Source organism: Cibotium barometz, chromosome 65 (genome assembly GCF_041138505.1).
Source record: "Cibotium barometz isolate CiBa-2024 chromosome 65, ASM4113850v1, whole genome shotgun sequence".
NCBI lineage: Eukaryota > Viridiplantae > Streptophyta > Polypodiopsida > Cyatheales > Cibotiaceae > Cibotium > Cibotium barometz.
This window is the reverse complement of record NC_141110.1, coordinates 20,321,819-20,465,997: the sequence shown is the minus strand read 5'-3', so window position 1 is coordinate 20,465,997 and position 144,179 is coordinate 20,321,819.

Below are 144,179 nucleotides of genomic sequence, written 5' to 3'. Positions count from 1 at the left end.
TGACCTGGTGGTCTTCAACGGAGAGTCCAGATTATCGATATATTTTGTAATACAATGGACTCAATATTTTGGAGGATTATGATCAGTAATACTATGATTTTCATTGAAAGATTGTTTTAAAGACAGCCGAATCTGTTATAATGGCAATTTCATATTAGGTGTGTACGTGGTATGCCTACCTTAAATTTTGCTTGAAACGTCGGCTAGGGGGCCTGGGAACTCTTTTCCTTGGTACCCGGGCAAAACATAACCAAATTTTTATAAAGGAATCCCACCAATATAGTGGTTAGGCGGTTGGCTAACCCATGGGTTGGTTGGGGTTAGGCTAGAGGTGAACAGGGACCCAAAACAATCATGATTAGTGTCAAACTGAATAAGGAATTCAGAGGGAGGCTCCTAGAATTGCTAATGTGAAAGAAGATGCAACCCTAATGAGGCACAACAAATATAGGATGAACCCAAACTATGTCAAATAGGTGAAGGAAGAGTGACAAATTATTGAAGGTAGGGTTCATCTACCTGTGGATCGGGTAGAATGGCTGTCACCGACAGTCATTGTTCCAAAAAATAATGGGAAGTTTAGGGTGTGTATCGACTACCACAAGCTGAATGCTTCCACTATATCCGACCCGTTCCCATTGCCTTTCATTGATTCCTTGCTGGATGCAGTAGCGGGGCATGAAACATATTCTTTTCTGGATGGATTTAGTGGGTACAATCCGGTGTGAATGGCCCAGGAAGATAAGGAAAAGACTACTTTTGTGACATAATGGGGGCATTTGTCTCCAATGTGATGCCATTCGGGCTGAAAAATGCTCCTGATACATTCCAAAGGATGGTTCATGAAATATTCTATGAATATCTAACCACCTTCATGGGGGTGTTTGTGGATGACTTTAGCGTGTTTCGGAAAAAAAGAACACATTACACACCTCACAGTGAGCCTGGAAAAGTGCAGGATGACCAGACTCCAGCCAAGTGTGCCTTTGGGACATATAATGTCTACAGTAGGGCTTGCAGTGGATCTGAACAAGGTCGCAGTCATTGTGAAGCTGCAGCCCCCCCCCCAAGAATGCCAAAGAGCTTGCAAGATTTATGGGGCTAATTAAGTGACACTGTAGATTCATAAGGTTCCTAGCTAATGTGGTAGTGCCCTTGTACAACCTGACGATGAAGGATGCATAATGTCTGGTTTGGATCCTTTCAAGAGGCATTCTAGAATCTCAAGAAGATAATGTCAGGAAGCTCCCATCCTCTAGCAGCCCAACCAACTATGACATGGTGTTCCATGTGTTTCTCGACGTCTCTGATGTAGCCATTGACTATTCTCTCTGATGCGAAGCACAGGAGGGTGGGTATAAACCAATGTACTATGCAAGCAGGAGGCTGTCCAAATCGAAAAAGAACTACTCCACCATATAAAAGGAGTCACTAGGAATGATCTACTCCATCAAGAAGTTTAGGCACTACTTGCTGGGTGAGATGTTTGAGTTTCATGTAGATCACAAAGCTCTTCTATACTTAATAAACAAACCAAACTTAGCAGGGAAGTTGGCTAGATGGACGCTCTTGTTGTTGCAAGAATTTGAGTTCAACATAAGGCACACCCCCGAGAACAAGCATGCAGTGGCAAACTTCTTGTCACTCAAGGCTAGAAATAGGAGAAGAACTAGAAGGAGTAGAAGACAATTTCCCAGATGCGTAACTTTTCCTCATAGAAGAAGAAAGACCAAGCTGGTACGATGAAATGTTGCAATTCTTGTGTGACTTGTCCTTTCCAGATTATATATTTAAAGATCAGAGAAAGAAGCTGACTCTCTGGAGCAAGCCATTCATGATAGTGGCTGGGTAGCTCTACAAGATGCACATCGACCAAATTCTCAAATGTGTCCCCGAGCACGAGCAACATATTGTGTTAGCAGAAGCACATCAAGGTATAAGCGGTGGGAATTTTTCTGGAGAAGTCACCAGTAGGAAAGTGTTCTAGGTAGGACTATGGTGGCCAACTATATTAAAAGATGCACACAAGTTCGCAAGGGAGTGCTGGGGCAACCGAATGATGCAGAAAGGATGCCTTATAATCTAGTCCTGCCACTCGAGCCATTCCAAAAGTGGGGTTTGGACTTCATCAGCCCATTCAAACTAGCTGCTTAAAGGACACGAAACAAATACATCTTGGTGGCCACTGATTATTACACAAAATGGGTAGAGGCCAAGGCCCTTAGAGACTACAAGGTGTCATCCATAGCAAAGTTTCTCTATGAAACCATAATGACAAGATTCGGAGCCCTATAGAGATAGTCATCAGTCAAGGGACTCACTTCATCAATGAAGTGATAAGGAAACTGACAAAGCAGCACATGATAATACACAAGAAGTTGACAATTTACTACCCACAAGCCAATGGGCAAGCAGTAGAGTCCACCAATAAGATCCTCAAAGGAATCCTAATCAAGATAATAAATGAGAATAGGAACAATTGGGACACAAAGCTGCACTCGGCATTATGGGCATCCCGGAGAGCTTAGAAGAATGAAACATGACTTACACCCTTCAGTATGGTGTATTAGGACACAAAGCTGCACTTGGCATTATGGGCATCCCGGACAGCTTAGAAGAATGCAACATGACTTACACCCTTCAGTATGGTGTATGGAGTGAAAGCAGTAGTGCCCATGGAGTTCTTGACATAGAGTCTCAAGATAGCAGTCTCTCAGAGGTGCAAAAGATCAAACATCTCCTTAAGCTTGATGAAAGGAGAGTGCACAGCACCTGGACGATAGAAATTGTGCAAAAGAGAAGAAAGCTGCAAACGGACAAAAACACATGGTTCAAGATCTTTGAGGAAGGAGATGATGCCCTACTGTTCACATCAAGAATGGGACTCCACATGGGAAAATTGAAAATGAGATGGACGGACCCAAACAGGATTGTCAGAAAGCTAGGGACATGAACTTTTAAGCTAGCAAGTTTGGATGGTGTAAAACTCAGGAAGTTGGTAAATGGATACAAGCTGAAGCCCTATTATGGAAAGATGTCAGATGAAGGGAGAAGACATCCAGAAGAGAATCAGATTCTTGGTCCAGAGATGTTCTAAGAACCAGAATCCAAGTCTAGCCCAGGAAGATGGAGAAGGATAGGATTCCGGAGTAAGTAAAAATGGTAAAGAAAATAGCCTAAAATTAGACTCCCCATGTGTAAATATGATAATGGTATGTACAGATATCGAGAACCAAGTGGCAGTAGCATGGCGCAGGTGGGAAAGTTGAGGTTGTTGCCACAAAAAGGGGTGCATGGTAGTGAAAAGGAACTGGCCGCGTCACCAACACCTAATCTTGGCATGGCCATTAATAACCTTGTGAATAGTGCGCATAGCATTGATGATTGGGTAGCGAGGAGGATCTGGGGAAATCATGAGAATATGAAGCAATTATGGTCACCCTCGGGGAAGGTGAAGACAACGGCCGAGTGCTTCTCCATTGAAAGCCTAGTTCCCAAATCACATTTCAAAAATTCTCTATGCATGCTAGATTCCCTCTTTGCTAAACTCTATTTTCCTCACCTGCTCACGCTTAGCCCCTGCATTCCTGAAGCAAGAACCATGGTGCTTAAGTTCGAGCCCCTATCCTCCACTGTATACAAGGAGGTGGACAGACATGTAAAATGGCTGGGGGGAATGGGGCTAAAGGAGATGGGGCTAAAGGAGTTTGCTGAGCTGCCCTAGGAAGAGCTACATCAAAATTACAAGGTCACGGAACAAATGGAGCAGCTGCAGAAGACTGACACCATCACGCTTCCATCAAGGGAGAAAAAGGTGTTCAATGCCCTATATGTTGCAGAGGTCTTCAAACTACCGGGCTGAAAGAGAAGGAGAGATTAAGCCAGTAGACGAAGAAGACCTAATTAAGGAGTTCGGCCCGTTGGAAGGTAAGGCCAAAGAGTTCAAAATCACAGGAACTCCAGACAAGGATAGGCAGAAGGGTATGCACTTTGTGGTGGAGATGATTAACCTCCTTTCCTTTCCCTCAGGCTGCTCCTGCGTCTTCTTCCCATCCCCTTTTAGCTGGGTGAACTTCTTCTTCCATGTCTCTACTTCCTGCCTAAGCTGCTCATTTTGAGCTTGCAGCTTCTTTTCCTGGTGTCTGCTCCACTCGATCATGCCTCCTTGTCTCCTTGGCTTTGGGTAGCAGTCTCCAAGGCTCTTGTGGGAAAATCTCTAGTCAGCTTTCTTGCATCTGGATTTCCGGAACCTCCCTCTGGATTTTTGTCTTCTCTCTAGAAGGGGACTATTTGCCTGCAGGTAGGTGTGGGGGGGCTGCATTGTCTTGTTAATTTTTTTAGATATCCACCCCACACCTCGTTTAGGTACTCCATGGCATGGCCTTCCCATTGTTCCATTTTTTGTGCATCTAGTTCATACACTTCTGGTTCTTCCTCGACGTCCAGGACTGCAAGTCGGGGCTTCTGCCGCCTTGACTAGTTCCACTTTGTCTCTATTTGCCCTAGCCTACACCTCTCTTATGATTTTGATGTGTTCTTCTTTGATCAAGAGTATTCGGCCCTCCACCCTAGCCTGGATTTGCCCTGTCCATTTCCTCCTTTAGCTACCTATTGGCCTCCTCGTTCTTGGCCCGCGCTCCTTTTTGTTAAATTTGCAGCAATGTGATGAGCTATGGTGGATCAAATGCTAGAATCAACATCATTAACAAAGAGATTAGACGATAATTAAGATGAGATTAGTGAGCAATTAACTGATAGCTTAATGTAGGCATGGATAATAAAAAACCAGCAAATTCTCATTAGGCCAATGCCTCAATTTATAGAGTTTACATCCAAGCATCTAATCCCACTAATCTCTCCTTGATTCACTCCACCTCTTTTGCTTGATTCTCTCCACTATCCTAAATCTTCTCATACTACCCTTTATTCTCTCCCAGTAGATACCTCTCACCTTTTCACAGCTTCTCTCTCATTTACAAATTCTCTTTTACAGCCTCTTGCTAAGGGCTTGTTCCCGCACACACCCTATTCACTTGTATATTTCAACACTTTTATTATTGCCATTTTCTTTATTTGTTTCTTCTTCCTCTTTCTGGAGTTTCAATAGCTGATTCTACATTTTTTCCACCTTGCTTACCTCTCTCCTGCTGTTGAAGAGGCTTCTGCTAGCTCCTCATGGCTTGGATGATTCTGTCCTATTCCATGACCACAACCTGCAGCTTGGTGATCTTCTTAAGTCCATCTGCCATGCACTTCTACAAGTAATTGAGGCATCCCTTCTGTTGAAGAGGCTTCTGCTAGCTCCTCATGGCTTGGATGATTCTGTCCTATTCCCTGACCACAGCCTGCAGCTTGGTGATCTCCTTAAGTCCATCTACCATGCACTTCTACAAGTAATTGAGGTATCCCTGCACCCAGTCTATGTCCAAGGGCTCTGGAAATTGTGCAAGATGGGGTGCAAGGAGCTCAGCTTATGCTTCCACTTGCAGGGATCATGCCTACCCCAGTTGTAGTCATTCTGTGTCTATAGCCACCTGCTATGCATGTTAAGGATGAGGGCATTCCGCAGGTGCTGTTTCCGGCTGCTCTTCCAACCTCTGTGTAAGTATTGACTTGTCGATATCGGCGAAGTCCTCCTTTATCTTCTTGCTGCTTTTCTCCTCCACCGTCTTCCCCTTCTTGCCCTTCTTCTTTTCCCCGAACTCAAAGGTTCTCTTCTTTCCGGATATTGCCTATAGAGAGCTCCCCTCTTGCTGGCCCCTTGCAAGAAGGAGCTCAGCTTATGCTTCCACTTGCAGGGATTATGCCTACCCCAGTTGTAGTCATTCTGTGTCTGTAGCCTCCTGCTATGCATGTTAAGGATGAGGGCGTTCTGCAGGTGCTGTTTTCGATTGCTCTTCCAGCCTCTGTGTAAGTATTGACTTGTCGATATCATGAAGTCCTTCTTTATCTTCTTTCTGCTTTTCTCCTCCACCGTCTTCCCCTTCTTGTCCTTCTTCTTTTCCCCGAACTCAAAGGTTCTCTTCTTTCTGGATATTGCCTATACAGAGCTCCCCTCTTGCTGAGCCCTTGCCTCTATCTCCTCCCTTCGTCCTATGTCTTTCTTGATACTTGTTTCCTCCTTCTGGCTCTCCTCCTCCTTCGCCACCACCACTATTGGTTGTGCTTTAAAGAGAGCTGTTAAGTAGGGGCCGATCTTTGTCTTGGTGTTTGGGTGGGCAATCTTCCCGTCTAGTCTTTCAGGTTATTATATAGCACCTGCACCCAAGCCACCTTTGCCCTTGCCCTTGCCTCTGCTGCCTTCACCAAACCAAAGGCCTTTCTGGACATGTAGTATGGCTTGTGTAGTACTATACAAGGGATCGTCTATGGACATAATCACCGATGATGAGTTGCGAGAGCATGCCTGGGCAGCTACAAAAAGGTTGGAAGAAAGAGTCGGAGATGAGGCTGCCCTCAGAGCATAGATTAAAGAGCTCGAAGGGCTGGTGGCAAAGTACAAAGAACAACAAAGGCAATACAGGTTGACTATAAAAGCCCTCAAGAAGGAGATTGAGTCCATAACCCCTGCCAAGAACACAAGAGGAAAAGGAGGAAAAATGGTCAAAGAGCTGAACGCCCATGCCAATCTAAAGAGAAGATAGGATTAGCTGGATGCTATAAGGAGAACACACATAGAAGAGCTAAAAGCATCCCAAGTCTGAACTCAGGAAAAGGCAAGAGCAGGTGGAGACCATAAGGAAGACCCACACTGCCAAGGTATAGAACAAATTAAATGATTGAAGAATTCCAAAAGTGGGCAAAAAGGGAGAAAAAGGAAAAAGAAGAACTGCAACATAGATTCCAGGAAGAAAGAACACAAAAGAATATAACTAACTGGAGGGAAACGGCCCTCGCACATATGAAGAGTCTGATTCAGGTTGCCAAGTAGGCAGGAGTGATACAACCATCTAACTGGAAGGAGATTGCCAAATTCATGACCCAATTAGACTTGTCTCAGATAGAAAAACAAGGGCAAAGTAGCTCCCAGGTAGCAGAATTAGTGCTAGGAAAAATCCCTTCATCCAGATCCCGAGCAGTGCGAAGAATCAGAGAAATCTTATGATGCAAGGATCCAGATGAGGAGGCAACAAGCATTGTTCCAGCTATGTCATGCATTAAATGTAATTTAATAACAATTACAAATTACTCATATTGACATAAAATTTAACAATAATAATTTACACTTAGGTACTTTGAAAGATGCAAGCTTGTGTGCATCTCCTGAAATCATAGCACTTAACACATTTGTCTTCTTGGAAGGTGGCAAGGCCGAAGAAGCTAAGCTATACAACCTCTCCTTGTCTCAGCAAGTGGGCTTCTCCTCCTAGTTTACTTGAGATAGTAATATTCAAAATAGAGAAAGAAAATAAAATTCATGGTATATTTATGGAACTAAACGGTACAAAGGTTTATAGTACAATATACTTGAAGAAATCTTCTCCTTATTTAAGATTAGTGATCACCGCATATCTCTGGGTAGTTTTTCTTAGCTTTAGATTAGGCTTGTGGTATGTAGCCCTCCATCGCTCCTCGAATTCCTTTCAAGTGAGCTAATCTTTAGATATCTCAATTTCTCTTATTGTACCAAATACTCATCTTGGAACATGAGATGATATATGCATGCATGAGTTTATATATGAATCAAACCGTTGAAAATGTGGTGGAGTTTTACGATTAAATTATGGTTACCTGGAATACTATTTGTGAGAATACACCAAGCGGATAATTATACTAGGATGGTCGACCAGCTCTTCTTTGGGTCTTGAAGTACTTCTCATTCTACTTCTTATTCAAATCTGAAGCTTGTTGAAGTATTGTGTCCTTGTTGGATTGTCCCAATGCTCTTATCACAGCACAATCTTGTTAATGGGAGAGGAAGGAACATATCCAACCTCATTCATCCTAAAACATCAAATTTTTAAACATTGGATCACTAGAAATGTGGATACATAGGGAGGGATACATGGCATGCTTAAAACATGCATACCTGTTCAATCTAGCAATAAGAGAGAGCACCTCCCCCTGTGCCTCCTCCTGGAACTCCAAGAGAACCATGTCCATAGCTGGGTGGTAGTCCTCTCTATGTTTGAATGTTGTGTTTTAAACTTCAAAACCTCAGGACATTCATTGCTTTTAAATTTCAAGAACATTAAAATAATTGATTGACATACCTCTGTTTATCTCCTCCATCCATGCAACCAACCGATGGTTTCCATCGCAAACGTATAACATCTTTTTTGAGAGGAATGATTACTTTGTATCTTTAATCAAGTTCTTAAAGTCCTTGTTTTTCTTGTGCCATATGCCATCCCAAGATGCTTGCCAACTTCCATTATGTCTCTCTTAGGCAACTTCGATGACTTCAATGAGCATATAAAATTCGCCTTGTCCCTCACATATCCATAATTAAAAAACTCATAATTGAGTTTTTGATATCTAGAAAGCACCCTTCTTATGCAAGGGTTGCTCACTAAATGACAAAGAGGGATAAGAGGCAAGGGAGTGGAAATTGTAAGCTATATGAGGATAATAAGTGTGCAATTGCTATTACATTGCATTTCATAAACAAAGCACAATCCCAAAAATGAATGAGGAAAAAGGCTTACCATAAGTCTCTCTATTGTGTTCTGTAATACATTCAAACGAAGCCTAGTAGAATATGTTACTTTGAACATATCTTCTCTTATTCCTTCATTTGCCTCTGTCTCATCCTCCTCTTCACTTTCTACAATCACCTCCACTTCATCCTCTTCCTCTTGCTCCAATGTGTTTTGGGTGGTCTCCTCAGTCCTTTTTTGTCCTCTGGCTAGGTGTAGATTTTCCATGCTCTTTTCCCCTTTGCCTCTTTGACTTCTTTTTTTGTTATCCAGTACTTGATGGGATCCAATCTTCCTCATCATTAGGCACCACACTTTTGAAATTTGTGAGAAGCAGTACTTCTCGAAGAAACTTACTTCCATTTGGAATCCCTTATGGCTTTCTCAACGGTTAAGTCTTTTCCCTAATCTTGGACCTCTTTTGGAGTGTTCACTTTCTCCATTTGTACCTATATAACAATGTACCATAGAATGTTACTACAGACTGACAAAGCAAGAAAGACAAAAAAAAATCATAAGAAGAAAATACTTCTCTTACCAAATGTTTTGTAGGCCAAATTATGATGGATTTGATTGCCTCATGAAGATATGCAATTTCACCATTCTCTATTGGGAATGGTAGAGGTACGCTTTTCTCTTCACAAGCATTGATAGAAATGCCTACATGATTTTTAGGCAAAAGAACACCATGAACTCTATGTCGTCCTGCTTCTGTTTGCAATACAATATCGGGACCAACATGTACTTTGTTATGGACAAGATTCACGGGATCTCCTCTTGAAAAAGTCATACTGTTTGCTAAATATAAAAAAACGAACCAAAAATTGAAAATTGATTTTTTCATCATTAATGAAATCTATGAAAAATTAATGACTTTTTTAAATTTAGGCTACACACACATCCTTAAACCAGTTGGACAAGCATAACATTATGTGAACGTACTCAACAGATCAAGGCAAGCAAGCATGCAATAGAATACATATACCAATCCAACAAGCAAGCAATACACATGTAAAAGCATGCACACAAACAAAGAAGCAAGTACACACACAAGAAGCAAACACATACTATGTGAAAGAGAAGATGTAGCAAAAGAGCATGAGAAACCATCAAAGCATCAAACCTTCTTCTTCTTCTTTATCGGTACTATTGGTTGTTAGACCAACACAGGCTCAACTCACAAAACCTGATAATGTCATTTGTGATAATGCTAGAAATCAACTTTTGGTGTCTTTTTTTCACGGCCAAGATTGATTTATGATACTGCTAGGAATAAATAATCATTTAGTATATTTTTCACAACAAAATATGGGCTAGAATCATCATTTTCTTTGAGGTTTCTATTTAATATTCTATGATTTTGAGTTTAAAAGAGTGGCCAAAATCTTGACTGGTTTGGAATTTTTTTTTTCTAAACACCGATAAATTCTAAACTATCTTGTGATCAATTTTTTAAATAAAATTTTTGAGATTTGACATATGTGATACATCCATATTGTCTCCAACCTGACCCGCTCTGATACTAATTATTAGAATTGGTGAGCTTAATTAACACATAAATTAAACTAAGGAGGATTGAAATACACACTAACCTTCATAATTAGAGTCAGTAATCTAGAGAGAGATTAGAGAGATAATAAGACAAGGATTACACAAATTAGAGTAGCATTATATTAGTGCTCTAACAAAGGAGCAAATTACCATACATATTTATATGCACTAGTGTGCATGAGCATAAAGCATAATAACCTGCCACACTAGCTAGTGGCATAGAGTTTATTAGGCTTGCCACACTACATGGTATGTGGCATAATCCTCCCCAAAGTTGACTTTACCTTTCCACATCACCTAGTACACATGACTACATTGCTTTTCACCTTACAAGGATATTACAAGAGGTTTTGACTACCTTACTGCCAAGCATATGTTCCCACATAATTGGAGGCATATATTTTAACATCTATTGCACTCTAGTATAGCCTCCAACATAGAGATCTTATGACATTCATCATCACTATTAAGAGGGACAAACACAAAACAAGCACCGGTAGCGTGCCATTAAAACCACTTGCCAAGTAAAATGCAAATATTACACAAAAAACTCGGCAAAAGGAGAAAGTTTCAGCCAAGAACAACATTATTATTAAACATTATATGAAATACAAGTGTTTGTACCACCTTAATGCCGCACTGGGTGGAGGGTGTTTATTCAACGTGATGGAGCGATGGAGTGACGGCTAGGGTGCTTATTCAACGTGGCCGACGATAGCGATGGTTCAGAAGGCTGGTAATAGTGTTTTGAGAGAACCCTTAAATAGAAGGGAGGGAGTTTTTGCCAAAAATAATGGAGGGAGGATATGGCCAAACCCCACCCTCGAAGGAGCCTTTTTGCTAAAATTAAAGGAAGGGGGGCACAAAGGGCGCCGATGCCAAAACCATCCACCTCATGCTCTTCAACCTTGCCATGGCAAACTGAACAAACCTCATTCGTTGCTTCAAACCTTCAATTCCTTTCATGGTGTTCATAGCCTTGTTGATGTGGGTGGAGGATTTGAACCATTTACGAAGGTGGGGGGTTTTGACTCTCTCTCTCTCTCTCTCTCTCCCCCTCCCTCCCTCTATCCTCACCTTACTTCTTCCTTCCTTCCCCCCCCCTCTCTCTCTCTCTCTCTCTCTCTCTCTCTCGCTCCCCCTCCTTCTCTCTCTCTCTCTCTCTCTCCCTCCCTCCTTCTCTCTCCCCCCCTCCCTCCCTCTATCCTCACCTTAATCCTTCCCTCCCTCCCTCCCTCTCCCTCCCTCCCTCTCTCCCTCCCTCTCTCCCTCCTTCTATCCTCACCTTCCTCCTTCCCCTCTCTCTCTCTCTCTCTCTCTCTCTCTCTCTCTCTCTCATATAAGCTTATTCATGATGTTTTAAAATTCATCTATACGTAACAAACTCTCCCAAAAAAAGTATATATTATCAATTTGTAAATTGTGATACTTAAGAGCTTCAAAATGGATTTTAATACAAAATGGGATTTTATATGTATCAAGATAACACTTTTGTAATATATTCATATAAATTTATAGTTTTTTATAGTTGCACTCTGTAGCACATCCTCAATCGTGCCAGTTGACATGGTAGCAAACCCAAGGAGTCTAAGCTTCACTTGTGTACACATAGAAGAAAAAAATGTATTTATGGATAGTGAAGAAGAGGATGCCTCATCTACCTTCTCAAGGGAAGACACATAAACTAGTGATGGTGATGGTATAGATAGCAATGATCATGAGGAACCATAACTATGCCATGAGCTATATATCTAGAAAATAGATCCTTTTTATAGTTGTATCAAAATTTTTGAAGATGGCAATGATAAACAGTCTCTATTTTGGTGCATGTTTTTGAAAACTTATTGTTAGGTTTTCAATTATAATCTCAAAAAGTAAGCAAAATCAAGTCTTTTTTTTCATGTCAATTTTTGTAAGAAACATCCAAAGTGTCCAAAACATTATCATGTTTTGGCGATGTTATACGTGCATGTGTAGACCACTTTTCAAAAAGAGGTTTAAAAAAATGAACCTTTTTTATAGAATTTTTAAAAGATGTCAAATGTTTCTCATTTTCAAAAAATATTACCTATTTTGTGCACGCGTAATACTGTTAATAGTCCATATAAAGGTTTTAATTGAAATTATGAATGTTATTATACTCTAAGGTTTTTTAATTTTCTTTCAATCATAAGAATTCTCACATGCTTTTTTTCCCCTTAAATCCAAGGTTTTTTCATTTTCTTTCAATCATAAGAATTCTCTCAATGTAACCTCACAACTGGTGGTGGCAGTAAGAGTCAAAAATCAACACGGGGGTCACTTTTTCGCTTTCAAATGAGTGGCTCGACAAGGTATTGCTGCTGCCTGATGGGCAGTGGGGTAACGTCTTCCTCCACCTCCGCCCGCCAGATATTTGCGCTGGCTATGGTGTCCCTTGCATGTGTTATATGTATATATATATATATATATATTTTATAGAAATGCAAAGTTTGTGTAATAATAAACTTTTAAAAAATTGCTAGAGCTTCAATTCAGTTACCAACAACCCCTAGGGGGGCGGTCGGTGGGGTTTGAACCCAATTTATTTGTACCTACCCATTATGGTGTGAGGGGGTGGTGTGTGGTGGGTGGGGTTTGAACCCAATTTATTTACCTACCCCTTATGGTGTGAGGGGGTGGCGAGACGGGTGCATGACCTGAGTGGCTAGGGTAAGAGCCTTGACCAGCGAAACATCTCCCCCAACTTATGCATAAGCTCACTAAGCTTATGCATAAGAGTCAACTAGGAAGCTCACTAAGCTTATGCATAAGCTTCAATTGAGCTTGCACGAGATTGCTCTTTGATTCTAAAAATGCCCTAGTCAACTAGGCTTACATACTGATTGCTTTAAAAATGCATCTTGACTTGGTGAGCATGAATCATGAGGTTGCTTCATGTTTGAGGATTGCTAACCAAATGCTGGAATGCAACATGTGCGGTTAACAAGCTAGCATAAACCATCCTAATCTCTTTTCATGAACCAAGTCCTTATTTAACATGGCTAGTAACTCTTAGCAAAAACCAATTCTTGAGAGTCTAAGTGATTAACCAAGTCCTTATTTAACATGGTTAGTAAGTCTTAGCAAAAACCAATTCTTGAGTCTAATTGATTAGCAAATTCCATGTGAATACACATGCGATTAGTAAAGTCATCATCATGAGCCAACTAATTCTAATGTGCCTAGTGGATACATGTGTGATTCGTCTATCCAACTTAAGTCATCTTCTTCTAGTGTGATACATATGACTAATGAATCCAACTTTTTCTAATGTGATTAGTAGATCTAACATAAACCAACTTCTTCTTCTTAAGTGATAAGTATTCGAATACACATACTTAAACTCAAGTGAGAGATGTTCTCTTACTATTCAAGAGAATTAGTTAAACTGAAATATTCAACCAAGGTTTGTGAGTATGGTTGATAACTAATCTAGAAGATTAGATAAATCAAAACACATTTATAAAGACCCAAATGTATGAGTTAACATGATCAGATATTCTTGATTAAATTCTATCCCTTACTTGACATTAATAAACACATTTACAAAGACCTAAGTGTAAGACTTAACAAGATCAGATTCCATCCTTTAATTGATATTAATAAATAGAGTTAAAGAGTTTTAAGACTTTAAATCTTACTTAATCATCATCATTAACTAACATGGTTAGAGAACTTAAGTCTGTAAAGAGTTTTAAGACTTTAAATCTTAAAACTCTATTTATTAATTGATATTAATAAATAGAGTTAAAGAGTTTTAAGACTTTAGGATCCATTTGCTGAAATGTCCCATACCATTTGGGATGATTTGTGCTCCTTAAATCCCAAAGTTATCTACACAATTTTGAGGATGGCTTGAAAACATCTTTAAGGTCACCTACCCATTGAGTGAATGTCATGCTGTGTTTCATAGACCCAAAGTAGCCGCTTACCTCTATAGGGGTTTTTGCCTCACTGCCTTCTAAAACCAACCACCATGGAGCCCGTATCTCCCTCTCACCCTACACACTACATTGAGTCCTACCATAATACAGAAAATATTTAAGCTACATTTTTTCCATATGCTCACAAATATCCTTTGTCATGCCATTTACATAGAGCTTCCACCAGTGTGCCTCACAGAGCACATTCATGGCTTATGGCACAATATCTCATTGACACCCCCAAGCCCAACCTCTTTCAAAGAAACATGAATGGGAGATATCATGCAACCCATCCATTTCTTCCACAAGACTACCATGGAGGATCCTTCAACCATCCACATGCCGTCGGCTCCAACCCAACCTCAACCTCCTATTACCACCATCCCCATTCCCCAGTCCATAGAAGAAGAAGTCCCTCTTGGCATCACAAGTGATATGTTTAAGTGTCAACTTCTTTGCACTTACGAGGGAGAAGCGCATGGAGCCCAAGCTAAAGATGCCCATCAAGAGAGTCACCATGAGACATCACCATAAGCCGGGTCTCCCACCACCCTCACCACTTCATCCCAATCTCTACCACATTCGCTTTAGGCAACCTTATGCCCTTGGGATCATCCCATCCCCACCTCTGATACACTCAAGGATGCCATAGATTGGTCTTACACAGATCATCTTATTCCACTAAAATCGATCCATGATTTTGGAGCTCCCCCTAGTACTTCCAGAGATTGACAGTTTCACTAGTGTGTTAGTTGATCGGCCATGTTCCCACCAAAACTTCCAAACACCATATCCTTTGGTAGGAGTAAGAGCCAAGATGTATATGATTCAATATATTTTTATTGGACCCCATTTTAACCCCCACCTCCTAGACCATCTTAGCCTGCATCAACAGCGTGTGCAGAAACCCATCCTTTTCTTCTTTGACCAAGCCATCTCATTTTTGGGGACATTAGGGAAAATTGGGGCTCCAAATGGGCCCTTTAAGAGCCCATTAAAAAAATAATATAAGGCCAGCCAATGAGAGTGCTTAGATTCTAGATCCATGTAACATGGATCTTTTTTGTCAGAGTGGTCCCCAGAATTTCGAGCTAAAAAAAGAGGAATAAAATATATTAGCATAAAACTCAAAAATAGAAGAATGTCAGGCCTGAATACCACCTACCAAAATGTATGTCAGAAGGAATATTAGGAAAAGATGCCAGAATGATTGAAAGCTAGTTTGATTGAAGTCTTTCTCCATAATTTAAACTTAGTTCTCTTCGTTTAAACTTAGTTTGATTGAAGTCTTTCTCCATAATTTAAACATAGTTCTCTTCGTTTCCCACCTCTCTTACAGCGTCACTTATTTTCTGCATATCTGCTTCATCTTTTCTTCTTCTTCTCTCTCAACCTCTTTTTTATTCCATCTTAATAGTTTGGTAAACTTCATTAAGCTATTTTTGCTAATCATGATTTCTATTTTGTTTGTTATGTTCGTTAATCTTCATGACCATGATGTCATTTGTGAAAACTTACAGGGTTATTTTTTGTCAGCTCGACTACAAAGGAAAACAGAGTGCAAGGTTCACAACATTTCTTTAAAGTTTTATTTTTTGTTATTTAGATTGTTGAGCTCAACAAAATGGTAATAATGTTGTCTTTTCCCTTTGTAGATGAGCTTTAAGAGAAAACACATCTGCGACATTGAAAATGTGGAGCTTTTTAACAGGAAGGATGCTGATGGTGGAAGCTTTTTAACAGGAAGGATGCTGATGGTGGAAGCTAGATCCCTCAGTGGTTTAGGAAGTTAGACTGGATCACGATGAGACACAGCACTCGAGGAGAATTCAAGGTAAAATGAAAAGACATTGGTGATCTTAGCAAGCATTGGAAGGGTAGGATTGTGGAGTTCTGAGGAGGTGGCCAAATGGTGCAATCGAGGTCCTTATGCAGCATGTTTATATACACACGAACATAATGTTCATCACCATGATGAAAGTATAAGACTAAGACAAATAGTAAGATTCAATAAGTAGTCTTTGTTTTCTGTGTTCAATAACTAATTGTTTTGTGCTTTATAGCTAAGCATTAAATTTTCTTTGCAGCTTTATATCCATCGAATGTGGAGGAGTGGCAAAATGTAGGGTGCATCATCAGTGGAAGAATTAATGTCTTCCATACAGAGATAGGCACATTGCTATATGATAACCCACCCAGCCATTTAGTAGCACATCGAATTTTCTTTTATAATTCCATGTATGTTTTGGCTAATGCAAATGATAATGTTGGTAGACTAGAGTCTATCCTACTACCACCATTTTCTAGCCCAAGAATGGGTTTATTTTTGACAGACATCATTGCAGCATACAAGAATAATATAAGAACAAATATGCATGTGCAATAATGAAACCATCAAAACAGGTTCTAAGGATGTCCATTTGAGTTGGTTTATACCATTTAGTGCCTTTGCACAGATGTTTGCATCATGTGAGGGTGTCAAGAAAACAAAGTCAACATATCAAGTGAGGTCCCCTAATAATGATTGGATGAACCAATTTTTGGGGGATGGATGGGATGTAAAGAGGACCTCTGTAGAAGATGCCATTGAATGTAAAGTAACAATACCAGATGTTATATTCAGGTGAAATCAAAACATAAAGTTTGTTCGTGTTTGTAGCAAATTCTGTTAGAGTGACATCCATTACTTTTAAGCAATTACTTTTAAGCAGTGATTGTTTTTATGACTAGATATTTCATTAGGAGGCAAACGTTATGCATATAATTTCGTTACAGAAAGATGGCAACTATGGAGAGGCATCTGGAAAAGCTTGGATCAAGACATACGTGATGGGACTCACTCTTCCATCATCATCGATGTTGTAATCCACTTACAAGGTCGAGACCTGTTATAGTGGTCAATCTAGAAAGCCATTGGCCATTGGCATTTCTTAGATAAGAGATCCAATTGATGTGTAGTGATGCACCAAGGGATTTCTATTTTAAGTAAGATGGTAGGAAAAGTGAAAGCAGAAGTGAAGCTTCCAAAACCTGCTCTGTTTGTATCGAACCACATATCCTAGAGGTTGTGGAAACCTTAAGATTGTAACCTTTCCATCAATAATAGAATTTCAAAAGTTATCTTTGGTCTATATATTGTTGTATAAATGTTACTTCTTTCTTCTTTTTGCAGCTATTATTTACATACATTACTTTGAATTCTACATATAAGCCCGTTTTTGTTGCATATTAGTGTAATATAGACCTTGTATAGTGCAAATCAGTACAACGCGATAAAAGGCTTTCCCTTGCCAACGTCCAACGTAAATCACGTTGTATTGACATGCAATATAGAAGTTCTTTTTGGCTCAAATATGGAACCCTATTCCATATCTCTGTCTCATAGTTGTGTTTGCTGAAATTTTAAAAACGCAAACTTAGTATAGCTTGAATTCGGAACCGTGGAGAATGAAAGGAACATTTAATGTGAAGAAATTATTGTAAAGCAAGTTCTCTTAGAGATCATCATTGCAACATGGAGATACAAAAATGCCTTGTTAAAATTCAACATGAAAAAATTTTGTACATGTTGAGAGCAGTTAATACAAAGAATTTACACATTGTCAATATAAATTTACATAATGCATCAAAGGTGAATGGGCTGACGCAGAATATTATTGTTGGGTAGGGGAAGCTTGCTCTTGTTGTGGGGGGGAGTGCTCTTATTTTTGGGGAGAGTCAATATCTTGCTCTGGTCAAGGGATGGTGAATCTCCAAGGTGGATCCACTCCCTATCGGTTTGCATAAATTGTGGATACTGGGGGGGCGACGGCGCATTGGTCTTGGCCATTGTGGAGGAGGCACAAATGCATATGGCACATTAGGCTCTCGTTGCCTAATATTGTTAATTAGAGTCTCAATTGTTATGGCCCTATATAGTCGTACATCCAAATCTGTATAATCCGCTAGTCGTAGATTCTACACATATAAAAGATTACATATGTGCTATCAGTGAATGAATGTACAAAGAAACTGAGGTATCATTAGAAGAAGAAGTGCATGCTTACATTTTCTAGGGGCAGTGCCAACATTGCGTGTAGTAGTACCATGGCGTTGTAGAGAGCAAACTCTCCAACCACAACTAAAGCCATCATGTTGCTATGGGACTCTGCATCTAGTGATCTCCATTGAATCAAAAATCTCCTCCTTGGTAAGGGCCTCAATACTAGCTAGATTTGCACAACATTTTTCAATTGTCAATAATCTCTCTCTCTCTCTCTCTCTCTCTCATAGTAATGTAAAAAATGATCACATGGACTTACTGCCTCACGTTGCCATGAAATCCTATAGTTGAATTGAAAGGATAGCATCGCTTCGCCTCAATATCTATAATAAACTCCAATCTCCACTACAAAAGTTAATAAATAGTATAAGATGGCAAATCTAGTATCTCTGTCAAAATACCAAAAGTACAATTTAGGTCACATGACACTTACGCTTCATGATAGGCCATTACAAAGATATGGGCATGGTCCAAATCTACGTGTCTAAACCATGGACATATATCCACATAGGAAACATCCCCTGAAAACAGAAGCGAGGATATAAGAGAATCCAAAATATATACCCTGCGTTGATAAAACCAGACTGGATAGATAATTAACATCGTATTACTTCGAGAAAGAATGACACTTTAAATTAAAGTTTAGGGCATGGAACATAAAAAACCTTAAAAAAGCCTACATAACTCCGTCATTTACCTCCTTGTGCATTCTGCATAACCCATCAATCTCCTCCACCTTGAAAGGGAAGTATTGAGGAGTGTCTCGCACTGGCAACCTCACAAATGGAGGTGGCGAAATAAGCCTAGACATTAGAACCATGAAATTCTTGAAATTCAGCTTCTCTCCTTGCTCTTTTAATTCTCTCCGTATCAGCCTCCCTATTTCTAGCCTCATTGTTGGCCTTTTGTACGTTGTGTCGTGTGTCACACGAATGATTGCCCATTAGGAGAAAAGGGAACTCATTTTGGGGCCATGTAAGAAATTCACAATTTCTTCTTTTTCTCTTTTCCACAAAATACGCAAAAATAATAAAATTTGTACACCAACTATTGAAATGTCAGTTTAGAGAGGAATACAGATATTCTTTCACGTTTAAATTATCCTCGTAAACGAGATCTTGCATTAAATGTTCATATAGGATCTTCTTTTCACTCTAGATTTCACAATCTTCTTGATGCTACCTTTAGCTCCTTTGTCAAAAGTCCATAACTAATCTCAACAAATCCTTATTTTTTTGAATTTTCAAATGCTTACCGCCATCCTCAACACTGTTTTATAAAAGAGTGATGAGAGTGAGAAGCAATCTTACAACATTGCTAAAAAAAATCGTAGATTTTGATCATCCCGCCATATATCGAAGAACAATCTAGCAAGAAGCGAGTCTACCATCTGCATATTGATTTGGAACAACAATATGCGCCTATGCAAAAATGACGAAAGGGTCCGCATGTAGGTGCCATGATGAGAGAGAACATGAGAAAGAAAGGATTGCAGCATATTGATTTGTGGTGCAATGGAGGCATTTATCCGAAATGTCCTATTCTACTCCACCATTCACTAATCCAACAACGCTACTAAAGTTTGTGGGTGATGGAAATAATGGTTTGCATGGATACATCATGGCTCAATCTGCTATTGCAGATATGCACAAGTATTTGTACATACAAGAGATAGAGATCAAAATTCATCAGGTAGCAGAGATCTCTAGATTGAAAGAGCAATTAGAGAAAAAATTGAGGAACATGCTCAAGAACACGCAACAATGAAGGAGAAGCTACGAAGAGCTAGAACAAAAGCCACTCCATTAGGTGATAGACTTAGAAACAAAAAATTTCACAACTGTGGAGAATTTAAGGGAGGAAGTGGAGGGTGCAAGTGAAGAGTTCAAAAGGCGAGGTTTGTTCTCATATGCTTTTACTATTTATAATGTTATTTACTATAGTGATTCCATGCATTAGATGATAATAGCAATTGAGCATAGAAATGATCTTATGATTGTGCTTATTGTAGGAAAATTTTAGAGCCTCGAAAGGAAAACATTGATCCTAATGCCCTTCCAACAAAACAAATGAAGGGATTACTATCAAGAACAATTGCTAAAAGTATGCTAGAAGAGAATAAATTTAAAACTATCAAATGTAATGTTGTTCAATAGTTTATGGACAATGATAAAGTGGATGTGAATGTAATTCAAGGAACACTTGATGATAGTGGAGTGAGCAGAAAAGGTTACAGTTCTATTTTTAAAGGTGTATCATCAACTTTCTTTGAAAGACTAGAGGATAAAACATGTGCTCTTACTAAATCATGTAGAAGTGTGGAAATTAAGAGGACTTCTCAATCAGCAAACAAGTAGATGATTATATTAGAGAGCAAAGGTGATTTCCAAGTGGAATGGCATATGGCAGGTGACCTTAAGACCCTCTAGTGTATGTATAACATGAGCAAAGGAGGGAATTTAAAGTCTCCATGCCTTTATTGCAAAGAGCTTGCTAATGTCATGGATCCTAAATGGTGGAAGAGAGCACCTAACAGAGATCAAGGTGATCCAAATTTCAAACCTGTTCTTGAAATCCCCTTGTGCAATATTCATATTTACACATTGCATGCTTTGTGTTGTTGAATCATTAAAAAGCTGGTTTTTTTACATATTGGATTTGCTTGGAAGCTTTGACCTGAAGAACATAGGAAGGAATCTCTTAAAGCATTGGAAAAGGTCTTGTCCAACATTGGTTATCCATGGAGGTGATGTTCATATTACAAAAGACCTTAAGAAATCCACAAATGGAAAGGAAGTCCCAATGAAGCCATTGACTGGTGGAGTTAAAGCTAGGAGATTCTTATCACACAGCCAGAGAGTAAAAGAAAACTAGGTAGGTAATCAAATTATGTATCGAGAGAGTGACGTATGGTCTCTGGAAGCATGTGCACAATGCAGTGAAAGATCATGAGACAGACATGATTACAAGAATGTTAAAGCAGATGTATGGTGGAAATCATTACACAAGCTATTCATTTTTTGTGACAAACAAACTTGGAATAAGAAAGATCACCATGCATTTGAAGAAGAACTCAAGACTTTTGGAAAATCCATGAAAGAAGCTTGGACATCTTGTAACATTACACACTACATGGTAAGAAAAAATCTTTCCTTCCTTACATGCATCTCTTAATGTCATTGTTCCTACCAAAGAAATTCACTTTCTGTTTTTTGTGAATGCAGCACATTATCTATAATCATCTACCCTATTTTGTCAAAAAATATGGATGCCCTGCAATTTGGTCCACCTAGGGAATGGAGAAGTCTCATTACACTGCAAGAAATACATTTTTTCGACACACACAACATTTTGGAGGAGCCTAGAAGGCAAATAGTCTCAAAGAAGTTTTTCAGTGGTTCTATCAAGGTATACTACAATGACTGCAAACAAAGAAAAAAGTGGCAACATCACAAGTTAAACTGGCATTCAACATGGCCTAAAGACAAAGAAGAACGCAAATCCTAGACAACTCAACAGCTGCATAGAAACACGTAGAATGGAGGCATTCAAAGATTTTTGTGAACCACGAGTGGACAGATAGAGTTTAGAAATTTTGTAACATTACAATGTACAAGTTAATAGAGTAAAAACATTGACAACATGGTGTAAGTTTTGCATAAACAGTACAAGTACTTGAGAACTACTTGAAAACTTAACAATACAATGTACAAGTCACTATAGTGAAAACAGTGACTATGTTGAAAGTTTTGCAAAAGTAATACGAGTGTACTTAACAACTACATTTTCTTCTTCTATTGAGACTGCTTTCTTCTTCTGCCTTTTTGTTTTTAGTCTCTTTTGTCTCTTGCTGGTGAACTGATTTATCTTCTTCAATCTGAGTGGCTTGATGTGCTAAAAGAGGCTCTCTAAACCTGAGAAGGTGATGTTTTCCATGAACTTCCAAGTCCATAGGTCTTGTTAGGCCATTTGCAAGGGCATAGGCAATGTATGTAAGATAATATGCTGCCCTCAACAAGAATGATCTTGTCCTTCTGTTGGTTGATTTGGTGCCCTCCCAAGAACTGTGTGACAAAGCTTTCAAAAACCAAACAAGTGTCTCTCCATCATTGCTTGAATGCCGGTGATAAATTAAAATTTTTGCAGAGGAGAGCCTCTTGATATAGTGAGAAAGGCTGGCAAGCTAGCCAAGATCTCTCCTTTTTCTCCCACTAGACCTCAAAAGAAAGGAATCACCTTCAACATACAACTGCACAAAGCAAGCAAAAATGAGCTTTCCACTAAAGGAAACATGAGAACAGACATACCAAATGAAAAAATGAACTATCCACTCAAGGTAACATGAGAACAGTGATCACTCACCTTCATATTCTCATCTGCTTCCAAATCCTTATCATTCCAAAGGAAGACGCTTCTCTCTAAGGGTTCTTCCCCTATTCTTTTATGCTCCTCCTTTTTTCCCAGCAAATCAAAATTGAGGTCTCTTTGGATCTTTAGGAAGGTCTCATCATCCAACTCATTCTTCTCCTTACATTTCAAAGCCTCTTCAAAGAATAAGGATAGAACTTCTTGTGAGTTGAACTTGTCTTCTAAGCACATGAAAGGGTCATCCTCCACAAGAAGCTTAGAATCCAATTTGTAGGCTTGGGCAATCAGTGCCAGTGCATTATCCTCCCTCAAGTCAAATACTGCTTGAATATCATGAAGAAGAACATACTCCATGTCATCAATTTTGAAAGTGGGTAGCAAAGGCACATCATGGATGTAACTATAAATTTCAAGGCCTTCAATATTTACTGGCCCCTTAAGTGTCCCTGACCTTAGTGCTGCAAGGTCTAGTGCAACAGCTTCATCCCTCTCCTTTTCTATGTTGATGTCCTCCTCTTCATCCTCCCCTTAGGCCTTGTGATCAAGACTTTTCTCTGCTACTTCCTCCTCCTCTTGCATCTCCTCTTTTTCTTTCTCTAGGCTTTCATCAATGTCAATATGGTGAAAGTTAAGGTACAGTGCAAATGACAAACTATCCTCAAGAAGTCTACACTTTCTATTGTGTCTGTTGCACTTTGCCTTAACATGATCTGGAAAGAGGTCATATCTTTTATTTATGTAATTCCTAAACTTCTCATATGTCACTACATCCTTGATATGAATGAAAGACTTGTTAGCAATCCAGACCTTGCCCTCCCCTGTGAGCTTGTGAAACACATTAAGTTCATCAGCCAGAATTTTACCTATGTTGATCCACCAAAGCTAAATAATTCAGCTCTTTGTTGAACATGTCATAAAAGATGTGGAAATCTTGTTGGGCATTACACTTATGGAGGAAGTCAAACAGCATTTCATCACATGATTTGATTCCTCCTCCTACATTAGAGCCCTGAAGGATAATTAATTCTGTAGTCTTTTTCTTTTTCTCTATATCATTAAAAACTATTCATCAATATTTGATTATAGACATTAGCACAAGAAAACTAGGACACATAGAATGATGATGCTACCTGGTTTAGGATGCTTGGTGTGTTAAGACAAATTGTGCTTAAGAAAGTGATTTGCCTTGTTGGATCATCTCCCAAACCCCAAAATCACTTTCTTGAGCACTTTTCTGCCTCTTGTAATTTTTCTTCTGTTTGATTGCTCTTCTTCATATCCAAAAGTCTTGGAATCTCCTAGAATGTTGTATTATGATGCTTTTGGTTGTGATAAAACCACTTTCTTAAGCACTATTTTAATTCATGTCTTGATTTCATTGTGTTCACGCTAGGTGACACCCAGATATTATGGCAAGGACAAAGCAAACATTTAGGAAGAAAGGTGAAGGACCTCCCATTGCACAGAGGCTACCAAAATAAAGACTTCTAGCTCTAGAGGTTCACATAGAAGAAAGGTGAAGGACCTCCCATTGCACAGAGGCTACCAAAATAAAGACTTCTAGCTCTAGAGGTTCACATAGAAGAAAAGGGAAGTCTATGCATATTCTCCAGAGTGCCAAGGTCAGGAGGTTTTCTCAAAGGGTGACAGTGCTAAGAGCGATCAGGAAGGTACAAAAGGCAATGGGGTTTGCCATCCCAAAGGCTCCCTTCCAAAGGGTTGTGAAGGATATTGTTAACAATTGGCAACTAAGATATAGATGGGCAAGGATTGCATTATTGACCCTTTCAAGAGGTAGCTGAGGACTTTATGATAGAGTTCTTTCAATATTGCATGCTTATTGTTACTCATTCCCATAGAATCAAATTAATGGTAAAGGATTTTGAGACACTTAAGAGAATTCAATACATAAATACGACAAACTTCTTCATCTTGCTGATTGGGTTGACCTGAAGATGAGAGATATTTTGTTGGTGCCACCAGCAAGGAAGCCAAAGGATGAAGGAATAAAAATACATGAGGTAACACACAATAGGGATACAAGGGGGAAGGTTGCTTATAAAGAGTCCATGAGAATCGAGAGGGAGGAATCCAACAAAGAGTTTATCCAAGAGACTGCCATAAGGGGTATTCAGAATTTGAAAAGGTTGAATGAATTGGGGCAAAAATTGTCATCAACTTGGAAGATATCAATTCTGTAAGAGAGATGACTTTGACCAAAGAGTGTTTGCTAGCCATGAAGTCATGTACTGAATGGGTGACAGATACACTTATTTTTTCTATTCTCAGGTAAATGTCTTCTTGTCTAGGTGATGATATGGAGTGGCTGTCTTATACAATGCACTAACAATAGTATTTTTTTCCAGCATGTACAAAGCAATGTTGAAAGTGGACTTTCAGATTGAAGTTCATGTGCTTGATCTCCCTGCTTCTCTGCCTCATTAAGAAATCCAAGGTCTTCTATTAAGAGTCTAAACAAGTGGTTCACACACTGCAACTTCAACTTGATCATTGTCATCGTCTTCCCTTACCACTCAGATTAAGTGAACAAGGCATGGTACTTCAAAGCTTTTATCATTTGTTCTTTTAATGTTAATTGATGTTTGAGTCTTCTTTTGCAGCAGCAACCATTGGAGCCTAGTTATTGTGGACCTTCAGCAGAAACAATGTTTTTGTATCAACTCCCTTTATGGAACCCACAAGGAGATGGATCTGTAGGTGTTCTTTACTATAGCCCTGTTGAACTCTTGAATGATTGCTTAAGCATAACTAACAATTAGGATTGTTTTCTGTTGCAGATGCTTGAAAAGATTGTTTAATATCTTGGATCATTGTCCTCCACATACAAATCTACTAGCTTCAGTTGAAATCTTTGACTTGAAACTAAGAACTTTTCTACCTGTTCAACATTGTTTGTTCAATCATGCATAAACACCATATCTTAATTTTGTAATGTTTGTATAGGCACTGCAATAGACAGATCCTTATTCATGTGGGTGGAGGACACTGATCCATGCCAAATATATGTTAGATACATACTTTCTAGAAGAAGCACCAGAGAATGTAAAAATTTAAATCTTTATATTCACAATGACTCTTATACACATGCCAGTAGGAGACAAAATAAAATTGAATCTTTGTTTCTCTTGTTCTTGTTTACAGATTTCAGACGATAGTTACACATCAGTATATGTTGATGGATATAGATCTCGTGCCATACAAAAGCTACTTGAGTATGCTCATAGAGCACCCAAAGAGAGATCCGTACCCAATACTTCATCAGCCAATACTTTTGCAGAGAACTAGCCCATCGATGAGGAGCCTCCTGTCATAGTTGGGGGGGCCAAAGATGGTGTTGAGGAGAAAAAGGATGAGGGCTTCATACAAGTTGAGGAGATGCTCAATGCGTTGGAGGAGCATGTAGATGATCAGCTTCCACCAGGTGATCAGCCAGTGTCTGAGAAGCAGCCACTAGCTGAGAAGCTTCCACCAGGTGATCAGCCAATGTCTGAGAAGCAGCCACCAGCACAGGAGGATAAATTGCTTGGAGAGAAGCCCACGGTGCCCGATTGTCACACTGTATTGGAGGAGTTGCAGCCTCTACCTGATGAGGACCCATCACATCAGTAGCATCAACTTTTCGGCTAAGAGTTGATATTTTACATCAAGTTGATGGCAAAATATCAACTTTTATGCAAAACATCAACTTTTTCACAAAACTTGATGTTTTGCATTAACTTTATACAAAACATCAACTTTTCCACAAAAGATGATGTTTTGCATCGTTTGATGCAAAACATCAAGTTTTGTTGAAAAGTTGATATTTTGCATCAGCTCAAGTTTTGTGGAAAAGTTGATGTTTTGCATCAGCTCAAGTTTTGTGGAAAAGTTGATGTTTTGCATCAACTTGATGCAAAACATCAACTTTTAGGTTAAAAGTTGATAAAATTTTTTTGTATCAAGTTAATGCAAAATATCAACTTTTCTACAAAACTTGATACAAAAGATCCATCATTTTGCATTGTGTCCACACCATCGCTACTTGCTTGAGCTCCCGCTTCCAATCATCATGCATCGTCTTCCTCGGCATTTTCATTAACATAATTCATTAAATTAGCAACATTTTGTTTTTGAATGCAAGCCCTTGTCCTTGAACGGCACTTGATATTTTCTATTAACTTTATGCAAAACATCAACTTTTCCACAAAACTCGATGTTTTACATCAAAGTTGATATAAAACATCAACTTTTCCACAAAACTTGATATTTCGCATCAAGTTTAGGATACTTCGAAGAAGAAAGTTGGAGGATTGGAGGTTGATTTTCACAAACGGCCTGGTTTTGCGATTCCGTCTCTATAACAACATGCTCAGATGACATGTTCCACAAATTTCGAGTATCAACATGACCATGTTTTGGTGCGATTTATAGACGTCATAGAGTGATTTACACAACGAGCGATTTGTAAATGATGCAAATCGCTTTGTGACGTCAACAAATCGCACCAAAACATGGTCATGTTGGTACACAAAATTTATGGAACAGGTTGTCTGAGCATGCTACCATGGACGAAATTACAAAATCACATCGTTTATGAAAATTGATTTTCGATTCTCGAACTTTCTTCTCTAGAGCATCTGAAACTTAATGCAAAATACCAAGTTTTGTGGTAAAGTTGATGTTTTGCATCAACTTTGATGTAAAACATTAACTCTTAGCCTAAAAGTTGATGTTTTACATGAACTTTGATATAAAACATCAATTTTTAGAAAAAAAGACAATCATTATGGGGCTTTTTTTTCTTAACTGTAAAATATTTTTTGATTTTTGATGAGGATTTTTTTTATTTTTATCACTAAAAAACCTGTAAAAAATCATTCTAAATAGTAGATGATAGCCAATAAAATCTCAAAATTAGAAAAAATCTTATAAATCATAGATAATTAAAGAAAAAATATGCCTTGGATCAGGTGATATAGGTATGATATAGGTTTAGGGCTAAGGACCTAAAAAAGACACATGGTTGTAACCTTTGAATACAAATTTGGGAGGAGGTCGTTAAAAAAAAAAACACTTGTCCATGTATCCATGCAACCTTCATATCGTTAATAATATCGTTGTATAGTAGATGTCAAAACTTCATGATAGTAGAAGAGCTAGATGAGTTAATCCATGATGACTCGTAATCCATTGGTTTTGATCCAAACGTACAAGACTCCACTGATTTGGAAGAACATAAGTCGATTGATTCGCCAGCTCTAAATTTTGTTCTACAATTCAATTTTAAAGCTGAAGAACTACAAGCAAATGCACATGGTGGGACCATCTATGTTGGGGAGGGGGATGCGTGTGAGCCTGGACTCTACCATGCCTATGTGTAGTAGTATGCTCTCCAACATAGGAGACCTTGAAGCTACCATCATCATCCTAAAAGCTTCAAGCTTCTACCAATCAGATTCTCCTCTCTACCAACATTCAAGAGGCCCCAAGCTCCTTTCTTTTCTCTCTGCATACAAAGACAATGTTGTTGTGCGAAGATTGCATCTCTCGCATGTCCTCCAAATATAATATTTTTTGAGTGCTTGTTAAATAATGTGCATATTTATGCATAGTGGAATTACAAAAAATTGAGTGTAGAAGACACTCTCACTCTTCCAAAAATCCTCTTTAAGGTAGATTAAAAAGATTAAACATCATAGATCTTTTGATCTTTTTCATCTTTCCAAATTTCAAAAATCCGATTCAAAAATTTCAATTTAAGTTTGCTATGTAGTCTACCTTGGCGGATGCATTATTATTAAAAGACATGTGATCAAGAGGCATTTTGGCATAAAATAGGGCCCGAAGCATTCTCGAGCTCGATTTTTCAAAACAAAAGCCTCCTTATAGGTCTCACATAGTTCCTCTTTGAAATGATATCATATTATTACTATTTAAGATTGTGACATATATTAACCGATGCATTGCCAATAAAATCTTTTCTTTGGAAATATGTATTAGATTTGTTATGAGCATCTTCTTTAATATTGTGACATATATTAGTCATCAACACTTCTTATGCTTGCATTGAACTAACATTCTAATTCATTGTTTTGCAAGTAGGGTGCAACAACTTAGTCTCTTTTTCAACATTTTATGGTATTTATATTCGTATAAATAATATTTATTCACACTTAACAAGCAAAATATAAGTTAAAATAGGTTTACTAAAACTGTTTCTTTGTATGTTTATTATAAGGTAACATCTAATGGATATGAGAGATAAGAGGACTTTTTGTGTTTATGTGCACATGTGCATACACACGCATGTGTGTGTGTGTGTGTGCGCGTTTTCCATTACTAGAGGCCTTTGCTAGTCCACTAAGCACATGTGATTGTTGCTCTATATTCATTGATATAACCACATTGTTATTTGCATGGAATGGGTAACTAACCCAAGTTAGGGTTATCTCAAAACCAATGAGATGTATGGCATACTAGAGGGAGGAAGGTTGGCTGCTCCTACTATGGTTGTGCAAGGGTAATTCGAACATTGCTAAGCTTAGGAGATCTCATTATGTAATATATAGGGAGCACTAATGGAGTTGACATACATGAATGTGTAGCCTAGATCCGGTGGGATCTTGAGATAGGTCACCACTATGATTGGAGACATAGGTAGGGATTGCAAGACCTACTAAACCTTGTGAGTACTTGGGAGGTTATGAGCTCTTGCATGAAATTTTCCCCCAATAATGTATGGATTTAATAATGATTATATCTTTGGGAGTACTTATCTTATACTTATATAAAGTCTTGTGGTATTTTGAATTTATGAAGAAAAGTATTTTGTGCATTATTGAAGAAATATTCCTAAGAATGTATAAATTCAACAATGATTATATCTTTGTGAGTACTTATGTAAATTCTTATGGCATTTTCGATGTACATTCTTAAGTTTTTAAGTTGTGGATATAGCATGTGTGAATGTAAATGGAACCAAGGCTCCAAGTGTATTGAAAGATCTTTTAATTGTTATTTCTTATTTTCTAGTTCGTTCCACTGTGACTTCTTTGGTGCAATATCATTAATAAAGTGAAATGGAACCTCACAAAACAACTTATCCAGGTTGAGCGAATACTTGTGAGGTACTTGTAGCCTCTACTCTTAGATTCCTTTGGGCATAATCAAGATTTGGCCTCTCAAGCATGGAATATTCATTATGATCTATAGAAATTCACATTGAGTACATATTTATGCTATAGTGCAATATTTCTAATTTTCTCAAAGTTAAGCGAAAACTTGTTGCGAGATTTTGGCCTCTCAAGCATGGAATTTATTCATTATGATCTACAGAAATTCGCATTGAGCATATATTTATGCTATAATGCAATATTTCTAATTGTCATTCTATGTATGAACTTCATATTCAATAAAATATTTCTATTTTTTTGTAGTTTGAGTGTTTGATGTTATTGTAACATGAAGCATCCTCATGTTTCATGTTGACCAAGTGAGTCAATAGGCATTTTTAAAGCAATCAGCATGTTATCGTAACATGAAGAAATCTCATGTTTTGTGTTAACCAAGTCAATAGGCATTTGCAACCTAGTTGACTTGGGCATTTTTAGAATCAAAGCGATCTCATGCAAGCTAAGTTGACCCTTATGCATAAGCTTAGTGAGCTTTGGCCTTAGCCTTCTAGTTCCATCTAATTGTGAGAGAGATTGCTAGAAACCCTTTTGGTTCCATCAGCCTATCAAAGCAATTGCTAGAAACCTATTATGATATGTTTATTACACAATCTTGCAGTGTGAGAAATGAATACACAAACTATGCATTTCTATAAAATTTTTTAACATATAGCAAGTGCAAGGTGATACACATGCAAAGACTGTAGTGTGAGAGAGAGGTATTAACGTCGGTAGAATGCAACACGAGGGCATATAAGACCAAAGGTGTGAGAAATGAATACACAAACTATGCATTTCTATAATATATATATATATATATATATATATATATATATATATATATATAACACGTGCAAGGTGATACACATGCAAGATGATACATATAACACGTGCAAGATGATACACGTGTACTAGTAAGGATCCGAGAGTGAGGAATCGATGGAGGCGGACAGGGTGTTTGATGATACAAGAGCGCTCGTCTCTTATAATTAGTGAGAGGGCAGGGAGATCAGGAGGGGATCATTGAAAAACTCAGGGTCGTCCATGAAGTGGCGTGGGGGGTAGTCTTCATCTTCTGCACTATCACCATCTGCGCCGTTGCAGTTGCCATCGTAGGTCTCCTCGTCGTTGAAGAACTCCGGGTCTGCAGAAAAGGAAACAAGCTGATCTGTTGTTTTCTCCCACAGGCTAGTGTACTGGCCAGTTCGATCTCCTGCAAGGGGGCGAGCCATGGAAGAAGAAACAAAGAGCTGCAGCAAGATGATGATGAAGAAGAAGAAGAAGAAGAAGAAGAAGAAGCACAAGGCTAGAGATCTGTAAGAAACCCGGGGCACCATAGCCAGAAAGGCAGCGGCTGTGGAATTAGCGCGCACAAATTACAAATGGAGGGAGGCTTGGAGTTGGTGGGATTAGCGGACAAGCAAATATCTTGGGGTGGGGGCGGAGGCGGAGGCGGAGGCGGGGGACGAGGCGAAGTGTTAGATGGCTTTATAGCTGGCCCAGCTTTCGCAGTTCGCACAGCACGACCTTGTCAAAGCCTCTTCATGAAGTTGAAAAAGTGGCCATTTCTTGGACCACACGATTTTGAGTGGCAAACTAACAAAGCAGGTTAGGTGTGTAGGTACATGTAGTAGCTTTGTCCCACCACCTAGTCCTCCTCTTTTGGCCTTAAAAAGAATGGCATTCCAATTTTTAACTTCTGTTCTACTTTTTTTGGTCCTGTTGCCTAATAGCCAGACTTGTTTCGTGGGGTGGACAATCATAGCAGCTTCTTTGTCACCATCAATGATCAAGCTATCTAGCGGTGTAGGAGTTCATATTTATTTAGAGATATTTCGTATTCTACAATTTTGGTTTTGATGGTGTGTAAGTGACTTATGGGTTTTTGAAACTTCTTGTCTTACCTATTAGTGGCCATTATTAAGATGTGTAAGTAATTATTTAATTGGGAGGAAGTACGAATATGTTGTGCACACTCGAGTAGCCCAACTAACATTACAACTTGGGTGGAGTTTAAACTAACGTGTGTTGACACTTGTGGGACACTTATGGAGGATGACCTCAACTCTTGAGAAGAGAACCCAAGCTTTGGTCCAACACAAAGAGAAAAAGAAACGATAAGAAAGGATGGCAAAATGAGCATGGCCAATCACCTACACAGTTAACCAAAAATCTCTACAATGTGCCCTCTTCTACAAAGAGAAAGTGGACACTGTCAAAAGTCTCGCAACCTTTAGACTATAGTAGGATTAATCCACCATTGATCGATACATACTTTTTGTGCCCTCCACTCTACATGCCTTTGTGCTACATTTGATTTCTTATATGCATCTCTTCTTTTTTCCTTTTATGCTAGTCAAAATGCTATCATGGGTTTTATCTTTTGTACTTGGTGTTTAATCCTTAATCGCTCTAGACTTCTTCGGTAGAACCATTGAAACAATTCTTTCAAATTGTTTTCTCTAACTTTGCCTCCACCATGTTGTGTATGCCGAAAATATGCACTCCTAGCGTGGTAATGGGACTCCTCCATTCCTTAAGTTGACTAGATTATTAGACTTCCATACTCCTTAATAAACCAAGGGAGGTGATTGTAAATAATTTGCTAAAGAAAAACAATAATGCATGTTAACGATTACAAATGTTGTTTTTTAGTTTGTTATATTTAAAAGTTTGAATTGTATACATACCATATAATGTGTGATATTAAAATTTATCCATGCATCCTTCATAGACTTGTGAAACACCACTTGTAGTGTAGCCATAAATTATTTCAAGTCATTGGACTTCCAATCTTTCTTTTCACAAAAATGAAACATCTTGTCACAATTAGCTTCCACACATCTTGTCACAAATTAGCTTCCACACATCTTGTCACAATTAGCTTCCACACGTCTACTTTTTTTGAACTTGCATTACCACTAGAAGCATAGTCTTTCACAACATTATGTAAGGCCTTCAACTTCTTAAAACAAATAGTAGTTGGCCCCCTCTTTCTCGGTTTAATGTCCTGATTTGAGAGAAATCGTCATACTTTTACACCATTAATGGATGGCTTTGTAGGGACTTCAACACTATTTTTGGACTTCTTTGCATCTACTTCAATGTTTACCTTTCCTTGGTGTAGGCCAATTTCTGATAGAACTTCTTCCAGTGCTTTAATTGTTTTTTTCCTCTTGCATATAGGCATGAGCTTCCATGCAAATCCAATACAAGATTATAATTTTTTCACATTCTACATAGCACATGTAGTATGCATATATGTACCCTTTCCAATGGTATGTTTGAAACGTTGGTAAAAAATTAGGGTCTTTTTCATGATTGTTTGGTGCTATTGCTCAATTTTTTGAATCCATTGTTTTTGCAAATTGCATATAATAAAGACACGAACATTTGGAATTACCTCCTTTTGATATAATTATACATGCATTTCAATGTTTTGAGATCACCTAAAACCAAGAAAAAGTTGGTATTAATTACAATATGACTCATTTTATAGACAGTGGCTCGTTAATCGGCCATGTGCCATTCAACTGAGAAAATTCTAATATCTTCCACAAAGAGCGCTTGTCCTTGATTTTTCCGATCAATGATATTTGGAATATTGGTTTGGTGGAAAACCCAATCAAGTGCATCATGAACTTCTACATTTACCTATGATTAATGCACTTTAATTATTACATGAGTGATGAACAGGGTAAAAAATAAGATGCCTCCATGAATATATAAGTGTAGGTGGGTTGGAGATTATTCCTCCTATATAAATCTAAAATTATAAAAAATGGGGCGAATGTTTTTAAAAAATGCCCTAGAATGTTCGAAATTGAGTGATTATTTTCTAAAACCCTTCAAAACGGCTAAAATTTGGGCGAATGTTTTAAGATACCGGGCGAATGCTTTTTTTGGGAAAAACCCAAAAATAGCTAATTGGTGAAGATTAGCCCCTAATTTTTTCCTTGGTGATGAATAAGTCAAAATAGATAACAAAAATAATATGAGAAAAGCAACATACCTCAAATGAGCCAAGCCACCAAATATCATTTTTCGATTGCACATTGCACACTAAAGTATCTAATATCATCTTTACCAATTTTGAATCAAGAGCTCTATTTATCAATGTAATTGTTACTCTTTTAGCCTTTTTCTATTTGATCACTTTGCATTCATCAAGATTTATCATAAATTTGAGTACTCCTCTTGTCTCCTCGAGTGTTATAAAAAAATATTGCACCATTGCTTTTTGTATTGATCAAAGGTCAGAGTTCATATATTATTGGATTGATCATACTTCAGTTCATCTAATTTTGATGTGTAAATAACCTCAATGTGGAATGTATGACCAATGAATCTAGTAACTATTTCATTTAATGCAACACGTTCTTTTGCAATGCCATAAGGTTTTGGCAAGATCGTTGGCTTTAATAGTGTTTCCTCCAAGCTTTGCATGTAGAAGTTTAAAAATTTATGAGTATCCTTTTCTACAAATACCAACATCATTTAAACATTTTTGTATGTCAAGAGTAGAGACCTGATTCTGAGTTATAAGTCTTTTACAATTTGCCTCCTTACCATCTTATACTTTTTTGCCAAAATTATTCCTTTTGGCCATGGTAGAAGATAAAAGCATTGAATATTGTTTGGTAGCTCCTACTGGTTGCTTGTTTTCTTTTCAGGATGCAAGAATGACCTAAATAAAACACATTTTGATATTTCTTTAATACCAATATAATGTTTCAAAAAGATGAATAGTTTATAAATAGAGAACTCACTTACCTTGCGGCTTAGATCATTTTTAAAATCCCTCCACTATTTGGATTAAGGTTTTCAATATTCTTTAACTTTCTCAATCTTGTTCTTTTGCCAATGCTCGTTTGCTTATTTCGGGCTAGCCTTGCTCCAACTTTGTTTCAAGTTCCTTGCTGGTATCATCTTGAGATTTGATCCTTTATATATATCAACTTCTCCTGGCTTCGATTCAATGTGTTATAGTATTGATGAAAAACTATGTTATATGATTGACATCCATCATTATAAACTTGTGCTATGATGAACTGAGAGCATTACAATACCCAAGAAAGCCTTGGCGGCCATTTCCTATGTATCCTATAAATGAAGTACGATTTTTGAATGGAGGTGACCTTAAAGTAAGAGGCTGCTTCTTTGAATATAGTTGTCCATCACACCATAAATCAATATTCTTTGATCCTATATGTAGTCTCATATTATCCGTCTTTGCTACTTATTTGAATAGGCTTGTTATTCTTTTGCAATGGCTCATACTCACTCTTGAGCTCAACATGAAAATGATGGAGTTTTCTTTTGAGTGACATGCTTGCGTCAAAACTCCCACCCTAGTTTCCTTCAAAGAATTCATTAAGGTCATCCTCATTGTTAGGCTTATGGATTTGAAAAAAGGCAAAGGCCTATTGTGTCTCGTCTATGGAGATGTTTTGTGGGTAATCCACATGGATGGTATGAATGGTAGCTTCACTGTCGATGGTGAGGGATTGTTTGGTGGTAAGTTTAGACTATGTGATATAGCCAAAGGATGATAAAGGCTGATAGACAAAGGATGCCCAGAGAGTTGTACTAGTTGTTGGGCATGTTACAAAGCTGATAGAAAGTAGAATTTATTGCTTGTCAAGGGTCTTCATGGATATCATGGCTGAGTGAAGTGAGTTTGCATGGATGGGGAAGCTGAGGCTAGGTGGTGCTGTGAGGCTGAGGAAATTATCTTTCTCAGTAAATAAAGAGTGTAGAACTTATAAACAATGACACTAGCAAGTGGCCAAGTTAGACATTAGTGGATGGAATTCAATGGAGTATAAGAGTGTGGTGTCCAAGAATGAGATGGCTTACTCAAAGAAGAATAAGATGGTGCAAAAGGTCGAGGTAAAATGGGGTCCGATAAAAGGATATTGAATTTGATGAAGAAATTAAAGGGCCACAATATCCACAAGAGATTGGCTTATGGTTGGCAAGGTGTCATCTGCACCGGATTTGGCATGTTTAGGCAGGTCCCCACTCTATCTCAGTATTCCACAAAAGATAAGCTTGGGGATATGAAGATAGGAGGGGTCCCTTTGCACTTATATACCCTTTCATCTTCCACACTGCCCTTTGTATGTGGGATTACTTGGCCTCCCTTTTCCCATCTTACAATCCCCATTACCCATGTGACATTTTCACCTCCAACATGATATCCGTTGCATGCACTCCTCATATACATGTTTGATAGGGGCCTCAAGCTTTGGCAATTTTGACACCATCTCTTGCCTTTTAAGATGCAACAAGTTGCCAATTTAAGTGGCCAAAGCGGGTATGCCATAACTTTGTGTCACTCATAGCATGTGTGGCAATAACTGAATAAGCATTATGTGCTAATCTCTCATATATGTCTAACTTGTAGAGCCCATGTATTAGAGTACTAGATACCATAGTGATGTCTACATCACTCTGGTAATACACTATACAACTATCATTGACAAATCTGACCACTAGGCTTGTGCTAGCAATGATAGAGATTGACAGTAGGCAAGTTCTTTTTTAATGATAGAGACTGATAACAGGCAAGTTCTTTTTTAATACCTGGCACAAAAAAGACTTTTGAGACAGTGATTATCCCACTATTTTCAGCCATGAGAACAACCTTCCCAACTCCTTTCACTAGATATGAGGAGTTATTTACACACATAATTGTGCCTCCTTAAGGTGCAGTCTCAAGGAAGGAAAACAAATCACGATGAGAAGTAATATATTTGCGCGCACACACACATGCAGAGAGAGAGAGAGAGAGAGAGAGAGAGAGAGAGAGAGAGAGAGAGAGAGAGAGAGAGAGAGATTAACGTTTGCAAAAGACTGCAAAATACCAAACATTTTGATCTATCACACTTATGAGCATACATCATGGACATAAGGATCATAAATGTAGTGCATAATGAATCCCAAATCATCCTGGGCATAGTTCGCTAACTCCTCCTTTTCATCACTTGGTGATGCATCAGCCCACCACAACCATGCCTCACACTTTCTTCTTCTTCTTCTCTAGCCTTTTTATGTATTCATTGATATAATGGCATGGCTTTTGATAGTAGTCACATTTTCCTTTCTTCTTAGGCTTATCACCCCCCTTCTCGGCACCTTTACTAGAAGGTTGGGCTGATTCTACCTTTGGTTTATAGCCACCTTGACAAAAGGCTTTGTCTTTAACTTTTTATTTGACAACAAATGCATGATCTCACATGCATACTACTTTGTTTTTACCATATTGCTCTTCTTGTAAGAGATCTGTAGCCAACTCATTAAACACAAGGAAATTAGGTTACCCTTCATCATCATGAGCCAAAATGTGGACATAAAACCCTGGTGTATATTAGACACTAATAAATTATTCAGATAAGCATCATTAATACATGCAAGAATACATGCAAGCTACTCTTTGAGATCTTTGATCCTTGTTGTGAGGAGCTCACAAGGATCAAAGAGCAACCCAAGCATGTTTGGCAGTTTTACATGAGTGAATATGAGGAGTAATTCTTCTTTTCAAGGAAAGTGTCATCAATGCATATGTTTGGGATTCTTGCCATCCCACCTAGCTTGTTTTGCTTGTTGTGGGAGGTAGATACCACCATAGTTACATTTGAATTTGAACTAGTGTAACCATCCAAAGTCCTTATACTAACCTTTGATGGTAACACAAGGTGTGCCTTAATGCCAATAACATTCTAAAGCCCTTTGGCAAAACCAATACATGATGCATCATATAGGACCACAACGGGTAGTTGGTGCCATCATGAAGTTGTTCCCTAAGATCTTTGATCCTTGTGAGGAACTCATCCATTAAATCTCCCTCGTTCATAAGCTCAGACTCTAGATGCTTGCACAAGTAGGCCACTTGTGCCTCATTACATGCACCTGGTAAGTGCCACCAATGCATCCTTGCCATCCCACCTAGCTTGTTTTTCTTATTATAGGAGGTGCGAAGACAGATGCCACAGTTACATCTGAACTAGTGTCACCATCCAATGTGCATGTACTAACCTGTGTGATGGTAATAGAGGGCGTGCATCAATGCCAATAAAAACATTTCAAAGCCCTTTGGTAACCAATAGAATGTGCATGATTTAACTTGTCATGACAACATAAAGCATGCGTCAATTCCAATAACAACTTTCCAAATCCCTTTGGTAACCAATACATGATGCATCATATAAAAAGAATGTGGGGGAGAGGGAGAGCTTGAGTTCCTTGTAAGCAAAACACACACACACACACACACACACACACACACACACACACACACCACAAGAGAGTGCAAGACACAAGAGAGTGATGGATGGCTGAATTTTCTTCTATCTTCTTCTCTTCTCTAAAACCATATAACTAAAAGATAAGAGTACATACATAAAGGGAAAGTACTATCCTACAATAACATACAAATGGTTGGTTCATAGTGTGAATCCAACTATATGATATGGCGCTATAACTATGCCATAACTCTAGTACTCCAAAGTGACTGTCATACAGTGCCCCTCGAGTTCAAATCCACACATTGTACTCCAAGTAAGCTCCTAAACTTGTGTGGAGCTACTCTCTACTCAATGCCTTCATGAAGATGTTAGGTGATGATATATACTAGATTTACATCACGTGCTAGAACCTTCTCCACACAAAGTGATAATTCACCTCAATGTGCTTCATTATAGCATGATATATTGGGTTACTGGCCAATTGTATGCTACTCATATTGTCACAATAAATGATAAGTGCCCTATCCACAAGCGCACCCATATCACCAAGTAGCTTCTAAAACCAAGCTACCTCACAAGAAGCTGCTATAGCAGCACCCCTGTACTCTGCCTCTGTACTTGACAAGGAAACTGTTGGCTGCTTCTTACTGCTCCAATTCATAGCAACACTCCCAAATGAAAACATAAAACCACTGGTAGATCTCTTGTCTGTAACACTACCAACCCAATCAACATATGTGTACCCATATAGATGTATCTCTGTGTACTAGCCTCGTAGAAAAGTCCATAGTCAATTGTGGACTTTATGTACCTGAGAATTTGTCTAGCTACATTTAAGTGTGGCTTCCTAGGGGCCTGCATAAACTGACTCACAAGTTCAACAACATAGCTCAAGTCTAGCCTAGTGATGGTCATGTAGATCAAGCTACCCACTATGCGCTTGTACGTAGTGGGCTCCTCCAAAAGCTTACCTATATCTGTGGAAAGCTTTGTGTTGACTCCAATGGCACTAGAATAGGCTTACAGCCTGTTATACCATACTTAGATAACATGTCCAAGCCATACCACCTTCGATCACAAAATGCTATGAGGTGATCTCACCACCTCTATGCCCAAGAATTAGGTAGCTCACCCAAATTCTTCATCTCAAACTTTTGCTTCAAAAGTCACTTGACATCATGTATGTCAGAATCACTATCACCAGTGATAATCAAGTCATCGACATAGATGACTAATAGAATGATCCCTCTATCTGTCTTTTTCACATAAAGTGAAAAATCTGCATTGGATATCTGAAATCCAATGGTAACAAGACACTCCCTAATCTTATTTGACTATGCTTTGGGTGCTTGCTTTAAGCCATACAAGGCTTTGCATAACCTGCACACAAAATCTGGGTGTGCATCACTCTCATAACCTGGTGGATGCATCATGTATACTTCTTCTTTTGCAAATCACCATGCAAGAATTCATTCTTTACATCCATCTGATGTAAATACCAACCCTTTGTTGTAGCCATAGCAATGACATCTCTCATGGTTGCCATTCTTGTAACCGGGAGATGAATGTCTCCTCATAGTCAATGCCATAAGCCTGCGCATAGTCCTTGGCAACCAATCTTGCCTTATACCTACTCACTGAACCATCAGAGTTATGCTTGACCTTATACACCCACTTATATCCAATTGCCTTCTTTTCCTTAGGCAAAGGCACTCACTCCCATGTTACATTTGCATCCAATGCTTCCATCTCCTCATTCATGGCATCTTCCCATTTCTTATTTCCAAGTGCCTGCTCCAAAACAAGTGTGTAAGAAGGTAGACGAGGCATCCTCTTCTTCACTATACACAAATACATTTTTTTCTTCTATGCACGTATACTTGAAGCTTAGACTCCTTGGGTTATCTGCCATGTTAGCATGATTGAGGATATGCTATAGAGTGCAACTATAAAAAACTGTTTGTATGATTATATTACAAAAGCATTATCTTGATACAATTATTATCTTAATTATAAAACCCTATTTTGGCTCTTGATGAGAGTAGTATTAAAATCAATTTTGAAGCTATTGAGTTTATATATACTTTTTTAAAAAGAGTTTGTTACATGCAGATGAATTTTAAAATATCATAAATAAACTATTTAAAAGTTGTCTAATTTTGAAAAATAATCACTCATTTTTAAAGAAGATGTGTCCTTAATGTGATAAAAAGGGGTTAAAATGATAATTTTAATTATTAAATGAGTTTAGAAAGCATGAAAAAGCTCGCTTTAAGAAACAAAAGTTTATACTTTCCAAAATACTTTTTTGTAAAATATGCAGGGACTTGGGTACGAATCCTACTGGTTATTACACATGGTAAGGATGTTTTAGCCTACAACATTTGCACGGCCAACTTAATGCTGAGTAAGAACTTCTCAGCTAAGAGTTGATGTTTTTCATTAATTTGATACAAACCATCAACTTTTATGAAAATTTGATATTTTGCATCAAGTTGATGTAAAACATCAACTTTACGTGCAAAATATGAACTTTCTATGCAAAAGATCAATGTTTTTTTACAAAACTTGATGTTTTGCATCAACATTATGCAAAACATCAACTTTCCCACAAAACTTGATGTTTTGCATCAACTTTGATGCAAAACATCAAGTTTTGCGGAAATGTTGATGTTTTACATCAACTCGATGTAAAACATCAACTTTTTCCATTGATGCAAAACATCGACTTTTCCACACACTTGATGTTTTGCATCAAAGTTGATGCAAAACATCAAATCTACCACAAAATGTGATGTTTTGTATCAAGTTTCCAAGGCTCCAGAGAATAAAGTTAGGGGATCGGAGGTCGATTTTCACAAACGGCCTATTTTAGTGATTCTTTACGCACTGGCATGCTCAGATGACCTAATCCATAACTTTTGAGTACCAACACGACTATGTTTTGATGCGATATGCAGATGTCACAGAGTGATTTGCTACTTTGATGCCACATCCACTTCCACATCTCTTCCACTTTCATGCTGCATCACTTCCACACCAACACTTTCATGTTGTCATGTTACTTCCATGCTACATCTCACTTCCACATCACTTCCACAACCACACTTCATGTTACTTCCATGCTACACCCCACTTCCACACCATTTCTACACCCCATCCACCCCATTCACCACCATGTCCACACTACTTCTACACTCATTTCCACATCTTGATTGTTCACACGAGATTTAAGGCAAGGCTTGATTGTAGAGCTTAGATCCCACATTCAACCAAGGATAGTGAGCACGTGAGCTGAAAGACACCAAGTTTAAATGGATGAGCCATTAGTTAGAGTAGTTAGCGAGGAGAAGAGTAGACAAGAAAGATTAATATAAGCATCAGTGTAGTTAGAATTGTGATGTAGTCCACTTCGAGTGAGTCTTGTGCTAGCTCTTCTAGGTGATAGCTAGAAAAGGGAGGAATGAGTAGATCTAACTCATTGGACTTCTCCAACCCAGCACAACAATGAAGCCACCTATAAGGCTGTGGACTAAAAAGCTCGAGAAAGACATTTGTGTGCCCACTATGATAGTATTAATTTGGTGCTATTGTTGAAGGCTAAATGATATTATGCATGGAAAAAACTATTAGATTACTAGATTCACTCTACAAGGGATTTAATCTATTAAGAGGCATGCACATCATCCTTGGGCATACCCTAATGTCATTATGGGTGCTTAACATTACAAATACCCATTAAATGAAGCTCTAAGCTAAAATGACTTTCCATCATGCTATATTGGGCATTGGGAACCCCTCTTTGATTGATGTAGACATTTAATCCACCTCAAATAATCATATGTGACTTGTATTTATATCTTTTCATCATGTGGAACCATCCTAGGTGGCTCTTCATGAATTAGATGATGTCCCTACTCAGTCCTCTTGGCAAACCTTTAAATGTTACACACATCAACTTCTTAGTTGATCCTTTCATCCTTGGCACTTTTGTTAGTTATTCCTCCTTCCTAACTAACTTCCACTCCCTTGGATGTTCGGGTTGTGATTGTAATAATTCAAGTGTTGTGAGAGTGTTATTTCCCCTTCCTAACTAAATTCCACTCTCTTGTCACTTTTGTTAGTTGTTCCCCCTTCCTAACTAACTTCCACTCCCTTGGATGTTTAAGTTGTGATTGGAATGATTCAAGAATGTTGTAAATGATGAGGATCGATTGTGACTTTGTCCATGATATTGTGTGGCTTACTAATGAGTAGAACCCTTGATCATAAGGATAGGGTGATGATTTCTCCATTGATGTTCTCCATGTGAGCCAAAAGTAGTTGACATAAATGGAATCCTTTCCATGCATCAAGATCCATGACTTATGATAACTTTTTAAATTTTATACATCAGGATCCATGACTTATAATAACTTTTTAAATTTCAAACATCAAGATCCATGACTCATGATAACGTTTTAAATTTTATAACCCCTTTTCTTTTTGGAATGAGCTTTGTTTCTAGGCTTTGGTGTAATTAATGACACAAAGTAATTTTCCCCTTGTAGCTTTCCATCTTGCATATGTCCCTATTCTAGACTCGATTGGATTCAAGGAAAGCTTTGAGTTATACTTGGCCTAAATCATGTGATCAAGTTGGTACTCTTTCTTCTCTCTAAATTCTCTTATGGTCTCATTGTCAATTTATCAGCCTAGCAGAGGTGTCAGTGTTGCCTATCATTATCGTCATTCACACACATTAAACCCTGCTAACCTCCCAATCATTGTGTAGTAAATTTGACACTAATTGGGTTGTTATCATTGGCTAAAGTTGACAACATTGAATCCATTTTGAAGCTTTGTGCTAAGATTTTTATTTTTTTGATGCCCTATTAAACCTTTGGGGGGACAAGGAGCAAATCCACTGCAAGGTTGGGTGCAATGGTACCAAGGAAAGCTAAAGAAGGGCTCCATTGGCCCGTAAACTCTAATAAAGATCCTTATTAGCAACCCTAATGAATGCGCTAAAGAGGCTATCACACTTAGTGCATGTTCATTCTCTTAAGCAAGAGGATCACAAGGGGGATTGAAGGGTCTCAATAGATGCTAATAGAGTCTGCAAGAAGCTTTAAAGAGTACAAAATGAGGCTTAGGGAGATTAATGAACCCTTTAAGAAATGCAAGAGATTGGGAGTTCATTAGTGACCTCACCCAATCTTGAGGGATTCATAAGGAACACAAAACTAGCTTGAGGGGAATGATAGTGGGACTCAAGGGCTTTAGAAATTAGGGATGATAGTGGGACTCAAAGGAGTTTAGAGGAGCTTAAGGGAAATTTATAAAATCATTGTTATCTTAAGTAACCCTCCTCCCCATGTAGAAGGAAGTGACATGCAATTAAAGTTTGAGAGAAACAAACACCTTGTCTAGGTTGAGTGAATGCTTATAGCTCACATTACTCTTAGATTCCAATCAAGCCTTCACCTCCCTAACATGGAAAAAGATCATGATATTGAGAAATTCACATTGAACATACATTTATATTGCAATGAAATATTTCTAATATTGATGTATTTCATATTCAAAACAATATTTCTAATTTTTCCATTCTATTTTTGTTTTTCATATTCGATATAATATTTCTACACAGTTTATGTGTGTTTGATGTTATTGTAACATGAAGCAACCTCATATTTCGTGGTGACCAAGTCAAGAGGCATTTTTAGAATCAAAGCAATCTCATGCAAGCCTAGGTGACTCTTATGCATCAACTTAGCGAGCTTTGGCCTTGGCCTTCTAGTTCCATCCAATTATGAGATCGATTGCTAGAAGCCCTTGGGACTAGCCTTCAAGTTCCATTGAACTATTACAACAACAATTGATAGAACCCAAGCATGGTATGTTCTTGTAAGTTTATTACACAACCTCTAGTGAGAGAGGAACACACAATACACCAACTTTACATTTCTACAGAATTTACATATCACACGTGCAAAATGATATACACATGTACGAAGGATCCCAAAGAGAGAACGGACTAAGGATCCCAAACTGAGAATCGATGGAGGAGGTGTATGCAGGCGGACATGGAATTATGCAAGGAGGTCCTTGTAAAGGGTGTTTGATACATTGCGCGAGGAAGATCGGCCTCTTGAAATCACAGGGAGGTCAGGAGGGGATCATTGAAAAACTCAGGGTCGTCCATGAAACGGCGTGGGTAGTCCTCGTCTGCACTATCACCATCTGCGCCATTGTTGTCATCGTATGAGTCGTTGAAGAACTCCGGGTCTGCAGAAAAGGAAACAAGCTGATCTCTAGCTTTCTCCCACATGCTGTATTGGCCGTTTTGATCTACTGCAAGAGGGCGAGCCATGGACGAAGAGACACAGAGCAGCAAGACGATGACGAAGAAGCACAAGGCTCGAGATCTGTAAGAAACCATAGCCCACAAAGGCACCTGCTGTTGACAAGCAAATGAAGAGAGATTTGGAGTTGTGTTGAATTATCTTGGGAGGGGAAGAAGACTAGTCGCCTGTCGCAGTGGTAGACGGCTTTATTTCTAGCCCACTGCCAGCCTTGCGAAAGCTTCGCATGAACAGCCCCGGACCTTGTCAAAGCCTCTTATATTTGAAAGCGTGGAAGTTGAGAAAGGTGACCCTTTCTTGGACCACACGGTTTTGAAATAGGGTAGGTGTGTACCTCCTCACCGCTTCCTTCTCACCTTCATTTCTGTCAAGTTTTATATAAGTTTTTGATTCCAATCTTGAAGTTTGTCAATTTTTATATAAGTTTTGATTCCAATCTTAGACTTTGTGTTATTTTGGCTCAAAGTGACATATTCTATTAATAACGTGCACTTGGGTTTTGCACCTCAGGTTATTTCAATGACACACTTTAGGTGATTGATTTTCAAAAAGAGAAATTCGAAGAAAATTTCAAAAAGATGAAATTTTATAATATGGCACCAAAATTACAACAAATGGCTTGGTTTTGAACATATTTACAATAGAGCTAGCGGAGTTTTTACAAGTATATTTACAAAACTGCATCACAACTGAGATCTAGACGGGGTGCAACAGGAATGTATTCATGTTGTTCAGTTACATCACGAGGAAAGTCTTGAATCTTCTCTTCCTCATCTTCCATTTCGATTCCATCCATTTCTTCAACCTCCTCGTTGCTGGACTGTGATGCATGCAAAAAGTAACGTGCACGCTCTCCCTCAATATAGTTGTCATGGAAGAAAACCTTGTGGATGTCAGAAAGATTAGCACTTTGAGGATCTTTCATGCATTCCAGAGGGCCCTAGCCTTAGGTGAGCTCATCCCATTTCTTGTCCGAGGAACAACCCATGAGGCAGAGGGGAAGAACTTGCCCGTGCGTATCATCTTGAGAAGAGTTACTCCAAGGGTTGCTGACATTCGGTTTGGAAGGAAGTTCTCCATGGACACAAATGCCCTCTCAAAGATGTTTAGAGAAGTCAAGCAAACTCGATTCTTCAAATCGCCTTGACCATACTAACTGTGGAAACACAATTCTGCCTCGGTTTATTTCATCGGCAGAGACATTGTGGACAAAAACCCTAAAGTGCAGTTTGTGCATATCCTTCATGCAATAGCCCAACATGCCCTCGAAGGTATGCATCTTTACTTGATGAAGACCACGACACATGACAAGCCCACCATGGGGCTTGCATGTATCCCAATGCATGTAGGACTTTAGTGTGTTACGAGACGATGCTCTCATCTTCACCACCATTTGACAGTGGAGGTGGTTCATAGTGATTCCCTTCTCCAATGCAGCCAGGCTGTTTGTACATTCGTTCTTTATGAAATTACAAATGGGTGCCCAAAAGGAAAATTTGTCAAGATCATTGTTTCCCACACCGACACAGTAATAGACACCTTAAAATCCTTAACCTTCAGAGGTTTGGAAACTCTAGATATTTGTCTCCTCTCGGGAGGTGCATCCATATACTGGGATACACCTACAAAAAAGAATCCATAGACATCAAAAAAAAGAAATGCAAACAAGCATGCAAGATACATAAATATGGAAGTATGCAGGCAAACCTATATCGCTGGCTCTCCTTTTCAATGCCCTCAGAGAAGGAGCAGCGCTAGTTTCAGGAGCTATGTTCTCTTTGCCTACAGAGGATCCATTTTGAATAAGGAGGGCAACTGAGTCATTCACAGGTCGTAATGGAGGACGCAATAGAGGGACAGTAGTGGCAGTAGACGACGGGGGCCAGCCCGGGGTCTCCCTATGGAACTCCTATCAGACGGCTGTCTCCGGGGCGCTAAACACAAAACATGCAATATGTATATGAGCTGGACAACTACCTTTACTTGTTGTGCTGTCGAGATGCATGAAAGCAGCCAATGGAAAAAAAAACCGTCAGTAGAGTCAGAAAATTACTAGTTTCATAGCACCTTAGACTCATGATTAATTCCATCTAAACCTTAGCACCTTAATACCACTAAAGCTCTCATTAATTAATTAATAGCAAACCAAAATTTTGGTGCCATATTGCCTACAAGCTTTTTCTTTATACTTAAATCTAAATATAACTAAATCTTGAAATTTTTGAGTAGGTGTTTTTCCTTCTTCCCTCAATTGGAGAAGGTTTTTTTAGAAATCGAACAAGTTGTAGGTTAACCCAAACCTATCTTTTCCCGAACCCTGAAAAAATTCAAAGAAGAGGAAACCATAAATAAAACCATACATATTTTTTATTTGAGAAACATATTAAAAGTGTCATTTATTGTATTTTCATGTGATTATGATAGCACTACTTCTCTTCTTGCATGTATAGAAATATAGTGTAGCTTGTGGATGTTGACTTCATCTTCAGTCTCATCATCTTCACTTTTTACATTAATGTTTTTCTCATTTTCTTTCTCTTTCTCTTTTCGAGGTCTATGTGTTTGCTCTTGCTCTTTTATTTCAATTGTTTCTTTTGTAGTTTTGTTAACATTCTCTACTATTTTATTAAACTCATATGCATACCTTGGATCTTCAACTTTCTTTTTCACCTATTGATAAACAAACATGATCTTGGATGTGAAACATCAAAATTTTGATTATTAATAAAAATATAATAGATATCTTTTATTGTTGTTGTGGGTGGATATGCCATCAATTTTTCTTGGCTCCATTCCTCTACCTTGGTATGGTGTTATCCAATTAGGATTTTATGCCTTGATCGCTTTGTGAATTGTAGTATAAACAATATTACCTAAAAGATGCTTTACGTTGAACTCCCAAAACATCAGCCCTATCAAAAATATTTGTAGAAGTGAGACATACTTTGTACTTTAACTCATTTGCACCATATGGCATGTAAATTATTCCTAAAGCAATGTCTTCCGCACTAATATAATGTGAAAAAATCTTGTAATGAGGCTTATCTATATCTTTCATGCAATAACCAATCATCCCATGAAATGTGCATGTTCTTTTACTTTAAAGCTCTACACATTACGATTCCACCAACATGACAGTTCTTATCCCATTCAATATACCTTTTGATCACTTTATTAACTGTAATGGTGAACTTTGCATCAATTCTATTAACCATTTGGTAGTGTAGATAAAAAATTGTACTGTATCTTTCCAATGAGCAACAGCCAGCAAGGCATTCTCTTGTGAGAATTTCGTTGAGATTAATTATTAATGTTTCATCAATATCACTCCCACCCACTGACATTGTCACACTCAAATCAAGAACTTTGAAGTTGACATTTGATTGTTATGTAATATCCACAACATTAAATGATAACTTCTTAAGCCTACTTTGACTCTTCTTTGGTTCATTACTTTGAACATCAACATTAGGCTCTTTGGAATCATAAAATCTTCCTTTCTCCATTACTCTGTTACTCCTCTTTTTTTTTTTCGACACTGTCTGAAAATACGTAAGGTTGATGCTAAACATAGCATAATAATCTCAAGGAAAAAATAACTTAAGAATAATCATGCATAATGCTAAATAATTTTTTTGACACTGTCTGAAAATACGTAAGGTTGATGCTAAACATAGCATAATAATCTTAAGGAATAATCATGCATAATGCTAAATAATTTTTAAATACGCGCGAAATGATTTTCAAGGTTGGAGAGAGAGAGAGAGAGAGAGAGAGAGAGAGAGAGAGAGAGAGAGAGAGAGAGAGAGGGAGAGAGAGAGAGACCTAGAAATGCATGGCTTGCAAGCACTTGTCAAAAATTACCACAAATAAGGATGAATTCTTGCCATAAACAGATTCAACCGTTAACTTTACCACCATAAGGCATCAAAAGCTTGAATATTTTTCCTTAATTAATTACGTCTCATGAAAAAATGATTTTGGTGCGCTATTCACTACCTTTTGTTTGTGTATCCTGTTCACTTTTTGTTTGTGTATGAAATAATGTTTGTAGGACATTAACCCTTAAGCTATCCCCTTCCTTTGCCGCACAAGCCCCCTCACTTGCATTCTTTAAGGGTCAATGTCCGCATGACATTAACCCTTAAAGTTTTAAAGGTGTCCCCTTCCTTTGCCACACAAAACCCCCCACTAACCACCACTAGCATGCATCACACTCTCTTCCATGCTATTGAGTGTCTCGCCTTCCTTGCTCTTCTCCTTGACCACCAAGGAACCTATGCTCTTTTGCATTGTCTAACGTGTTTCAAAACCTTGTGGCTACACTCTTTTGCATTGCCCAATAGTACATGCCGCAAAACCCACCGGCTGTTGCCCTCATTAGTGCATCTAAAGGGAATAAAAATAGGACCTTGTGCCCCAACAAGTGCTCTAGCATGCCCTTTCACAATAGGTAACCTTGCATCGAGCATACCTAGAGGGAGAGAGGGAGATCGCAACATAGACAACCCTACATTGAGTATACTCAAAGAGAGAGAGGGAGATCACAACACTACATCGAGCATACTCTAAGTTGAAAGAGGGAGATCACAACAATGGATAGCTTGTAGCGATAATTTATGACCCCCTTTATGTGTGTGTGTGTATGTGCGTGTGCGCGTGTGTGCATGCGTGCGTGCATGTGTGTGTGTGTGTGTGTGTGTGTGTGTGTGTGAGAGAGAGAGAGAGAGAGAGAGAGAGAGAGAGAGAGAGAGAGAGAGAGAGAGAGAGAGAGAGAGAGCACCTTACTATGGACATGAGAGAGGGATAGGGAGGGGTTGATGCAGAGAGGGAGATGACCAAAGAACAACTATGCAAGCTCTTCTTTCTCTACATGCTCTCAAGGCATGTTATGTGGATAAATGTCCACAATACCAACAATAGTTGATACTATTGGGCGAAAGAGAGAGAGAGAGAGAGAGAGAGAGAGAGAGAGAGAGAGAGAGAGAGAGAGAGAGAGAGAGAGAGAGAGAGAGAGAGAGAGAGAGAGCACCTTACTATGGACACGGGAGAGGGAGAGAGAGGGGTTGATGTAGAGAGGGAGACGACCAAAGGGGGGAGAGAGAGCAAGTGTGCAAGCTCTTCTTTGTCTACATGCTCTCAAGGCATGTCATGTGGATAAATGTCCATAATACATACTATAGGATTTCATAATAAATCCGATTCATTATGGTTGCTTATTTTCACTTAGAAAAATAATTCCATATTATTTAATGAGCCTCTCAAAAACGTGCATATCGGCATTCCAAAATTTTGTGTTGTAATTTGAAAATTTAAAAAAAATTCTAAGAATATTTTTTTTTGGGTATGATTGTTAATTGATAGATTTTATGTTCATGTGACTTCATTCCTCTAGCTTTTTCTTTTTTCTAGGTACACTATAAATCCTCCCTTTTGAGTGGACCCTCCATCTTTTTAGGGTAACCAAGCTTTTGACATGGATGGACAAGCGATTTTTATCTTTGCTCATAGAGCTAACAAAGTAAGCCGAGAAGCCTAAGCCCCATTTGTGCAACATATCAAACCCTTGTCAACTATACACATACATATACTTGGGAATAATAGTAAAAAAAAAACACCACTCTATCTTCACACACACACACAAACAACCACTCAATGCCCAACACCCTCCACACACAAACAACCGCTCAATGCCCAACACCCTCCACACACACACACCCCCCCCGCCACCAGGTAACACAAAACATGCACACTCCCCTTCTCTCTGTGCACCACACACACATATGCACAAATCCCCCTCTCTTTGTGCACACACACACACACATGCACATGCGTGCTCATCTAATCCTCTATGTGCACACACAAACAAACAAACACATGTATACACAAACAGACTCTCTCTCTCTCACACACACACACACACACACACACACACACACACACACACACATGCACATGCGTGCTCATCTAATCCTCTATGTGCACACACAAACAAACAAACACATGTATACACAAACAGACTCTCTCTCTCTCTCTCTCTCTCTCACACACACACACACACACACACACACACACACTCTCTCTCTCTCTCTCTCTCTCTCTCTCTCACACACACACACACACACACAAAAACAGCACACGTGTGGTCATCAAATTCCCCGCCTTAAAAAAAGTCAATTCTTATGTTACTTCATTATTTGTTTTATCTTATTTTCATCAAAAGCAACAAAAAAAACAAAAGCAAAAACAAACAAAACAGCCCCCCCCAAAAAAAACCATCGTGCACTTGGAACTATGAACCCATTGAAACTACCCTATATCCCCCTCCTCATCCTTAATGCTTACCAACAACCGCCCTTTTTGTCACTTCAAAGTTAAACTCCCCTTCTTTAATTATTTAATTCTCCCTCTCATTTTAAAAATAAATAACAATAATAATAAAACTAACTTTTAAAAAATATTTTTATTTTGATTTATTTACTAATGAAAAAACTCTCCCCTTTTTCTTTCTCGCTTTTTATCTGTAATTTATCTTTTTTTTAATATTTTAAAATAAAAAATAAAAACAAAACACAGTAGCCTTGCTCATCCACGTAGGCCGCCCCCCTTGGTCGCTCTCGAACCCTATCTACACAGCAAATTGATGCTGTTGGCTGTGCATAAAAACCCAAAATCAAACTAAAGTAGTTCAAACTAACACTCCCTTGGGATGTCTACAGAAACCTTACAATAGCACGTTCCGGAAACTCTCTAAAATGTGCTCGAATCGCTCCAAAATGCACAAAAAACTATTAACGTAGTTAATAAGAGAACCTGCTATGATGATACCAATTGTTGGAGTGGAGATCAAAGTAGCAACATGCACATTGTTAATCCTTGCCAGAGACCTCTATGTCATCAATGCCGGACACCTTACCATCTTCAACAATTTTGACCAAAGTCACTGAAAATGTTGGATTACATTGTAATGTGCTTATAGTGTATTATTTTGCATGTGTGATCACCGCTTGCCTACCATTAAAGGCACACCACGGGGTCTTAGGTGGAGAGTACTATTTGTGGATTAGGTGTTTGTATAAGCGAGAGTGGTCGAATGAGCCCTAGGACCTAATTTTTAACTTTGGGCACCCAAGAGTGTAAAACCCAGAAGAAGCCACACATAAGAGGCAAAATGTAACTCTCACTACTTATTCTTTTATACATAATGATAGAGTGCTCTTCTTTTCTACTCTCCTATACTATTACTTACTTGCTTTCCTTTTTCTTGTTTGAGCTCTTATGTGTGCTTGCTTGTATATGTGTGAGAGAGAGTGAGTGTGTAAGATTTAGTGAGGAGGGTGGAGCTTCTATTGGAGTATGGCAACGACGATGGCTAGCGGAGTGGAGCTTTCGGTTGCACACGGCAACCGCACCCGATATTGCACACGGCAACATCGCTACCTCTAGGAGAATCCCGTGCAATCAGCTTTCATGAGGTGAGTGACATACCTCGATTGTGCATTTGTGTGCTAGGCCACGGTAAACTGGTTTCTCGGTTGAGCTGTTTGTGCTCCCGAGTGTGGTTGGGAAAAGCCCCATGACATTGGGTTGTTCCTTGCCTTCTTTCCATGGCGCCAGGACTTCTCATAAGTGGTGCTGCTGTCGGGGATGGTCCCACCTCATAGTCACAATGCTTTTTGAGAGCTTGTGAATGGTTAAATTGATCATATTTCTGGCTCTTATTACAAGAACGAAGTAGATAAGAAATCCCAAAATAACTTTGATTTTGCTGCTTATTCTTGTTTTTATTGCATTCTTTTGTTATCTTAGGAATTATGTGTTCAGTTTTCTTGTTGCCCTAAAACTGTGTGTCCTTTGATTTTTGTAATTCAAGTTTTTTTGGTCAATTTTTACATTTTCTATTTTTTGTTATTTTTTAATTTCACACATAAAAAAAGTAATTTGGGCTTTAAATTTAATGAATAATTTAGGTAAATTAGACCTTAATATTTGGTTTCGGACTCCTTACATGGAGAAATTGGGTTAAAAACAATGATTTGTGGTAAGATTTGCAAACTAGATTATTTTTTTACGTTTTGCAAGTTTTTTTTTTGCATTTTTTGCATTAGTGCTAATCACATAGATTAACTTAGCTTAATCCACCTATAATTTGGGCCACTAGTTTTGTAAGTCTTTTGGTTGGCCGCATTTAATGCATGCAGGTTTTAGGCCCCAAGTCAAAAAGGGAATCTTAGAAAAATCCAAAAACCATGACACCCCTTTTTCGGGTAGTTGTGGTGAAACTGAAAACCGTAAACCACAAACCGAGAACTATAAACCATAAGCCGAAAAATGTAAAGCGTAAAAGTAAAAAGCAAAAAGAAAAAAAGAAAAAGGAAAAAGGGGAAAGGGTAAAGTGAAAAGGAAGGCCAACAGGGGGAAATTGTTTTTTTTTTGAAAAGTGCACGCAAAAACTTGCCTATTAGAGGTTTTACGTTGTTGTTGTGTGGGCATTTTGGTGCACTTTATACAAGACCCCATAAATTTACAATTTCCCATAAGGGATTCACCTTAACTATAGGAAATCATCTCTAGTTGGCCCAAAAAAAGTGCACGCACTTCCCAAAGTGTTTAGAACTGCTTGAAGCCCATTTTGGACAAGTTTCTCTTAAAAAAACAACAACTGTGAAACATTCCCATGTCCCTAAAACAGCTTGCAATGATTTGGGTATGTTTTAGGAATGGATTTAGAGGAAACCATGTCGACCCCTTATTATCAACCCACCCTTGACGATTTGGGTGCATTCTAGAGACAGATTTAGGGGAAACCATGCCGACCCAATTAGGCTTTTATTATATCAACCCACCTTTGTCTCACGAGACCCTCTTCAGGAACAAGATTCAGTGTGGTACGGGGCCTGAGACTCTCAACAAGCAGCAATACTTCCTCTAGTCTGGAAATTGGTGGAAGGGATACCAGACCATGGGGGGAGAAAACCCCATGCAAACAATAAACGTTACACCTACCACTAGCTTAATAGACTACATGACTAATTACTTTAGGGATTCATCTTCGACTGCAACATTTGCACCTCACCAAGCGGCATATCAATTTGGGGATGAGAAAATTGAGGTTAGCTCGAAGGTCACACCTTTTGTCGCCTTACACACGAGCCCCATGCATGTGGAAATCCCTGTCTACATGGGACAAATCTAGATTGGCAACCCAATGTCTATAGACCAAAACCTCACCCAAACTTTACTACCAGATGGTAGGACGGAAGTGGAGGTGTAAGAAGTAGAAGCCCTAATCCAAGCTGCTAGGGCGAAAGAGGAATAGACCTTACATCGAGCCAAATAGAAATTAGTGGCCCAAACCACACCAATTGGGCAAGCCACGCAAGCTTTACTAATTGCCTAGGTGACTGACATCCTAGAGAGTGCTAGACCACATGAATTCATATCCAAGGTAGATCTAGGTATAAAGTTCTTAGACACATTACTATAAACCGAGAGCTCAAAATTCAATACAACCCAGGAAACCTTGACAGACTTGGCTACGGGCCTTATTTTTGCTAAGCAAGCTGTCTCTACTTCCATAGACAAGGAAGAACAACTTCGGGTTATAGAATGTATTTAGGCTATTGTACCACTACTTTCGACAACATCACTAGTCCTCCCAACTAATCCAGTAGCCTTTGCACAAGCATTGGGGCGGCTGAAAGTATAGGACCAGTCATGAGAGATAATAGACGGAATAGCTCTAGAAAGGCTGCACAAATTGTGAAGCTCACGCACTCGTTCAATGGAGAGGGCAATCCTAGAAGACATCTCAAGGTCTTTGATCAAGTTTGCTTAGGTGAGAGGAATGAGGTTGCAAAGACCAACACCTTTAGCCTTACACTAGATGGTAAGGTTAGAGATTGGTATCTGACCTTGAAAGTTGAAGAATGTCTAAACTTTACCGATCCTCGGGACGGTTATTCCTTAAGCAGTTTGTGCGTGAGGGAGCTTTGTGGGGATTCACAGTTACACACAAACTCAAGAGAGAAGAAGATGAGTCAGTGAGAGATTTCATTGGTCATCTCAAGCATTTGAACTCTCAAGCATTTGAACTCTCATTGTGCTCTCATTGTGCTCTACATGAGTGCTTGTCCAACAATCAACTACTTAATTGATTCATCCACGTGCTTAAACATGAAGATATCTATAATGGTTTGGTCATTAGAGGTATCACCACTTGGGAGGATATCACAACTAATGTCATCCAACTTGATGAAATCACAACTAATGTCATCCAACTTGATGAAAACCTGATGTGATAAGGGGATTCAAAGCTTTAGATTCTAAGTCTATTGTGCCAACCTAATGGTCATAGCACCGCCATTATGAAACCTGTAGCTAAAGGAAATACATTAATGGAAATGACTTGGACTAACTTCTTAAAATCTCTCCAAGAGGAAATGAAGACTAGAAACGCTCCACACAATGCACACATGTATCCAAGGAGAGAGATTCATTGGTGTTCCATTTGTCAACAAGGACATACCACCAGCAAATGTCCAATCTTGAGGGCTCCTTTACAAGGTAACTGCGGCTTTTATAGGTGCTATGGTCACAAAGATTGAGATTGCTGAACACACCTATAGGCTATTGCCAACATAACGAGACCATATTGCTAGCCTTGCTGGCACCACGACAAACACTAGCCCTAGGTCTTGTAACAAATCAAGAAATGGTTGAGTATCCCATGCAATAATTCCTATCAAAAGGCATGCACAATGCACCCAATGTGTCATTACCTCCACCAGTCTCTTAGGACCGTAACTACCTCCACCAAGGGTGACACCTCTTAATCAAGTAAATTTCAAGGAGTCTACTGATTACCAATAATATGAGGTGGATGTCAAACCCATTCCACACCGCTTTGAGGACCCCATGGAGCTTTATCCCGGCTCTTATGTAGTGGATGGGAGAGGGGGAGTCAAGCCAGTTTACCGCACAATGGGGAGGGGCCGGGACATTAATGCAATCATGCATTATAGGAATTTTGTATCTTAATTTTTGTATTAATTAAAAGATCAATTAATTATTAACTCTCTCTATTAACTCTATAAAGAATAATAGAGAAAGAGTTTTTAGATTAATTAATCTCTAATCTACTAACTAATTAGTGATTTACATTAAGCATTATACTTATATCCTGATAAGAATTGGTGTTAATCAAGTTAGCTTAGAAAATAATTATTAGTCGGTTAATTTTTTAATTGATTTTTTGTTAATCTTGTTTTGCTTATATCTTGAGTTCCTAGACTCAGATTTGAAATCAAGACCACTATGATAGAATCAAAGATAGAGCTTTATAAGCATTTCACTTTAATTGTACTTGATTTGTCCAATACAAAAGTTTCTATTTTTGGTTCACTAATGAAGATTAGTGAAGTTAGGCATTGTAACCTAGGTTGCATTTGCATATAATTCACATATTTAGCTTAGGATCAAGAAAAAACTAAGTCTTGTTAATTAGGTTAAGGATTTGGATTGCTTTGTTACACTGTAAAACAGGGTCATTGTAGAGAGTCTTAACTTTCTAGTTTTGGTGTTTTTTCATATTATATTTACTTGTGATAAGTTGGAAATTGCATCAATTGTCCATGGCAATGCTATAGTTTATTTTACACTACCTTGCACTATAAATTCTTATCTAAGTTTGCATAGATGGCTGGTCAGTCCTTTGCAAGGGATGCTAACATGTGATTGTAGGTGTGAAGCAAAGAAGGAACACCTGATTGGCTATAGTTTTGGTGGTGATCATCAAGTAAATGAAATAATATCTCTATACTACTCACCCTACATATTTTGATTAGTGTGGATTTATAAAACTACCCATTTTGCATATGCATCCACACGCACATGCATTGCATTTGTATAGTGAACATTAATAAAGATACACTCTTGATAAGCTACTAGGTACGCCAAATAAGCAAGGTATTATCTCACCCTACACATCGTTATTTCTATTGGATAAATACACACACACATACAAATGGCTAGAGAGCCTATGGGTGAGGAGTGTGTGAGAAGGGAAATGCTTGTTCACTAGAGCAAGAGCTCAAGGATACAAGAGTACAAATGAACAATAGCCATAAACTAAGGGTGAGGTTGCTTATATACTAGCTAACCCTAAGGTGTCTATTCACACACCTAGGTCCTAGATGTCTAATGAGGAGAAACCCAGTGGGACAAATGTGCCAATGGCATAAGTGCATGTCCTTATTGTAGTACTACTATAAATCTATCAAATCCCCTTGTAGTACAAATGTGAACTTTATAGAGATTGTAGATTATTCTCTGAAAGGGAAGAGGCCCAAAGGTTTGTAGATGGCCTCAAACTTTTCACATGATAATGATTTAGTGAAAAGGTCTACCACATTATCATGTGTACTATAATAGATCACATTGATCTCACCTATATGGAGTCTCTCTCTAACATAGTGATGGTGCAATTCAATATGCTTGGTCTTGGCATGGAAGATATTATTTGTGGGCTGCTATTATTGCACTCAGATGAGACACAAAGATCTGCCACATTATTATATGTACTATAATAGATCAGATTGATCTCCTATATGAAGTCTCTGTCCGTCTAACATAATGATAGTGCACTTCACAATGTGCTTGGCCGTGACATGGAAGACATGATTTGTGGCTACTGTTATTGCACTTTAACTGTTAGTGAGTATTGGAGTAGGGGTGTTTGATGAGACAAATATCCTCCATCAATCTTCTTAACCATACATATTTAATTATCATAGTAAATGCTACTATGTATATTCAGCTTTAGAGGACGAGGTTGCCATAGTTGGTTACTTCTTAATTAGCCAAGAGATACATGATTATCCAAGGAAGAAGTGATTTCTAAATGTGGACTATTGTGTATTATAGTCACCTACCCAATCACAATCATGAAAAGCTTATAGTTTTAAATCACCCCCCTTGACATAGAACTATCCGTCTTGACTACACTATAAGTATTTAAAGATACATTTAACTACCTACTAACACTTAGTGCCCGAGTAATGCATAAACTTGGAAAGTTGAGACACACTAAAATGAATGTATCACCATGAGTTACACAAATATATTAAGCATCCAATAGCTTTACCATAAGTGGTTATGCCGAATGGTTCACTGAGATCCTATAAACTAAGCTTTACACCAGGTTTCATTGGTGTAGATATTGTTTTATACCTTTCCATATTGAACCTCTTTAGTAGTTCCTTGATATACTTGGACTGCTAAATGATTATACCATCATCTTGCTGTATAAACTGTATACCCAAGTAGCAGTGCAAAAGACCAAGATCTGACATTTTAAAATTTTAGGCAAGGTCAACCTTAAAGGCTGTCATCAAATTCTCATTGGTACTTGTCACCATCATCTTGTGTTAACCCCATTTTGGGATTAACTTAGTATCTCTCTATTACATATGAGAGATAGCATAATAAGTATCATGAAATAGCACTCTAAATGTTCTAATTATGAGAATAGCTAGCTATGCCACAAAACTATATAATTTGTAAGCATTTAGTTCATCTTTCATTAAGTTTTGGGTGCCTAAGTGTGAATAAGGGCCAGTTGTATAAATAACATTATTATCATTATGCAAGGCATAATCCCCCTTTATGCCCAATTGAGTCTAGTCTTATATGCTTGCTCTCTTTCTTGTATATGGTGTGAGAGAGAGTTGAGAGGAGAGAGAGCTACATTCTTGGTGCATGTTCCTTTCATGCTTGTATTCTGGAGAGTGAGAGTTGAGAGGAGAGAGAGCTACATTCTTGGTGCATGTTCCTTTCATGCTTGTATTCTGGAGAGTGAGAGTAGAGAGGAGTGAATGTCCTTGTATGGAGAATGGCAAGCTCATGGTGGTGATAGCTTAAAGATGAGGCAAGAGAGTGGTGCTAGACCATCACCATGATTTTGCACAGAGGGTCATGGTCATGACTCTCAACCCGACAAAATTACATCATTTGATATCTTCAAAATTGATAGGAGAATTGTTCAAGAATGTTCCTAAAGGCTTTTTGAGAACATAGAAAGTTGTAAGCGGCTAAGAATATCTAGAAAAATTACCGTGATCTCTATCATGATCAGGCTCGTGATTTCTAATCAGCCAATTTTGTAGATGCATATCGTGATTCTGTAGAAACATTTCCCTATGTCAAGTGAGAACTAACTTCCCTATATATTACCTGTAAATATATAATTAGCTCTCAGAATTTTATTTTAGCCTTTCATTACAGAATATAACATTATGTGAATGGAAATCTTGTAGTTATTGATCATGACTTAGAGGATGATATTGGAAATCCATTGATTCTATTAGAGGTATTGTTTGGAGCACGACCTTCTGAGGAGGCAATACTTAATATAGGCCAAACATTTTCCTATGTCAAGTGAGAACTAACTTGGCAAATGAGGATGACCTACAAGTTCCTGATAATTATGTACTCAAGTGCAACGGCTGTAAGATATGTCAATCACACTAGCCATGCAAAAGTATTAACACATTATTAATACATGCAAAAGTATTTCATCACTATGCCCTAATCATTATTATTAACACATTACTATGATTTTTATAAACAGGTTCCAAGGAGAAGACCATTTCATGTAAAGACATCACCAACAAGCACGTTTTCTTGGCACAGCCGACGTTATGTAATAGGAAGCATGGAACACAGAGTAACCGACTATGTAATAGGAAGCATTGCAGCATAATGTACTAGCCATATTGAAGACATTGAGAAAAATCCTATCCAAATTTTTTTCATTATCCAAAGGTTCAAAATTTGTTATGACTGTTAGAGGCCCATTAAATCAATTGTAATTTAATTCTAGAAAATCAAGTATTGAATCTTTCAATCTAAAAACTCTAGGGATCAATAGACTTGTTTCCATGAATTTATGAAAAACAATTTGGCTTAATTTGAGTATGGGAAGGTCCATTTTCAATCCTCCCAAGTGAAAATTCCCATATTGTATCCACTCTCCCCTTTTCAAGTCTAAAACCAATCCTAGTTAGATTTCGAAATCTAGGCTTGGTAAACTTTAAAGCCTAGATATCATGCCATGTGTGAGGCTTGGGTAGGTACAAATCTTATATATACATGCCACTTTATGTCCACATCAGCTTCGAGAGGATCCACATAAGCACCTTGCCACCTCCACCGTCCATGTCAACATGGTCAACCTAGTTGACTCCCCAGCTCATCATCCCAGTTATCATTAATGCCACATCTTCTTTCCATATTTGCATGCCACCTTGCACTTGTTGACATGGCATGCCACATCATAGAATTGCTATATCAGCCATAATAATGTCACATGTCAAGAAAATGCCACGTGTCATGCATGCATGTGACACGTGGCACCTCCTTCTCACCTTCCCATTTTTTTCAAAAACATATTTTTGGAGAAGTTAATTTAGTATATTTTTAGTATTTTATAAAAAAAGAAAAATAAAATATAAAGTTTAAATAATAAAATATATATAACTTATTAATATAAAAGAATTTTAAATCACTAATTTTAAAGGATTATATTTTGGAATTAGATAAATAATATTATTTTTTAAGTTCATGTTATTAAATTTAAAAATAATAATTTTTAAATTTTATATTTCTTGAAAATATTTTATGTGTAGGATAAACCTTTGAATAAAATTTAAAAAAAATATATTATAAAATAAAATGTAGTTATATAATTATAAAACAAAAGATAAATTTAAAGATATGTTTATATATCTAGTAATGATAAATATTTAGACTTGTAAATATTTATTAATAATAATATCAATTTTTAAGTGGATAATAGTTTATCTTTAATTATTTTTATGTTTATCTTAATTATCCAATCAATCTTAGATTGGAAATCCAATGAGACTTGAAGTGGATAACCTATTTTTCAGAGAGGGTGTGTGTGTGTGTGTGTGTGTGTGAGAGAGAGAGAGAGAGAGAGAGAGAGAGAGAGAGAGAGGGGGGGGGTGAGGTATAATCACATATCTCTAGTACTATCCCACATGTATCTCTAGCACTATCCCATCATTGAACCTTCATAATTTTTTCTCTCTTAGCTTCCTTGAGAATGGGTTCTCAAAGTTGTAGGAGTCAGAAACGTGATAGGACTAGACTTTCCCTCATCCACCAAGTTTAAGAGGAGGAGAGGAAAAGGGTAGCTCGTGAGAGAAAGAGAGAGTGGAGAGCACGCCAAAACGAGCAACATCTTCCGTTGGTGCGATGATCCAAGCCTTGCTCCTCCTCTTCCACTTCCTCTCTCTCTGCCCTCTTCCCCCCACTACCCCTTAGTTTAGATAATCCACATGAACCTGCCCTTCCTGAGCCCCCTTCTCTTCCACAATAACCCACCCCCTCCTTTGGGCACCCATAGTGTGGATAGGAAAGAACTATCAAAGTCAGGGGCGCATCGTCGTGCCCATGCAATCTTCCAATCCTATTTCAAAGACCTCATGCCTTCATCACAGGCATGCGTGCTTGATGCTTTGATCGATCTGCCCAACATGGCCAACTACAAGGCGCTTTCTGACATTGGAGGTCGAAAGAGAGAGGAGAGCTAGCATGGCGGTGCTACAAAGTATTTGTCGTTCCTATATAGTTAACAAGAAGAGGAACTCCGCGGACGCTTTGACGGGCTATTGTGGCAGCCATAAGTAGCTCCCAAATGAAAGGTAAGGTGAGTGCCACATCTTGCATCCTTTCCATAGCACCACACGCACTTAGAGTTGGTTCTATTAGACGGCAAAGTTTAGATGCCAATGAGGTTGGTGCTTTGTGGGCGAGTAGTGGTTGTGTATCTAGGCATGATCGCCTACTAGATGAAACCACTAGAGCTTTGATAAAAAGTTTTTGGGAGAGGAAAATTATTGTGCCTCGCCAGTTTTCAAGAAAGCTTTGCATTAAAAGAGTGACAAGAGGAGTGTTCATTGAGCACGGTGCTTGCTTTCTTGAAATAACCCAAACAAAGTTGTATTCTCAGTTTGTGGCATCATATCCAGAGCTTAAAATTGGGCAAAGGTCATTTGAGGGGTGTAAGCCTTAGTTTGTGAGGTACTCACGACAGCGTGACACATGTTGTTGTCATCACTACCATGTTGAGTTCCAACTTTTTTATGATGTGTTCCGTTCTCTTAGTGGACATAGAGAGTTGACTCGTAGTCCTCGTCTCGTGATTTCATCCACTCTCTTTTGTGTGCACGCACGAAGGATGCCCAGTTCCATAGGATGCCTTGTGTGGAGAGAAATTGCACATCATGTGGTTCACTTGCACATCTACAGATGGTAGATCTTGATGCAAGTGACCAAGAGATAGTGCCATGGTGACATTATGAGTATGTGACACACCAGCTCTAGAGTGGTGGGCAGTCCAGGAAGTTGTAGCTCATGGACAAACATACACCACGTTGTCACTTCACAACCACATTCATGGAGCAGATCTACCCCTATATACGGCACAGTCATTGTGCCAAGTGGCGGGATTGTCAGTTCCGAGCATGCATGGCAGAGTTTCCTATTGGTGTGCTCCTCTTTGTGTTGATTTGGCAGAGAACTATACCCTCACACCTTTTCAAGAGATACAATCTGAGTATTACTTCTCGGAGCATGTAATGGTTATATTTCATAATATTTGTTTCATGTTAGGAAAATGAGATAAAGATGGAAGAGAAAGGGAGGAAGAGTTTAATTTGGACGTTCAAGAGGGAACGCGGACTTGAAAGTTTGAGCTATATTACTTATTTGATTTTTTGTGTCCTAATCGTCTCTCTTGCTTACCTCACCAGGTTGCTATTATGGTCCACATTAGCTATCGACATGCAAAGACCCATGTAGATGGGATAGCGAGTATCCCTAATGTCCGTGTGATTATTCGAGACTATCATTTCTATATTAGTGACAATCGTTCACATAATGCACGTTTTGTGCAACACTGTTTTCGTCTCCATGACGATTTTTTACGAGATTGTGGGATCACATGTGGCTAGCGATGGGTTTGGTCGGATCACTGTGGTGCACAGTTCAAGTCATCACGACAGTTCTATTGGATCTATAGGTAGTACTTATGGTTCTCTTATATTCACAAATTAAACTAAATTCACTAGAACATCTTAAAGAAAACAATAACTAAAACTTTGTTTTATGGGTTTATAGGTGGCATGTGCAGTCTAGTATCCCAGTGATTTGGTCATTCTTTGAGACTGGTCATGGGAAGGGAGAGCATGATGGTGTGGGTGCGTGTGTGAAACGTGCCCTGAGACGTCATCAACTGCGACAAGATGCTGAGCGGTTCAGAGATGCGGGCCACGTGGTCGAGTGGTGCTCCCAACATTTGTGTGGGAGTGCAGCATCATCGTATCCCAAACGTGATGCTCGGATTGTCAGGAGATTTTTTGGCATGTGGATGGTGAGATGATTGACCGTAGAGCCTCCCATGATTGTGACACAGTACCGGGCACCTCGGGGGCTTACATTCCATTAGGAGCACATGCATAGCGGCCCCCATGATTTACACACGATGGTTTGCATGCTTCTTTGGAGCATGCATGGATGGCAATTGGTCACATTGTGCCTCGAGAGAATGGGCAGATGCATGGATACAGACAGTCCTCTCCCCCAAGCATTCTTCACATCCAGTGTTGTCCGATGAGCACACAAGTCCTGTGTTCATGGCCAGCTGTGTGATGACCTAACAGATTTGCTACATGAGGGTGATGTATTTGCTGTTATTGTCGATGAGGGCAATAGCAAGGGAATAGACTACTATCTGATGAGTTGCACCAGGATACAATGGATGATCATGGGTTTTCTTTTAATGCCCATAGCATGTTTGTGGCAGGTTGGTTCTACCAACAGACTCAACTTCATCGGGGGAGTCTTGGGTTCCAACAGTGGAAGTGGGATTAGAGGCATTTCAGTTCTCTCATCTAGTGGTTGCTACCACGCTCACTCTTTGATTGAGTACAGACTCGAAAACAGAGTTCTCCTTGGCTTCGGTGGATGACCATGAGAGCATTCTAGAGCATTTGAGAGCTAGAGAGGGTGCTGCTGACTAGATCTTTATCTTAATAGTGACTAAACTCAGACTAGCTAGGTTAGCTCACTTACATAGATTTATTAGCAGTGACTAACCTCAGAATAGCTAGGGTAGATCATTTTCATTATGCCTTGATCTTTTGAGTTAGTGGCTAAACCCAGAGTGATTGCGTTAGCTCACATTTTGATGTACTTAGTTGATGTTTTTATCATTATGACTTTTTTCATTATTGAGGATCATTGCATTTTAGTTGATGTTCATAGTTTTTTTATTTTTTTTAACACTTTGGCTATCATATTGTTTGTTGAAAATCCCCATGCCATCATACCCAAACATGCTCCGATGGGGACCAAACTTTGCAAACATGTAGGGGAGACCCACTCCCACATGCTTGCAAAGTTTGGTCCCCATCGGAGCATGTTTGGGTATGATGGTATGGGGAAGAGAGCGGGATTTTCCGTGGCCTCTTAAGCACCAAGAGACTTAAAAAATCCACACTGGGCGCTAATTGCTAACCCAAACATGCTCCAATTGGGACCAAACTTTGCAAGCATGTGGGGGTGGGTCTCCCCCACATGCTTACAAAGTTTGGTCCCCATCGAAGCATGTTTGGGTATGATGGTATGGGGAAGAGCGGGATTTTCCATGGCCTCTTAAGCACCAAGAGACTTGAAAAATACGCACTGGGCGCTAATTACTAACCCAAACATGCTCTGATGGGGACTAAACTTTGCAAGCATGTGGGGGATACCCACCCCCACATACTCGCAAAGTTTTGTCCCCATTGGAGCATGTTTGGGTACGATGGTAAGGGGAAGAGCGGGGTTTTCCATGGCTTCTTAAGGGACTTGAAAAATCCGCACTGGGCAAAAAATTACTAACCCAAACATGCTCCGATGGTGACCAAACTTTGCAAGCATGTAGGGGTGGGTCCCCCCACATGCTTGCAAAGTTTTGTCCCCATCGGAGCATGTTTGAGTTCCAGTAGTGGAAGTGGGAGTTAGAGGCATTTCAGTTCTCTCATCTAGTGGTTGCTACCAAGCTCACTCTTGATCGAGTACAAAGCCGAAAACAGATTTCTCACCCTCGTTTTCCACTTTGAGTGGATGAACATGAGAGAATTCTAGAGCATTTGAGAGCTAGATAGGGTGCTACTGACTAGATCTCTATTTTTATAGTGACTAAACTCAAACTAGCTGGGTTAGCTCACTGACATTGTACTTAGATTTATTAGGAGTGACTAACCTCAGAATAGCTGGGGTAGCTCATTTTCGTTATGCCTTGATCTTTTTAGTTAGTGGCTAAACCCAGAGTTGTTGGATTAGCTCACATTCTGATGTACTTTAGTTGAAATTTTTATCATTATGAGTTTTTTCATTATTGAGAATCATTGCATTTTAGTTGATGTTCATGGTTTTTTTATTTTTTTAACACTTTGGCTTCTATCATATTGTTTGTTGAAAATCCCCATGCCATCATACCCAAACATGCTCCGATGGGGGGGACCAAAATTTTCAAACATGTGGGGGGGACCCACCCCCACATGCTTGCAAAGTTTGGTCCCCATCGGAGCATGTTTGGGTACGATCGTATGGGGAAGAGCGGGATTTTCCATGGCCTCTTAAGCACCAAGAGACTTGGAAAATCCACACTAGGTGCTAATTTCTAACCCAAACATGCTTCTATGGGGACCAAACTTTGCAAGCATGTGGGGGGACCCACTCCAACATGCTTGCAAAGTTTGGTCCCCATCGGACTATGTTTGGGTACGATGGTATGGGGAAGAGCGCGATTTTCCATGGCCTCTTAAGCACCAAGAGACTTGAAAAATCCACACTGGGCTCTAATTACTAACCCAAACATGCTCTAATGGGGACCAAACTTTGCAAGCATATGCGGGGACCACCCCGCATATGCTCGCAAAGTTTGGTCCCCATCAGAGCATGTTTGGGTACGATGGTATGGGGAAGAGTGGGATTTTCCATGGCCTCTTAAGCACCAAGAGAATTGAAAAATCCACACTGGGCGCTAATTACTAACCCAAACATGCTCCGATGGGGGACCAAACTTTGCAAGCATATGCGGGGACCCACCCCCACATGCTCGCAAAGGTTGGTCCCTATCGGAGCATGTTTGGGTACAATGGTATGGAGAAGAGCGGGATTTTCCATGGCCTCTTAAGCACCAAGAGACTTGAAAAATCCACACTGGGCGCTAATTACTAACCCAAACATGCTCTGATGGGTGACCAAACTTTGCAAGAATGTGGGGGAACCTACCCCCACATGCTTGCAAAGTTTGGTCCCCATCGGAGCATGTTTGGGTAGGATGGTATGGGAAAGAGCGGGATTTTCCATGGCCTCTTAAGCACCAAGAGACTTGAAAACTCTGCAATTGGCGCTAATTACTAACCCAAACATTCTCCGATGGTGACCAAACTTTGCAAGCATTTGGGGGTGACCCACCCCCACATGCTTGCAAAGTTTCATCCCCATCGGAGCATGTTTGGGTACGATGGTATGGGGAAGAGCAAGATTTTTCGTGTCCTCTCAAGCACCAAGACACTTGAAAAATCCACTCTGGGAGCTAATTGCTAACCCAAAATAGGTCCAATGGTGACCAAACTTTGCAAGCATGTCGGGGGACCCACCTCCACATGCTCGCAAAGTTTCATCCCCATCGGAGCATGTTTGGGTACGTAACATGGGGATTTTGCAACAAACAATATGATAGCCAAAGTGTTAAAATTTTTAAAAAAAACATGAACATCAACTAAAATGTAATTATCCTCAATCATGAAAAAACTCATAATGATATAAACATCAACTAAGTACATCAGAATGTGAGCTAACCCAGCTACTTTGGGTTCAGCCACAAACTCAAAAGATCAAGGCATAATGAAAATGAGCTATCCCAGCTAGTCTAAGGTTAGTCACTGCCAATAAATCTAAGTACAATGTAAGTGAGCTAACCCAGCTAGTCTGAGTTTAGTCACTATCAACAGAGCAGGAACCCAATCAATATCGTCATCTCTGACTGGTGGTCGACGTGCACGTCGAGGCTGCTGTGCACGTCAAGTCTCTACCGGCTGCAAGGGTCTGCTGCCTCAAAGGCAAGATCGTAAGCTGGTGCTGGTGTACTCAGGAGCTCACGAGTCCCATAAGTTTCTATAGCCCTCTCCCTCTCTCTACGTTGTGCTACTGCAAGACGTCTCTATCTGTAAACCCAAAATTTGTAATCAACAATGGTACGTGTCTGCCACTTTGCGCGTGTAAGCTCCTCTGCTGTAAGGACACGCTGCTCATGAGAAGCAGCACTACTGCGCCAGCACCATCACTTGAGGTGCCACTAGTACCCTCACCACCCACATGTTCGTGTGCTATGAGCTGGCTCTCATGAAGGACTCTCTAGTATGCATCAAACTCGTGTGCACTCCACTCAATCTTTGGAGGCACCTCAGGCTCCTGATCTCTATCATCGGCGACGTCGAGTCCCAAGTCAGTATAGCTGAGGTAAATATGATCTATAGCAGCTACATGAAGGGCTGGTGGAGGCCGCCTACCCTGGTCCTAGAGACGGCCTCGACCAGCACCACCACCGGGCCGATGGCTAGTGTAATGCACCTCCTCCCCTAAGACAAACTCCACATATAATTGCTTTGCAAAGTATATGGGAATTTGGCAGTTTTTCGGCATCCTCCCATATGCGGCAACATATCGACTATAGATATGTGTCGCCATATACGAGGATGCGAACACCACGAAATAGTAAAGGGCTTGCCCGTCGCCCCAGGCCTCATCCCATGGCTATCAAGGAAAAGATCTAAGTAGGCTCCATCCCTAATCGGACCAAGATCACAAACCTAAATGTACATCTGAGCGGGAATGTCCAGGGGGATCCACCATGGCATTGACGTGGATCTGAGTGGCATGCATATCTCAATCGAGATAATGTGGTGGCGGTGACATGGATGGTGACTTGAAACCCATGGCATTAGTTGGTATCTCGTTCGAGATATGGCGCTTTAGACTTGGAAGGTACGTGTCATGTTTTAATTGATGACGATATCACAATCGAGGTGCTCCGCTCGAGTTGCATCGATGTCCCAATTTTAGAGAGAGTGAACAAAAGTGAGTACTCTCATCTTGCAACCACCCACGTGATCTTTACAATTCTAGAACAAGAGAGACATAATTCACTTTTTATAATTTCTTTTATACCTTTCCTTAATTTGAGGATGATAAGGCCCTCTTGTGAGTCCATATTTTGCCTAATGCAAGTCATCATTTAGCCTTTTCTCTAGTGCCAAGTTCTAACATTCCTTCTTTTGCCATTATAATAGTACTACCATTTCAACAAAATAGTACTACCATTTCAACAAGAGGATACTCTGCAATGTACAAGGAAATGCTAGTAAATTGGTCACCATGCTCTAATCTAATGCAAAATACTAGCATGACATTGGTTTCTTATCCATTGGTTTGGCATGTAACTCTCAATTGATGCTACAAACTACCAACATGTCGATCACTTATTGGTTTGGCATGTAACCCTCACATAATGCAAAACCTATGGATAAAAAAACTTCAGTATATTTGGCATTTGATCAGGTTCTTGTTTTCACCTTGATTGATATTCTTGTTTTCATCTTGATTACTAATAAGTGCTTCCATAATAAAATATACAAGCTAATTATTTATCTTTTATATTATTCATTGCGGTCTAACTAAGCTAATTAAGTATATAGCTAGTTTGTGTCATTCACATTTTTGTAGTTGATTTCACTTTATTTGAGAAATTTGTATGGTTTTGTGGTTAACTCTAGTATATAATCTTTTATGTATTATTATTGACTCTAGAATATAATCTTTTATGTATTATTATACAAATATCATATATTTAAGATTGGCTTCAGTCATAAAGATTTATGTAGGGTGTACTACAACATAAAAGAATTTAGAAAATCCAGGTCAAGGAAGAGATTGAAGGATATTACAAAAGGAAACCCTTTTGATGTTAGCAAAAAAAAAAAAAGAGAGGCAATGTTGTCGGATATAAAGTTTGAAGTAGACGTTGACACAGTTGCACAAGTAAGAATTTAAGGAAAACCCTGCGACCCAACTACCAAAATAAATTTGGTTATGTCTACGAAAATGGTAGGAGAATTTTATGTACACCAATAAAGGACCACTCACAAAGTACAAGGCATATATTTTTGAACGTTCTTGTCCTCACACAAAATCAGTACACGTGAGGGATCTTGTAACGACTACCAGCTCAACCATGATGGCATATCATTATATCTTTGAGAACTTAAAAAATGTTGTACAAAGAGTGAAATTGCTACCTAGCTATTAATCTTTTTGTAGTGGTGCACATAAATGCTTTAAAAAACCATCCTCTTCCACATCTAATATTGAAAGAAAAATTGGTTGAAATATCTCTTTGCCTTGAAACCAAGGGTTAGGATTTTGAAAGGTGTAGTGTAAAAATGATTGTTGTATAGACTTGTGGAATTCTAATTGGGCAAGGACATGTTGGGAAATTTTTAAAAACCTAATCTTGCGAGTGTTCGAAAAAAACCCGAGTTTAGTGTAGTTTGCACTTGCATATTTTGAAAAATACCTTAAACAAAAACCTTCAAATTTCAAGATTTTTCTTTTATAAATGATTTCACAATTTTTACATGAAGGTTTTCTACTTTATGGGAAAATATTTTTTTTTAGAACACCGAATTATCTTGCCCATTTATTTTATTGAGTGTCTTGTGCTGCACGACCAGTCAAGGGCGCAGTCGGCAAGCAACCAATATCCGAAATTGAAGGCGATGATGAAGATCATGAAACATATGGTCCAAGAAAAAAGAAGAGGAGGAAGGTTCATACGATCATGGAGGATGGCATCCCCACGTTAGATCATGGGTGCTGCAAGCCGCATAGGGTATAAATGCGCGCGAAGCAGCCCAAATCACATCGCCCTCTTCTCTCATTCCAACTGCGACCTTCAGCCCTAATTACCGTTTCCGGCTATGCTGTCCACAGCCTCTCACAGCCGTGTCTTCTTCTTGCTCACCGTGTTTCTCATGCTTTCTTCTTCACGAGCTCGCCCTCTCGCAGGAATTCGCCATCGCCAGATTAATTACAGCCTGCGGGAGCAAACAACAGATCCGTTTGTCTCCTTTTTTGCAGACCCGGAGTTCTTCAATGACCTGTACGAGGCAGACGGTGATCATGATGATCAGAACGATGTCAACCATGCAGAGCGTGATGATCAGGACGATCTTCCACGCTTCATAGCCGATCCCGAGTTCTTCTAATTACCCCACCCACAACCACACAAGTCTGTTTAGATGCGATCACGCATAAGCAACAGGCCTTCTTTGGAAGACCCGCCTGTATTATACTGTTTTAATCAAAGTTTGGGCCTCCTAAAGCTGTGAGGTAGCTTCTTCTGACCCATTCCCGCGTGCATGTGTGTGTGCAGTGCGTGTGCCCATGTGTGACAGAGTGAGAGTTTTGTAAGAGATTGCATGAGATGAGCCTTTTAATACAATAGCCAAGGAGAGAGAGAGAGAGAGAGAGAGAGAGAGAGAGAGAGAGGGGTATTAGAATGCAACATGAGGGCATATACGACCGACGATGGGACTTGAACTTGGGTGGATCATGGTTCTATAAGAGAGAGAGAGAGAGAGAGAGAGAGAGAGAGAGAGAGGGGAGAAAGGAGCTTCTACATTAGGGTGAGGGGTAAGAGAGAGCCCGCCTTTGAGACTAGTGGTAGTGATCAGGCATGCTAAGTCTATTTATTAATATGCCTAATTAAGTTCAAGCATTGGCAACAACTAGAAAATAAGGATAGCATTAGCTCCTCTCTTACAAGGAAGCCATACAAAAGCGTAAGCTTCTTATGTTTAAACACACATAGCATAGTTGCAAATTGTTCAAGCACAAAGCAACAAATTTGCACCTTGTGTTTCAAATTCCAATGTCAAGTGGGCCAATTCTAAGATGTGTAGAATGAGAAAAAGCTCCAATATCAATTCTAAGATCTGGGGAGTGAGAAAATGTTCTTTAAAGAAAAGATATGTGAGGGAGACTACTAAAATTAAATGCCATCACTTTCCATGGGACTGGCTAGATTTTAACCCTGTGCCTTCCTTTCAGGAGGCAAGTGCTACCACTGGGATAAACCCCAAAGGCTCCCCAGAGGTGAGTGAGTGAAAGTTCATCTCATGGTTTAATGAAGAGCATCTATCCAACAAAAAGTGCTACAATTGGGAAAAATCCTAGGAGGCAAGTGAGCAAAAGTTCATCTCATTGTTAATGAAGAGCATCTATCCAACCAATAGGTTTTAGATTCTAAAATAATCTTCAACTTTGGACCTAGAGGCCTTTGAGAGATGGTTCATCTACACCCTTAATCAAGAGGAGGTCTATTGGCTCTCGTAGTAGCAAGTGCTTGTCTACCAGTATAGTAGGTATATACCCTAGTTTAATGTATGGCATGGGCAAAAGCCTATGCCATGAGATGCATAAGGAAGAAGCCTTTCTGATAGACCATGAGATAAGTTGGAAGCCAAAAATATGACCTATGGTGGATAGGCACATATGGCATGCCCAATCCAGGAGTGCTTACTAGAATAACTTGAAATAGTTCATTATTCATGTCCATATATGCATATAATAGCGAGAGACTTTGCACATGTCAAGTCGTTTGGTTTCCATACAACCATGCAAAGACTCTAGAGCGTGATTTTCTCGTCATAGCTGGATACATTACTCTACTCCAATGTGTTTATCATAAATGTTCATGTGAGCAATGTTGAGATCCAAGGAGGTCCCTATACCGCCTCGAAAAATGCGATCCAAAATCTAGATGTGAACTTTGTATCTCTATAACTTACGATTCTCCTAGGTAAGCCATGCAATCTAAAGGTTTCTTTCAAGAAGACCTTAGCAATATCCACTGCTACAGTGTAAGTCTTCTTTGTGGGGATCATATGGGAAACCTTGGGTAATTTGACCACTAATACAAAGATAGAAAATCAATGCAAAGCTTGAGTGTCTCGTCTCTCTTCCTCTGAAAGAGCACAGACATGCCCCAAGGGAATGTACACAAATGAATCCTTGTTCTGGAAGCTGTCTTACTTGCTCTTTGAGCTTAATGGCTTCTAGAATCACCATTTTATAGGCTCACTTGGTTGTGAGCTAGGCTCCAAGAATCTATAAGATCCCTCATGTCCATATAAAAAGAAATTATAAAATAAATGATTTTTGGCTTAAAAATGACAAAATTATATACTTTTAAAGTGAGATAAAATGTGAAATAAATTGAGTAGAGTGATTAGTCACATGGAAAATTTATCTAAGTTGAGTAAAAACCTTGGAAAAATTAGCAATTACATAGGAGCATTAATTTTGACCCTAAATGCTAAGGTTCACATTACCTGAGAAATTATAAATGGAATATGGGAGCACTTGTGCATATGGGAGCACTTGTGCATATGTGCACTTGTGCATATGTGCACAAGCGCATGTGTGCCCATGTGTGAAAACACACGGGCCCCAAGAGAATTTATAAAATCTGAGTCCAAATTTAAATTTAAAGTATGGGGTTCACCACTATAAGAGAACAGAACACATCATAAAAAAGTTGGAACTCAACATGGTAGTGACAACAACATGTGTCACGCTGTCGTGAGTACCTCACAAACCAAGGCTTACACCCCTCAAATGACCTTTGCCCAATTTTAAGCTCTGGATATGATGCCACAAATTGAAAATACAACTCTGTTTGGGTTATTTCAAGAAAACAAGCACCGTGCTCAATGAACACTCCTCTTGTCACTCTTTTAATGCAAAGCTTTCTTGAAAACTGGCGAGGTACAATAATTTTCCTCCCAAAAACTTTTTATCAAAGCTCTAGTGGTTTCATCTAGTAGGCGATAATGGTTTTCTTGAAAACTGGCGAGGCACAATAATTTTCCTCCCAAAAACTTTTTATCAAAGCTCTAGTGGTTTCATCTAGTAGGCGATAATGCCTAGATACACGACCACTACTCGCCCACAAAGCACCAACCTCATTGGCATCTAAACTTTGCCGTCTAATAGATCAAACTCTAAGTGCGTGTGGTGCTATGGAAAGGATGCAAGATGTGGCACTCACCTTACCTTTCATTTGGGAGCTACTTATGGCTGCCACAATAGCCCGCATAGTTCCTCTTCTTGTTAACTATATAGGAATGATGAATACTTTATAGCACCGCCATGCTAGCTCTCCTCTCTCTTTCGACCTCCAATGTCAGAAAGCGCCCTGCAGTTGGCCATGTTGGGCAGATCGATAAGAGCATCAAGCACGCATGCCTGTGAGATGAAGGCATGAGGTCTTTGAAATAGGATTGGAAGATTGCATGGGCACGACGATGCGCCCCTGACTTTGATAGTTCTTTCCTATCCACACTATGGGTGCCCAAAGGAGGGGGGTGGGTTATTGTGGAAGAGAAGGGGGCTCAAGAAGGGCGGGTTCATGTGGATTATCTAAACTAAGGGGTAGTGGGGGGGAAGAGGGTAGAGGGAGAGGAAGTGGAAGAGGAGGAGCAAGGCTTGGATCATCGCGCCAACGGAAGATGTTGCTCATTGGCATGCTCTCCACTCTCTCTTTCTCTCACGAGCTACCCTTTTCCTCTCCTCCTCTTAAACTTGGTGGATGAGGGGAAGTCTAGTCCTATCACGTTTCCGACTCCTACGACTTTGAGAACCCATTCTCAAGGAAGCTAAGAGAGAAAAATTTATGAAGGCTCAATGATGGGATAGTACTAGAGATACGTGTGGGATAGTACTAGAGATGTGTGATTATATAGGAGAAATAGGTTATCCACTTCAAGTCTCATTGGATTTCCTATCTAAGATTGATTGGATAATTAAGATAAACATAAAGATAATTAAAGATAAATTATTATCCACTAAAAAATTGATATTATTATTAATAAATATTTACAAGTCTAAATATTTATCATTACTAGATATATAAATATATCTTTAAATTTATCTTTTGTTTTATAATTATGTAACTACATTTTCTTTTAGAATGTATTTTTTTAAATTTTATTCAAAGGTTTATCCTACACATAAAATATTTTCAAGAAATATTAAATTTAAAAATTATTATTTTTAAATTAAATAACATGAACTTTAAAAATAATATTATTTATCTAATTCTAAAATATAATCATTTAAAATTAGTGATTTAAAATTCTTTTATATTAATAAGTTATATATATTTTATTTCACTTTTTTTAAAAAATACTAAAAATATACTAAATTAACTTCTCCAAAAATATGTTTTTGAAAAAAATGGAAAGGTGAGAAGGAGGTGACATGTGTCACATGCGTGCATGACACGTGGCATTTTCTTGACATGTGGCACTATTATGGTTGATATGGCAATTCTATGATGTGGCATGCCATGTCAGCAAGTGCAAGGTGGCATGCAAATGTGGAAAGAAGATGCGGCATTAATGATGACTGGGATGATGAGCTGGGGAGTCAACTAGGTTGACCATGTTGACATGGAGGGTGGAGGTGGCAAGGTGCTTATGTGGATCCTCTCGAAGCTGATGTGGACATAAAGTGGCATGTATATATAAGATTTGTACCTACCCAAGCCACACACATGGCATGATATCTAGGCTTTGAAGTTTACCAAGCCTAGATTTCGAAATCTAACTAGGATTGGTTTTAGACTTGAAAAGGAGAGAGTGGACACAATATGGGAATTTTCACTTGGGAGGATTGAAAATGGACCTTCCCATACTCAAATTAAGCCAAATTGTTTTTCATAATTTCATGGCAACAAGTATATTGATAACTAGAGTTTTTAGATTGAAAGATTCAATAGTTGATTTTCTAGAATTAAATTACAATTGATTTAATGGGCCTCTAGCAGTCATACCAAATTTTCCAAAGTAAATCTACGAAAATCCAACCGTTAGATTTGTAATTTTACCTTAGACCCACATTCTACTAATCTTCGTCAATCTAATCATCACTAGATCCATACAAATTGAGCATTTTAAATGGTAGATGTGGTGGGAGGACAAAATAGTATGTTTTTTAACAATTCTAATGCCTTTTAAATAATATAGAAAATAGTAGAACACATCAAAAATTACTCAATAAATCAAGTTAAGCTCTATTTAATTTAAATTTGTGATATGCAAAGTGAGAATATCATATGAGTAATAATGTAAAAGTTACAGGTAATTTACTCACATTCAGTGTACTTGTCCAAACCTTCGACAGGGCCTATATACAATTTTGGTTCCCAAAGAAAAGGTGGTTTGCAATTATTAGATATTTGATTAGATTATATTTTTAGGTGCCCAAACTTGTATATGATGTTTCATTAGAAGACCTTGAAGTGAAACTCCTTGGCTAACTAGGAGAGATTGGCTATTGTTCTTGAAGAAATGCATGTTTTCAGGCTAAACCCAAGGGCGCCCACTAAATGAAACTAGATAACCTCATCTTGCAACCACCCATGTTTGGACAATATTAACAAGATACAATCTTATCTTGTTTCTTTCCAAAATTGAAACCAATATCATCCAAATTTTAATGTTAAAAAATAAACTTCTATGTCAACCAACAAAATATATTTTACTTTAATTGACTCCCTATACCTACTTCTTGCCCTTTTTCTTTCCAATTTCATCATTTTGAGGTGAATTTTATGTTTTTTACAAGTAAGCTATTTGAAATTTTACAATCCAAAATTTGAATTTTTGAATTTTACTTTTACTAATGCATTTAGAGTCTTAGTATAAGTTTCCTAATTTCTTTTTGAGTACCTTCACCTAGTCCAAGACCAATTTCTTTTAGAGTCTTACTATAAGTTTGTATTTGAGTACATTTGCTTAACCGATTTTCTTCCTAAACAAGTTTCTTGTGTGTTGGGAGAATGTATAGGCTTAAAAAATAGGGATGATCCACTCCATGTTTGGTGATTATTCTCACTCTTACTCCCCACCTAGGATCGTTGTTGCGTGATATTCCTTATCTAATAAAAATATTTATATTTGTATGATTGTTTTTGTAATAGTGTCACAGGAGAATTTGAGAAAGTTTGAAACACTACCATCTTGAAAAGAAATGAAATAAGGAAGAACAAAATCATACTAAGCTCATATAGATTCTCTCAACACCTTTTTATTTGACACATATAGACTTATCTCACTCTGTTTGAGAAATTTATAGGATTTTAATGAATATTTGAGAAATCACAAAATAAATGAGAAAATACTCAATAATTTCACAAGGATTAAATAATTAAATAAACAAACACTAATCATCATGAAATAGAAGATGTAATCATCACATATGAGGGATTAGTGATTATAATTAACACAAAACCAAGATAATTTATGATAATTGGATATTCAACTATAGAAAGAGAAAATGCAATCTAGAGAGAGAGAGAGAGAAACAATAAATTAACACTCTCAGTATGCCCCAAATTAATCTTATTAATCATTAGTGGATTTTTACACTCTCTGTACATCAAAATGCTCATAATCACCCTCTAAAACTCAACTCTTGTAGCAAAATGCTTTTTCCTCTACTTTATTCTATTTTTGTCATCTTTACATGTCTAAACTTTGGCTAGACACTATGCATGACTTGTGAGCCTCCCAAATCTCCTCTTTTTACTCTGTAAAGCTATCTCTTAGGTTTACCAATAAGCTTTCTAACACTTATTTAATTATTTGATGACTCTAAGGTTGCCCGGGAACTTAAACTTTATTCTACATCCTCAACACTCCCATTAAGGTTTTAAGGGACCAATCAGATTCATCCAAATGTGTGGAGGAGATAAATGGACGAAATAAAGAAAATCCCCCCAAAAATAAGTAAATACTCACATAAGATGAAGAGTTGACTAAGGACAAGGATATTAGCTAAAAAAGAAGAGATATTTAGTGAAATAATTAATTTTTGACACCTCAAGATGGGGATTCCCCCTCATGAAGGAGGCGCCTACTTCACATGTGTGGTGGAGTTTAAAATTATTAAAAATTGAGATATTTCATCTCTCCTCTCTCCAAATTCAAGTCTAGTTCCAAAAAGTAAGCTAAACTGACCAAACTGATTTGAAAAATTCTAGAATCAATTTGCTTGGTTAGAGGCTCACTTTTTCCTATAAATAGAAGCCTCCCCCTTTGTTGAAGCTTAATAGTGTTTTTTGCACTGTTACCCTGCTTCTCCCAAGAGCCAAAAACTATGAATTTACTCATAATTCATTAGTTTTTGACCTTCCCTCTTCTAAAGATTGGTGGCCACTCTTGTTTCAAACAAGAGTAGATCCCTCAAACCATCAAGCCAAAGGAAAGCTCTCAAATTCCTTTGTAAGTTGGAAATTCTCTCTTTTTTCTGTTCATTTTATGGTTTTTATGATTTTTATCTTCTCTAAAATGAATATGATGTTATGCCTCATTGAAAAAAGGCATTCCCCTCTCTTCTTTAATAAATCCAACCATTATTTATCCTAGATGAATGATTAATGGATAAAATCAAGTTTTCATAATGTTTCTCTTAAATAAGTAGAAAATGTTTACGTTAGAATGATTTAAATTCTCTTGGTGAAATTCTAATTAATTTTAGAGAGTTAAAAATTAAAAAATGGTCAGCCATACAAAGGAGGTTATGGCAAAATTTTCTAAAATTGTGTAAAATAAGTTTTACTTTTTTATTCAAAAAGAGTAATTCCCATCGTATATGTATTCTTAAAGTGTTATCTTTCATCCTAGGTATAGAAAAATGCATACTAAAAATAATTTATTAAAAAAGTGTTACTTTCTTTAGCATTAAATTCTATGCATAGAAGGAAGCATATTCAAATTGTTATATTGATTATAAAAGTGTTATTTTCATCATAAATGATTTTTATGCATAAATGGATGCATAAAAGAAATTCTTTTATATTAAAGGAGTGATTTTCATTATAAATGATTTGTATGCATAAACATATGCATAAAAGAAATTTTATATATATTAAAAGTGTGATTTTCATCATAAATGGATTTTATGCATAAATTAGATGGATAAAAGAAATTATTTTATTATAAAAGTGTGACTTTCATCAGAATTGAATTTATGCATAAATAGATGCATAAAAGAAAGTCTTTATTTTAAAAGAGTTATTTTTCATTGGATTTAGTTTTTATGCATGGGAAGATGCATAAGAGAAATTCTTTTATTCTAAAAGTATAATTCCTACTAAATTGGATTTATGCATAAAAAGATGCATAAAGAATTTTATTTTTAATTCAAAACAGTTATTTTCATCAATTTTGATTTTATGCATAAATAGATGCATAAAGAATTTTATTTTTAATTCAAAAGAGTTATTTTCATCAATTTTGCATCTAATAGATGCATAAAGAATTTTATTTTTAATTCAAAAGAGTTATTTTCATCGATTTTGATTTTATGCATACAAAGATGCATAAAGAATTTTATTTTTAATTCAAAAGAGTTATTTTCATCGATTTTGATTTTATGCATAAAAAGACGCATAAAGAATTTTATTTTTAATTCAAAAGAGTTATTTTCATCGATTTTGATTTTCTGCATAAAAAGACGCATAAAGAATTTTATTTTTAATTCAAAAGAGTTATTTTCATCGATTTTGATTTTCTGCATAAAAAGACGCATAAAGAATTTTATTTTTAATTCAAAAGAGTTATTTTCATCGATTTTGATTTTCTGCATAAAAAGACGCATAAAGAATTTTATTTTTAATTCAAAAGAGTTATTTTCATCGATTTTGATTTTATGCATAAATAGATGCATAAAGAATTTTATTTTTAATTCAAAAGAGTTATTTTCATCAATTTTGATTTTATGCATAAATAGACGCATAAAGAATTTTATTTTTAATTCAAAAGAATTATTTTCATCAATTTTGATTTTATGCATAAATAGATGCATAAAGAATTTTATTTTTATTCCAAAAGAGTTATTCATATCAATTTTGATTTTATACATAGAAAGATGCATAAAAGATTTATTTTTATTTCGAAAGTATTATTTTCCTTAAAATTGAATTTATGCATAGATAGATGCATAAAAGGTTTATTTTTTATTCGAGAGTGTTATTTTCCTTAAAATTGAATTTATGCATAAAAGGATTTTTATAAAAGTGTTATTCCTACTAAAGTTGTCTTTATGCCTAATTAGATGCGTAAAGAATCTTTATATCAAAAAAATTAGAATTCTCTTACATTCTATAAAAAGATGTGATGAGATGTGATAGGAATCAGATAGATGTAAATGGATGGAAGGAAGTGATATGAATCAGATAAATGTAAACGGATGAATGGATGTTATGTCCTGTGAATTAGGATGTGAATGAATGGTATAGGATGTGAAGGAATGTGATGGCATGTGAATCATGATATGAATGAATGATAAGGGATGTGAATGAATGACGACATGTGGATCGGATGTGAATGGATGATGTGATTTGATGTGTGAATGATGTAGATTAATGTGGATGGATGTATGGATGTGGATGTGGATGTGGATATGGATGTATGAATGTGAATGTGGATGTGTGGATGTATGAATGTGAATGTGCAACCGGACCTTTAATTTTCTTGAAGAAAATAATCAAAAGACTCATAAATTAAATCAAATATCAAACAACTACTTGAATTAAATTAAAAATTAAAGCACAAAACAAAACATAAGATAAGAGAAAGAAATACATCACCATCAACACAAGGCAACACAAGACTGGGTGCAATCTTCCCCCCCCAACGTGAGTGGCTTCTTCTCGCGTGGGTATTTTTATGTATTCCAAAAAGCAGGCTTTAAGCCAAAAATAAAGTATACATCCATATTTGGACTTTGCCATTTAATTAGCCTTTGTCCTCAATTTTAGCCTTTGTCCTCAATTTTAGCCTTGGTCCTCAATTAACCTTTGTCCTCAAACCTTCTAAGGTTTGCATAATGCAATAATCTAACTTGTGCACATATGCACATTACAAAATAAATCAACTAATGCTCGTATGCACACTATACAATAAATTGATACGTGCACACGCACACATCACACTGATGTCAAAATAATATCAATCGCCATAATACAGCCACAAAATATTGTGAGATCGGTCCACACGCCATGACTCAATCCACCATCCGTGCGACACCTAAATCGGTACCCTCGCACTGTGCAACACCTAAATCGGTACCCTTGCACACCTCATCACCTAAACTCATAAACATAAACCACGTCAGTAGTAACAATCAATTGACATCACATCAATCAATCCTAACGTGTTCATGATGAGAAATAGGCATCATAAAAAAATATATACAAATTTAAATGACCATGATTATTATTCAAATAACATGGGTCATAACAGTCCTCCCTGTTGGAAATCAACTGTCCTCAGTTGCGTAATCAATGAGTGGATGGCTTCATGGCACAAGTGGAGGACAAGATCATCACATCAAACAATTTTTGAAAATAAAACCAAACAAATGAACGCATGTAAAAGGGATCTAAGTGTCCCATACCACAGAGGTACCTTCCACATACAAACACTCGCTGGTGAAAGATAGAAGACATAGATACGTCTGGGGTAGGTATGTAAAACCAATCTAATGTCCCATACCATAGATTAATTCCACACGACACTACCTTAAGAATAGAAGTTTGAGACGGAGTAGCTAATTCCCTCTGAAACTTTCATTCCGACATAACTTTTCTCTATCCTCAAAATTAGTCTACAAGTCTTATTCAAAAAATAAATTAGGTCGAAATGGAAATTCTTATTAACTTAGAATTGAAAAATAATCTCTTACATTACTGTCAATAACTTGATGAATTCTCGGGATTTGTTCTTGATCTTAATCTTGTAATTGTCTAACTAAATTGTCGCGATTTGTTCTTGATCTTAATCTTGATGAATTCTCGAGATTTGTTTTTGATCTTAATCTTAATCTTAAACTTGAAATCAGAACTTGAAGAAAAAATAGACATCTTCCATCCTAGTTGATAGCAAGAACTTGATATACTAGTAATGAATCTTGGCTTAGATTAAAAATACTTGAATGCATGAAAATTGAGAGATCAGTCTTTAATTAATCATAATTGCAATTCTTGAATAAATCTTGTTCTTAAGGAGTTTAAATCTTGTGGTTGAGTATATCTTTGACTTAGAGCAATTCTTGGTATAGAAAGAATCTTGTACTTGGATAGATCTTAAACTAGAACACTTGAAAATTTAGATAGAACACTTGAAAATCTTGTACTTGGATAGATCTTAAACTAGAACACTTGAAAATTTAGACAAAACTTTACTTGAAAGAATCTTGTACTCAGATAGATCTTAAACTAGAACACTTGAAAATTTAGATAAAACTTTACTTGAATTGGTATAAACTTTGTAATTGTGATTGGTATACAACTTAAACTTGGTTTCTAGTCACTTAAAACCTATTTCTTTACTTTTCTCATCATCACTGAATTCAATGGTGAAGCAATTGATGACTTGAATCAAAATTGGAGAAACTTGCTTGGATCTTGAATCTTCAAATTGGTCTTAATCTTCTATGAAATGTCTAGCAATCATTTTTACTTGAATTTGGCAACAAGATCTTGAAGATAACTTTTGCTAATCTTGTCTCGATCTTTCTAATTAGGTCACCGTATCTAAAATTCTTTTCAGGAGCTAAAGTTTTCTAACTAGGTCTAGAAGAAAAGAATATTCAGAAAACAGATACAAAAGCAAACAAGAAATTGTATACAATAAATAATTTTTAACACATACCTCCACCTTTGGTTAGTGTGTCGAGTGTGTTAACTTCTTCGATGTCAAGCTGTTCCTGAATAGTATGATGAATAGTACGATGGTGCGGATATTCACCCATTTCTTGACAATTAATAGGAATAGGAAAAATTAAAAACAAGAGAAAAGATAGGATTTCTTATCTCATATGGAACGTCGAACTAGATGTGAATCCTGCCAAGTTAGCTCATACACAAAATGCATAATAATTTTTTTAAAAAGAAATAATCCATGTACTTTTAAAATTAAAATTAAAGCTTTATTAATTAAAGCTCAAAGAGTTTCTTAATTAAGCTTACTAATAAAAGCTTTGCTTAACATGATTTTCTACTAATTTAAATCCAACACACAGTTAAACCCAAGCTTAATAAAAGCTTAAACAAAATGATTAGGTAAATTCAATCATCTTGGAATTCATGAAGTTCAGGGCAAATTTGTTTTAAAAAAAACTTTTGGAGGAAATTATAATTAGTGCATAATGATTTCAATATTTACAACTTGTATATATATATATATATAGCTTTTATGCTGATCAATAAACTTTTAATTAAACTTATTAAACTTAGTAAAAAGCTTATGAAAGCTTTACTAAAACTTGTAATCCGGACGATGCCTAAGGAGAAAAAAGTCACCCACAACAGCATCAAAATATAAAAAATAAATAAATAAAAGTAAACGTTTTAAGTTCATAAAGCTTTTAGCTAATTTAAGCTTTGTAATAATCAAAGCTAATTAGCTAATTTGAGATCTGAAAACTCCTCCTTCCAACCTGAATTCGCAGCCATGGGTGTTACCATATTATAGTAGTGATGTGTGTGAACACACTTAGGACCGCCGGGGCACTTTTTCCCTCACTAGGAGGTTTTTTCCCCCGTGCATTGTATATACGCCCATTATCTTCTAGGGCTGGTAATCTTTCATTTTGGCACTCATAATACACTACTGTGTTGTGCTCAAGCTTCCTCATCTTCTTGAAGTTGTGTGTGCATTCCTGCAACCCTAATTCCAACAATTGGTATCAGAGCAGGCTTCCTCCTCCCGGGCAGCATCACCGGCACCTGCCGCTTCATCTCCTCCGATTGCGATGAGGTTTCACGAGCGTCCGCAGGTTAGTATATGCCGTGGGAGAGTCCGTAGGGCTCGGTCGTTTCAGAATTTTGATCTGAAGTCATTTCGCCCTCCGTTTTTGCATTCCAAGTACTGCGCAGGCAAAATCGTCCTACTGTGCAGATTTTCTGTCAAGATTAAAATCTGCAAGACAGGTGCCCATTCGTCTGTTTTGGGCTGTGCTACATAGCACAGGTCGATTTTATACAGGTTTACCTCTTACAGACAGCATTTACATCTAGTAGTACAGTCATTGGCCATGGCTGACAACAATGATGTATTCCGCATGTTGGCTGCTGAGGATAAGTTGGATGGCACCAACTATCCATTGTGGGCATATATGATGCGACATGTATTGGTAGCAAAGGGGTTATGGAACATTGTGCAGGGTATTGATGCACGTCCTATTGTGGCTGGGAATGCTGCAAACACATCAGAAACAGGTACTGTAGATGATGGTGCAGGCACAAGTGCTGTAGCAGCTGTTCGAGAACCACCACTTTCAGCAGAGCAGATTCGTTGGGATGGTAGAGATGCGCAGGCTCATGCCTTGATTGCGCTGTCTGTCAAACGTACCATTATCCCACATATTCGCTCCTGCAGGACTTCTAAGGATGCTTGGGATGTACTTGCCACATTGTATCAGGCAAGAAATGAGGCTCGTGTTGCTTACCTCCGAAAACAGTTGGAGAATGAGCATATGAACGAAGGTGATTCTATGGATAGCTTTTTGACAAAGATCAAGGATTTCAAAGAGCAGCTCATTTCTGCAGATGAAATCCTGTCAGACAGTTCACTTGTGCAGACTGTTTTGAATGGTCTACCAGATTCTTATCAGGGTTTTGCTTCCACTCTTCGCTTGATGATGAAAGGCAATCCCAATGCCTTATCATTTGAGGAGTTAGTTTCTGTTTTGCTGCAAGAAGACCAGTCAAGGCAAAACAGGAATAATATGCGTGTCGCAGATCAAGCTTTCGTTGCTAGTCAGAGAAGCGGGAAAGGTAAAGCTGGCTTTTCTTCTAGTAAGCAGAAATCTGCAAATGCTGCGCAACCAAAGAAGGAAGACAAAGATGAGAAGAAGGGTGACAAACAGAAGACATTTTGCAAGTACTGTAAGGGAAATGATCATGTCATCAAAGCGTGTCCTAAGCTGGCTGCGAAAGAGGCTAAGAAGAAAGAGGCTGGTATGGCTGTTGCAGATGCCTCTCCTTCTAACAATGAATCTGCTAATGTTGTGCTAGATACAGAATGGGCATTCAATGCGCAGTGCAGTTATGACCCATCTTTGCATGACACATGTATGTCTGCAGTAGATTCAGATGTATGGTACTTTGACAGTGGTGCCACTAAGCATATCACCTCGCAGCGCAGTTTATTCACTTTCCTTGAGTCTGCTCCCACAGGGAATACTGTCACTTGTGCCAATAACTCCTCTTATCCCGTTGAAGGAGTTGGACAGATTGTGCTGAATGTTGCAAATGGCAACACCTTTACACTTTTTGATGCATTGTATGTGCCAGGGATCAAAAAGAATCTGCTGTCAGTCTCCGCATTTGCCAAAACAGGTTTGGTTGTAAAATTTGTGGATGACAGATGTACTGTTCATGATCTCTCTTGTGGTGACATCATTGTAGCATCTGGTTCACTATGTCGAGGGCTGTATAAGCTCAATATGGATGGCAAATGTGTAGAGGATTCAGCATGTGCTATTATGGATACGCAGGCTATTTCAAATGCAAAACTGTGGCATGCACGTTTTGGTCATCTGAATTTTGCAAGTTTGCTGCGCCTGCAGAAATCTGAAATGGTGTCTTCTTTGCCTAAGCTTGAGGCACCTGTCAAGCATGTTTGTGAGGGCTGCATATTGGGTAAAATGCAGCGTGCTTCCTTTCCCAAAGATGGATCAGTGAGAGCTGAACGCAGATTGCAGCTTGTTCACAGTGATGTTTGTGGTCCCATGCAAACTCCATCATTTGGAAACTACCTTTACTTCGTGACTTTCATTGATGATTTTACCAGGCATGCATGGGTATATCCTTTGAAGGCAAAGTCCGAAGTGTTTTTGTGCTTCAAACAGTTTTTGGTTATGGCTGAAAATGTGTCAGAAAGTAAGATGGGCACCCTCCGTTCAGATCGAGGGGGGGAGTATATGTCTTCAGAATTTAATGCATTTCTGGCTGAGCGTGGGATAAAACACCAATGTACAGTGCCGTATACACCACAGCAAAATGGTGTGGCTGAGAGAAAAAACAGGTCTCTCATGGAAATGGCAAGATGTATGGTTAAGAGTCAAAGTCTACCACATGGTTTTTGGCTTGAGGCTGTCATGTGTGCCACTTATGTACTAAACAGGTGTCCCACCAAAGCATTACAGGTTGTCACTCCATATGAGGCTTGGCATGGCCGCAAGCCATCTGTTGGCCATTTACGTGTTTTTGGTTGCCTGGCATATGCATTAGTGCCTGTGCAACATCGCAGAAAATTGGATGACAAAGCTGTCAAATGTATTTTTGTTGGATATAGTGCTGAGAGCAAAGGCTATCGTTTGTATCATCCACAGACAAAGCGCATTTTGGTTAGCCGTGATGTTGTATTTGTGGAAGATGCAGTTCAGCCCTTGGTTTCATGTACTAAGGAGACAGATATCAGCTCACGTGATGTCTATGATACATTGTTGCCTCTTTTCAGTGGTGCACAGTCAAGTGCAATACCTCATGAGGCAGTTTTTCAGCCTATGCAGGTTTTAAATGATGGCACAGATCAGCCTATATCTGATGCAGATGTGCATGATGCACTTGAGGATGAGAGACAAGAGATTGAGGGCTCTAGGAATATGCCTAGATGGCTGGTGCAGACTTTGCGTGACAGCAAGTTGGATGCCCCTTTGTCTAGTCGCACTCGTTCTGGCTCTCATGGTGCCTCTTATGCGTCAGATTGTTATGCATTGGCTGTTTCTAGTATGTGCGATGAAAGTGAGCCTGTTTCATTTGATGAGGCACAAAGTTCAGAAAATTGGATGGCTGCTATGCAAGCAGAATACGATGCTATTATGAAGAATGGTACATGGTCTTTATGTGACTTGCCCCCTGGCAAGAAGGCCATTGGCACTAAGTGGGTATACAAATTGAAGCGTAAGCCTGATGGCACAGTGGATCGCCATAAGGCTAGGCTTGTTGCAAAAGGTTATGCTCAAGAGAAGGGCATTGATTTTGATGAGACTTTTGCTCCCACATGTCGTATGACCACTGTTCGTAGCATCTGTGCATTAGCAGCTCATAATGGTTGGAATGTACATCAGCTGGACATAAAGACTGCGTTCTTAAATGGAGATTTGCATGAGGAGGTGTATGTATCGCAGCCTCGTGGTTTTGTTCAAAGAGGGCAGGAAAACAAAGTGTGCAGGTTAAAAAAGGCTTTATATGGTTTAAAGCAAGCTCCACGAGCTTGGTATGAAAAAATACATGCATATTTGACTGCACATGGGTTTCAGAATAGTCCAACAGAAAGCACTTTGTATGTTAAACGTGTGGATGGTGTACATCTAATCATTGCTCTCTATGTCGATGACATGCTGCTCACAGGACCAAATGAGAGTCATATTGCTGATTTTAAGGCTGATTTGAATGCCTCTTTTGAGATGTCAGATTTGGGGCATTTGCATCATTATTTGGGGATACAATTTAAGCAGTGTGATGGAGGTATTGCTTTGTGTCAGACAAAGTATATTGAAACATTGTTGCGGAGATTTGGCCTTGAAGACTGCAAGCCTATTGCTACTCCAATGGAGACAGGTTTGAAGTTGAGTCTTCATGATGCTGGAGATCACTTTGATGTCACACTCTATCAGACAGCTGTTGGTTGCCTCATTTATATATGCATTACGAGGCCAGACATTCAGTTTGCAGTCTCACAGGTGAGCAGATTTATGCATAGCCCAGGCATTAAGCATTGGCAGGCAGTGAAGCGTATCTTTCGCTATTTGAGTGGTACTCGGCATCTTGGGTTGTTTTATCCCAAGGGGGGATCATTGCCGCCAGATTTACATGCTTTTTCAGATTCTGACTGGGCTGGTTGTTATGACACACGCGTGTCCACGAGTGGTTTTTGCTTCATGCTTAGAAGCTCATGCATATCATGGTTGAGCAAGAAGCAGCCTACTGTGGCCACTTCTAGTTGTGAAGCTGAGTACAGGGCAGCTTTCACAGCTACGGTTGAGTGTGTGTGGCTCAGACGCCTTATGGCTGATTTGGGTGTTGGGCAGCCATCTGCCACCACCATCTTCACTGACAGTCAGAGCGCATTGGCAGTTGCGCGGAACCCAGTGTTTCATGCTCGTACGAAGCACATTGAGGTGCACTACCATTATGTCAGGGAGAGACTCTCTGCAGGAGAGATCAGTTTGGCTTATGTGCCAACACAGGATAACCTTGCAGACCTTTTCACAAAGGCTCTGCCTCGTGAGAAGTTCGAAGCTTTTCGCAAAGCTTTGGGCTTACTCCCTTTTGTGGATTCGTCCACATAGCTAGACACTTCCCTATACATGAGTGCTAGCTCTTGTTCACCGCATCACTCCAGGGGGGATTTGTTACCATATTATAGTAGTGATGTGTGTGAACACACTTAGGACCGCCGGGGCACTTTTTCCCTCACTAGGAGGTTTTTTCCCCCGTGCATTGTATATACGCCCATTATCTTCTAGGGCTGGTAATCTTTCATTTTGGCACTCATAATACACTACTGTGTTGTGCTCAAGCTTCCTCATCTTCTTGAAGTTGTGTGTGCATTCCTGCAACCCTAATTCCAACAATGGGCACCGCCGGCCGGAGGTAGGAGTGGGCTGCCGCCCGGGTACGAGGGAGGAAAAAAAATTACAACAAAAAAAATATATATATTATGCTGGTTAATGAGTCTTTAATTAAGCTTATTCAAGCTATATTTTCAACCTCTCCCACAACGCCAGCACGTAACGCCAGCACGATTAAAAAGGGAGACTAATAATAATAATAACAATCATAATAATAATAATAATAATATCAGCCTCTATTTCGGGCAAAACTGATAATAAGCGCTTCAATAAGCGTAAAATCTGAAAATCCTTCAGCGCCTCCCTGAATTTAGTGCAATCCTAAAAAATTCCTCCCCCCTGAAATTGCAGCTCGCCGCCGGGTATGAAGGAGAGAGAAAGATTTTTTTTTAAAAAAAATCAATTGAAAATTTATATATATATATTTTAAAATGTATGAAGCTGCTTTGGATGCGCAGGCTGTCGGGATGCGCAGGCCGTCGGGTAAGAAAGAGGGAGAAGCCGCTGCCGCTGCCACCGGGATACGAAGGAGGGAGAGAGAGGCAAAAGAAATTATATATATATATATATATATATATATATATATATATATATATATATATATATATATATCTAAGCTTGCGCCCAGCGCAGCGCAGAGGAGGAAAAAGAAGAGAATAAAAATTAAAAGTAAATTTTTTTTTGAAAAACAACTTGAACAATTCTCAACCCTCTATTATAGAAATTGAGCAAAGGAAAGGTTTAGCAATTCCGATTATGGCTCTCCATGCTCCTCTGCTTGCTCTTTCAATCTGTACAGACAGATTAGGAAGAGGATTAGTGAAGAGGAAGGTGGTTTCATGGTTTTGGAAAACCCACTAATGGTTTTCCATCTAGTTTTATCCTTTGGGCAATAGATTGATGGAGATTTATTACCCAATGGTCAAAAACAACCTTAATTTGATCCATACATAAACAAAAATCCATAAATGTGTTCTTCTTCAATTAAAATTCAAGAAAATTACCAAAATTACCTCTGTTTTTGTCTCTTTCACCTCTTTTGACCGCCTTCAAGAAAATTAAATTTCACCAAAGCTCTGATACCACTGCAACAACGGGACCTTTAATTTTCTTGAAGAGAATAATCAAAAGACTCATAAATTAAATCAAATATCAAACAACTACTTGAATTAAATTAAAAATTAAAGCACAAAACAAAACATAAGATAAGAGAAAGAAATACATCACCATCAAGACAAGGCAACACAAGACTGGGTGCAATCTTCCCCCCCCAACGTGAGTGGCTTCTTCTCGCGTGGGTATCTTTATATATTCCAAAAAGCAGGCTTTAAGCCAAAAATAAAGTATACATCCATATTTGGACTTTGCCATTTAATTAGCCTTTGTCCTCAATTTTAGCCTTGGTCCTCAATTAACCTTTGTCCTCAAACCTTCTAAGGTTTGCACAATTTTTCTAATGCAATAATCTAACTTGTGCACATATGCACATTACAAAATAAATCAACTAATGCTCGTACGCACACTATACAATAAATTGACACGTGCACACACACACATCACACTGATGTCAAAATAATATCAATCGCCATAATACAGCCACAAAATATTGTGAGATCGGTCCACACGCCATGACTCAATCCACCATCCGTGCGACACCTAAATCGGTACCCTCGCACTGTGCAACACCTAAATCGGTACCCTTGCACACCTCATCACCTAAACTCATAAACATAAACCACGTCAGTAGTAACAATCAATTGACATCACATCAATCAATCCTAACGTGTTCATGATGAGAAATAGGCATCATAAAAAATATATACAAATTTAAATGACCATGATTATTATTCAAATAACATGGGTCATAACAGAATGTGGATGTGGATGTGGAAATGGATGTATGAATGTGAATGTGGATACTCTTCATACAATTCCCTAAGGAATTTCTCAATTTCTTGTGTGGAGAGAGAATGGCGCAAAAAATTAGTTCGACAATAGGCACCGTTTTTCACCCGTACAACACAAAATGAATTGATTCCTTAGAGCTGTGAGTTCGCCTAGATGTGGGCAAGCTTCCCCTAGAAGTGTTTGATAAATGGAGATATGGGTTGAGAGAATGGACCTCCACAAATTTGGGTCACAAGGAGAGGAAATAGATAGGCTTATGATTAGTGACTATAAGGTTGATTAATGAAGTGATTAAGCTAACATGAGATAAGATTACTGATGTGGTGATAGGTAAGGCTCTGATACCTTGTTAAGATTTATGGTACCTCCTATAAGAAGCTAATTAGTCTAATGACACATGATTAACTTAAACCTACAATGGATGATGCCTAAGCGGTGATCATGATGAGAGTATGTGAAACAAAGTGATGATCACAAGCTAATTAGGTTGCAAGATAGATTAACTTTCACTCATAGAGAAGCTTAAGATGTGCTTGTACTTCCATTGCACCCCTTTTATATGGGTAGAGCAGATCTTTGCTTGTTCCTTGCATGTGGGATAATCCACTTTTGCCATATGGCTTCATCCCCTCACCTACTCACTCCCTACCTCTACATGTGCTCTATGGCACCACACTTCTCAAAAGAGAGATGGATAGGCTCAATTTTCTTCTTTCTTCTTTCTTCTTTCTTCTTTCTGTTCTTACTTCTCTATAACCATAACATAAAGATAAAAGTACATACTATATGGGAAAGTACTCTACTACTAAAACATATAAACCCGACTATATGAGATGATGTTATAAATGCCATAACTTTAGTAGACCAAAGTGGCTATCACACATCCTATAAACCATTGATGTGTTTATATGGAAGGCCTGCTCTTATATATTATTGGAGGATGATTTATTCCCAGTGTTCACCTCGTGAAAGTTTGGAAAATTTTCTCGAGTTCAAATAGATTTTCAAAACTGATTATAGTCTTTTAAATCCCATTCAAAGTGATGACACCAAGTCATCATTATCCACTAGTGCTCCAGTAGAGGCAAGGGTATCTATAAGCCCTTTAATATTCAATGATTAATCAATGACTAACCATTGATGCATAACTTATTCCTTTGCACATTATGCAGCTCTTGCTTTAACTCTTGCATCTTCCTAGCCTTGGTACTTGTGCTACATAACTTAACCAAGGTATCCCATGCATCTTTAAGTGTTTGGCGCATATGACCAATCATAGAATCAGCCACATTAATATAGAGAGCCAATAAAACCTTGTGATGGCTCATACCATGCCGTGAAGACCTATTCCTATTTACAGAGTCAGATTTTCTTATGGAAGCTCGAACTTCTTCTTGTTACTTGTAATATATAATCATAATATGTTTTTCCCATGGTTTTTCATTCTGAACATCCATGCTTGGAAGTTATTATTATCTAGCTTCTCACTCACAATTAGGAATAAAATGTCAGACATTGTTACCTGCAATAAATTTTTATTGCACCAAACAATCTTACAATATCCAAAAATATGTCTGCATTTTTGCTAAGCATGACCACAAAGATAAGCCTTAAATAGAAGCTAGCTTTGGTAGATATCCCCATAACCTCATATCTCATGAAACCTAGTATTTACTAGACCAACCTATGCTCACACTGACTAAGGTACACATTAGGACAATATAGTCTAAAATGATTACATGTCTTGGAGCTTTTACTGATTGTTTCACATTGGAAACAATCCCTTGAAAAAAGGAAAGTTCTATGTGATAGGTATAGTACCATGCATCCATTCACCATCCTCCTTGAAAGATGATGGATGCAAGGAGGATGGATGAGACACATTAGGGGTCAAATTAATTGGGACTTGAGAACCATAAGTGTTTAACTTGCCTTCATCATAAGGTTAGGATAAGTACGTGGAACTGGATTGCTGAGCTAAATGCTCAAGTTCCTTGCATTGTGTTAGGAGATTTTAATATGGTGGAAAAAGTAGTTTTTGATAGATGTGGTGGTAGTGTTGTTCTTATAGGGAAGGAAAAAGGAAAATGGGAAGACTTTAGAAGGGGACTAGGGCTTAAGGATAGTTGGTATCTGGGTGATTGGAGAGATAAATTGGGGAACACTTATTTTATCCTTCAATATTTATCCTCCTCATCAAGAATTGATAGAGTTTTCTTTAGTCAACAGGCTTCATGGGTGCCCCATACTTTGAGAGTGCTAGTGGATTGTAGTTCTACATTGTCTGATCATCTTTCTTTGAAGTAGAGCTGGTCCTATTCTGATGGGACTGACATGGATTTATCTCATTTTCCAACAAGGAAATTGAGAGTGAATAATCTACTTTTCTGAAAGACCCCCTCTTTGTGGAATATACTTAAGAAGTCATTAATAAATTAAAAAGGAGAAAGGGGGTTGAGGGCTCATGGAAGAAATTTGCTAATGAGATGCAAGGGATCATTAGAATAATCTACTTTTCTGAAAGACCCCTCTTTGTGGAATATACTTAAGAAGCCATTAATAAATTAAAAAGGAGAAAGGGGGTTGAGGGCTCATGGAAGAAATTTGCTAATGAGATCCAAGGGATCATTAGAATTGTGGGTCAATTGAGGGCTGAGGAAAGGAGAGGTGAGAGAAGAAAGTGGTCTCCTTTGTTAGAAGATTTGTTGTTGAAGGGGAAGACTATAGGACTGGATATTGATGACACTGAGTTGTATATTAAGTGTCAGGCCAATATTAAAGCTGAGGAGGATAGATGCTATAGAGAACATAAATATTGGGCTAGAGGGAATCTACTCATCAGTAACAACAAAAAACCTGACAATAGGATTTTTAAACTCTCAAAGAATAAAGGTAATAAAGAGATTGTGGGGAACATTTTGCATGAGGATGGTAATCTTGTGAATGATAGTCACTGGCTTTGAAATGGGTAAATTTCTAGGCTCAACCTTGAGTTTGAAAGAGGACTGCTCCATGAGGAGATTTTAAGCTAAAGATAGATTGCTAGGTCTTCTAAGTCAGAAGGTGGACCCTAATAAAGCTAAGTGGATAGAAAGAGATATTGAGGTTGATGAGTGTTGGTGTGCTTTGCTAAAGCTGGATAGGGAGAAAGCTCCAGGTTGGGATGGTCTTTCAACTAAGTTCTTCATTGCCTTCTGGCCTTCATTGAAAGAGGTGGTGGGTGACATCTGCAAGAAATCCTTCAAACTGGGTCTATGGGATAAGGTCTTTAAAGAAGGGCCTGTGAAGCTCATCCCTAAACAAACTGCTTGTAGCAGGTTTGGGAATTGGAGGCCTATCACTTTATTAACAGTGATGTACAAAATTCAAGCTAAGGTGATTGCCCTCAAAATCACTCATATGTTGCAAGAGGTCATCTCAAAAAAACAGCATGTCTTTATCAAAAGCAGGTCTATTTATGATAATATTTTTGTTGCACTACTGTGAAAAGATGTAGGGGAGAAGAGAGCTTGAGCTCTTGCAAGCACACACACACACTCACAAAACCCTAAAAGAGAACACACAAGGTGAGAGGCTGAAAATCTTCTTCTCCTTCACTCAACACTCAACACACCATATACAAAGACAAGAGTACACACATATGAAAAGGTACTCAACCAAATACATACTAGGGTTCTCTATAGTGTGAACCCAACTAAATGAGCTGGCGCTATAACTATGCCAGTCTATAGGATGGCTGTCACACAGCCTGTCATCCCACTGGCCGCATATCACCCATGATCTCACCAACCATGCCAGTGATGTAAGTGTGGGGCCTATCCCCCCAGGCGGGTCATCAGTGTCCACCGCCTCACTAGATGAGCTCGATATCTCAACACTCCCCCTTGAGCTCAACTCCATCTCATGTACACCAAGCGAAGCCCTGAATCTACGGAGCTTCTCTGTACCCAATGCTTTGGTGAACATGTTAGCTACCTTATCCTGTGTGCTGACATAAACAAGGTCAACGTCTCCTGCCAAGACCTTCTCTCTGACAAAATGGTAGTGGACCTCTATATGCTTCGTGCGAGCATGAAAAACTGGGTTCCTGGCCAATTGTATATTACTAATGTTGTCACAGAAAATGACTTGTCTATCCACTGATAGACCCAAATCTGCAAAGTAGCTTTCTCAACCAAGCTACCTCACATGCTGCCATAGCAGCACCTCTGTACTTGGCCTTTGTACTGGATAGAGAAACCGTAGGCTGCTTCTTGCTGCTCCAAGTCACAGGAGCACTCCCCAAAGAAAACATGAAGCCACTAGTAGATCTTCTATCTCAGATACTACCAGCCCAGTACACATCTCTCTGTCCCAGTTTCATAAAATAGTCCACAATGCAAAGTAGACCTCACATACCTCAGTATGCGACTCAATGCATCCAAATGTGGCTTTCGAGAGGAACCTGCATATACTGACTCACCAACCCAATAGCATAGCTCAAATCTGGCCTTGTGATCGTCATGTAGATCAAGCTTTTTACTATGCGCCTATACATAGTAGGGTCCTCCAAAATCTCTCTTGAATCTGCACTCAACTTGCCATTCTGATCCAATGGCACTGAGATAGGCTTACAGCCTCTCATACCATACTTGGACAACATGTCCAAGCCATACTGTCTCTGTAGTAATTAATACCATGTGGTGACCTAATCACCTCAATGCCCAAGAAATATCTGAGCTCCCCCAGATTCTTCATCTCAAACTTCTGTCTGAGCAAGATCTTTACATCAAAGATATCTGCATCATGGTCCCCCGTAATGATCAAGTCATCTACATAGATGACAACAAGCACAACTTCTCTATCACTGTGTCTCACATACAGCGAGAAATCTGCATTGGCTACATGAAAGCCAATAGTGACAAGATATTCAGAAATCTTGTCAGACCATGCTCTTGGTGCTTGTTTTAAGCCATACAAGGCTTTCTTCAACCTGCACACAACCTCGGGGTGACTCACATCCTCATAACCAGGTGGCTGCAACATATACACCTCTTCCTGCAAATCCCCATGCAAGAATGCATTTTTTACATCCATCTGATGTAAAGACCATTGCTTTGATGCAGCCATTGCTATCACAACTCTCACTGTTGCCATCTTGGCAATTGGGCTGAAAGTTTCCTCATAATCAATGCCATATGTCTGCGCATATCCTTTGGCTACCAATCTAGCCTTGTACCTGCTTATGCTTCCATCACTATTATGTTTTACTTTGTACACCCACTTGCATCCAATGGCTTTCTTGCCTTCAGGCAATTGCACTAAATCCCAAGTCTCATTTCCATATAGTGCATCCATCTCCTCATCCATAGCTTTCTCTCAACACACATTTCCAACAGCCTCATCAATGCATGTGGGCTCTACAACCTACACAACCTTTGCCATGTATGCATAGTGATGTGCATAACCATCATACGCAAACCTCTACACAGGATTCTTTACTCTCCCAGATCTTCGCAGCTTTGCATTCATGGCTTCCATAGCCTTCTTTACACCAGGTGTTCTCATAGCTGGTATCTCAAGTTCCTCATCAAGGCTCATCTCTGAGCCACTAGACTCTCCATCAACATGAGAATGCCCTATAGAAATGTCAGGCATACTAAGGGGCTCAACCACTTTCTCTTTGCCTTTATGTGATGTACTAATCACATTTGCAGGACTGGTATTATGACGCAGCCTGACACTTCATGGTCTATCAACTGAACCACTAGATGAAGACTCTCCTGGTCCACTCAAAGACTGTGATTGCTGACTTGTATTTTGTGCAACCACATTTTCACTCACATCAACCCCAACATCTTCTTTTTCAGCAGCATACCAGCTGCTCATCTCATAAAAAACAACATCTATGCTTACCCTCAACTCATGTGTAGCAGGGTTATAACACATGTATCCCTTTTTCTCAAGGGAATATCTAATAAACACACATTTTTTAGCTTTTGGATCCACCTTAGTTCTCAGCTCATCTGGCACATGCACATATGCAATGCATCCAAAGACTTTCACATGAGACAAATCAGGTTTTCTGCCAGTAAATCTCTCCTCTAGAGTTACATCATGTATGGTTGCAGTTGGAGTCTTGTTCATGATGTAAACTGCTATAGAAACAGCCTCAGCCCAATGCCTATGCGGTATATTCTTCTCTTCCATCAATGCTCGCGCAGCAATGTGCCTGTTTTTCTGGTCAACAACTCCATTTTGTGCGGAGTGTATCTGCATGTAAACTGTCTCCGAATAACATTTTTCTTCAAAAATTCAGAGAACTCATTGGAGAAGTACTCTCCCCCTCCATCTGACCTTAGGCACTTTACATATTTCCCTGTTTGATTTTCAACCACATATTTCCTTGTTTGCTTTTCAACCACATATAACTCTAAAATTCTGAAAGTGAGTGAACACCTCACCCTTCTCCTTCATGAAGTATACCCACACTTTCCTTGTGTGGTCATTAATAAATGTCACCATATAATACCTGCAACCTCCCATAGACATGGTCTTCGTAGGACCCCATACATCTGAATGCACAACATCCAGTGCATTTCTGCTCACATTTCTGTTACGTGGAAATACATGCTTTGTTTGATTTCTAAATTGGCATGCTTCACATATTCTCTGCATACCTTCAACTTTAAATTTTGGCAGCCTTGTCACAATTCCTTTAGTCTGCATAGACTTCATTCTCTGCACATTCACATGTCCAATTCTTTTATGCCAAATGTCTGTGTCTGCAACAATTCCTGAACCATTTGCAAACATTGCAGCACTTACTTCAGGCATGTTTACATTCAATGTAAACATTCTACCCACTGTGTTGCCTTTTGCAACCAACTTGCACTTGTCTTTAAAGTCTTCAACATAACAACCATCAGGATTAAACCGAACCTGCAAACCTTGCTCAATCATCTGGCCAACTGAAACCATATTTTTTGTTATGTTTGGAACATGAAGTACATCTGCAAGGTACTTCACTTTTCCATCCTGCATAGACAATGGCACATCTCCAACATGGGCAATTGGATGAGCAGTATCACCCCTTGTTTCCACAAAACCTGGTCTTTCAAGGTTCTTCATCTCCTTGAACCACTCCCCATGACTTGTCATGTGGTTTGAAGCACCTGAATCAATGTACCATACATCATCTTTATGTGCTGCTTCAACATTTTCAGACATGGCATTAACGACATGCTACATAACAAACAACCTTTCATTATCCTCATTGTTTCTGCTTGAGAATGCATAGTTGTTTTGCTGCAATTTTTCATTTTGCATGTCAGCCTGCTTCTTATAACAATCTGCCTGCACATGTCCAGGCTTACCACAATAAAAGCATCCACGTGTATCATTATACTGTCTTTGCCAATTTCCATGACCTCTTTGACTCCCCCTACCTCTGAATTGGCCTCTTCCACCTGCGTGTTGTTGTTGTGAATTCTGGAGCTGTTGTTGTTGCTGCTGCTCGCCATAATTCTGATTACCTGTTCGGCCACCTCCTTGACCACATCCACGGCCTCCTCTACCTCGTCCTCTCCCTGAACTTGTGTAGAAGGCCTGTTGCTCTGAACTGTTTTTGTTTTGTGAAGACTGTTGGTCTTCACCCAAGCTCTTCTCTTCTATAATCAACATAGACACCAAATCTGTAAAATTAGGAATGTTTTCTCGAGTCTGAATAGACGTCTTGAACGCCTTGTATTGTGGCCCGAGACCACGTAGACACATTTTCACCTTGTCATCATCATCTACTGAAACACCAATAGATGCAAGGGATTCCATAATGCCCTTTATATTCAATGCATAGTCATTCATAGACATACTCTTTTTCTCCACAGTGTGAAGTTCATTCTTCAACTGTATCTTTCGTGCCTTGGTATTTGTTTCATAGAGGTGTCCCACGCCTCCTTGGGGGACTTGGCATTGTTACCATATTATAGTAGTGATGTGTGTGAACACACTTAGGACCGCCGGGGCACTTTTTTCCTCACTAGGAGGTTTTTTCCCCCGTGCATTGTATATACGCCCATTATCTTCTAGGGCTTGTTATCTTTCATTTTTGGCACTCATAATACACTACTGTGTTGTGCTCAAGCTTCCTCATCTTCTTGAAGTTGTGTGTGCATTCCTGCAACCCTAATTCCAACAATTGGTATCAGAGCAGGCTTCCTCCTCCCGGGCAGCATCACCGGCACCTGCCGCTTCATCTCCTCCGATTGCAACGAGGTTTCACGAGCGTCCGCAGGTTAGTATATGCCGTGGGAGATTCCGTAGGGCTCGGTCGTTTCAGAATTTTGATCTGAAGTCATTTCGCCCTCCGTTTTTGCATTCCAAGTACTGCGCAGGCAAAATCGTCCTACTGTGCAGATTTTCTGTCAAGTTTAAAATCTGCAGGACAGGTGCCCATTCGTCTGTTTTGGGCTGTGCTGCATAGCACAGGTCGATTTTATACAGGTTTACCTCTTACAGACAGCATTTACATCTAGTAGTACAGTCATTGGCCATGGCTGACAACAATGATGTATTCCGCATGTTGGCTGCTGAGGATAAGTTGGATGGCACCAACTATCCATTGTGGGCATATATGATGCGACATGTATTGGTAGCAAAGGGGTTATGGAACATTGTGCAGGGTATTGATGCACGTCCTATTGTGGCTGGGAATGCTGCAAACACATCAGAAACAGGTACTGTAGATGATGGTGCAGGCACAAGTGCTGTAGCAGCTGTTCGAGAACCACCACTTTCAGCAGAGCAGATTCGTTGGGATGGTAGAGATGCGCAGGCTCATGCCTTGATTGCGCTGTCTGTCAAACGTACCATTATCCCACATATTCGCTCCTGCAGGACTTCTAAGGATGCTTGGGATGTACTTGCCACATTGTATCAGGCAAGAAATGAGGCTCGTGTTGCTTACCTCCGAAAACAGTTGGAGAATGAGCATATGAACGAAGGTGATTCTATGGATAGCTTTTTGACAAAGATCAAGGATTTCAAAGAGCAGCTCATTTCTGCAGATGAAATCCTGTCAGACAGTTCACTTGTGCAGACTGTTTTGAATGGTCTACCAGATTCTTATCAGGGTTTTGCTTCCACTCTTCGCTTGATGATGAAAGGCAATCCCAATGCCTTATCATTTGAGGAGTTAGTTTCTGTTTTGCTGCAAGAAGACCAGTCAAGGCAAAACAGGAATAATATGCGTGTCGCAGATCAAGCTTTCGTTGCTAGTCAGAGAAGCGGGAAAGGTAAAGCTGGCTTTTCTTCTAGTAAGCAGAAATCTGCAAATGCTGCGCAACCAAAGAAGGAAGACAAAGATGAGAAGAAGGGTGACAAACAGAAGACATTTTGCAAGTACTGTAAGGGAAATGATCATGTCATCAAAGCGTGTCCTAAGCTGGCTGCGAAAGAGGCTAAGAAGAAAGAGGCTGGTATGGCTGTTGCAGATGCCTCTCCTTCTAACAATGAATCTGCTAATGTTGTGCTAGATACAGAATGGGCATTCAATGCGCAGTGCAGTTATGACCCATCTTTGCATGACACATGTATGTCTGCAGTAGATTCAGATGTATGGTACTTTGACAGTGGTGCCACTAAGCATATCACCTCGCAGCGCAGTTTATTCACTTTCCTTGAGTCTGCTCCCACAGGGAATACTGTCACTTGTGCCAATAACTCCTCTTATCCCGTTGAAGGAGTTGGACAGATTGTGCTGAATGTTGCAAATGGCAACACCTTTACACTTTTTGATGCATTGTATGTGCCAGGGATCAAAAAGAATCTGCTGTCAGTATCCGCATTTGCCAAAACAGGCTTGGTTGTAAAATTTGTGGATGACAGATGTACTGTTCATGATCTCTCTTGTGGTGACATCATTGTAGCATCTGGTTCACTATGTCGAGGGCTGTATAAGCTCAATATGGATGGCAAATGTGTAGAGGATTCAGCATGTGCTATTATGGATACGCAGGCTATTTCAAATGCAAAACTGTGGCATGCACGTTTTGGTCATCTGAATTTTGCAAGTTTGCTGCGCCTGCAGAAATCTGAAATGGTGTCTTCTTTGCCTAAGCTTGAGGCACCTGTCAAGCATGTTTGTGAGGGCTGCATATTGGGTAAAATGCAGCGTGCTTCCTTTCCCAAAGATGGATCAGTGAGAGCTGAACGCAGATTGCAGCTTGTTCACAGTGATGTTTGTGGACCCATGCAAACTCCATCATTTGAAAACTACCTTTACTTCGTGACTTTCATTGATGATTTTACCAGGCATGCATGGGTATATCCTTTGAAGGCAAAGTCCGAAGTGTTTTTGTGCTTCAAACAGTTTTTGGTTATGGCTGAAAATGTGTCAGAAAGTAAGATGGGCACCCTCCGTTCAGATCGAGGGGGGGAGTATATGTCTTCAGAATTTAATGCATTTCTGGCTGAGCGTGGGATAAAACACCAATGTACAGTGCCGTATACACCACAGCAAAATGGTGTGGCTGAGAGAAAAAACAGGTCTCTCATGGAAATGGCAAGATGTATGATTAAGAGTCAAAGTCTACCACATGGTTTTTGGCTTGAGGCTGTCATGTGTGCCACTTATGTACTAAACAGGTGTCCCACCAAAGCATTACAGGTTGTCACTCCATATGAGGCTTGGCATGGCCGCAAGCCATCTGTTGGCCATTTACGTGTTTTTGGTTGCCTGGCATATGCATTAGTGCCTGTGCAACATCGCAGAAAATTGGATGACAAAGCTGTCAAATGTATTTTTGTTGGATATAGTGCTGAGAGCAAAGGCTATCGTTTGTATCATCCACAGACAAAGCGCATTTTGGTTAGCCGTGATGTTGTATTTGTGGAAGATGCAGTTCAGCCCTTGGTTTCATGTACTAAGGAGACAGATATCAGCTCACGTGATGTCTATGATACATTGTTGCCTCTTTTCAGTGGTGCACAGTCAAGTGCAATACCTCATGAGGCAGTTTTTCAGCCTATGCAGGTTTTAAATGATGGCACAGATCAGCCTATATCTGATGCAGATGTGCATGATGCACTTGAGGATGAGAGACAAGAGATTGAGGGCTCTAGGAATATGCCTAGATGGCTGGTGCAGACTTTGCGTGACAGCAAGTTGGATGCCCCTTTGTCTAGTCGCACTCGTTCTGGCTCTCATGGTGCCTCTTATGCGTCAGATTGTTATGCATTGGCTGTTTCTAGTATGTGCGATGAAAGTGAGCCTGTTTCATTTGATGAGGCACAAAGTTCAGAAAATTGGATGGCTGCTATGCAAGCAGAATACGATGCTATTATGAAGAATGGTACATGGTCTTTATGTGACTTGCCCCCTGGCAAGAAGGCCATTGGCACTAAGTGGGTATACAAATTGAAGCGTAAGCCTGATGGCACAGTGGATCGCCATAAGGCTAGGCTTGTTGCAAAAGGTTATGCTCAAGAGAAGGGCATTGATTTTGATGAGACTTTTGCTCCCACATGTCGTATGACCACTGTTCGTAGCATCTGTGCATTAGCAGCTCATAATGGTTGGAATGTACATCAGCTGGACATAAAGACTGCGTTCTTAAATGGAGATTTGCATGAGGAGGTGTATGTATCGCAGCCTCGTGGTTTTGTTCAAAGAGGGCAGGAAAACAAAGTGTGCAGGTTAAAAAAGGCTTTATATGGTTTAAAGCAAGCTCCACGAGCTTGGTATGAAAAAATACATGCATATTTGACTGCACATGGGTTTCAGAATAGTCCAACAGAAAGCACTTTGTATGTTAAACGTGTGGATGGTGTACATCTAATCATTGCTCTCTATGTCGATGACATGCTGCTCACAGGACCAAATGAGAGTCATATTGCTGATTTTAAGGCTGATTTGAATGCCTCTTTTGAGATGTCAGATTTGGGGCATTTGCATCATTATTTGGGGATACAATTTAAGCAGTGTGATGGAGGTATTGCTTTGTGTCAGACAAAGTATATTGAAACATTGTTGCGGAGATTTGGCCTTGAAGACTGCAAGCCTATTGCTACTCCAATGGAGACAGGTTTGAAGTTGAGTCTTCATGATGCTGGAGATCACTTTGATGTCACACTCTATCAGACAGCTGTTGGTTGCCTCATTTATGTATGCATTACGAGGCCAGACATTCAGTTTGCAGTCTCACAGGTGAGCAGATTTATGCATAGCCCAGGCATTAAGCATTGGCAGGCAGTGAAGCGTATCTTTCGCTATTTGAGTGGTACTCGGCATCTTGGGTTGTTTTATCCCAAGGGGGGATCATTGCCGCCAGATTTACATGTTTTTTCAGATTCTGACTGGGCTGGTTGTTATGACACACGCGTGTCCACGAGTGGTTTTTGCTTCATGCTTGGAAGCTCATGCATATCATGGTTGAGCAAGAAGCAGCCTACTGTGGCCACTTCTAGTTGTGAAGCTGAGTACAGGGCAGCTTTCACAGCTACGGTTGAGTGTGTGTGGCTCAGACGCCTTATGGCTGATTTGGGTGTTGGGCAGCCATCTGCCACCACCATCTTCACTGACAGTCAGAGCGCATTGGCAGTTGCGCGGAACCCAGTGTTCCATGCTCGTACGAAGCACATTGAGGTGCACTACCATTATGTCAGGGAGAGACTCTCTGCAGGAGAGATCAGTTTGGCTTATGTGCCAACACAGGATAACCTTGCAGACCTTTTCACAAAGGCTCTGCCTCGTGAGAAGTTCGAAGCTTTTCGCAAAGCTTTGGGCTTACTCCCTTTTGTGGATTCGTCCACATAGCTAGACACTTCCCTATACATGAGTGCTAGCTCTTGTTCACCGCATCACTCCAGGGGGGATTTGTTACCATATTATAGTAGTGATGTGTGTGAACACACTTAGGACCGCCGGGGCACTTTTTCCCTCACTAGGAGGTTTTTTCCCCCGTGCATTGTATATACGCCCATTATCTTCTAGGGCTTGTTATCTTTCATTTTTGGCACTCATAATACACTACTGTGTTGTGCTCAAGCTTCCTCATCTTCTTGAAGTTGTGTGTGCATTCCTGCAACCCTAATTCCAACAGGCATCCTGTATGTGCCCAATCATGGTGTCCTGTATACTAATAGAGTTTTACCAAGGTGTCCCACGCCTCCTTGGGGGACTTGGCATCCTGTATGTGCCCAATCATGGTGTCCTGTATACTGATAGAGAGCCAATACATAACTTTTCTGGCTCCTTGGTTCCAATCCTTGAACTCTTTCACATCTGCACAGCTGTCGGATTGATCTCCGGTGCCTCTTCATGCTCACCTTCTATATAGTCCCAGTAACCCTTTCCCATCAGGAAATTCATCAACCTGAACCTCCAAGCATGGAAGTTGTTCTTATCAAGCTTCTCAGTGACAATCTGGTTTATGCCATCATTTGACATCTTGCCAGACACACAAATTTACCAGAAACAGCACTCGAGCTTGTCCTGCACAAACTGCTATATTTTCTGCAGTAGAGCAGCGGTACTGTAGTACACTCAAATGTCACAACCAGTGACCTCAATGTGCATACATACACCCAATGGCAACTGCTAACCTCCTTGCAATAGCACACACAATGTCTGCACAACCAATCTGTCTTCTTGCAGTTCTTAAAACAGAGTTCTGTAGAGAATCGATGACTTACCCGTCTCGCAGTGCTCGAAATTGCCTGCTTTCTAAAAAACGGAGGTTGTAACATGCCCGAAACGCGTTTTTGACCCAAAAAATGCTGTCCGACAAGATGATGTAGTTACCCTATAGCTTTACTCCCACGAAGAAAGCTCCTCAATCAGAGATCATTTTGCTGGTGCCTCCTGTAGAGCTCCCGACAAGGGTGTAGTCGCCAACACAAATAGGGAAGTGTAGTTGAAGCTCTTACCCTCGTACCGCTTCCTGTGCTTCCCTTGCTTGCAGCTCAGCCCTTAGCATGAACCAGGCTCTAATACCATGAAAAGATGCAGGGAAGAAGAGAGCTTGAGCTCTTGCAAGCACACACACACACTCACAAAACCCTAAAAGAGAACACACAAGGTGAGAGGCTGAAAATCTTCTTCTCCTTCACTCAACACTCAACACACCATATACAAAGATAAGAGTACACATATATGAAAAGGTACTCAACCAAATACATACTAGGGTTCTCTATAGTATGAACCCAACTAAATGAGCTGGCGCTATAACTATGCCAGTCTCTAGAATGGCTGTCACACAGCCATTCTAGAGACTGGCGCTATAACTATGCCAGTCTCTAAAATGGCTGCCACACAGCCATTCTAGAGACTGGCGCTATAACTATGCCAGTCTCTAGAATGGCTGTCACACAGCCTGTCATCCCACTGGCTGCATATCACCCATGATCTCACCAACCATGCTAGTGGTGTAAGTGTGGGGCCTATCCCCCAGGCGGGTCATTAGTGTCCACCGCCTCACTAGATGAGCTCGATATCTCAACATACTGGGTAGAGATGGGCCCTAGAGCTAGTACAGGAGTATGCCAATGCCTGAGGCTCTAAATGTAACATTCTGAAGTCTAGAATCATAAGCTTGACTGAAGACAATGTCTTTGATCTTCAAAGGTGGGGATGTGAGGTGGTGCAAAAGGGCCATATTGTCAGACTGCTTGGTGTTCCTTTTGGGGTTGGACGTACTAATAAACAACTGGTAATGTGGGCCATTAATAGATTTGTGGAGAAATTGAAAAAGTGGGAAGGTTTAAAAGTTTCCTTCCATAACAAGATTGATATCTGCAACTCAGTTCTGAATGCTTATATCATGTTTCTAAGTCCTGTATTAAAGTTTGGGAAGGGTCATTGTTGGAAGGAAATCATTGGCCCTATCAGAGAGTTTCTTTGTGGAGAAATGTCAATGGTAAGAAAAGAGCCCCTGTTGGCTAGCTTGGGATAAAATGTTAGTGCCTAAAAAGGAAGGGGCCATTGGTATCATTCATTTGCCCACTCATTGTGTTGCCAGAAGGACTCGGATGCTACCTAGGGTGTTATCTCAAAATGCTACTTGGGCCTTAATGATAAGGGAATTGGTGGAAATGGCTGATGTTTTTAGCCAAGGGCAGATGGGGGAACTTAAATTGGAAAGATATTTATTGTTTTCTTATGCTCCTCTTAAAATCACATGCTCAGATTTTTGCAAAATGCTATATAATTGCTGGAAAGATAATTTGGGTTTCATGGCTTGGGATGGTGGTGGGAAGGTAACTGGCAACTCCATGTTGTCCTTGGGTCTATGGTGGATGCATAAGTTTAATCCCCCCTAGCTTTACTTGATACAAATGTGGCAAATATTCTCAACAACAAAGGTATTAGATATTTGGCTGACTATTGGGACAGGGATCTGGCTGGGTGGAAAGAGGTGAACCTCTTAGCTTTGGAGTTTCAATTAACCAGGAGAGGGAGAGAGACTTGATGACTCGAGTGCTAGAGATGTTGCATAGTGAATTATGTTCCACAGCTATACTGATACTTCAGACTGGATCAAGGATTGGACTTGGATCAATGGTGTCAAACTTAAGGAGGACAAAACTAGGATACAGAGCTGATATATAAATGTGTATGCATGTGCTGTTCTGTATGTAATGCAAATAAAATTAGATCTCTGGAACTGGATTTGTTGATTTAGAACCTACAGAGGAATATGCTTTGAATGTTTCCCTGATTTTGGCTAAGCTTCATGCATACTAGGGTTCTCTCCCTAATGATGGATTGTTGGTTGCAGATGACATGTTGGATTGAGAAGAAAAGACCTCCTAGATTTGAACCTAAAACTCAGAGATGGTACTGCAACAAGGAACAACAAACTGATCATACATTTGTTGCCTTTATTGAGAATCCGATTGGCACTAGACCCATAGTCAAGGTTTGGTCAAAGCATGGGGGAATGCTAGAAAAACAGTCCCCCCGAGGCTGCACTACTGAGGGCATGATGGAGGCTTGCTTATTGTTGGGGTATCAAATCTCGTGGGAACAGTCTTGTTTCTTGTGTGAGGATGAAAGATGGGAATTTTTATGTAAAATTTTGAATGAGGTTAAAAAAGAGTAGATGATAGAGTTTTTGGGTTTGGTGTATGTCAGATTTGACCAGTTTATATAAATAAATATTATTGGTCCCAAAAAAAATTTTGAGGCCTAGGGTTAATGAAGATTTTGCAAGAGCTCTTGTAGTGTTCATTAGAGGACCATTTATTTTGTGATGGGAAAGGGCTCTAAGGAGTTGAAGTTTCGGTATGGTAGTCAATTTGTGAAGGTAGATAAGAGGAGGTTACGTAGGGCAATATGAAGATGCTTCAAATTGTGCGGTCCAAGGAACGGCGACCAATGGCACACAAGGTGCTACGACGGTATAAATGCATGCACTTCAGCAGAGCGCTATCAAGTTACAACGTCTCTCTCTCTCTCTCTCTCTCTCTCTCTCTCTCTGTGTCTGTGTGTCTCTCTGATTACCGTTTGGCAATGGTGTCCCGAGCTTCTCACAGCTCTTTAGCGGCCTTGTGCTTCTTCTTCACCATCATCATCTTGCTGCAGCTCTTTGTTTCTTCTTCCATGGCTCGCCCCCTTGCAGGAGATCGAACTGGCCAGTACACTAGCCTGTGGGAGAAAACAACAGATCAGCTTGTTTCCTTTTCTGCAGACCCGGAGTTCTTCAACGACTCATTATACGAGGAGACCTACGATGACACCCGTGGTGATGAAGATCACTCCTTCTACTCTCACCGCTTCATGGACGACCCTGAATTTTTCAACGATCCCCCCTAAGCTTCCACTAATCACAACAGACTCTTCTAGATCGCATGGTGGGGATTTAATGCCAACGCCCTACTTCAGCGGGTCCTAATTATTTCTTCTTCTTTTTTAAAATGCTTATAATTATTTAGTATAAGTAAAATGCTTATGCATGAAGGGATTCCACATATAGTGGCATGCCAAAGGTGTTGCTCATAAGACATGCAAATTTTGTGAAAATGTTTGTGGATTTTTATTTTGCCACATTGAATATAAATCGTCTTTTTTTATTCGGTTGAAAAAGATATATATATATATATATATATGTATATATGTGTATGTGTATGTGTATATTTATGTGTGTATATATTAAGTACTTCTGCATGTTAACTTTCCTGATGTTCAAATTATAAATCGTCTTTTTTTATTCGGTTGAAAAAGATGTGTATAATGTATATATATATATATATATATATATATATATATTATATGCACACACTAAGTACTTCTGCATGTTAACTTTCCTTGCGATTAGCGTGTTCAAATTATATGTTTTTGTTTGTAATTAATATAGTTCGTTTAACTAATTTAGTTACCACATGCTATTTATGTAGCTCATTAAATTCAATTATTATAGTATATCGTTTATATTTGTCTTATGTATCTACTTTCTTTTTTTACATGTTTTATACTTAATTTCTTTGTTCATCAAAATTATTGCTAACAAAAAAGGAAAAGGTTCTTGACCAGGCTTACATTTCTTAATAAAGTATCTACATATATTTGGAGCAAAAATGACGAAAAACCAAGGAAAAACGACGTTCACATAATCGCCACCATAATAGTGAAGCTTCAAATTAACTCTTTAATTAAAAGCATAAGCGCGCGCGCAGAGAGATCGTTAGATGGATGCAACTCGTTAACCAAAGCTTTAAATTTAAAAAATGTATTTCGACAAGGCAACCATGAATTTTTGAGGTATATGATAATCTTTTCAAACAGTATAAGGTTGTTTTGATTTTTATTATTAGTGTAATTGTTTTTATTCTTAATTGTAATTGTTTTGTATTAGTTGACAAATAAAAACATGTTTGACTAATTTCACCAATATCAGCCTAGCTAAAACGTCATCATAATGTACACATTATTTTAATCTTTCAATGGATTTTTTAGTATGTCTATTTGAACTCTACAAATTTTTACACTACAAAAATATGTTATTTTAATTCAACTAAGTATTAGAAGATATTTCGTAAAATCCTCTCCATATTATTTTATACTTTCATCAATATCAACCTAGCTAAAACACACTTGTATAACAGTCGGGTTCATGATGAGGACCCAGGTTCGATGCCTAGGGACTACACAACGGACGACACACATCACGCACAAATCCACCTTCCCAACCAAAAAATCCACCTGACGACACACGGCACGCACAAATCCACCTTCCCAACCAAAAAATCCACCTTCCCATAGTATAACCCTCAAATAATACCATGGGGAATTGATAAAATCCTCAATATTACCCTCGATGCTCTCGATGTGCCTAAATTGAGGGTGATGTCTATAAAATTTTGGGCTTTTATAAACCAACACTTCTCTTTATGTTTAGAATGGAGTGATAATAAAATTGTGTTATTAGAACGAGAAAAACCTAGGACAAATAGATAAGTTGGTAAGTCATGAATAATAATATACTTATAACACTATATTCGTGAGTTTGGGAATTTCCCAACTCCCATTTTTTGAATACTAAAAAGGTGGGACCTGGATAACATGCCTATAAGTTTTTCAAAACCATATCATGTGACCTATTGTTGGAAAGCGCTTGGAAAATGGAATCTAGTGAGCTATAGAGCGCTCAATTTGGAATAACGGTGTTCAAGTTATGATTAATCCAAAGATTTGACCACGTGTCCCAAACTTATGGAAAATCCCCATATTCCCCAATATGGTGTTTTATTGCCTTCATAATCAAGGAGTTGGGTCATTTAGTTGAGCCTGGAGAAGCGGCTCAATGTGACCTACTTGTGAGAATTGTGAAAGGAATACACTTGGTGGAATTATTCACCTTTCATGCATAAGGATTTTTCTAGTCAGACTGAGAGGAGCTGATGAAATAGCCAAGTGTTAGGACATTGTGTCTCTTAAGTGTGTCACTTAAGAGAACCCTTTAGTGTGATTTCGTAGAGGGGTGGGTATTTCATAGTAGCTGGTATCACAGCTGAGCCAAGTTTAGATGTGAGATTACAAGGTTTAGATGTATTTTTATCATATGATCCACTCTTAGAACCAAAAATTAGATAAATATTTTGTTCATATTAGCGTCGCCTTGTTGAGATTAAAGAGAAGATTGATTAGACTAATTATTCACCCTTGTTATCTTGAGCAAGAAAGTATGACAACTCAGGAAGTAAAGAAAGTTCAAGGATTCAAAGTAGATGATAGATGCATGTACTTTAATAATCAATTATGTGCTCTTGAAGGTAGCTCCTAAAGGTAGAGATCTTAAGAGAAGAATTTTAAATAAGATTCATACATTAGGACACCCCGGCTATGTGAAGAATTTCATGGCAATTAAGAAGAGTTTCTTTTGGGTCGGACTTAAGAACGATGTGCTATAACATGTTTGTCAATGCTTAGTCTGCTAGAAGGTTAAGGCTGAAAGGATAAAAATGCCAAGAAAGTTATAGCCTTTAGAAAAATGAAGTGAGAGTGCATAAGCATAGATTTCATTACTAGGTTGCCTTCAGTTAATGCAAGGTACAATTTCATCTAAGTTATTGACAAAGATTTCTCATCTGATTCCAATGAACTAATCTTGATGTTGATAAAGTCTTTTTGAAGGAAATATTCAGACTCCATAGAGTTCCAAAAGGATTCTCAGTGATTTGATATGCAAAAGTCACATCCTACTTTTGGATTACATTCTTGGAAGCTATGAGAGCCTCTCTAGATCTTAGTGCTTCTTATTGTCCTCCAGACATAGAGGGTAAAGCAGACAATCAAAGATATTCTTTAAGCCTTGGGAATGAGTCCATGTAAGGCACTTTATGGATAAGATTATGTAATGCCATTAATTTGGTCCGACCCATTGATCAGAGGAGTGGAAGTGTCAAAGAAAATGCTAGACCAAATGGATCATCAGATACAGTCAATAAAGAAGGATAGCAAAGCTACTCAAGATAGATCAAAGCAATATGCCGATCTAAAGCAAACTACTAGAGAGTTTTATGAAGGTGATATGGTCTTTCTTTGTGTGTAACCCAAGAGAAGTTTGCTCTCCTTAGGAAAGTATAAGAAGATATTGTGGACCATATATGTAATTACGAGGAGAATTGGATATGAACCTTATGAGCTTTTGCTTTCTCCATACTTAAGGATACACAATGTCTTTTATATGAGCTTATTGAAAAAATATGTTCCAGATCTAAGGCATATATTGGATGATAAGTAGGTTGCCTTTCCCACTCAAGGTCAAGTGAAACTAGAACTAAAAACACTTTTGGATGATGAGAAGGTTGCTTTTCCCACTCAAAGTCAAGTGGAACTAGAACCAAAAACACATTTGGATGTCCCTAAAGAATAGGATTTTAAAATAATATTTGACAGTAACCCTTACAACCCCATACTCTTGTGTCCCAATTGTGTTGTGCACATTATGGGTACCACCATTCCAATGCACATTGCATGTACCCTAAGCCAATCTTTCTATATTACAATCATTGCAAGGCAGGGTTTGCTCATGACATCTGATAACATGTATGTATTCACATGTAACAAATGCATAATAATCATCTCAAAATCAAGAAGCCCCATATGTCCTTGACTCAAATAGAAACAAAATCAAGGATAGAAAAATTGTACAAAAAGTAGTTACACAAATAATGTAGTGCTTCTATTGTCGTAGATCGCACAAGGTTGCATACATCCCAATGTGGAATGCACTTGTAATTCCTGACACCACACAACCCTTGTGTGAATGATGTGCCATTGATCACATATTCCTAGAGACTTTTTAATGGGAGATGCTTTATTGCAAGCTACCTTGCAATACCTAAATCTCAATATCATGAGTGTGCATAATGGAAACATGTCATGATTCCACTAAATGTGCTCACATTTATAAGCGAAGGTGCGAGCCAAAGCCAAAAATCTTGCAAAAGAATACTTTACATAATGGGGGGGGATAATGTCTTGAAACAAAAACCAAAAAAAGGATCCACAACCTCCTAAACCCAACAAAACCAAAGGTACACAAATTGAAGAGGTTAAGACTAAACCTCAAGAAAAGGGAAAGAGGCTAGAAGAAATCCTAAACCTAATGGAGTAAAGGTAACACAATGCACAAGCATTGAGACTAAGGACCCAATGTATGGGACACTTACTATAAGTGCTGAAAAGAAACTTAATCCTCATCACACATTATGGGGAAGAACAATGGGAACCAAGAAATATAGATGCAAAAACAAGGTTTATCACCTCATCTAGTGCAATTAAAATATATATCAAAGTACTAAAACTCGACCCACCACCCCAAGATGAGAACATGACTCTTGCTAAGAGTCCTAGTGAACAATACGATCAAGAGACCATGCTCACAATTGTGGAGCTAGTGACATTAAACCACATCTTGTTAAACTAAAAAGAATGCCTAAAAAATCAACAAGAAGAGGAGAACCAATTTCCTTTTTAAGAAGAAGAGACACTATCTACTAATACCAATCCATCAAACCATGAAGAGGATAAATCATAAGAAGAATCTACAAATGATACTACAAGTCACAATATTCAACTGTGAGGATGAGGATTACAAGATCTAGAGAGTCTATGACAAAGTATGTTACTCCACCTTATTTTAGATCTACACTAGAAAAGCAACCTCATCTTATGATGATGTAACTTCCATCATTACACCCCTCTAATCTAATCGTGACTTGTACCTAAATCTAAAAGCCTACATAGAAGGGTATTCAAATGCTATACATGAACCTCCATAGGTCTTCACAAGCTTCTAAACAAGTCTTAATAAAGACAGTAAGGGGATATGTAGTACCATTGTACACATGGAGCACCACATTGGGTACTCTTAACAATGTTGAAAGCCAAAATGAGGAAAACCATGCTTTAAAGCATGGTTTTCCTCATATGTAGTACCATTGTACACATGGAGCACCGCATTGGATACTCTTAACAATGTTGAAAGCCAAAATGAGGAAAACCACGCTTTAAAGCAACTCTTGGAAAATAAATTGGAGAGTGTAGATTTAATGCTTCTATCTCAAAGTGAATGGGAAACTAAAACTAAAGGTGAAACTGATACATCCATGATCCTATGAAAGGAGCCTATCAAAGTTTAGCTAGATTTACCTATGGGAGAGAATGTTGAAAGAAAAAAAATAGTGATGATTATTCATAAAACCAATCACAATATCGTATCCAAGGGCACTTGGGTATCCTTAGGACAACCCTTAATCACCCCTAAACACATTGATGTGAGAGATGCTAATGGGGAATACATTGAAATTTGGGGCTATTTCACTATTCTCATTGAGGGTATTAACATAGAATGGGAGTTCCAGGTTACTCTTGATAATCTTGACAAAATCGTATTATGGGGTGGTATTTGGATAAGTAGTTCTCATTACTCTATTGTTCACCAATCAATGCAAACTATACCCAATGATTACATTCACTCCTCTTACAAGAACAGAAGCCGTTACCAAATAAACCCATGGAGCTTGAAACCTTGTTCCGACTTCGATAGATTTTCTAAATTTTCTCATTACAATCCAAGTGAATATGAAACGATAGAAATTTCTCTCTTAGAGTATTTACTTATTCATTTATCAAATACTCGTAGAATTTAAACATAGAATTAAAGAGAAATCTAGTTTTGATATAAAAATTCTTTATGCATCTATTTTATTTGGTGGTGCGGGAGGGAGGGTACCGATAGGGGCAAAGCCCATTGGGAATGACGAGGTCATAGAGAAAGAGAACTTCAATAGAAATAACACCTTTATATAAAAGAAAATCCTTTTATGCATCTATTTATGCATAAAATCAATTTAATAGGAACAACACTTTTAAAATAAAAAGAATTTCTATTATGCATCCTTCCATGCATAGAAATTGAATTCAATGAAAATAACACTTTCATAATAAAACAAATATCCAATATGCATCTTTCTATACATAGAAATTGAATCCAATGCAAATAACACTTTTATAATAAAAAAATATCCAATATGCATCTTTCTATGCATAGAAATTGAATCTAATGAAAATAACACTTTTATAATAAAAAAATATCCAATATGCATCTTTCTATGCATAGAAATTGAATCTAATGAAAATAACACTTTTATAATTAAAAAAAATCCAATATGCATCTTTCTACGCATAGAATTTAAATCTAATGAAAATAACACTTTTATAATAAAAAATATCCAATATGCATCTTTCTATGCATAGAAATTGAATATAATGAAAATAACACTTTTATAATAAAAAAATCTAATATGCATCTTTCTATGCATAGAAATTGAATCTAATGAAAATAACACTTTTATAATAAAAATATATATCCAATATGCATCTTTCTATGCATAGAATTTAAATCTAATGAAAATAACACTTTTATAATAAAAAAATATCCAATATGCATCTTTTTATGCATAGAAATTGAATCTAATGAAAAAACACTTTAATAATAATAAAATATCGAATATACATCTTTTTATGCATAGAAATTGAATCTAATGAAAATAACACTTTTATAATAAAAAAATATCCAATATGCATCTTTCTATGCATAGAATTTAAATCTAAAGAAAATAACACTTTTATAATAAAAAAATATCCAATATGCATCTTTCTATGCATAAAAATTGAATCTAATAAAAATAACACTTTTATATACAAGAAAATTATTTTATGCATCTATTTATGCATAAAATAGGAATAACACTTTTAAAATAAAAAGAATTTCTTTTAGAATGCACAAACGGTGGGGATTATTCTTTTTGAATAACATAAAGATAAAAACTATTTCCACAAAATTTAAGAAAACTTTGCCATAACCTCCTTTGTATGGTTGACCATTTCTCAATTTTTACATTCTAAATTTACTTTAAAATTTATCCCAAGATAAAATAAAGCACTCTAATCTAATCAATTTTCACTTCTAAGAGTAATCAATAGGAAAAGTTTAACTTAATTTATTTGTTTCTCATTTTAGGATAAAGAAAGGCTAAATTTATTAATGAAGAGAAGGGGGAAGCCTTTTCATCAAGGCTTAACATCCATATTCACATTAAAAAGCAAAGAATTCAAAAAAACCATAGATTAGAACTAAAAAAAGTAGAATTATTAACTTACATGGAGTTTTTGTGAGCTTTTCTTTGGCTTGAGGGATTAAGGGTTCTACTCTTGTTTGAATCAAGGGTGGCCACTAATTCTTTGTAGAGGAATTAGTCAAAAACAAGTGAATTATCAAGTGAATTCAATGTTTTTGGCTCTGGGGAGGAGTAGAGTAACAGTGCATAAACACTATTAAGCTTTTACAAAGGGGGAGGCTTCTATTTATAGGAAAAAGTGAGCCTCTAACCAAGCAAAGTGATTCTAGAATTTTCCAAATCAGTTTGGTTAATTTTTGACCATTTTTGGGTCGGTTCAGCGTACTTTTTGGAACTAGACTTGAATTAGGAGAGAGGAGAGATAAAATATCTCATTATTTGAGAGTTTAAAACTCCTCCACACATGTGAAATAGGCACCTCCTTCATGAGGGGAAATCCCCACTCTGAGGTGTCAAAAATTTATTTTTTTAGTATATCCTTTGGTCCTTAGTCCACTCTTCATCTTATGTGAGTATTTACTCATTTTTGGGGGATTTTTCTTTATTTCTTCCATTTATCTCCTCCCTACGTTTGGATTTTTCTGATTGGCCCCTTAGAACCTTAATCTAAAATTTTCAGAAAATCTGGACTCTTAGGCGGCTAAGGTCTTTTTCGCATATTATAATTTATTTCTAATGCACCTTAGGAAATTCTTTTTTAACTTCTGTTTCGGGGAATAAGAAAGGATATTTTTCCATCCAAAGATATCTAAAAACTGAGCTATCTCTCTCTAGAACATTTTCTCTCTCTAGACTAAAACAGGTAGAAACAAGATCTTTTATTATTCTGAAAAGGGGACTGATTACAGGGGAAGATATTGGACATCTTGAGGGGTTGGGGAGGAATCTTACATTCTCCCCCACTTGAAAAACACGAGATATCCTCATCTCGCAAACTGGGGGTAATCCCGCATCAGTTCAACTTCTTTCTCCCAGGTGGCGTTGTCAGGCGTTTTTCTGAGAGATATTTTGGGCTTGTGTACATATAGGATGCATGGCATGTGTGAGAGTTTTGCTCGAGAATGCCTTGGCAGATGTACAGGGTGGACGGTTTGTCTTGGGCTTGTGCAGGCTTGTTCGGAGGGTGGTTTACTGGAGGTCCGCTGGAGATGACATCAACCACTTGGTCGCTTGTTTGTGTGTGCGTCCCAAGTACAATGGATATTGGAAAGTTGCATCTCGAAGGTGTATGGAGGCATGGGCAATTAGGAAAGAAAGGGCCAGTGTTGCCAAAAGCATTGGTATGAAATAGAAGGAATAAGGGTGGCCATCTCTTAGGCTTTTTAAATAAAAATAATGATTAATGTGCCAATAAAACAATAGCCACATGGCTACTTGTTTGGATGCCAGCAGTGCGTCGCCAGCACGTGAAGAGAAGGTTGGTGAAGAAGTCCAGTCGGCGGGCCGGGTGAAAAGAGGTTCGCGGTGTGAAGTCGGGGGTTCTGGTCATTCTGAAGAAAAAACGGCGAAGTGAGAGCCGCCTAGTGGAGGAAGGTCGCCTCGACAGTGGGGGGCAGAAAAAAGAGAGACGGGTGAGTTGCTCTCGGGTGCCTGTGCAGACAGACGCGGGTGCTTGGTGGCCGTCGTGTAGAGAGGAGAAGGCTTCTTCCGGTGCTGCAGCCAGAAGAGGCAGCTGCAGCCACACACAGAGGGAAAGCCACCCTTGAGGTGACAGCGCAGGTGATTGAGCAGAGGCACGGGTGAGTCGCCCTGGGGGTTAGCAGAGCAGCTGCAAGCGCAAGTAGCGGCCTTGCAGAGAGAAGCTGGGCGTGTGCAGTGAAAGAGACAGGAGAGAGCCTTAGAAGAGGCTGTGTGAAGAGGCACAGTCGGGAGCTACATTGAGCGGACACGCATTGCCGTGAAGAAGGGTGGGCGCCTTGGGTAAGAAGAAGCTGCAGGTGCTGAAGCTTGGTGAAGCGGACGGGCGAAGCTTGGTGAAGCAGACGGGCGAGAGAGTTGAGCAAGAGGAAGTCGTCGCCCAGGTGAGTCTGCAGAGACAGATGCCAACACGTGGAAGGAGCCGCTTGTGAAGGGCGTGATTCTGGGTGAGCTGTTGGTGCTGAAAGTCGGTGGCGAGTGATCTGCAGGCTGGCGAGTCGGGGTTTCTGGAATAGTGGTGTTGCCGCCTTGTGAGAAGAGTCGCTCTGGGAGTTTCTGCAGAACTGCAGCGAGTGGAAAAGAGAAGTTGGCCACCTTGTTATGGGCCTCTTTTGTGAGAAGGAGACCAAAGAGACTGGGAGAGGGTGCAGGTGAAAAGCAGCAGCAAGGTAGAGGAAGAGAAGCCGACTGTTGGCTGGGGATTCCGCAGTCCACGCAAGGTGGGAGAGCATGAAGAAAGGTGGCCGCCGCCTTGTGGAAGGCCTTGTCTGGTGATAGCTGCAGAGGACGAACAGTGGAGGCAACTGCAAGGGCTAAGCACAGCCAGATGTGCAAGAGAAGGTTAAGAGAGGCCGCCTTTGAGACTAGATACTAACGAAGAGAGGGCTGCTGTTGGCAGTGGCTGAAGTTGAAGGAGAGGGGTGTTTTGCTGATTAGCTGCAGTTGATGTCACAGGGCAGCTCAAGGGCAAAGGTAATGTGTTTTTGAGGAAGGGTGAGAGAGGGATAGCCAAGATCAATGGGGATAGCTGGGTGAGTATACATCCTTTGTGTTGATGTGAAGGTGTCGTGTTTGTAAGGTTGTGTCAGTGAAGCTTCTGTGTCGGAAGAAGCTGTATGAAGTGTTGATTGGAAATCAAAGATGAAAGACACCGGTGATGTGTCTGGTTATGTTGTTGTGTTGGTATCCTGTGTGTGCTGATTTGCAGGAGAAGGCGTGATTGACGTGTTTGGTGGTGTAGTCCACGGGTTACACTCTCACAGTGCACTTTGTGCCAGCCTTTGATTACCTCGTCACGCACACGGTGGAAGTGTATGTGTTGCTGGGTGTTTACTGGATTAAGGTGCCCCTGTTTTGTGCTATTCTTTCTGGTGAGGGTGGGTGGAGAACCGTGAGAAAGTGTTCCAGCCGGTGGGCTGGTGGTGCCCCCTTGTGTTTGTTGTGTCTTCCAAGGCTGCTGGGTAGGTAGCTATAGAGGCATTTCTTCTTTTTCCAGCCTCCCGACAGCGTGTTCAAAAGAATAAAACTTCCATTTGACTAAGAATTCTCTCAGAATTCTGTTCTTGAGGACCTTCTCTTGAACATCAAGGATTTCTTCAGGTTGGAGTTCCATCAGCTCTTGGGTTGAAGAAGTTAAGAGTTCATCATTAAGCACATGATTCGGGCTCGATACATACTTCTTAAGTAGGCTGACATGAAATACATTATGTACTTTGAGATGAGGAGGCAAAAGAAGTTTATAGGCTAAGTCACCTACTTTCTTTGTAATCAAATATGGCCCACAGTATCTAGGGGATAATTTCTTGTACTTCCCAAGAGATAGAGAACTTCTTTTTGGGCGTACTCGAATGAAGACCATATCTGCCTTTGAATTTTCCGTCTGACCTCTTCTTATCTGCATACTGCTTATGTTTGTCCTGGGCACCTCTTAAATCTTTGCAAATTGACTGCATCTGCTGCTCCATATTATCAAGCATCTGTTTGGACATCTCGACCCTAATCAATGGATCGGACCAAGTTAATGGTGTTAGGCAGTCTTGTCCATACAGAGCTTTGAAAGGGCTCATCCCGATGCTTCGGTGATAAGAGGCATTGTAGGCGAACTCGACTAGGTGCAGATAGCTTAGCCACTTTTTGGGTTCCCTACCATAGCATGACCAAAGTATTTTACTTGGTTCACCCTTTCTGTTTGACCATCGGTCTCGGGGTGGTAAGCTGTGCTGAGATCCAAGAAAGTTCCTACTGCTTCGAAAAATGCAGTCTAGAATCTTGACGTGAACTTGGGATCTCGATCACTTACTATTCTCCTGGGTAGACCATGCAATCTGAAGATTTCCTTGAGGAACAATCTGGCCACATCCACTGAAGTGTAGGTTTCTTTTACTGGAATCAGATGGGCAACTTTGGTTAGTCTATCAACTACCACGAAGATGGAGTTGTAACCTGATTGCACTGAAGGTAGTCCAGTAATAAAATCCATACTGGTACATTTCCACTTCATCTGGGGGATATCTAATGGATGTAACTTTGCAAATGTGGGGATTATTCTTTTTGAATAACATAAAGATAAAACTTATTTCCGCAAAATTTAAGAAAATTTTTCCATAACCTCCTTTGTATGGTTGACCATTTCTCAATTTTTACATGCTAAATTTACTTTAAATTTTATCCCAAGATGAAATAAAGCACTCTAATCTAATCAGTTTTCACTTCTAAAGAGTAATCAATAGGAAAAGTTTAACTTAATTTATTTGTTTCTCATTTTAGGATAAAGAAAGACTAAAATTCTTAATGAAGAGAAGGGGGAAGCCTTTTCATCAAGGCTTAGCATCCATATTCACATTAAAAAGCAAAGAATTCAAAAAAACCATAGATTAGAACTAAAAAAAAGTAGAATTATTAACTTACATGGAGTTTTTGTGAGTTTTCCTTTGGCTTGAGGGATTGAGGGTTCTACTCTTGTTTAGATCAAGGGTGGCCACCAATTCTTTATAGAGGTATTAGTAAAAAACAAGTGAATTATCAAGTGAATTCAATGTTTTTGGCTCTGGGGAGGAGTAGAGTAACAGTGCATAAACACTATTAAGCTTTTACAAAGGGGGAGGCTTCTATTTATAGGAAAAAGTGAGCATCTAACCAAGCAAACTAATTCTAGAATTTTCCAAATCAGTTTGGTCAAATTTTGACCATTTTTGGGTCACTTCAGCTTACCTTTTGAAACTAGACTTGAATTAGGAGAGAGGAGAGATGAAATATCTCATTATTTGAGAGTTTAAAACTCCTCCACACATGTGAAATAGGCGCCTCCTTCATGAGGGGGAATCCCCACTTTGAGGTGTCAAAAATTCATTTTTTTAGTATATCCTTTGGTCCTTAGTCCACTCTTCATCTTATGTGAGTATTTACTCATTTCTGGGGGGTTTTCTTTATTTCTTCCATTTATCTCCTCCCTACATTTGGATTAATCTGATTGGCCCCTCAGAAACTTAATCTAAAATTTTTAAAAAATCTGGACCCTTAGGCTAAGGTCTTTTTATTTCTAATGCACCTTAGGAAATTCTTTTTTAACTTCTATTTTGGGGGAATTGATTCTAATAAGAAAGGATATTTTTCCATCCAAAGATATCTAAAAACTGAGTTACCTCTCTCTAGAATATTTTCTCTCTCTAGGCTAAAACAGGTACAAACAAGATCTTTTATTATTCTGAAAAGGGGATTGATTACAGGGGAAGATACTGGACATCTTGAGGGGATGGGGAGGAATCTTACAGGCCACACACCGATCGACCTGCCCACAAGGTCTTTTTTTATTTTTTTAGACATGCATGAGGCAAGGCATGGCTATGGAGAACTTGAATGAGGTAATGGGCATCAATATGGTAAGAGGGAGATGACCATGACCATGGTATGGAGGAGGTTACCGTTTTTTTCCTTAACTTGGTATATAGGATTGCATGGTATAGTTGATTTAGAAGTTGATGTTATAAATTTAGTTTAATGTTTTGACAAATAATAACCAATGACTTTTGTTTATTGTAATAATCTTGCAAATAAAAGCAAAAGAATGCAAGCACAACAATAAAGTATACATATGCCTCTACCCAGTGATATGGACCAAGTTAGTCATGTGGTGGAAAGTCAAGTTGGAGAAGATGTTGGGGGTGAGGTGGAGAGTCAAGTTCTTGATGCAAATGCGACACAATGTCAACATGAGGGAGACAATGAACTCATGTCGCATGAGGTAAATCTTGCATTGGTGCCTTATGTAGTTTGTTCAGAGATTCCTAGTGATGAGGGGCATGAAGCAAACTTGAACCTTGCCCAAGGGAAGGACATCATGAAAAGAACCAAGTTATTCAGCTGACACCATGAATGTCCATCAATTCCGTTATGCAGGCTATTACCATATGCCAAAGTTAGGGGATTTTAGGAAGATTTGTTGGGTTTGAAAGTGGCATTTGGGAAGGAGGGATATGTCCCTGAAAAAGGAGCGTTCATTTTCATTGTGCCCGTATGGACTTACTCCCTTGAGGAAGCCATGTTCACAGATGTGGTGATGTCTTCTTGGAATCCCCTATGGCAAGAGATTAACAGTGAGGAAGCCATGTTCACAGATGTGGTGATGTCTTCTTGGAATCCCGTATGGACTTACTCCCGTGAGGAAGCCATGTTCACAAATGTGGAGGAAGCCATGTTCACAAATGTGGTGATGGCTTCTTGGAATCCCCTATGGCAAGAGATTAACAGTGCCCGTATGGACTTACTCCTGTGAGGAAGCCATGTCCACAGATGTGGTGATGTCTTCTTGGAATCCCCTATGGCAAGAGATTAACATTGAGTTTGAGGATAAGCTCGCTTGATTTCTGGCCGTCTCAGTTCTCTCCAATCACATGTTTTATGTATGGACGGGAAACCACTGATTGGTGGCATGGATTGCGGGTAATTAATGAGAGGTTCTCAATGACAGAGGAGAAACACTATCAAGTCCTTTGCATGATTATTGATCCATGCAAGGTCAGCGAGATTGCATCGCTCTCAAGTTTGCAATGCATGAACTTGTGAGTACCTTCATCACTTTAATTAACATGAATTGAATTCATGGGAACTAGCATGCCATGCTGTCTCAGTCTCATACACATGTCGTGTTTCCCACTACCTTGCGGGATGAGATTGTCAACTATATAAATATATGTGTGGCTGATCAGTCATCGTACATTCATGACTTGTCGTAAAGGGATCGGAGCCTCATCATGGAGATTAGGAAGAAGTAAACCAAGGCTGTTGAGCTTTGGTATCCATTGACATGAAGATATTTAGCAAATCTTGTTCACAATGTAAGTACTTTGCATTAATTGTTTGACTATACATGCTTCTCCTTCATGTGATTTTTTAACTACCTAATAAATGGCCATGGTCGCATAGGTTCAAATGACAACTTCTTTGAACAAGAAGCTTGATCTAAAAAGGGCGACAATAAGTGAAGAAGAGTTGCAAAAGGTGGAGAAGAAGGAGGTAGAGTCCCTTGTACCACGTTATGGTGGTGATTGGATAGGCAAGGTAAGGCTATTCTTTGGCTAGTGAGGTATTTTGTTGTGTACGGTTTGCCGAAACTAACTCTCATATTGGTTAAACTATCCAAAAGATTTTCAATATCATTGACCCTCAACTTGGGATGCATGGCACGACAAAGTATTATCATTTAAAATGGGATTATGAGAGCTTTGCAACATTGGAGAAATTAAATCTCCTCGCAATATGTGAAGCCCCTTCAAAGGTGTTATGGTTGCCTCTATTGGAGGCAAGTAGGGCTACTAAAGCCATGTAGTACCACCTTGTTCCTGGTGATCATGTGTACAGACAGTGAGTGCTTTTGTCCTAAACTTGTTTCTCGTATGAATTGATCATTGTGGATAATGTGCTAATCTTTCGTTCTCGTGTAGTTGGGTACGTAGGGAAGTCTTGTTCAAGAATATTTTGCATTTGGCAAGAGACATCTTGAGGGACTTCGTTTGATATTCTAGGGACTTGGTCTTACCTGCAAATTTTTCCTTGTCGGAATACTATGAGGAAATCAAAATGGAGAGGAGAAAGGCCATGTTTCTGCTACAAACACACATGGAGAAAAAAGGAGAAGGGAGTAGCCGAAAAGGCTAGGAAAAACAAGCAATTAGTGTAGTTGGCCACTCAGAGATTGGTATTTAGGTAGCTTCAATTCTCGGCTATTTAGACACTAGTCTTTCAATGTTTCAATACTGAACTATTGTGCATGTGATGTTATATATGCGCTCTTTCCTCTAGGTATTTGTCCACTTTAAAGGAGAGAGGACATATTGCATCGATCCCAACAATGGCTAGAAAGTGGTAGATGCTGCAGAGAAGGCTACTTGTATGTACCCTCAAGAGATGGAAAATCTCACGGAGTGGGAAATTGAAAATTTTCCTTGGTGGCTAGATATGGCAAAGAGACACATTTTAGCAAAGTAAAAGAACTTGTTTGAGACCAAGTAGCAAAGAGGTGAGTGTGGATAATATATTGTCAATTAGATTATTTTACTTTTGTTTGTTATCTTGTGCACATGACCACATTTTATTTTACAAGACCAGCGAGGCTTTCATATAATACTATTGTATGCCATTTAAAGAATGAGGCCTTGAAAGGATTATGGTTGTTGCCTTGATTTTGAAAAAAAATATATTTTACTGGGGAGACTTTGTCCATTTTTTTGGTGAAATGTGACTGGATTTGTAAACTTTCCTTGCTTGTTTTTGGTTTAAGGCAAGCGTCTAGTAAATTGACCAATTTTACATGAGCCATGTGATGTGGATGACATGCATGATGTGTGGAAACAAGAGCCATCACAACCATTTGGTATGTATGTCAATTGCCTTTTCTTTACATTTCAATCCATGCATTGTGTTGTAAAAATCTTTAAGAATTCTATTCCTTTGAGTTATGTGTCTACCTTTTTTGTGTAGGTGTACGTGATAGGCTACATGTTCAGAAATCCATGTCCTATGTTTATTGTCACGAGGATACCATGGGCCCTGTTGTGCTACTCAGAGAACCCAACTTTATTGCCAATTGTTGGTGATTATGAGGAGATAGAATGTGATTTCGTTGCGGAATTGAAGAACACCACCTACACTCGAGTCCATGAGCATAGGCTTAGGTGTGCAAGTAAGGGCCAACAGTATTTTAGGAAGGGCAGATTAGTATCATGGGCTACACATTTGGTGTTCTTAGATCTCCCATTTGGCAGATTTCTCCACAGATAGGTGCCGGATCCACAGTGGGATGCTCATTTAGAGGATCATGTTCACTATGGTGTTTCACTGGCTTCTACTCTATTGGATTCTGAAGCGCTGTTTATGATGGCCTCCATAAGAGGTAACAATCCCAACCTCTTTACAAATGTGTACCTTCTATTACTTTATTTCTTAAAGTCCCTTGCATTGTGCTTCTCCTTGAATTTGAGAAAGCTTATGATAGGGTGGATTGGAGCTTTTTGGAGGAGGGCACAATGAGCCAGATGGGATTCCTCATGGAGTGGATTCATGGGGTTTTAGGACTCTATTCAACCTTGCATAGCTAGGTCCTCATTCTGGGAGCCCATTGGTGATAGATCATTAGGACTTGTTTGGGGTCTTCTTGGGCCCTTTAATTTGCCCCAAGCCTAATGACAGTCATTAAGGAGTGGTGCAATGGGAGAAGGCCATGTGGAGAAAAATGTTGGGTTTCCCTACCCCTAATATATAGGGGTCAAACTTGAATCATACGTTTTTTTTTAAAGAAATTGGGCTGAAAAATGCAAAATCTTTCAATAAAATCAAATTTCCCACCTTTTTTTAATAAAGACAGCTCAAACTGGCATAAATGACCCCACCTCAAAAAGTGGGCTAGGGCCAAAAACGCCCCCCCATCATTATCCCTCATTTAAAGCTACTTTTCCCTCTCCCCACTCCCTCTTCCTCTCTCTAAAACTAGCAATTTGTGTTTGAGCCTCTCTCTAACTAAAAGAGTCTTTTTTTGGCCTCCTCCCTCCCCATTCTGCCTTCCCCTTCCCTCCTAAAGTTAGATCTATCTTTTTGTGCCTTCTTGGCTATGGAAAGCTTGGAAAACAGTCCACTTTTTCCCCCATCAAGTCCATCCTCTCTTGCTTGCACACATTCTTCACTCTCCTCTTGCTAGCTTATACACATTCTTGACTTCTCTTGCCAGCTTATATGCTCTGCTAGCATTAGGTTGCAGAGATCTTCTTGGCTATGGAAAGCTTGGAAAACAGTCCACTTTTTTTCCCATCAAGTCCATCCTCTCTTGCTTGCACACATTCTTCACTCTCCTCTTGCTAGCTTATACACATTCTTGACTCCTCTTGCCAGCTTATATGCTCTGCTAGCATTAGGTTGCAGAGATCTTCTCACACACCTACAACTTCATAGCATTTAGCTTAATCGGTTAGCCAAGCACAATGAGTCGCCGACCTCGTTCAAGGGTGGAGTCCTTTAGCAGCAGCAACGAACAAGACGACACTGGCTTGTGGGTTACAAGCACCTTTGCAAAAGGAATGTGGGTGACGATGCGTCCAAGCACAAGGGGAGCCCACAAAGTCTCTCGCGTATACATAGGGTTAAAGTCACACCATTGGAAGGGCCGCATAGTGGATCTCAAGCAGGGGGCTGACGGAAGCAAGCAGGTGATGATCCAACACGTCTACAAGGCATCGAAACTCCGTGTTGACAATGCCAATCACAAACGCTTTCCTGCAAATTGTAAGTTTTATTTGTGCTTCTTGTTTTCTGGGCTACACTAAGACATGCTAATATCATTTCATGTTACGGAAGCTTGATTTTTTCAAGTGTGTTCTTGTAATGTTCTGTGCAGACATCTTTCCGTCGACATTTGTGGAATGGGAGCCTTTAGAGGCCCTTTCTGGAACCTTTGAGGCGCACCACTTTGAAATCGGCAAGCTACTATATACTGGTTGTTCGGCATCAGAGCTTTTAGAGCGCTCAGTTTTCTTCTTTTGCCACCTTCGTGGGATTTGAAGGTTATTCAACATCAGGGTGACAAGATAAAGTGCATGGTGGTGTCGGAGAAGATGGTCGTTCGGTACCAACTTGGAAAGCAACAACTCTCTATTATCTTTCCTTACAGACGTTGGAAGCTAACTGGAGGCAAATGGCAAGCACTCGATTTGGACATCAACGATGCAGAACAGCTTGATGTACATGTTAGCACGCAAGCTGATGTGTGGGATATCGTAGTAAATGCTGATTGGAATATGGCGAACCTAAGGGAGTACTTAGGCCTTAGGTTTGCACTGAAAGGTGACTTTTCATTTGTGATTGATAACACACCTCTACGTAAGAGGAAAGAGGCATCTTGCTTTTGTAAAAGCATTCCCTTCCCTAGATGTATCCATATCAAGCAAGCTATGTAACAGATTTTGAGAGATTAATTCAAAACAATTTTGGCTACTCGCAATTTGCGTTCAATTTTGTGCACTTTTAAGCTATGTCGCGTGTTTTTATTTTTTTGGAGGTTTTAAGTGAGTTTTTAAACCTAAAAAAAGTTTTAAAGACCTCTTTATAAGTCACTTTTGGCCACTTTGAGTTCATCTCCTCACTCTCGGCATCTTTGCGGTCCCCTCGCCTTCTTCGCTACTCAAGCATGGCCACCCCCGCCCAAGCTCTCCTATCTCAATTGCAGAAGCTTGACCTCGGTCACTTGATCGAGAAGCTTGCACCCATCTTTCAGACATCTATTGACATGGAAGGCACCGCCGAACTCCATAATGACATGTTTGGGGCGTTCACTAGCTACATGGACACATACATGGCTGAATATTGTGTCAACTTTGAAGACGAGGAGGGAACTTGGGTGCCTGTGGATCTTATCAAGCATACCTACAAAGCGGACAAAAATTTCAGGTTCAGGCTTGCAAGATTCCTCAAAGGCCTTAGTAGCACATATCTAAGGGAGGAGGAAGAAGATAACCTGGTAGGTCTTGGAATGGGCAACATCGGCACAAGTTTTTTGAGGTGGGACATGACTCTTGCCCTCCTGATCTTGGAGGGAACAGAGAAAAGCAAGGGAAAGAGGAAGGCCACTCCTCCAAAGAAAGCCACACCTTATCTCTTGATCAAGGAAGCTGACCCAAAGGAGGAGATTGTCACCCCAGTGCAAGAAGCATCTCTTGCACTTGTGACTCTGGCGGAAGAGCCGCAAGCTGAGGCTGTGAAACGGGACATCGAAGGGGACGATGTCATGGATGAAGTTCCAGAGCTCGAAGTGCGAACTCTACACCCCATCATAGTAGAAGGTGTAGAGTTCTTATTTTTGGATGACATCGCCCATGTCCTTGGGCTGCATCAGGATGAAACTCTCTCAGTCATTGCTATGTACGCGGGCATGCGAGACACACAACAGCCGTCCAAAGATGATGGCATCCGCATTGACTTCAGTTCCGCAGATGTCACAAAGGTGCTTGCGCTCCCGGAAAATCATGCCTCAATAGAGTCCCTTGTGGCAGAGACTCTTGTACAAATATCGCAGTGCAAGGATTTCTACGAGAGTGTGCCAGAAACTAGCTTTGCCCCTCACAAGCCGCTTGCCATTTCGGATTCCGTCAGCCTCGGGAGCATCAATATTAGTGATGCAGACCTTGCGGATCATGGTGATGCCACTGAGGTAGTACACCCAATTTCTTCCCTTCTTAGTTTGTAATTTTTTGAAGTCAACTCATTCTTCTATCTACTTTGTAGACCGCAAGAGAAATGGACTGGTTCGCAAGCCGAAAGGGTGGAGCACGAAAGGAGGTGGAGGGGAAAGATGCTGCGCTATGGCACTACATCCCGACCTTCAATGCCGAGATGCTTCACATAATTCACAATGACTTTTCAAATGATGCGCAAGCTGAATTTTTGAAGTGCAGAGCCCTAAGCGCCATCCTGTCTGAAGCCCCTATAGCCCAAAATGCCCATAAATGTATTCTTGTAAATAGGGAAGCAGCTATCTATAGCTTTGGTGATAAAAGTGCAGGGTCTTTCCTAGGATTTTGTGGCCTTAGCCTTGGACAAGGCATCACTGATGCCAAAGAGATAGCCGAACGCATTGGTGACAAACCATCAGTAAAGACTCTCACCCATGAGGCTTTCACCAAGCTCATCAAGCGAGTTGGCTAGATCCAATGTACTCATTTGCCTTTTGTGAAAATCAAACAATTAATGACATCAAGATGTTTTTTGAGCTGATTTTAAGTTTTATCTTCTTGATGTGTTTATATGTTGTTGTCGTGTCCTGTCATGATGTTTCAATCAATTTTTGTAAACGCTCGTCTGCCACCGCCCGTCCGACTTTGGCTCGACTCGATGGGCCGATTTCTCCTGCGTATGGCCCCAAAAGGGTAGATCAGCTGTGCGGGGTGCGCTGGGGCCGAGGGGGGGCCGGTGGTCGCGCCGTGGAACCTATGTGCCACGGAGCGACTTTTGCCTGTTTGACCTGGATCAGCTGTGCGGGGTGCGCCGGGGCCGGCGGGGGGGGGGGGGGGGGGGCGGTGGTCGCGCCGTAGAACCTGTGTGCCACGGAGCGACTTTTGCCTGTTTGATTAGGTCAAACAGGCAAAAGTCGCTCCGTGGCACACAGGTTCCACGGCGCGACCCCACTGGTCAAACAGGCAAAAGTCGCTCCGTGGCACACAGGTTCCACGGCGCGACCACCAGCCCCCCCTCGGCCCCGGCGCACCCCGCACAGCTGATCTACCCTTTTGGGGCATACGCAGGAGAAATCGGCCCGTCGAGTCGAGCCAAAGTCGGACGGGCGGTGGCAGACGAGCGTTCACATGAGGTCGAATGTACGTAGCGACAATAATTACATGCAAAAGACTACAATTACCTTGACAAGACAATCACTTGCAATAGAAAATAACTTTTTTGAAAATAGACATGGTTTTTCATTAATCAAATTGAGATTACAAAACACGGATTTGTTGCATTACAAAGGCTTCCCCTATCTAGTGAAAGAGAGCTTCCTCTCCACGGATACGCCTAGCTAGATGAAGATCAGATGGCTTCAAAGTGACACGTTTTGCATGCACCATGCACAAAACCGCGTCTTGGAAAAGCGAAACCAAAATATCCTCGGCACCTTGTTGCAGAGCGCCTAGTGGTGCTGCCACTTGCACACGATTGACATCCCGGCGGCGCTGGTCGTGGATAATCTCTTTGACGAGACGCCCAAAAGGTGCCTTTGGAATAATTGGTGTGCAGGTCTTCTGATATTTGTGAATTTCTCTAAGGGCAACTGTCCCTGGTCTCCACCTTTGCTTCTTCTGCGTTGTTGGGGGCGGTGGTGCTTGCGCGTGGCGAGTCCAAGCTGGCGTGTCATTTTTAAACTTTTATCGCTGCTCTTGGAAGTTATCGGAAGGGGGTTCTGTGCGTTTAGGAATGGTTTTCCCCTTCTTAGCCTTTTGTTGCAGGTGTTGGAATTTTCTTTGCCTTTGCAGATGGAGTCTTCTGAGCTGCTCTCTGCTCTGCCTCCTTCCTTACTCGCTCCTCTTCATCTTTCCTTTCTTTTTCCTCACAAAGCCTCCGTGTGTTTGCTGCCCTGGCTTCTCGTTCAAGCTTCTGTCTCTTATTTTCTACTTCCTCAGCTGAGAGTTTTCTCTTTCCTTTACCAAGTGCACGAGCCAAGACTCTGTCTAGCATTGCATTGAGAATCCTATTGCTCGGCAGGTGCTCCCTTTCTACTGTGTCTTCATTTCTCCTCTTTGTATATTCTGCTCGAAGACTTTGTATAGCCGCTTCCAAAATTGTGTCATCTTCGTATCCGGCCATTCGCAGGTCAGCAACAAATCCGTGAGCTTTTCTGTTAAGCCAATCCTCCTCCGCAGCAAAGAATGCTAATCTTCTCTTGTTGCTTGCGGCGGCCTGAGCTTCTTCTACAGCCTTCTTATCTGCCTCCGTCTTCTTATCTGCCTCCGCCTTCCTAATTGCCTCGTCTTCTTCCGCCTTCTTGGCAGCCTCATCCTCCTGTGCTTTCTTTGCTGCCTCGTCCTCCTGTGTTTTGACGGTCTCTTCGGCTTCTTTTCTTGCTCTCTCAGCTGCCTCCATGTCCTCTGCTTCTTTGTGTAATCTCTTCGCTTCTTGGCGTTCTTGGGCTTCTTGGGCCTCTCGCTCAAGCCTCACACGCTCAGCTTCCAGATCCATTTGGGCTTGTGGGTAAATGTTTGGGATTTCAGTTCTATGTGCCACCGGTAAGGGCCCAAGGTCTTTGAAAATGTCATCCTGCGTATTGGAGGGAGGATCATTTGGGGGCTCCATGTGCGTGAGATATTAGTGCACGAGGGAGAGAGAGAGAGAGAGAGCGTGCGAGAGAGTCAAGGGGAGAGGAAGAGAGAGAGAGAGAGCGCGCAAGAGAGTCAAGGGGAGAGGAAGAGAGAGAGCTCACAAGTCAAGACTTTTAAAAATGACTATAAAACTCACTGATATTTATAGGGGGCCAAAATTACAAAAAAGTCAATTTACAATGAACGCGCCAAAAAGTGGCGAAAAGAATTATTGGGTGGGTAACCACACGCGGCCATTTCTTAGTCGACCACTGTGCCATTGCCTCGCTCTTTCACGTGCCATTGACGCATTGCACCCTTCTCTTTCGCCTTGCACTTACCACCTTCATGATTTTGCGCCTCAAAGACAAATTTCCGGCTCGCTTTTGGGCCTTTCTCCCAGTAAGTGCACGGTAAAACCAATTGAACATTTCCTGAAACGCATTGCTGCGAACCTTGCCACCGCCATGACCCGTGTTCTTAAAATAGGCCGCCTTGGCTTGGTAATGTGATCGTTCCATGCCTTGGTTGCTCCAGAGTGCAAGAGACCCATATTCATCTAGAAAGAAGGAACTGTGCGCATAGAGAATATGCATGTAGTGTGTTATATGAGTTTCCCCCCAAGCATCGATCATTTCTTCTGTGAATCTGTCAATCGAAGTCTTGAATGTAGCTATCTCTGCTTCATCAAGATACGGGCGCTCAAGAAGCCTCATCATCTCATCACAAGCTTCCCACACATGTGCACGCTTCAATCCTAGTGTCGCCTCATTGCCTCGATAGGTTGTTACATCACAAATTTGCTTCCATAATTCAAAATGTGTATGGCTTTGAGCCTCACCATAGTTTGAGAGCAGGTGTCTTGCTTTTGCACCACCCATACATATCTTATTAGGGTTATCTTGGGTACTTGATGGGTTTTTGCGATCCTTAGAGAGGGTGACAGCACCTGCGTGAAGCCCCACGGATGATAAAACAACTTCAAGCTCTTCGATGCCCTGTTCTCGTCGTGACTCTGGCTCCATGTTCCAAGCATAATTGATGTGGAGCATCAACAATTTGTCCAGAATTCTAAGTCTTGCGTGCAAGGTACACACATGTACTCACGACAGTGGAATTGAAAGAATAGGGTTCCAAGTAGCATCCTCCTCTGCGCAAGATGGTGCCTTGCTTTGATTGCAGCTCATAATTCCATTGAGCCAGACGTGCATACCCTTCCCTTTTTGTAATTGATTTGAGCCCTTTGCACTTGCCTGCTTACGACCTTTCACCTTGGTTGCTTGTTTGGCCTTCCCCACTGCGACACTTGGCATCCTTGGGATGACAACAAAAGATGCATGGAAACAAAGTGTTAGCACCACTTTTAGTTCCCAACATGCATTTGAGGGTCTTGAGATCACCACCAAGGTGCCACTCTATTTCAAAGTGACCAGTGCCAGGCACATGTAAGACTTCACCATTTGATTGCCTGTGTATCACTCCTTGAATACCTGTACGGGTGAAGTAGCACCTCAGACTGTCATGGTCCTTGTGCGGAAGGGTCCATGCCGCCTGCCACCATATGTTCTTCTCAGACTGCACTCCAAAGTTATCTTGCTTGCGTCGCTTTGTGTGCAAGTTATTCTCCGCATCACCTGTTTCATCTTCGCTGTCTAAGCTCTTTCGCTTCAATGCCCTGCTCATGAGTGTCAGACTTGTACGTTCCACCCTTTGGCCCTTTACAACCTGACATTCATCCAATTTGAGGACAAATATAGCCTTTCCATCCGTCTCCTCTAATGTCATATCATAAAACTGAATCATAGCTCATTGAAGCGCCTCCACCTCGACGTAAACATTGTTAAACTTGTTGTAAGCAAAATCTTTTGAATTTGACATTGGCATGCTACCATCCACCCATCTGTAGCCGCCTAGCAAGTCGGCAATATTGTTGTTTGCTGACTTCCTTGCCATAACTATACTGTATGGTGTTGGAAGTATAGATCGTGTCATTCCTTTGCCTCGTAGACGTGCTGTGATGCAAGTATACAAAGCCCTGTATTCCTTATCACTGATACCTGCTGTGTCGCACACAGTGAGCATGTCAAAACGGGACTGACAATTTGCTCGAATTCCTTGAGAAAATACTTTTGAATCCTGTCACGCAACGCACCATTTACTGGATTGGTTATCATATTGATTACTTTCTGCTCTGGAATAATGTGCTCAAGGATAGACTCCTCAGTATTGGAACAACCTAATATTGCTTTAGCACATTCCCTGGACATCACATAGTTCAGAGTCAATGACATAACTATATGAAAAAGGAATGTAATGCTAGTTTTGAAGCTGTGATTACCTTGTTTGACGCACACGTCGCTTGCGAGCCCCCCCATCTTTGGAAAGAAGACTCAGAGGCTTGCGCTTTCGCTGCCTTGCATTATATCCCACGGGGAGGTGAGTGAAATGATCGACACGTCGACGAAGGTTCCGAGTTGAGTTTCAAAGACGGAGATAGTTCTCTATAGCTCGATCCCTGCTTTCCACACCTTTGTCAAGCTTCATCTTCTGCTCTGCATCCTCCTTCTCTAGATCCTTGACTTGAGCCAGCATATGTTCCTTTGTGGCCATGAAAGTTGACGCACATTCTTCCTTTTCTGCCTTGCATAATTTTAGAAGCTTCCTGAGGTGATTTTGATTTGAGAGTTCCTGCAAGTACAAAGAATAGAGCCTCTGACAGTACCCTAAGAAACCATTATAACCATCACCCACCAAGAAGCGTACGACCTGCGTGATATTACGAAAAGGGGGAGGTGCACCAATCTGTGGATCAAGGGGATAAATGCTTCCATCAGTCCAAAGATCAATGGCTTTTGCACCTTGAAGTCGTAGCACCTCAGCAGGAATACATCCCTCCGTTCGATTAAGTCCACGTGCAAGCGAAACTTTGATTGCTTGTTGGTGATGTCCCGTAGAGCCATTGTACCTAGCAAATGGAGATGGAGATGTAGATGGATACAGAGATGGAAATGTGGATGGTGATGGAGATGGAGATGTAGATGGATACAGAGATGGAAATGTGGATGGTGATGGAGATGATGGAGATGGAGGATGGAGGTGGAGGATGGAAATGTGGAGGATGGAGGTGGAGGATGGAAATGTGGATGGTGATGGAGGAGATGAAGATGGAGATGGTGATGGAGATGGAGGTGGAGGAGATGCAGATGGATATAGAGATGGAAATGGAGGCCTTGAGGAGATAGATATGGAGAGCTTGCTAGTGATGGAGATGGAGAGCTTCAGCTTGCAAGGATGTGTAGATCTGTACCTTCACAGGAGGGGATGGTGAGCTCTTCCATGAGAGCTGGTGGAGAGGATGATAGATATGGAGAGCTTGCTAGTGATGGAGATGGAGAGCTTCAGCTTGCAAGGATGTGTAGATCTGTACCTTCACAAGAGGGGATGGTGAGCTCTTCCATGAGAGCTGGTGGAGAGGATGATGGAGTAGGAGGTCCAGATCTGCAGGCCATGGCTCCTAGAGAGAGAAAAAGAAGCCCTTACCCAAGTAAAACACCCTAAACGCATTTTAGAGAGAGAGTATAGAGAGAGAGTGGGATCTGCAGCACCTCCAAAAAGGGAGGGAACAAAGTGACGAAAATTTTCAAACATTCTTTGTGAAAGGTACTTCACTACAAGACAAAAAGGCAGTTAGGTCCATATTCCTTCCCAAGGACAGAAGATCTAATGATTAGATCACCTTTTGGCCTATTTTCTTTTTTGTAGAAAAGGAAAAATGCATTTTCAGGCCTAGGCCACTAGCTTGGTCAAAGCTTGATTAGCATTTTAAGCATTTCACTAAGTGTCCAAATAAAAGGGCCCAAGAAGACCCCAAACAAGTCCTAATGTTCTCCCTTTCTTGCTCGGTACGGCAGGGCTGTCCTTTGGCACATTACCTCTTCCTATTCATCGTTGAGGCCATGAGCAGTTTTCTCTCAGCCCAAGGATTGCATCTCCCCCTCCACACGCAGGAGGAGTTGCTCGATTCAGAGTTTGCAAATGACACAACAGCCTTCCATTTAGGAGATGTGGGGAATCTCCAGAGATTCGCGGAGGCAATTGAGGTTTTTTGCTACGCTTCTGGAGCACAGATCAGTTGCTAGCACAAGTCATGTGGTTTTTGGATACCGGCTCAACACCACCCCGACTTGGCGGCGGCGGAGGCCTATTGAGGCTTTCTAGTGGATCCTGAGCGGCACTCTAGTTCGCTACCTTGGATGCTAGGTTGGCGTTGATATCTCTCCAGAGCAGTAGCTCGCCCCTCTTATTCTGAGTATTCTGAAGAAGCTTTTATATTGGAGTCCCGCGAGACTCTCCCTGGCAGGCAGAGTGTGGTGGTGTGGCGAGCCAGGTTCTTTTTGCCACCATGTGGTACATCACTTGGTGGTGGGCCTTCTCTCGACGAGCATGTATTGGCCAACAATTGATCTAGAACTTTTTATGGGCCGGCAGTGATGGAAGGCTTGCCAAGGCCAAGGTGGTAAGGAGAGTGATTATTCGGCCACGTAATCAAGGGGGGCTAGGCCTCATTGACCCTGTTATTTAGAGCCGTGCCCTGCTAGGAAACCTGATCATTGGAGGACTCCTTCCAAGTGGTGAGCCGCCTTGGAAGGACTTCCTCTTGGGTCTAGATTTCAACTCACACTCTGATTCAAAGGGGCCCTTGGCCGTAGAGTACCAGATGGATCTTCACAGAGATGTCGGCTCGTGGTTTTAGTCCAGGTTTTGAGGACATATTTGCAGCCAGCTTACTCTGCGCTTGGGACCACCTCGGTCTTTACGCAGATAGCTACAACAACCTCAGAGGAGTGGATTCAATAGGCCACTGTTTTGGAACCCCCTAATTTGTTTACCCAGTGGCCACATGTTGGGGGCCCAACCTAGGGTGCATTGAGCATAGGACAAGGTCCCTTGGAGATTGGATAGCACACAGGCAGTTACCGCTGGAGGTGCAGGAGAGAGAGACATATCAGGAGTCCAAGGTAGAGTTAGGCTCAGCATTGACATCGACTCAGCTATCCCCCATGAGTGGCTAACTCCTATCCCAGACTCGGCTGCCCCAATGTGGCTAGGTGTATTTACCAACAAATTTGATATTCTCGTGGATGTCCTTAGTGCAAATGAGGGTAGTGTTTTGCTCACTTTTTCTATTGGATCCAACTAGAGCAATCCAAACTTTCAGTGGTTGGACCTTATAGAGGGTGAGGGTGGTTGGCTTTCAGGCACGATAGTGGCACATAGACCCATCACCGGGAAAGGCGGCCAGGGAGAGATTTTGGCGACTATGGATATGGGAGTGCAGACCTCTCAAGTGTCTATAGTGGGACTTGGTAGAGTGAACTTGGCATGACCCCACTGATCAAGAGGAGTCTCTGGGATATGCCCCTTCTTTGCATATATAACACAACTAGGCTATAGGATCCAGATGCCAGAGATTGATAGCACCGAAGCAGCAGTAGCACATTAGTAGTCAAGGCCTCTCACAATGTTGCCAGATTTTTGGGAGAGGCATTGGGACAGTTTTCAGCCTAGAAAGATCACCCTCTTCATTGGGCTAATGGCTCATAGGAGATTGGCAGTGGTTGGCACTTGGTTGGCAGTTGGAGGTCGACCCGAACAGCTTGTTGCTTGAGATGTGGCCACCCTCAGGAGTCGCAGCGGCATTGTCTTTGGGATTGCCCAAAGGCTCAGTAGATTTGGTGGGCGGATTCTCCACATCTTCACTATGGACAGGGCGAATTCTCCACATCTTCACTATGGACAGGGCCTCAACCCGAATCATTACATGGGGCACTGTCACTTAGGCCACAGAGGCTGAGGTGGTCAATGCGCTTATATGAGGAGGATGGGGGAGGGCTAGCCCTTCAGCTCTCTCACCACCGCATTTCGGCAGTACCAGTCATAGTCGCGTAGCTAGACTAGGTTCATGCCAGAGATGGGAGACTTGCTCAAGCAAATAGCATTGTAGCCTGGCACATTCACAAGCTAGATCCATTAGGAGCATTTGGCTTGATATCATTCATACCCTCCACAGTCAGTGTGGTGGGGAGAGTTACAGGGAGGTTCTGAGACTGCATGGCAGAAGGAGCGGGAAGCTTTTTTGAGACTCTGGAGGCCCGTTGACCCCTTCCTTATAGATTGAGGTGGTGACCCCACTTGCCATTACAGATCACCTGTGTGGTTGTTCCCCCCCTGTATAGCCTTCTCCTCATAGAGCAGCTAGCCAGAGGAGAAGTGTCTCTTCTTGTATGATCATTTGATTCCCACCCCATACACGAGGCGAGTTTGTATCTAGACCTATGTGGCCCATTGTGGCTTTTTTTTTCATTAACTAATAGAAGGATCTTTTTCCCCAAAAAAAAACTACATAACCTCACAGTCGACAAGATACCCTGTCAATACTTTAACAACATAAATTGAATCTTACTCTAGCAAGGGTAACCCCATGCAACCTTCAACATCAATGGACCCTTTTTTGATCAAATAACCTCTTCAATGACTATTATTAATAATAAAGACATACCCTCTACATTGGCAGTACCTCATGATGGCTTCTCTACTCCAAGAGCCCTTCTTCCACCAACCTCACAAAAGGAGTCAAAGGATTCTATCACAAAAACCTTTTCATTGACAACCTTTCTTAAAGAAGGTCATCCAAATGACAACACCAAAAGTCATCCTAAGTCATCAAAGACAACACCAAAGGTCCTCAGTGCAACTAGCTGACAAAGGTAAATACATCCAAGTGACCTTAACATTGGTAGCCTCTCTCATGAAGACCCAAGCCTCATGGCATCGACGATCCACAAACCAACCAATGTCACTACTCCATTGCAAGCTAATACCAAGAAAGACACCAAACCATTAATTCCATTAAAAAAGGTATGTTCACCACATAAGTTAATGTCAAGATATCTTGGTGGTATCAAAATGTGGGTAAAAAAGTAGTTGTTAATAAATTAAGGCTATTATGAGGGTGGAAAAAACCCCATTTGGCTACCTCACCAACCCACACAATGCTCACAAATCTCGAGAGCCAGAAAAGAGAGTACTCAAGAACCTCTTTTATAGAAACTCAAAAGAGCCCAACAAGACTTTATTTTAACTCATCGCATGTGGGTTCCCTAGAAATTTTTACAAGCATAGGGATTCTATTAAGGTAGTAAAAATGTGTAGATTCCAAAGAAATCCATAAGATCCCCTCAACTTTCACAAAAGAAACAACCTAAACAATGAAGGCAAACCCCCTGCATTGCTAAGTCCACCAAAATTGTTACCTACACATTCATTGCTCTAGAGTGTTATGATGGTAATTTCACCATCTGGGTGCCCAAAACCATCAAAAGAAAGAATATACTTGGCACACACTTTTGTGTCAAGAAGCACACCCATATCTTTTGAATGGTTTGACAACCAAAGAAAAAGTAAAAAAACCATAAAAACTATCTCCCAAAAATGAGAAGCCACAAAAACCTACTTGAACTTTGAGCAACAAGGATATGTAACAAATCACTTTATTAGATGCATCAACACCTTAAGATCTACCAATTAAAGCTTTAATATTAACACACTTACTACTTCCATAATAGAGTCATCTAAACACATAATGGAATGACTTAAACTATTTCTCAACTCATTTTGGTAGTCATCACTATCAAAGTGAGTTGAGAATAGAGCTATATGAGCACTCAATGGCATAACTCAAACTGTTTCTCAACTCACTTGGCAGTCACTATCAAAGGAGGTCATTAAAGCTTAGTAGTTGTAGACATAAGAACCTGCTCCCTCAAAAAATGAGAGTAGACACAAGAACCTGTTACCCACAAGGAGGTAAAAATAACAAGGGAGCCACAAAAACCATCTACTAGAATAGGCAGAGTTGCATAAGAACCTCCCACAAAAGGAGCCAAACAATACTCATCAACCATCTACAAGCTCTTCAATCATCAATAACCAATCACATCAATGGGTAAGATCATCGACTTACCATTCTTCTTTTAATTAGCTAACTTTGTGAGTAAATGCAATAACTCACCCAGGGGTGGTGGAAAAAAAATACAAGTTTGTATGAATCATATCCTCATCACAGCATCCTTCTAGGTAGATCTCTAGCTAGAGGGGCCATGGTGGGTGAAAGCTTGCTCAATGCTATGACCCATCACTTGGATTTTCCTTTAAAGGTGTAAGCACAATTAGTTATCCTAAATAATGACATGTTTAACCCCACCAAAAATGAACCCCTTCAACAATAATCTCTTCACCATAGATTCCCACACTTCTCTCAAGAATGTGAAGAACTTTTTCATTAACCTTACAAGTCAAATGAAGTTTTTCATACCTCTCCAATGATTTTGACTTCAATAGTAGCTACATTAAGAGTCTATACTTCATTTTATATCTACTTATAAAAGAACAAAATATATTTATACATAAAAAATAAAAAGAACATGGGATTAAGAATACAAAGAGATCCACTTCAAGGGAATTTGATAGAGTCCTACAATAAAACAAGGAAAGTAACCACCAAGAAGCTACATTTGCATTGCTTCAAAAACACAGCTATGATAAAGGTTCTCCTAGCTGAGATGATTATTAGCCAAGCCCTCTTAGGGCAAGCAAGGTCATCTATAGGCAATCCCACGACTAAGAGGAATTAGGCGATGGGAGGTTGTAGACACGGTATTCATTGTACGACCAAAAAATAGATGATTTTGGGGGAAGCGAAAATGGCGTGACACTTGCAACCTAATCCACCAAATTGAAGTGATAGGCTGGAGCGCCCAGAGGTAGGGAAGATGCTCACAAAGTTTGGTGGGAAATGGCTTACTAGAAGGGATGGTGCTTATTATAAAGGTCCTCTATCATGTTGCAAGCTCCACCCATTCGAGTCTAGGCCACACTAACTCTAGGATGGCATCAACATCCTTATTCTTTATCATCTGATAGAGGAAAAATAGTTTTGACATAGACCATGTGGCCTATCGTCTCATGACCGCATCAATGAAGAGCCCATGACTTCTACATGTCTATGAAGAGCCCATGACTTCTACATGTCTATGAAGCCCACCACTATTTTAGTGAAGGATGAGGAGGGGGAGGGGGAGGGGGAGGAGAATCCTAATAATAAGCGAGTGCTTAAGTGGAATCAAGGAGGAGGATGAGGAGGAGGGGGCGGGGGCAGAGAATCCTAATGATAAGCGAGTGCTTAAGTGGAAGCAAGGATACCATCTCCTCACATTTGAAGAAATGTTTGAGGTGGCCTTTTAGACTTTTTAGAAGTCCTTTCACCAAACCACACATGGCCTAAAGTCATGTTAGGACTTTTTTTACTATTTCTTCCATTACTACATGTGACTTCCTACTGTACCTCATCAATTTTAACGCAATAAAATCTCTATTAGAGAGGAGGAATCTCATTGGTTAACAAGAATGAGTAGAAATCACCATAAGTATTCTGACGGACCATTTTTGGGCACCTATCCAAGTTTTAGATTTGGGCATCATTGCTTTATAGTTTGATCATACATGCCTTCAGTTGCTCTGTCTTTGCTATTTGATGTAGATGGTAACCTTTGTTAACTTGAAAATGGGAATACGTAGGGATCCTAGGATGATTTGCAACCCTAGATTTGGTGAGCTTAGCTCCATTTAATGCTATCTTATTTTCACTAGATTCCAAAGCTGCCAGCCATACCCACAATTGGTGGAGGATTCAATGCTCCTAGCTCCTAAGATTTTCTTAGGGATTTGTTCAAATTCCATGGAGTTCCTTGTGGAAGAAATTAACCTAATTGACTGGCAATCCCTACTTGACTTGTGCAAAGGTGGACATGTTATTCACCTCTTATCTCTATATGTCCAACAGAGGTGGTTAATAAAAGTGAGGACACATGGAGGTAACACTAAATTTTGTTGAGAAATCACTCCATACTTATTGGTTGAGTCTCTAATGATATCCTTTATGTGGACCATTGGTAGTTGTTGTATGGCTATGCTACCACCACGGTCAAGTGTAAGTCCTCCTAGATGCCATCATGTTAGGGGCACGCTCTGAAAGATCCCTACCCACTCTGCTTATCCGGACAAGAGACTAATCCCTCGGTTCTTCCAAAACCAAACTCGAAAAAACTTCCCTCGCCCACAAAGCACGGGCGATTCCTCCATGATATTTTATTCTAGCGTAGTCAAGAGCCTTAACTAACCAAACTGATCCGACCGAACCTGTAAGTCACATGGTCCGATCAAGGGAAGAGACTTGCACTTGGATCATAGAGACCAACACTTTTTTCCTCCGTCAAGAAGCACAGCCGTTGATTCTTTTCCATAGAACAAGGACTATCCGGGATTTACTTCAACTATCGTAAAACTTAACAAAATTGAGTCTCATTTTAGGGATCCATCAGTCTAACCTAACCCCATCCAATCCCATGGGTTAGCCAAACCACCCAACCACTGTAGTGATAGGATCCATTTAGGAATTTGGTTATGTTTTGCCCCGGGTACTAGGGAAAAGAGTTCCGAGGCCCTCTAGCCGGCGCTTCAAGCAAACTTCAAGATAGTCACACCACTTACACACCTAATATGAAATTGCATGTTTCATAGATTCAGCTGTCTTTAAAATAATCCTTTAATGAAACCATAGTATCACTGATCATAATCCTCCAAAATATCTAGCTTGAATTCCAATTTGCAATCATTCCTTCATTGATGTACCTATGGCATCATTGGTAACTAAGATCAGCAAGATCAACCAACAGATCCATATAAAAGAGCCATGGACTCATCCATTGAGGACCAGCAAGGCCAATCAACCAGATCCATGCCCAAGTTCAGAAAACAACTCTAACACCTTGTTCCATTTTCTTCCCCGACGTACGCGTGGGTATCTTTGGTGACCCAGAGCCCGAGCATCGTATGGTCAGGACCCTCTAGGCTGCTTCGTCGCCCGCAGGTCACCTAACGCTTCACTCATAGGCCACTTCCTTGGTCCCTCATCCACTGTACCGGAAGCTCACCATTTCAATCAAACCAAGGGGCTGGTCAAGACCTCAGTCGACCTTGCTATGCGAAACGTCCTCCGTTGACTCTCCGTCAGCTGTTGCAGCTTTATCGCTTAGGTCTCCATGACCTCATTCTCAAGATGGTCAAAATGCTTCCCCAGCATCCTTGACATAAAACAATCATTTAAAAACAAGTCATAAATACAGTTTCTAATGAACTCTCATCTTTCCACATTATTTCACATCATTTCTCGTTATTCCACATTCTTCTACATCAATTCACATTGCTTATTTCACATCCAGTCATCCTTCATCCACATTTCTTGTTATTCCACATTCTTCTACATCAATTCACATTGCTTATTCCACATCCAGTCATATGTATTCCCATCATCCTTCATCCATTCTCATCCAATCACATCATATTACATCTCATCACATCACATCTCATCTATCCACATCATATCTCATCCATTTATATCTAACCAGATCCGCATCACATCACATCCATTCACATTTGATCCACTTCTCCACAGCCTCGCCTAAGTTTTTTCCTTCACCCTTGAAAGGTCCAGGCTGCGATCTATGAAGAGTTTTATGAACATCCGAGTCAAGCTCTTCCTCATTGAGTTGGGGGTTAACATTCCTACCACGACGACCTCGATCCATGATCCTATCAATACGAAAATTCTTGTTAAGTCCCTTTATTTATAGTTCAAATCTGACGTTAGATCCAACTGATTCTAGGGTTCTTTAGATTGGTCAGCCCCCCACAGAATCCTAGGATAAAGATCCCTTCTACAAGAAGAACATACAAAACTCATTACCAGAGAAGACGTCATTCATATTCTTAACACAATAATGGTCCATCATACCAAAAATTTCATTTGATCATTCCTCCATGGGAATTTCAATTATGTAGGTTCTCAATTTGTCATCCCTTAATTAGAACCACTGGGTCAAAGGTCAAACAGCAGTAGTCTGTCAGCCCAATCCACTAATCTCATAGTGATTTGCTGAAGTCATAATCGTCATTCCAATTACTAACATCATCACACTAGGATCCGTCCCATTCATCCTCATGGTGGCTTTGTTCAACTTATCTCCTTTCAATCAGAATTTAGGAATCATCATCTTTCAATCAGAATCCAAATCAACTCATCAATTCTCGACCACAATTCTAAAATCATATCAACCAGCATTCGAATTCATCATCTGGATAGCATTTTTGCTTATAATTTCAAGGTCTTAGATTTACTCGTATATATTGTCAATAAAGAGCTGTAATTATACCCACGGTATATATGGGTAGTCAATAAATTTTTGCTTATAATTTTAAGGTCTTAGATTTACTCGTATCTATTGTCAATAAAGAGCTGCAATTATACCCACGGTATATATGGGTATTTATAATTTCAAGGTCTTAGATTTACTCGTATATATTGTCAATAAAGAACTGCAATTATACCCACGGTATATATGGATAGTCACGGTTCTTGGAGTTATAAAGTAAATACCATCATATCTATGCCTCAAGTAAGTCAAGAATTCCATACAATTGCGGTACTTCCATCTGAAGACCCAATTTCCAATTTATGAATCTTTATTCTGAATATCAATTTGTATGAATTTCATCACACAATTACAACCTTTTTACTGGTACTTCATAAAATTTTGACATTTCTTACTTCTCGATTGATCCACTTTACCCAATTCGCTCTGATACCAACTAAAAGATCCCTGCTCCCTCCGCGCAACGAATTCGGGGTTGTAGTGATAGGATCCATTTAGGAATTTGGTTATATTTTGCCTCGGGTACCAGGGAAAAGAGTTCCCAAGCCCCCTAGCCGGCGCTTCAAGCACACTTCAAGATAGTCACACCACTTACACACCCAATATGAAATTGCCTGTTTCATAGATTGAGCTGTCTTTAAAACAATCCTTTCATAGATTGAGCTGTCTTTAAAACAATCCTTTCATAGATTGAGCTGTCTTTAAAACAATCCTTTAATGAAACCATAGTATCATTGATCATAATCCTCCAAAATATCTAGCTTGAATTCCAATTTGTAATCATTCCTTCATCGGTGTACCTATGGCATCATTGGTAACAAGAACACTCACCACCTGTCCACTCAGGGGCCTTTTCAATAGTTTCTATCTCATAGTACCCAAAAATATATTCACTTAAGAAAATCCATATGGACTCTCCGTTGAGGATCAGCAAGATCAACCAACAGATCCATATAAAAGAGCCATGGACTCATCCGTTGAGGACCAACAAGGCCAATCAACCAAATCCATGCCCAACTTCAGAAAACAACTCTAACACCTTGTTCCATTTTCTTCCCTAACACACACGTAGGTATCTTTGGCGACCCATAGCCCGAGCACCGTATGGTCAGCACCCTGTAGGCTCCTTTTTGTAGGTCACACTTAGCGCTTCACTCATAGGCCGCTTCCTTGGTAACCGAGGCTAGTCAAGACCTCGGCCGACCTTATGCGAGACTTCCTCCGTTAACTCTCCGTCGTTAGCTGTTCCAACTTTATCGCTTAGGTCTCGATGACCTCATTCAGAAGATGGTCAAAATGCTTCCCCAGCATTCTTGACATAAAATAGTCATTTAAAAACGGGTCATAAATACAGTTTCTAACGAGCTCTCATCTTTCCACATTGTTCCACATCATTTCTCGTTATTCCACATTCTTCTACATCAATTCACATTGCTTATTCCACATCCAATCATATGTATTCCCATTGTCCTTCATCCATTCTCATCTAATCACATCATATTACATCTCATCACATTTATCCTCATCTCATCACATCACAACATATCCACATCACATCTCATCCATTCATATCACATCACATCCATCTACATTCCTTCAGATCCACATCACATCCACATATCATCACATCACGTTTACATCTATTTACATCATTTCTTCACAGCCATTCACATTTACCCAAGTCCACATCACATCACATCCATTCACATCTCATTACATCACATTCACATCTCACCACATCCACTCACATCTCATCACATCCATCACACTTATTCACATCCCACATTCATTCACATCTCGTCACATCCATCCTCATCTTATCACATCTCGTTCACATCCATCCATATCACATCTCATTCATTCCATCCACATCTATCCATATCACACCACATCCATTCACAGCTCATCACATTCATCCACATCCATTCGTTCATTTACATTCACATCTATCCACATCCATTCATTCATTCACATGCATATCTATCACATCACACCTCATTCTCATCCATTTACATCACATCACATCCTTTCACATATCATCACATCTCATTCTCATTCATTTACATCACATCACATCCTTTCACATATCATCACATCTCATCACATTCACATCCACATCCATTTACATCACATCACATCCCATCCACATCCACATCTATTTACATCACATCACATCTCATCCACATCCACTCACATCCACTCACATCTTATCACATCGCATTCACATTTAGTACCGTTTTCTACTTTTGATACCGATGAGACTTTTCTAAGTTTCTACCAATTGCTTGGCCTAGTTAAAGGTACTTTTTCTCAATGGATATTTTCATATTCTTTCTCAAAATTCTCAAATGAAATATATTCAATATTCTTCTTTTTGAGTAAAAGATTCATGGGATTTACAAAAATTAATTCTACCCATATTTTCCAATAAAACTAATAATACTCAAAATTTCACTTTTGATAGAAACTCATATTTGAAATTTGCCAAAAATTTCTCTTTTACCATTTAATTACTTGGATCTCAAATATCATGGGAATTTCTCTTTGCATAAAAATAAATTTACCAAAAATTCCTCTTTTACCATTTAATTACTTGGATCTCAAATATCATAGGAATTCCTCTTTTTGTATAAAAGCAAATTTACCAAAATTTACTCTTTTCTCATAATCAATTAATTATGCATAATTACCAAAAAAAATTTCTCATGAATATGATGAAAATCTTTCTTTTTGCATAGGGTGTCCAATCTGAGAATATGGTAGGAAGTCCTCTTTTAGCATTATGCATAAAAATAAGATATGTATTATTTTCTAAAAATTTTACCATAGCTTTGTTGCTATTACTACTGATAATTCTCAATTTTTTCTAGGGAATAAAAGCTTGTAAAATAAAAATATGATAGTAGTTTCTCTTTTATGCTTAAAATCAAACTATGAATTTAAATCATAATTTTAACCATAATCATAAACTTAATTATGATTATCCCACTAGATTAAGCTAATCCCATTATTTCTCTTTTCCCAAATTGATAGGGTAATCTATTTCTCATTTAGAATCAATCAAAGTAGTTTTTAACTACTTATAAATAATCTAAAAGAAATAACCATTATTTTGTTAACACAAAAACATAAAAATACTATTTTCTTAATCTCTAGCTTATCAAGCCTAGAGTTTAGATTTGAATTAAGAGACTATCATTGAGAAGCACGCTTTTTCAAGGGATTTAGCCATAAGGATGGCTATTCTTTTAGAGAGAGAGAGATTTACTTATTAAAGAAAGATTAAAGAAAGCATTACAAATAAGCATAAAGATTAACTCTCTCTTAATTAAGCACTAAGACTTTAAGGGAAAGCTTGATTTGAATTAAAACAATTATTTAGAAAGCTTCTCAAGCTTGAGAGGGGTTGAGAAGAAGAAAGTTAGTAAGATAAATTGGAAAAAACCATAAAATTTGATTTTACCTCCAAGTTTGGCTTGATTCTCTATTAGCAGTAAAGCCCCGGACCAATCAATTGGTCCACCAAGAGGAGAAGATCAATTCCAAGAGTTGTTGTAGAGAGAGAGAGCTCCAAGCTTCCAAGAGAGAAAAATTTAAAGAATGATAGAAAATATGATTATTTTAATGTAATACTGGCATAGTATAGCTCCAATATTTTTTTTACAAAAGACTGAGGGTCTATTTATAGGTGAGGG